The 144,179-nt window shown below is 39.4% G+C and overlaps 3 protein-coding genes across 3 annotated transcripts; 2 read left to right on the top strand and 1 right to left on the bottom strand.

Annotated features, from left to right (window-relative positions):
- The first annotated feature begins 32,892 nt into the window (after nt 1-32,892).
- On the top strand, nt 32,893-110,123 carry LOC140236116 (sodium- and chloride-dependent GABA transporter 2-like). Its single transcript, XM_072316091.1, has 13 exons — nt 32,893-33,157; nt 41,956-42,087; nt 42,815-43,112; nt 43,997-44,135; nt 46,825-46,959; nt 71,992-72,095; nt 91,092-91,216; nt 97,938-98,050; nt 101,121-101,258; nt 103,152-103,254; nt 105,138-105,241; nt 108,943-109,116; nt 109,908-110,123. The coding sequence occupies exons 1-13, from the start codon at nt 32,905-32,907 to the stop codon at nt 110,121-110,123; spliced, it is 2,034 nt and encodes a 677-aa protein (XP_072172192.1). The 5' UTR covers nt 32,893-32,904.
- Nucleotides 110,124-120,033: 9,910 nt separating this feature from the next.
- LOC140230533 (serine/threonine-protein kinase 35-like) lies at nt 120,034-122,054 on the bottom strand. The gene is made up of 2 exons (XM_072310680.1): nt 120,855-122,054; nt 120,034-120,136 (listed from the first exon to the last, which is right to left on the bottom strand). Exon 1 carries the CDS (start codon nt 122,052-122,054, stop codon nt 120,870-120,872), a length of 1,185 nt encoding a protein of 394 aa, XP_072166781.1. The 3' UTR covers nt 120,034-120,136; nt 120,855-120,869.
- Nucleotides 122,055-132,307: 10,253 nt separating this feature from the next.
- On the top strand, nt 132,308-133,214 carry LOC140230522 (uncharacterized). Its single transcript, XM_072310669.1, has one exon. The coding sequence runs from the start codon at nt 132,308-132,310 to the stop codon at nt 132,872-132,874; it is 567 nt and encodes a 188-aa protein (XP_072166770.1). The 3' UTR covers nt 132,875-133,214.
- The last annotated feature ends 10,965 nt before the right edge of the window (nt 133,215-144,179 follow it).

Below are 144,179 nucleotides of genomic sequence, written 5' to 3'. Positions count from 1 at the left end.
CCCCCCCTTCTTCTTCTCTCTCTCTTCCTATCACAGCTCTAGTAACCCATGACTCCGTTATTAATTTGGCCATGGCCATCCACTCCGAGGGCTTATTAGCGGCATCTAACCGCCAATTAACTGTCATTAATATGGCAATGTTGCTACAGAGGAAATCCATCATGCACATGCAGTATTGACAAACAAGTGAGATATGGGTTACCCATTGGGCCTTACATTGCGTGTAAAGTGTGTGTGTGTGTGTGTGTGTGTGTCTGCGCGCGCGCGAATAAGTTCAAATCAAGGGCAACTTGCATGACTGATTTGATATCGAGCTACAATATATTGTACGCTTGAATCGTCTTCGATGCAAAAACTACGAGAGTCATATACCTCAACATCCTCTATGAATGTCAATAACAACACATCACACTGAGTCCACGCAGCCATCTCGAAGAAAGTGTCATTTTGTATTACTGACATACAATATTAATGACACGTAATCATCATCTGTAATAATGTGTGGTGTGAACACGTGGGAGTTAAAACACGCACACTCTTAAAGACATATACAATTTACTTATGGGTGCCAAAGTCAGATATAGGGTCTATAACCTTGTTTTAACGTCTTTCCAATGTTTTCTGATGGTGTTACCCTATGAAGGTGCCAAATCCAAATCCGGATGATGCAACTCTTGCATCCTTAAGGGATTTGAGATATTCAAGATGTCCGCCAGTATAGTGCAGCCAAAATATTAAATTCCTTTGTGGTACTGTTTCCGTACAAATGGTGAAAAGTTAAAGAAAAAAATGGTTAAGACCTATTCCCAGGATGCTAAATTTGAATCTGTATGATGCAACTCTTGTTTCCCTGAGGATTTTGAAATAGCAAAGATGGCCTCTTAAAAATAGTTCCAATGTAAGTATTTCCTTATCTATAATAATCATGGTGAAAAATTGAAGATAAATCGATAGTTTTATCCTATTTCGAAGGTGCTGAATCTAAATCCGGTCGATGCAACTCATTCAGGCTGCCATCGTAAATATTTCAAAACCTCAAAGATGTAAGAGTTGCATCATCCAGATTTGGATTTTGCACCCTCAAAATCAATGTTTACCATTCTAAAGGAGACTATATAGGAATTTCTTACTTGGCGGCCATTTTGGCGGCCATCTTGAATATCTCTAAATCACTTAAGGATGCAAGAGTTGCATCATACATTCGGATTCGGCACCGTCGAAGTAGTTACTACTGTCCCACAAAAGTACATCTTTTATGATATGTCATATGATTATTATAATTTTTCTTAGCTGAGAAAAAAATGTGCTAAAAATGTTGACTTGTATAATAAAAGATATGGCGCAGGAAATTTGGATACAATCTTTCAGCTATATATACGCTCACACTTCCGAAATAATAATAAAAAAAAAAATATCGGAAGGGTATTCTTCCACGAGGCCGGGGCTAGGGGACAGTAAAGAAAATTAGATAAACGACCTATTAATGTTTTAATAGGTTCGTTGAAGTTCAGTGCAATTTTAGTTCACCAGGTCATCATAACCAATCTTCCGGTAAGCGGAATAAATCCCAAACAGACGGATCAAAAACAGACCTGTCATAACTGCCGCTATGAAGAGAAGTTGTTGACAAATTGTGTTTTGGTATGCGAGGAGCGAAGATTCAGGGGTGACGTTGTTTACATGTTAAGGACCATTTTGCCCTTATTTCGGAGAGCAAAGCAAATGCATGAAACACAATGCCTGCCACCGTGTATAACGCGTTGACTAGCCGCGATCGCTATGCATTGAATGTAGCACATACCCTTGAAAAAAAAAATCTAGATTTTTGAAGAGTTTCAAAATGGCGGCATTCACGATATATAAGGAAGAGTAAAACTCGGTGTTTTCTCCAAAAACGAGTGTCAAACCCTTCAACGGAAGCAGAGAGATGCGAATGGGGAAGGGTATACCATCATGAAAAGCAGACAGATAACAGAGAGAAGGAAGGAAAGGTAGGAGAGAGAGAGAAGAAAGAAAAGTAGCAGAAGACAAAGCGGATGGAGAGGCAAGATATTGTAGTAGTAAATCATCGATAATGGCCTAATCTTTTTTTTTTCATTTCAATTCATGAATTTCATTTTCAACGAAAATACAATTGCAATAAGACATTTCAACAGTACAACATTGTAATTACAGAAAGTTTTCATAACTAGATTCAAGATTCAAATTTATTTTCACTTCCATCAAATAAACAAAGAAACCATATACATGTTTATTATGACTATACATACATATATATAACTATAGTATACATAATATTATATATAACTATACTATATACTGTAACTATACTATAACTATACATTTATATAACTGCACTATAAATATCTATAAAATTTGTTCAATTCTTTTTGCTTTCATGTACATTGTGCGTGTAATGATTTTTGTCATTCTTTCTTTCTCACTGCGCCTTGAGCACATCAGTCATGTGGAATTGGTGCATCATAAGTACCCTGTATAATTATCAAAATATTTTTAGATAAAATACAGTGAACTGAAATACAATAAATATTGTGACTTTTATGACAAATATCGAGTGAAAATTGCTGAAAATGGAGGGGACTGCTAAAAAGCAGGACTTATAGTTTGCAGTATCCTGAAAAAACAAGTAGGCAGTTTGCCTGTAAAACAATTTTAAAGAAAGACAAAAAGACACACACACACACACACACACACACACACACACACACACACACACAAACGGGCGGTGAATTGGCTCAGTCGGTAGCGCGTCTGCCTCACGATCCTGAGGACCCGGGTTCGAACCCGAGTCTGGATTGAGCAATTTGTGTGTTATCATACCGTCCCCTCTAGCAAGAGGCAAAAACACTCTGTCCCTCGGATAGGACATAAAATGGAGGTCCCGTGTATGAGAGAGTCACAACTCATGCACGTAAAAGATCCCGCTTCATCCATTCATCGCAAAGAGCAGGGTGTTTAACCCGGTGAAGTGGTCACACCTCACATCCAACTGGACCACATGGAAGACCAGCTTAACGTAGCTGAATATGGGCTATCCAGCCATCTTCTCAGATGGAAATGAACAAAAACAAACAAACAAACAAACAAACAAACAAACAAACAAACAAACAAATAAATAAACAAACACAAACACAAGGCAACTCTCTTGTAAAAAAAAACAAGAAGGATAAGCAGTAAAGGAATGACAGGAAGAGAGTGAAGAGGACACGGAAAAAGGGGCGAAGAAGATCGTAATATATTTGATTTACGTTAAAGATCCTATTTTTTTTCTTTTAATTCATGAACAATGATCGTCCTCGAGCGCCTAAGAACATGAGTAGAATAGAATCTGAGCACTCTCTTCCTTTCCACATAAATGATTTAAAATGCGGAAGCATTTATGTCTAATCATTAAAGACCTCATATTTTAGGAAAAGAAGAATTGCATGTGACAATTATGGTGACTGAATGTCAGAAAGAATTACCTCATTTTATTAAATTCCGGCCAGTAAATGGTAAACGCTGAAATTAATGACAGACCGTAATGTATAATGTCTCGATTGTAACACAACTTTTACCTATTTTAGACTTACCCGATGATGATTTTTACAGCCGCGACAATAACAAAAATAATTAGACGTCGCTGAAAACAAAATGTGTACTCCATTAATGTAGAAAGATCGGGCAGCATGTGTGAAGTGATTTCCATATATGGAAATCACTTCATACACGCTGCCAGATCTTTCTATATACATTAATGGAGTGTTAAGGTTCCTAAACAACAGAACACGAAACGAAACGGCACATCGATATTTTTTTGTTTAGAGTCTCTATCAGAAGACATTTTAAAGTACAAATTGTGGTTTAACTCACATCACACGTTCAAAGGTTTTGATATGCACATCGTCGCAGCTATTGCAGATAGACACTCCCCCCCCCCAAAAAAAAAAACAATAAGAAAAACAAAAGAAAAAAAAATGCAATCCAATTGAACATGTACACTATTGTACGCCAGTTCGGTATTTTGTGTGTACTTTGTACTGTGTAGGTGCTATGTCTGTAACAGACTTGTATCTTTGAACTATATTATCTTGTGTGTGTGTGTAGGCGTGATTTCCAGGTACTTGATAGAGTAAATCGTTTTTCAGAGCACAGATTTCATTTCAATCCGAGCATAAAATCCAGGCTTAGACAAAGAAGTTTATGAATGATACCATACACAAGCAGAATCTATTATTCCTATGAAATTTAATGTTCATCTAGTTTAGACATCTCAGATTTCCCATCAAATCTTTAGACACAGATGCTACGTCCTTGTCAAAGACTGACTTACAAAATGAGAGAAAGAATCAAGTTCAGCATCCTAACACACATGTGTGCCCTTTACATGAAAGTACTTGCCTTCGGAGGTGGTATTTTAGGAAGTAAAAATGTGACTGCACTCAGCTGCAATCAGTCACTGTCATAAGCCAAAATTAATGAAGACATGACGTTGCTTTTTTCCTTTTTCGTATACTACCAGGAACGACCTCCTCGTTCCTTTTGAATACGTTCCCGCCTCTCATCAGCGCGGGACGATATCGTTCCCCGCGGATTATTACCGTGTGAGAAGGCGTCGTGTCTCAAGCCATGCATGCATTCCTCGCAGTCATTAACACACACTTGACATTGGAAAAGCCAGTGCACCGGTAGTCACGCATGCTCACTTCCGCACTGCCCAAAAGACGCACACGCACACACACATACACACACACACACGCACGCAACCGAAGGAAAGAAAATAAAGCTTGAATAAAATCTGGCTAACGCCAGCGTGACAAACATGTCTTGTGTTGGAGACATTTCCTCAGAACAAGGATGTCGCATCTCATATTTCTTACATCACATTACAGTCCTGGGAAAGCGCGCTTGGAGAGTTTCGTTACGCTTTCAGATTTATTAAATGCACATCCTATGAACAGAACATGTATTATCACTGGGCAACCAAAAAACTCGTCCAGCCCTTTTTCTACGTATCAACAACTAATGATTACAAATTATTTCATAATATTCATACAAGCTGCAAAGTTGGTAAAGGAATTACTCAGATCGTGTGAAAAAGACATAAGTTTCTTAATAGCTGAGAAGCAAAACGAACTAACAATCCTCCGAAATTCTAGCATAAAGATAAAGTGATATTACAAATAAACACATACAAAACACACCCTCATAAGCACACACTTTTATATCAGAAATATTTCCTACCTGTATCTGATCACAGCAACCTCATTTTCACAGAGTCCATAGAATTTCAGATGAAGATGGATTGTGTTCATTCAAGTTCTGTTAGATTTAACCTGAATTTTGCATTATAATGAAAAAAGTACAGTGGTTTGAAAGCTAACAAAGTGTTGGAAATATGCAAAATTCATCTACATTATTATAGTACATAAATATTGTGAGAAAACGTTGGAAGTTAAGATATAAAACAATGTCATGTTGAATGTACATTAAAAAGTGGTTCTATAAGAATAAAAGTTAAAACCTGAATCCCCATCTCAACCGAAACTATGCCATTCCTTTAACTATAAACCACAGAAGTCAATCCCTAAAAATTCACAATCAGTTTACATTGTTCGTGTCCCATTATAGTACAGGAATATTTTGTTTTCATCTTTCGCATAACGCGGCATAGTGCTAATCATCATGAAGGGAGAAAACAATAAAGACTATTTAACGCTGACAAGATAAAGGTCTTAAAGGCATAATTTACCATTTGAAGATGAAACAAAAACACAGCATTAGTGCTTTAAAATAGTTCTAAAATTTGAGTTAGGGATAGAAACAACCACTGTAAACATTTGAATCGCTAAAATCGATGTTAAGTATTGTTGAATACACAACATGTGAACGGTAGTTAAAATATAAATGCTTCGAGATTTATCGAGAAAAATACAGAATCTCCTTACATTTTAGGGTTTATCGCGAAAATTTTGTATAATAGGATGTTTTGTGGTACAACAGACCTACACATATGCATTAAATGTCATGTCTTGAATTTTTTCAAATCACTGTTCTCACAGGTAAACAGGACCTTTAAGCTGTTTTGTAAAAAAAAAAGAAAAAAAAATAGGAAGATGCATTGCACTATCATCATTTTTGTCAATAAATAAATTTGCAGCTTGAAGGCGCAAAGGATATCGGAGAGAGCGAGCGCAAAAGAATTATATACTCTCGATTCGAATAATGATGCACTGTTTTTCACATCAGATTGTGTTTGCCGTAATCATATGAAGAACCGCATTCCCCTTCATAACGAGGAAAGTGATATCACAATAGCTCTCGCAAAAAGGAGACTGTCTTTTATATCCAAATAGTGGGGGTAACAGTGTATGAGACTTATAGTATTAATATGTTGGTATCACTATGAGTTAATATATAATATATATATCCATATATTATATATAAATATATATATATATATATATATATATATATATATATATATATATATGTATATATATATATATATATATGTATATATATATATATATATATATATATATATATATATATATATATGTGTGTGTGTGTGTGTGTTTATGTGTGTGTCCATACATATGATATACATCTTGTCCTTTCTATCAAACCTACCAGTTACGGAATAACACATGCCGGTCGAATTTCGCAACTTGCGTCTGAAAAGGAAAAGCAAATTAATGAAGGAAAGCTAGGAAATTTTCAGGAAAAAAAAAGATGTTTACGTGTGAAATTTTTAGGCCATAAGATGACGATGCGTTAGTCTGCACTAGGAAATACCACACACATACACACTCACACACGCACACAGAGATGGACAGGCAGACATACTCATACCAACGCTGAGAGTACCCCAAGAATTGATTTATTTGGGTATATATATGTGCACATGTATGAACATGTAATACAAAATTGATATACATGATATTCTGTGTGTGTGTGTGTGTGTGTGTGTGCCTGTGTGTTGATTGCTGCAGGTCATAATAGTCTAATCCTTTTTTTCGGTGAATCACTTATATTCTCAATAGAGAATTAATAACTTGAACAATACACAACATCTGATATATTTATGTATGTATATATATATATATATATATATATATATATATATATATATATATATATTCCATCTACTTTGATATTTTGCATAAACTATACTATCATGTCAGAATATCTGTTAACAGGCATGATTCAAATAAGATTCAAAGGCGCGTACTTATATAAGGGCATATGACTGAAACAACTTACACTCGGGATTCCAGGCTTGAAAAAAAAATAAACCCCTGAAAAAAAAAACCAGCTAACAGTATACAAAAAAAAAATGAATAAACAAATCAAAAACGCAACAAATATAAGTTCGCGATTCGATTTAATGTTATCTGATTTTATGTCATTTCACAGAGCACCATCTTCAAACAAATCTGGCAAAGAAAATCAATCAAACGAACGCACAAACATATCTGAACAGCACCCTCATCAAAGATATTCCAAGAGATTTGGCAACTATCAATATAATATATAGGCCCCTATATATATATATATATATATATATATATATATATATATATATATATATATGTATATGTATATATAAATTCCTTTTTCGTTTTTGCTTTCTTTCGTTCCTTTCTTCCCATCATTCTGCTGTGCCTTATTCCTTTCAATGGCATACCCTTCAGTCAAGTCATGTCATGTTATTGTGTTTCTCCTGTCTTGTTCTGTCCTGTCTTGTTCCGTCCTGTCTTGCTCCGTCCTGTCTTTGTAAACAAATAGTTTCATAAGAATCCTTCGAGTAGTCCACAGTATACAGGCATGCTTTTCAGTGGACCTCTCAATTCTTTTTTTTTTTCTCTAAACATAACTTTGTATTTTACCGTATGCATGTATAATTTTATTTGTTAACCATTATCTATCATGTAAAGTTGAAACATGCCCATGTTATAATTCCTGATTTATTCTGTGTTATGTTTTGCTGGGAAGAATAAATAATAAATGAATTGAATTGAATTGAATAAGTCCATCATCAGATATAGAGCAAAATAACACCTTTTTAAAGATACGTCGCTAACAATGATTATTCACAGGGTTATGATTTAACATGTAAGAAATTTTCCTAGTATTTTCTTTGTTTCTAGCAGGTTTAATCATAAGTATATCAAATTGACAAAAATGGAGTTATCTCGTTCTGCGATCAAACTCTTCATGCCGTATAGATGAGTATTATTATTTCACGAAAGTGAGTTGTGTCCAAAGACGTAAAAATGTATCGATACTGCCTTGTTGTCATGAGGGTCATGTCTGGAGAAGTTTTACAAACGCACACTGATCTGCCTTGCTGTTTGATTCCAGTTCAACTTTAAACCCCGCCCCACCCCCCAAAAGCACCCGACAACAACAAGAACTACGACAATACAACTTTCTTCCTATTCATTATAGCATTTTACAACCCGAGGAGCCAATGTCAAACCCACCTCAACTCGTCGGTGGTGGCGTTCTATTTTCCGCCCTCAGTATCGCAAAGAAAAATAAAGAGCAGCGTCGCCCATCTCAACGCGGCTCATATTTAATTTCACACACTGCCTGCTCTGTACCATACTCGCTACAACTAGCTGAACTTCCCGCGCTGTTTGAGCGCGTGCTCCGTGTACGAAATCATCTCATCCGCCATAATACTGGTTGCTCTGCTGAAGTTCGATTCGCTACATCTCATCCGGATTTTTGTCTCGGAAGGGACCCTCTTGTACATCAACTTCATAATATCTGGTCTCTGCAGCTGCATTTGCCAAGGTAAGTTCATAGATGCTGTTTACAACCACACAACCGCGGCCTTCCTTATATTCACTGCGTTGGCTGGGTGCACAGGGAACAACGAATGTTTTCAACGCTAGACGCCGGAGAATAGAACAATCTGGCGGGAGGTTGAAATATTATCTTGACTCGATCGCGATCATAACCACGTGTGTTTAACACAGCCGTTCCGCGCAGAGGTTATGCGTTTAATATGCCATGTTATATCGATACCACATGCAACATTGTTGGAATCGGCTGATGGTTAATGATCATGAAGGGAGGCTGAAGATGAGAGAGGGAGGGTGTGAGAGAGAGGGAGAGAAACAAAATGCTCACTTGCTTTACGCTCCGAGTAATGTCCTCCCCGGCGGCCGGTCCCAGCGTACGTGAAGCGCTATGCATTATTATGCCCAACTGATGTTGAGCGCGTTGGTAAGGAAATAGGGCTTACTTTAAACGTGTCATTTTATATGTTGAGAGAGTCCTGTGCTCTGTAAGTTATTGCTCTTGATGCGTGGTGACAATCAAATGTAGCAGGAGTTATTTCTAGGAGTTCACTTACCACGAGATCACACGGGTTGTAGAATGCATGACTTTTAAAGATGGACCCAGGTTCCTTGACTCGTGTCAATAGTGCCGAACGCAATCATAATTCAAAGTGATGAAGCCCTCATGGTATCCGGTATTGTAGCATCTTGACTGAACGTCACATCTTCGCCGGAATATTCCACGCAGCTGTGCGATGTTAGCATTAGGCCCTATATAATGTTTATGTAATGTATTGATGCTGATGACATGATGATTGATAATATTTGACCTATTTTATCGAGCTTTTTCTTTTTCCGCCACCGAGATAATCATGAATTCTTAGAAAGGAAACAGTGGCAAAAGAGGCGCTTAAAAATTCCTTTTAAAATGTATTGGTATAATATTGCGAGCCCATTTATCACGGGTTCGAAAGAAATGCAATTCTTATACAATTAGCAATGATGAGAAACAACATAGTAATGATCATGATTAGACGTAGGCCTTAAAGGGAAGATAAACCCCAAGAACAATGTGGATTGAGTGAAAGCAGCAACATTAGTAGAACACATCAGTGAAAGTTTGAAGAAAATCGGACAATCGATGCAAAAGTTATGAATTTTTAAAGTTTTGGTGTTGGAACCGCTGGATGAGGAGACTACTAGAGGTTATGACGTATGAGTGGACTACAATATCAAGAAAATATAAAGAAAATACTACAAAAATCAATTTTTCATGAAAATTACAAATTCCATCAACTTGATATTGACATATAAGGGTAGCAATTATTCCCCCTGCTTTCTGAAAGCGGTTGGTCCACTGCTCTTTCATAATTCTAGAAAAGTGATTTTTTTGTTGAATATCCTTTATATTTTCTTTGTATTGTTGTCCACTCATACGTCATATCCTCTAGTAGTCTCCTCATCCAGCGGTTCCAACACCAAAACTTTAAAAATTCATAACTTTTGCATCGATTGTCCGATTTTTCTCAAACTTTCACTGATGTGTTCTACTAATGTTGCTGCTTTCACTCAATCCACATTGCTCTTTGGGTTTACCTTCCCTTTAAAAAAACAGATATGTTTGTGCCTATTGCAGCTGAAAAAAAAAATGGTTTTGATTTTTCAGATTCTTGTATTGATCAAAATATTATGTGCATTTCGGTGCCATATCGCGGCTCATCTCGCACTATAAAGAAGACGCTCCGATACGCTGGACTGGGTCCGCCGGAAAGAGCTCTGCTTTCCTGTGTAATACGGATCACTCGTTGGCAAATGGCATAGACATTGACACCCCGCGTGGCGCGAAAAAACAATCTTTCCAGCAGATGCTATTCCCGTTAAAGCCTTTTTTTTTGGGGGGGGGGGGTCTCGAGAACATCACCTCTGTCTGACAGAAGAGAGAGAGAGAGAGAGAGAGAGAGAAAGAGGAAGAGAAAGAAATGAAAAACATCGACTCGTACTTGACAATGGTTCACGAATAAGAACAACGTAAATATGCTGTTATGTAGTGTTCGAAGAGGAGAATCAAGGCTCTGACAAAGTAGTGTGACAAATCCGCCGATGAATAGCCGTCGCTACGGGCCGTTGCGAAAAAGAAGAAAGGAAAAGGGAGAAAAAATCAATCGTGTATGATACAATAATAATGACGCTCGATAGTCTATACACATTGTTCGCCAGTACATCGCATATCATATTCAAGCATGGCGGTACAACTACAAACAGTGTACCGCCATGATTCAAGACAGGTATTTTTGTAGACGTAAAAGGCTGGTGTATGACAACATCGTGGAAATGGTCGGCCAGTAGATAGAGAAAAAGAGTAAAGAGGAACTTAATTTACTGGTTCTATCGGACTTCTTTTGAAGTTGATAGTTGTAGAATGGAGCTACGTTGTAGCTTGACACCTCAAAGCTTTGAATTTCTGCCAACAATCTCGTGACAAAATCATTTTGAATTCGAGACGAACACACGGCATAGTAGAATAATGATGGTCTGTTCACATTGTATACTTTATTCGTGTTGGTTGGCATCCATGGTGTTTATGAGGAAGACAGGGTATGATGTATTGTTGGCCAATGTGAACGCAAAGATTTGTCTCGGAAATGGCTGTATTCAGTGACTTTCTGATTCTGGACTTCCCAATGAATATATAGAGCCTGTTCGAAGCCTGTGTCTGTTAGTCAAAGGTCATTAGTGTAGATAGGATAAGTACTTCGCACATCAGTGTACATGGCGCATTGGTTGTATCTTCACGTACAGTTGGCGAACTCATCCTGTGTACATATAAGGCATTTTCTTTTTTCTTTGAGGCGAATAATTGTATGTGTGTGTTTTCATGTGTGTGCATCATGGTGTCTTTGTTTACCGATCGATCTGCAGTGAAAGAAACTTTTCACATCGATTCCTGTGTACTATTGTTGGTAAACGAAGGTCATTTGATGATGAATGTTACATCATGCCCCTCGCATAGGGGGACCAGATGATTCAAATAATGAAAGGCGTACTAGTAGCAGACAACTCCATCGTTCTCTTTCCTTATACAACCCTTAGTACTGACTACTGTTTTCTATCCTGGGCTGGCTTTATACACTCTAGTTACAGCACTCTTCAGAATAGGACATAATCTCCATGAATATTCTTTCCCTACCAACAACAACCATTGTGAGATGATTTCAGAACAAAACCAACGGCGATGGTAAATTCTCAATCAATAAATCCCACTAGGACACTATTATTCTCTCGGGTTGCTGTATTTGCTGAAACAGCGCTCAAGTCGTATGCCGACGCTCATTCATTCCGAGTCGCCAATGCCCCACCCCATACATTTTCCCCCATAGCAACGCCGCGCTGTACTATTGGCGAGGTTCGGGTCGTCGCATATGGGCGCTTGCCATGCGTCTCTGGCGTGAAGGGAACCGGCGCGTGATCATAGTACGAACCACGCATGCCTTGTTTTCAGAAACCATTGCCAATGTAGAATTCCTGAGCACTTGGGAGTAGTCTAACCTATTTTTGTATGTGCTTTTCCGTTTGTATTATGTGCTTTTCCGTTTGTATTATGTGGGAATGTAGGCCTACAACTCAACTACTATGCAGAACTGCGAAACCACACTTTCGTCACTTTACGAAAAGGGGGATGGATTTAGTGCGAAGTTAAATGTGATTGTGCAGATTTTTTTTTTCCCCCAATGAAATGCAATGAAAACGTGCTTACCGAATTCATACATCAGTGATGCTGGAGACTTGAATACCTCATAATAATGATCGTTGGACGCGTATCACATCCGATGCAATGCCTGGGATGTCAATGTTTTTCAGCTTTCTGCACTCGAAAGTAAAAACAGAACAGCGGATGCCTCAAAGCGTGCTTGTTTCGATATTTGAATGTGACACGAAATTTCCTCTCTCTTGGTATTTATACTTTTGCGAGTTGGCGTATCAAATGTACTCATCAACTATGTGAAGCGTAAAACCTCATATACATTTCTTAAGCATTTGAATTCCCGAGAATCTTAAAATCTTAATACAAATATAAAAAAAAAATGAGAAAGTCTCCACAGAATTGGCGCACTCACAGAAAGAATTCAATTCTCTTTCAAATGAAAATATTATCGATGCAAAGAACCGACAAGAAGTTTTCTTTTTCTTCAAACAAGTATGGTCGTGTAACAAAGCAGACGTGAAAGGATAGTCAATGTCTAACACCCCCAAAACACAAACAAACGAACGAACAAACAAACAAAAAGCAAGTATTGATAGATTGATTGATCGATCGAAATGGTTTATTGATAACGACGTCGTCGCAGCCAACGACCGAATTGTGACAGTCTGATGTCAGATTAATAAAAAGCAAAATACATCCAAATAGTTCAAAATGAAAAAAAAATCAAAGTGCACTTAAATATTCATGAAACAAAATACTTTATGAAATATGAGAGGTCATTTTGGAGGGGATCCTAAAATGAAATGTGCATGAGGTATGTTTTGCATTAAAGGGATGATACATAGTTGTGGTTGAGATGGGACTTCAGGATTCCAACTTATTTGTGAGATATCGGTAATGGAAAAGCTTCTTTTGAAATCTGACAGAGCAACTCCTAAGTGGAATTCAAAGTTTATTTGATGAAAATTTGGTTTGAAACGGCTGAGATATCCACAAACAAATAAGAGGTCTAAATAAAAGTTAGAGCCCACCCTTTTTAGGACCACTTTGTTTTACTTTGGACATTTTTTTTTTTTTTTTTTTTGGGGGGGGGGGGGAGGAGATATCTCGGCCATTTCAAAATAATTTGTCATGAAATGAACTGTGAATTCCTTCAGGATTGTATGCTTTTTAATATTTCGTTAGTGGCTTCTGATCATCATCTTATCTAAAAAAGTTAGAATTTGAATCCCCCGTAACTCATTCAAAATTATACAATTACTTACAAAAATGAGAAAGAGACAGACAGACAGAGAGGACAAGGGAAAAAAGAGGGCAGAAGAGAGAGGGATGGAGATGGAGAGCCTGGGAAAGGACAACCCCTGAAGAGAAATATGAAAATGTGGCGCGAGCCACGCAATATGAGTCACCATTCTTAGGCATGAATTGAATCGAAGCAGGGAGGTGAGACCAAGGAGGTCTCATACCTCCTTGGAGAGACGACTCACCTCCCTGATCAAAGCATACACCCAACTGTAGTCAGCATTCAGATCCCGCGAACAAATATGTCTCTTCATGTCTGAACGTAAACGACACTTCTGACCACTTTCGTGGGATGTCCTTTTTTGTGCAATATATGCAGTGTACGTTTTATACCAAGGAGGTATCACACTTCTTTGGTGTTACCATGGAGCTAAATTGTACAGTAGCTCCGCGTTCTTTTACCCAGCAGGGAAGGAATGATGTTATGAGGAAGAGTGGAGAAAAATTTGGGGCTGATATGATTTGTTACCAAAATTGCCGCTCGTTGAACGGGACGTTAACGAGCTCGTAATGAAAATCCGCGGCAGGTGAAGTGCGGGCGGCCTCTCAGCTCTCGAGTAGAGAGAGATGTGTGAGTGTGTATAATAATTATGTGTGCGTGAGAGAATGATGTATGAGCATAAATAGTGTTGAGGGGGGAATTATAGAAACCGGCTGGAAATAGTAAGGGGACTAATTGTTTGTGATAGATATACAGGGGCAAAGATGTAGATGCGCTATCTTCAAGCGACAAAGAAGAATGGAGGCATATTAGTCTGATATGATATATATATATCTGTTTTCTCGTAACAATATCCTATCCATACGTCTCATTACATTATAAGCCCAGTACAGAAACACCAGTATTTGAAAGGTCCCAGTGAACTTTAAGATGATGGGATAATTCTTATAAAGGTTGATGCAATGTTATCAAATTGGATATATGGATGAAATGTGACGAAATACTGAATTTATCATAGGCCTGTAGAATGACAGGCAAAACCCAATGAGGAACTAAGGGTCAGTGCATCTTTCTATATAGGCCTAGAGGAAGGTCGAATTTTGGTATTCTCGTATGAATAAGAAATATATATATTTATATATATGTGCATTTGACGTAATTTTACGAAAGTTGTTGCTGGTATCGCATTATATGAGCAATCGCACGATCATATTCGCGCTGGATATGAGTACATTGACAGTTAGAGTGATGGCATAGACTTCAAGATTCCCGGATCAAATATAGCATGACATGCAGATGTACATCGTTTACCATCGTTATTGCGATTCTTGCGACACGTCTAGGTCTATTACTGTTTTTTTAATCTTCCTTTTTCCTACAATCTCTGCACTACCTACTAATAAAGGATCGTACAGTTTTTATAATTTTGGTGCTTTTATATTGCATTCGAGGTTCAACTCCTCGATATAAATATCTTAAATGAGTCCTTATGTACCTGCTTGAAAATTACGGCCATCAAGTTCTTCCTCCTTTGCCATTCCAAAATCGAAGTAAGCATGAACGGGAAGAAATAGACTTCATGCTGGGCCTTTCCTATCGAAGAACATAAAATATAAAGAAAAGTAAACCATCTAATTCCTTGAAGAATTACCGTAAAAGTATTTGCTTCCTTATTAAGTAAGTTTTTTCAAGTATGAATGTTCCATAGAAATTTTTTATAAAGGCCTATACGCACGTCTGTATATTAATTTAATATCATTTCGTTTCTGTCAAGTATTATGCAGTGCATGGTTGTGCCTTGAATCATGAAATGGAACCGTAACAATTTATACTTTTATTAGAAGTGATATAAAATTTGATTTTTTTTGCGTTCTCTTGTAATAGCGTTGATTGTCACGATCGCTTTAAAATGAAATACAGATTACGTGATTTTCGTTTATTTGAAGTCGCTCTTTTTTTTTTTAAATGAGAATTAAATTACAATCTTGAAGGCGGAATGAAGCTTCAACTTCTCAATGTCAAACGCAGTATTCAGTAGCAATGAGATTAAAATCGAAATCAATTCTAATTTTGTTATATCCACAATCTACCTTAGATCACACACGGATGTGATAATATTGACTGTCAACAACGCAGCACATTATGAGTAAATTTGGATGTTAATTGGAGTTTATTATTTTTAGGCATGTCTTTCTTTTTTCATGGCATCTCTACGATGTTTAATAGACGAACTGTAAAATGACATAAAAGTTACTATTTAAAAAGGGTCCTCAATCTCACAGCACGATGATATATTGAATTATATATACCCTTTACTGAAAATTGGTTAGCCAACCTTGATAAAGAATTAAAAAATTCCTCTGATATTGCAAATAGATATAACACACTTCGCCTCTTTTGGACCTGATTTAGCTTCAAAGATATATTTTGGTAATACATTTTTCTGAAATTATTATTTTTTTTTTAACCGAACAATTTTATTTTAATGCTACAACACAAGTGAAATTATCAATATGATTGAATAATTTCAGCCCATAAACCTTTCATGGAATATGATGGATTTAGTACGAAATTACTCAGACAGATAGTTCTTTTAATTCAGAATATGTATCCAACGTGTCTTTTTTGTATGGCATATGCCCGAACTTGCTAGGGGTTGCAAAAGTTCCAATATTCATCAAAATAAAACAGATGAAAAGACACCGCAGTTAATTAATTCTCACCCAATATATCATTAATACACTCTATTTCAAACGTTTTAGGAAAGATTTTATACAGAAAATAAATTTCTTTTTTTGACAGTTAACAACACCCTTAATCAATTCCAGTTTGGCTTTAAGAAAAATCAAATGATTTGCCCTTGTGCAGCTAATAGATAAAGTTACAGCAACTTTCACAAAAGAGTTTTTTTGGGCCATATTTGTGGATTTAAGTAAGGCCTTTGATGCCTTCGATCACGCAACTCTTTATGAATTCAATAATTATGGTATAAGAGGCCCAGCTTAAATTTGGTTCAAAAGTTAATTATCTGATAAGCAAAAATCTGTGTACGCAGGTCACGATTCATCCATGACAAATTTTCAATGTGGAGCCCCTAAGGCTTCTTGTTTGGTCTCTATGTTCTGATATGAATGATATAATAAAATCGTCATTTTTTAGTTCTATTATGATTGCGGGTGACACCATTGCTTTAGCTTCTCATAAAAAAACATCATAATGTTGTTCAGATATCAAATTTAGAATTGCAGAAAATATAATCTTAGTTTGAATTATCTCTGAATATTCGTAAAACAAATTTCATGCAGTTTCAAACTGCACACTCCAATGTAAATACGGAAGTTTAATATGATGCAAAGATTGATGATTTATTTTCAGACAAAGAGAATTATATTACATATAAGGATTAGCAGTTGATAATAATTTGAGCTGAAATAATCATATAGTTCATGATTTATCTTCACAGTGCTGTTAGCCAAAGGAATAGGAATAAAACAAGTCTTGCCTTAAGAAGCCCTCTCAATGCTTTATAACACTCTATAATACTCTTACCTGTGCCTACCATACTACAATATCATGCGGGGAAATGCTGGCAAATCCAAATTTAATAGTATTTTCAGTTTACTAAAAGAAAAAGCGACTTGAATTTGTACAAATTCTGCATTTATATCACGTATGATCCTCATCTCATCGATTAGAAGTTCTTAAGTTAGATGAAATCAATGCTTTTCAAACAGCAACGTGTATGTAATTTTTTTTCCGTAAAGTATAATGAAAATGTGTTACCTCAAGCTTTTAACAATTATTTTTCATACAATAAAGACACTCATTCAATGATTATCCAACACGAACCTGTCATAGCATTCCTTTTATAACCCAGGGAAAAAAAATCCAATCCTTAATACACTATGGATCTGATGTATGGAATGGTTTCCTTAAACATCTTAAGCAATACACATCCTTCTTAAAACCTTTTTAAAGTAGATTTAAGTTAATGATATAGACAAATAGTTTTTTCTTAATGAATATATTGATTAATATATTCATTAAAATAAATTGAAATATAGTCTAGCAATGACAACTAGAAACGCATGTTGTTGCTGTTTTTTATCTATGGTATTTCTTAGAAAATCCCATTTTACCAATATCAAAATACCAATATCATTGATGTGTTTTCATTTGTACATTTTTTTAAAAAGAAGCTACAGAACAGAAATATATAGAACAAAATTGAAATTGACATTGGAATGTCATGGTTTTTAGGCATATACCTTTCGATAACAAATGTTGTTTATGATAGCCAAAAAATTACTAGAGACCTTCCTGACATAACAATTGATGAGATCAAATTGGATTTCAAGTAATGAAGTGTTTAGAGAGAAAAAAAAGACGAAATAAATCGCTCGATACTCTTTCGACGAGGAAAATTATGAATTAATTCAATAATTTAAATTTATAAACCGGTACATTGCATTTTTACCGTCTTAAAAACAAACGAACACAAAAGGAAACAAACCGTGTATGTGTGAAGCATGCCTATACATGTCTATCTATCTATCTTTTTGGGAGCTGGGCGCCTTTGAATGTTTCTAACATAAATGGCGCCATACAAATGCTGTTTCATCATCATCATCATCATCATTACAACTACTTATATCATCTCGTTAGTGCAAATACTTCTCAATACACTTGTAAGCGTCCAGTTATATCAGCATTTAGGGTCTGCATGCAACGACATTTTTAATGTATACCATGTTTACATACGTATAACGTGGGTGTATCTTTTTATGTATGTGTTTATGTGATTGTAATTGTGTGTCTATACAGCACACATCGTGTTACATCCAGCCATGAGTCAGAGGGTTTAAAGCTGTTGAGAAAAAAAAAATTAAGCGCAATGGAAGAAAATTGTGAGCTTCTGGAAGATCCGTAGTTACGAAAAGAGATATGCCAACAAGATAAAGCAAGCTAGCGCGTTGAGGGACGCCATGGCTACTCACCTCAGCCGCTGAGCTCCTAGCGGGACATCGATTAGATTACTTGCAATCAGATTCGCTTTAATTCTATTACCGGGGAAGCTTCTTTCACCCGTGCGAGGCATTCAGACACCGCCTAAATAGATACCCATCGCTCTGAAAGCCCTTTGTTAATTGACGTTAGCTAGCGAGGGAATATGAGGAGAGAGGAGAGGCTAGGTTTCGGGAAGCGTCTGAGAGGAGCAGAACGAAAGTGTGGTTAAACACCGCTAAAAAGCATCGAGAGGGCGGCCAGATAGCACCATTTTCTCCCTTATCGCAAGTCGTTTCCAATGACAGCATGTTTGATTTTAGTCGGGGTGTTAAGTACACTGCTAACTGACACGGTGCCATCAAACAGCAATCAATCTGACCGGCGTAGTGGTGCCGAGCGAGCGGGGAGAAGACACAGTTCAGTTTGTCAGTTTGTCTGTATCGGGGACAACGTGCCCACGGCGCTACACACATGCCCATGGACCTGACAATTTGCCTGATGTCCTCTACGAATCGTATGTTTAAAAAGACGTGGTTCTTATTTTAAGTAGGTCAGAGAAAGCACCTGGAATAGAAAGTAGGAAGCTTTTAATTGTGTAACGTTGAAGGTGAAAGTAAACTATCCAAGTTAAACACCATGGAAGCAATGGATATGTAACTATTTTTAACGCCGTTATTTTATATCTATCAATGAATAAACTTCTACCATTCATTGTTACTTCTTTTGTTTAAGAAAAATTGCAACACCTTTCATTTTCATTTTCTTTATTTTCACACCCAAATGATACAAAATTATTGCGAATTACATTGACGATTTGCACAAGAAGGTGAAACGGCATGACGCAATGGAAATACAGACAAGAGTACAACAGTAGTATAATATACACACCTGCACATAATCATATACATGCACATATATTATGGATACACATAAAATACAAATATAGTTATGATCTTCATGAAATCACTGTGAGTTGAAATAGCACTAACACCTTGAACATGCTTTGGAATTGTACTGTAACTTGAAAGATGTCACGTGCTGTCCTCAGCAGGTCTTCTGATAGACCTTCATACATACAAATTGTACGGACATAACTCTTGTCTCCACGTGTTTCGGGGCACCCCATGTGGCGTTTCGATCAAGATCCCGAACAAGTCGTAAGTACTATCTCATGTGTGGATATGTTGCAACCACGCAGTGGAGTGAGTCAAGTGCAAAACCACGCACATGCAATTTTTATACAGGAGAGAATTCGTGACGCAAAGAGAAGTGAGTGAATGAATATAACTTCCATGCAAACTTCCTTCGTCTTGCCTACTGTAATGTGAATTTTCACCTCACGTCCAAGTTGAACCCAGCCTAAAAAAAAAAAAAAGAACAAAAATGTAAACCCAGACATTCTGAATCGCACCCAGGGATTCATCGAAAATCGAACACACCGGTGAGATAGGAAAGCTATGTAATTCAAACGTTTCATATGCAAGTTTTCGTCAGTTCTTCATTTTGGTTGCAACCAACTGTGACAAGAAATAGCTGGAGTAGTAATACTACCAACTGACAACTTTCCGAGGAAAAAAAATATACTGCAAAAAACAAACAAACAACAATAACAACAAACAAACAAACAAACAAACATGTTTTTCAACCTTGACTTTAGGTTTCACATGTTTTTGGTCACAACTGGAGTTAGAAGAAGTGATCATCTTACAACTCTCTCATCGGACATTGTACACACTCATTGTACACACACACACACACACACACACACACACATACACACACACACACACACACACCCGTACAGTATATCATACAAGATGATGTACTTTTATAGGTCATGATATTAAAAGCACATCCTCATTATCTCTGAAAGTCCATTTTGCTTTCAGCTGTTTTACAAGGCTACAATGTTACGAATCTCATTGAGTTCATGTAAAAAGTGGAAATTTAGTGAAAGAATTAAAAAAACAAAGTATGCAAATTTCAATGAGAAAGGAAATCATGACGTCATTTTATTACAGTTGTGCTTGATGATACTAAAAGAAAAAACAACACTCCAGAAAATTTAAACTTTGAACATCCGCAACCTTTTTCTTGAAGAAGGATTATGACAAAAACCACTACCATTAAATCCTATACCAAGTCATATTTATTAAAGCCAGCGCGAGCATGGTGTGGATTAAACGTCCCTTGGTAGTGGCCCTCAATTTTGCAAATACGGCAGAAATCTCACATTGCATTCGATTCTTTGTGGATCCTATGTGTGTTCATGCTGACAGACCTGATCCTGTTGTGATGGCCGGGGGGGGGGGGGGGGGGGTGGGGGTCTAGAACACATATCCTACGCATTAAAGATTAAAGGGATGGTACAGTATTGGTGGAGATGAGAATTTGGCTTTTAACTTTTTGCGAGATACCAAGAAAACACATGATAATACTACAGAGCATACCATTTTAAGGGGAATTCAAAGTTTATTTGATGAAAATTGGGTTTGGAATGACTGAAACATCCACAAACAAAGTAAAACAAAGTGATCGTAATAAAGTGTGGGTCCCACACTTTATTAGAATCGCTCTTTTTTTTGATATCTCAGCCATTTCAAAACCAATTTTCATCAAAGAAACGTTGAATTCCTCGTAGAATTACATGCTCTTTCATGTTTCATAAGAGGTTTCTTATTATCTCACCAAAAATTTTAGAAACCTGAAATTAGGTCTCATCCAAAACTATACGATCCCTTTAACGTAGGGACGTCACGGAATGTTGTCGACCTCATAATTCTTCAGCAGCTTGTATAGGGAAATGTTATGTAGGGCATGTTCATTATTCTGGTACCAAAATATGCCATGGGTAAATGAGGTTGAATTTTAAAAGAGCTTTCGGAAGAGCGAAGTAACCCTGCATAACCCTAACGAATGCCTGTGTGTGAGTGTGTGTGCGTGCATGTATTTATCTTATGAATGTACGAGGATCTTCACACTTGGATAGAGGGAATGCTTCCCAAATACAGTCTAACCCTATGATGTGTGTGTGTGTGTGTGTGTGTGTGTATGTGGATTTAGTGATTGCACAATTTTAGTGGAACACGTTAGTGAAGTTTTACTGTTTTTCTGTAGTAGCAGAATGAAAAGACTGCAATTACAGTTTGTGACGTCACAACAGCACAACATAAAGAGGGTTTTAAAAAATTTCACAGTTTGTTAAAAGCACACATTCCCTCGACGTTTTGCCAGCTTATGTTTGTATGGTAATGATGGAGGCCTATTAATACCTCCTGCTTTCTGAAAGGGGTGAGTGCTCTTTCATTTTTTAAAGATGAAATAAACTAAATTAAACAATTATTACATTCGCTCAGTCCACCTGTATGTGGGTATCATTCCCTTTATATACAGCAAGATATACAGCCTTGCAGATACGACGAATTAGTATGGAGGCGCGGCTTAAAAGGCGTTAAGAAGTCAACACGTTTTGGCACAATATCCCTTACCCTCTAATTTCGCAAATTTAGACTTTCTATGGTGAACGTTGTTGCTGTATAAGACGGATGCCATTTTACTTGCAAATGAGCTGTCCTCCTTCCACATGAATTTTGAAAATTAAATTAATCTTTTAAATATAAATAGCGTCACAACTTTATCAATATATCATAATCTTTGATTCATGGTTAGTTTTTCAACAATAATGGCATGAATGTTTTTAGGTTTACTCTTTTTGGCTTACTGGTCCTTTTGTAATGGGTGGCAAATATGCTGGAACTCAACGATATTTAACCTATCAAGTCCAGGGGAATGTTTGATAGAGAAATTGTAATTTTGTCGTTTAAATGACATCTTTGAATCTTCCCTTTAAAGGTGTACCGGAGAGGATTTTGATGAAACTTGTCAATTCTTTAGATCTTCAGAGAATCTGGAGGAAATAAATGAGATTGTCTATAGGATAAGAAAAGAAGTATTAATCTACCAAGCTGTGTTGCATTTAAAAAATGTAAGAGCTCAAAATGAAAGATAACCTTTCTTCTATACTCTACGTATGAAGTATTATCAAGAAGTTCAGTTCAATTCAGTTCAAGTCAATCAAACTTTAGTAGTTAAGATTATGTTGTTTCTTAGACTTGGTGGCTCAAATCGGCAACGTCGTGACTTGTTCGTGTCAAGCTGGCTGAAATTCATCTAGCACTGACCATCTCGAATCAATACTCAGCCCATGGATAGTTTCAACCAAGGAGGTACTGGCTCACCTAGTACCTCCTTGGTTTGAACCATTATAGAACGACTTTACCGCGTGTTCCCCGTATGGCTTCCAGTAGAAGATTTCGCGGTCTCCGAGGTCCAGTGCATTTTATTGGCAGAGTGACAATTTGTGTATGAAATAATTTCTGTAAAGGAGTTGGCCTCGGCGCTTGCGGGCAATAAAAAGAAAAAAAAATGTGTCCATGAGAATAAAGAAGGCACCTTTATTTGCTCGATGTCTGCTCCGAATGCGATAATGTCAACATTAATGACAATATAATCATCGACTTGTAACTCCATCAGTGTGGGACTATCAGTAACTACAACCATTACGCAGCATGTCACGAAAGAAATTCAGTGGAATAAGGATGCATGGTGACATCAAACACTTATAAAGTGGTACCCTTGATCGAACTATCGAACGATTGAACTACAGCTGAAGGTCACTTTCAAAATAAGATTGAAACTTAGACCCCGTTCACAGTGAGGGGCCGGGCTGGGCCGCGGCTCGGCCGCGGCCGAGCCCGGCCTCAATTGCGCGGCCGAGCCTCGCAATTTTGTCCGTTTACACTGCTGGGCTCGGCCGCGCTTTTAATTCAAACCGTTCAATATTTTGTCGTAGTGGCACTCTGCTTGTAAACAAACGCAATTTGGTATAGCCTGGTTTTCAGACCCTTTGCCAACTGGATTCCGTGGCGACGAAGTCGCCGTTCGGGCAAAGGCCTTTGCCGAAGGAAAAATCCTTTGTAGGACAAAACCACCTTAAACTATACTAGTTTTCCACGTTGAGGGGGTTGATATCGTGAATAGCGAAATAGTACGAGCAGAGGGTCTGGAAGCCAGACTAAAATTGGCCGCGCATTTGGCCCAGTTTGCGTTTACACCGAGAAGAGGCCGGGCTCGGCCGCGGCTCGACCGCGGCCGAGACCACCTCCAGAGCGAGGCCAAATGCGAGGCCAATAATTTTGGCCTCGCATTTGGCCTTTTGCGCGTTCACACTGAAGCGGGGCTGGGCTCGGCCGCGGCTCGGCCGCGGCCGAGCCTCGCACTGTAAACATGTAAGTTCGACAGATAATTCAATTCAATCCTTTTATTTTCATTCTTTTTTCCAACAAAACATAACATAGAAATCATATCAGGAATAATATCATAGGCATACATTCGACTGTGTGAAAAATAGATGATAGTTAACAAATAAAGATAATACACGCGTACATGTATACCGGCATAATACAAAGGTATGTTCAGAGAAAAAGAAAGAACTGAGAGGTCCACTAAAAAGCATGCTTGTATCAGACGATGTCACTTCACCTTAAAAAAAAAAAAATCCATTGTTTCCAGTCCTCAGTTACGATGTGATAGGATTTATCGCCCTGTTGATATACGGATGCTGCAGGTTTGATAATTTTAACAAAGGTGATATTTTTTTCAACAAAAGTTTGGTGGGCGGCAGTGTACAGTTTTGTTTGTATCAGGGGTTCACTGTCTGCAATATATCTGTAAGTAAGACAGATAAACTGTCGTGATTTTGGACTTTGCGGCTGTGATGAGGGTGGGGTAAGGGGATGCAGCAATAGGGGAGGGATACCCATGTACATCTTAAAACGAGCAGTTATCAACGGGTCACGAGGATGATCACGTTTGGTAGGAGCAGGTAGGAATATTGATGTTATGAGGTCACACAAATTTGAACAGCAATATGAAATGGTTTATAGACACAGATCGCGATGCAGCCATCATTATCTACACTACGGAAATGTTCCCGTCTTTCAACTCTGGAACTGGAGTCGGAGAAAAGTTAAGGGCAAGGTCATGTGAAGTAGCTGTCGTTTGTGCCGGGCAAACGTTGCCGCGTACTTTTACATATCGATGATCACAAAGTTTCAATATCAGAACTGGAAAAATATAGGCCTACATTTAAAAAAGAATCGCTGAGATGGCATTTGTTCTATGGTCGAATCAGGTTCAGAGGGATTAGTATGGGTTTATGTCACGCTAAACATATATCGGCACAATTCACATTCTCTAAAAGAAATGTTCAGTTACATCTTCGATGACAGTTACACTGACTGTTTTTCACAGGAAGCACAGGGCTATAAAGTCAAATCGCGAACAGGCGGTGCCTACCCACATTGTCGCCATTTTGACCCTAGTGACTCCCAGTGACGTCAGGGGGAGAATGGTTTTTCTCTCAACTTCCTCACGCCAAGCACTGTTCATGTTTCGCATTTCCTCGTGCGTTAGATGTTTCCCTCGTTGCTAATGGAGGGACCCAGCGGTGAATGGCGGGAGAACACAGCAGTAGATGTAACGCGCTTTTTTTCTATACTCCGTCATCTCATATTATATCGAATTTTTGAATATGAAACTTTTGAAATCGACGGCTCTCTATATCGAATATTATTTTCTGCCCATCAGATGATGAGATAGGAAATGGACATCGCACCACACTCTCTGCTTTGCATGCGGTTGTACATCGTGCGTTAAAGGGTGTGTACAGTTCTGGTCGAGGTGAGGATTTAGCTTTTAACTTTTTGCGAGATATTCAGAAACCACTCTATGAGATGTCAAAGAGCATGCAGTTCTAAGGGGTATCAAAAGTTTATTCGGTGAAAATCGGTTTTGAAATATCCATTTTTGAAATATCTGAGATATCCAAAAACAAGGTGAAACAAAGAGATCCTAATAAAGTTGTGGCATGTCGTCTTTTATTATTAGCACTTTTTGGGATATCTCAGCCATTTGAAAACCAATTTTCATCAAATAAACGTTGAATTCTTCTTAAAATTACATGTTCTTTCATATTTCATAAGAGACTTTTCATTATCTCACTTAGGAATGTTCAAAACATGAATCCCCACCTCAACCAGTACTGTACAGTCCCTTTAATGCATAAATCCATTCTGGTCATGCGGATGGAAGAAATGGCGGCAGTGAGGGTAGAAAGAGAGGGTAAGGTGGATGGAGAGAGGAGGCTTACATCCCTCCTCCTCCCCCCCCCCCACCTTCCTCATCTCACATGTAAATCGCCGGTCCCGTCTGAAATTCTTTGTCAAGAAGGGAGAGGCATGCGCACTATTGAGAACTTGGCGATGACTGGCTTTGAGGAGAGATGGTGGGAAAGGATGTGATTGAAAGAGGGGATGTAATGAGAGAAAGAGAGGGAAGGATTGGGGGAGGAGAGATGGGATGAGATTTGGCATACAATAACACATCAGGTTTTCCCTAACAATCCTCATCCTACCGTCCCCCCCCCCCCTCCTCCATCGTCATCCTCGTTAGCAATCATCGAAGACGCAGAGGCCCTTTGTGTGTAGTTAGTAGTAGTAGTAGTAGAAGGTCATCTTACGGTCATCTGGCGAGGACCACGTTTTTTATGAATGAAATGCTCCGATGAGTAACGCCCGGCAGCTGCACGCGCCGAGACCTCCGCGACATGATTATCATATTCCATCTTTGCCCGTTTTTAAGTGGTGCAGCGGACTGTCGGTAGAGGGAAAATCCACGTGGCTGTATTATTCATAGCACTTTGTCCTGTCAGCTATTACCTCTCCATCAATACCAACATTCAACTACTGTACATTTGTAAAATTTGTCGTTTGTTCCTGTATGGTAGGTTAGGGTCTTGTGGGCTATATGACGGAGTGACAATGAAAATGAAAAATTTAATGTGTGAATAGAATGACAACGGCTTTTACGAGCGCGGGGTATGACATGACATGACATGAAACGAAATGAATTGGAATTAAAAACAAATAAACAAAAAACAAAACAAAAGACACATCCATCTCACATCCTTCTCTCTGGAGACATAATAATTGCTTCTCAACAATGCTGTAACATTTCTCCTTTGTGAGACTTAAATTGGCAAGCATACGGACAAGGCTGACGTAGAATGAGCTGACTTGGTCTCAACAATAGAGCGATAGGTTTGAGGAACAAAAGAAAGACGACGTCTGTCCCCTTTGAATACTGTAGTGGCCGATCGCTCGTGTCAGAAAATAGAATACAATTATTCTCTCGCCAATTATGAAAGAGTAGAAATTATCATTTTCCGTGGAATTGATAGAACATTATTAATGTCGTAACTGACTCCCCACTGCTCATAATACAGAAGTATTGTCAATGTCATAATTTCTTTCTCTCGCCTAAAGAAACGGTATTATTATGGGAATATGATGTGCACATAGCTGCCATCTTTGGTTATGAAAGAGATGAACTGATGAGCGACACAAGCATGTGACATCCTGAACTTTTATGTGAAGAGTTTAATACGTTTTGACATTGCCAGGACATTTTGAAAGGCCCAATTTCATACCAGTCGCCTGATCATTGTCTTAAAACCATGTGACGTCTTTATATCTATCGCAGTCGATAATACACGCATCCGCCACGTTAGATTGCCCCCCCCCGAAAAATACAAACAAACAAGAAAGCAATCAAATTCCCTCAAATTTTGATAGTCTTCCTTAATTTTCTTGGAAGATTTACGCTTTTTCATTAAAGAACACTAACTGTAATTTTGTATATTCAAAAGTCAAATGGAAATGAAATAATGAAATTAAATTAAATGAAATTAAAGTTACCATTTCCGTTCAAGTTCAAATTTATTTTCATTTCCATTCTATTTTCATTTCTATCAAATAAACAGAGAAAATTATGTACAATGTATAAGCAGAACATATTTCTAATAATTGCAAAAATGTAAATAAACAAAATACATGTAATGATAAGTGAAAAAAGGAAGAAAACATAATTGTACCGTGTTACATTCCTTGATAGATGAGAAATATATATATATATTTTTAAATCGGAGTGTTTTAAGATAATGTTTTGAAATTTTGACGAAATGTTTCTGGCACATTTGCCTATTTAGCGCAGCTGACATACAATGAGCTGCATATACAGACTTTTAATACTACTCGATTGTTTCCCTTCAAGGCATCATAAATTACCGGATTGATGGGTATACTCGGGATGATGGTTCGTTTGATATGCTGCCATTCGCCATGTTTGATTACACCCGTCTATCGTATATCACCCCAGGCAAAGTGGTATATCATTTACGCTTTTTGCACTGTTTCTGAGACATCATTGATATTTATTTCATTTTTTATTTTTGGTCGAACTGAAACAGCACACTGGTTGTCTTTACTATAATTATACGTGATACCTGGCTTTAGATTTATACAGGTATACGCCGCAATATAGGCCTAGTGATGATGGGATATTTGATCGAATGTCTGGAGTAGTAATATCGATATTTCATGGAATATCCGTCACGTATACGGTGTGTGTATCCCACCTTAAATCCTTTAATCATGGTGATGAACGAGGCGTGTCGGTGTGACGACAACATATACAATAGTTACATACCCTGCCGGTTTTATGCACCAGGAGAACATAATCTTCCAGTGCAGCAGTATTGTTATTACACGCTCATCATGTCACTCCATATTAGCTTTAAAGGTTAGAAACGCTTACGTGACATAATAGGGGGAAAAAAAAACACTCGCGACTTAAATATGTTATAGCTTTGTAATAGATTTGATTAGTTTGAGAAAATTACAGCAATTAAAATATTACCGAGATAGGATTTCCTGTCTTTGACGAAAATGATCTTGTGCTTCCCGTAGATGAAATAAAAATAATTCAGTTCAGTATACGAGTTATTTTTGTTTTGTTTTGTTTTTTGTTCGGAGCTTGATAATGACAAAATGATCATGTGTCTATTACAATTTAACAACGTTTCAGCGAACGCGGAAGTATATGCTTTCGTGACTGAGCAAACAACCGTATACTGAGTAGTCACGCGCGAATAAAGTATTGACGACCCATAGCCTTTAGAAAGTTTATGTCTATCTCTCGCTTTCCAGCTTTCTCTTGGCGGTGTTTCGTGTCCCTAATGCCGATGATTTGGCCCATCGAGTCTTTTTATTTAATGGAATCAAGGTGGTAATACTCCTTTGTTTCGATGACTCAATTTGTATTCAAATTGATGAAATTCTTCCGTCGAGTTGCTATTGTTGCAACTGATTGACAAATTGTTCTCTATACATCGACGTATATAAGCACTGGATTGATCAGTGTTTTAGTTTTAGTAGACTAAATTCCCTTTCTGAATTAATGAAAGAATAGAAGAGAGAAAGTATCGTGATACAGGAGAAAAACTGTTCGCTACATTTCTGGATACTCACAGAAACTAACTTTGGAATGGCGTACGCAGAATAATCCCCCAAAGAAATTCGTGTAATCTAGTTCGGCTACAGCTGCGGGAGCAAAATCTTACCTGGCGATGTGAGCTCAAAAATGGCACATACCTGATAAACGATTCATAGGGTGCTTATCAAGGCGACTTCTCATAAATACCTGACACTCGCAAGATTTGACCCAGGGGAAAAACCTGATAGTGCATATCACCAAAGTTCGGAACCAGATGGTGCGTTGTAAGATTTTGATGAAGTACCAATGAAGCCAAGCGTTCTTCAGGGCGTTGTTGTGATGCATGATCGAATTTTGCTCAAGTTCACTGCCATTTGTCTCCCGAGGTTTTCCAGACGCGTTGCTGGTCTAATGTAGTGATTAAAAAATTACGAACTACATTAAGAGAGAGTGAGAAAAAAGATAGATAGAGAGAATGAGAACAGAATTTATATCTCCCTTTGTGTGTTAATATGACTCGAGTGAGGACTGCTCGATGCCACGTTTGAATGAAATCTGGTAGGATGTCTGATCTCCTGATATTCCTCTATTACCCAAACCTTCTACACTTTTCCTAGACAAAAAAAAAAAAAAAAAAAAAAAAAATCCGTCTATCCGGAACATATCCCCGACGACAAGATACAGACCGATCTTTCGGTCAACATCTTTTCGGTCTGCTTTGACTATAATTCCAAAAGACCGTTATACTTGATTTTTTTTTCTTTTTTTTTTTTTGAATCAAGACAACAAAGTGAATGTCCCCAGAAATGAATAAATGGTTACAACAACCAACCAACCAACCACCACCACCACCACCACCACCACCACCACCACCAACAACAACAACAACAAGAACAACAACAACAACAACAACAACAACAACATGCATTCATCGATACTGAAGTTTTGCCCTCGTTTTCGAGAGCACCACGTGACCAGAGACACACGACAGCCGTAAATCAAGTCCTACATGAGTCGACCTTGTCGGTAACCCGAGCACCACGAAACCTTTCTACCGTACCCCCATCGACCCATATACCGTATCAGCAGCCAGAGCAAATCGTATCGAGGGCCCGTGAAGCAGGCATCGGCTGATGACCTCGCGGTATCTTCTTGTCGGTCGGTCATAGGGTATACGGCGATCGAGTTTCCAATTGCGATCTGCGTTATCAGAATTTTCCGATATCATCCCTCCCCCCCCCAAAAAAAAAAAGTCCCCCATCTTTGAGCAAAAGGTTGCGGCGAATTCATGAAGCTGCGTGTGGTCTGTCTAGATCGTAGATGCTCCAAAACCACCGGAATATCTTTTTTTTTCATGTTCTTTGCTTTGTCTTTTTGATTTCTTTAAACGTACTATGTTTGCTCTCAAAATGAACTTGTCCATATTGATTTTCGACCAGTCGTGGTGATGTTACCCAGGAGATTGGAAAAATATCTTCCAACCTCTTATGAGAGCCCACGTGTGCCAGAAAAGTGTTCCTGTATCATCTGTGTGTGTGAGTGTGTGTGTCTGTTATTGTGTATGTGTGGGTGTGTGTGTGTGTGTGTTTGTATATTATGAGAGAAGAAGAAGGGGGGGGGGGTAGGAAAAACCATAGGAGCTTAAGTATGCAATGGATGATATGAACCCCTCGTCATTTGCACAACCCATATCTCTAGCCTGCCCGGAATACTCTAAGTGCAGCATGTCGGCATTTAAGGGCACGCTTTTATTTTCCGCTTCAATTTTCAGATAATCTTACTTTTTTTCTTTTTTTTTGCGACCAAAGGGGAAGAATACCTTGTTTGATATATATGACCATATTAAAACATGAATATATTTATATGGTTGTAGAAATATGTAAATATGCATCATATATTACACTGATATATCTCTATATTCTTGTACAAATGTAGGCCTACAAATAGAGAAAGAGAGAGTGTGCAGTTGAATGCCTTCAAATGTGAATATGCCATTTTAATCGAAAATACCCATGCACAGTAAACAAATATAAAGGATTCGATGTACACCTTTTTTCCGCGGATTATAAGTCCTACCAAGGCAATGGTTCCTTCCTTACTGCTCTCACACATTACAACTGTTTTATATGTAGGCTAAGTGTTTTAACCTGCAATTTGTTTTTGCATGGAACAGTGGACCTGGTTTTTAGGGTGTATGTTCCGTTTACATTGTCTTGAACTTGAATAAAGTCACGATTAAACAAACACCATAAAATTGTATCAAATGTGCCTAAAATTTTGTTAAAGGGAAGGTATAGTTTTGGCTGAGATGGGACTTTAGATTTTAAATTTTTGTGAGATGATGAGAAACCTCTTATAAAATATGAAAAAGCATACAATTCTGAGAAGAATTCAAAGTTTATTTGATGAAAATTGGTTTTGAAAATGGCTGATATATCCAGAACATAGCAATCCTAATAAAAGATGGGACCCACCTTTTATTAGGATTGCTTTGTTTCACTTTGGTTTTAGGTATCTCAGCCATTTTAACACTAATTTTCATCAAATAAACCTAGAATTGTTAGCTCTTTAACATTTTATAAAGTGGTTTCTAAATATCGCGCAAAATATTAAAAGCTGAATCCCCATTTCAACCAAAACTATACCATCCCATTAAGGTGCGGTTATAAAGATAAGATATTTTTGTAGTAACATGATGGGATGTTTGCCGTTCCATTACCTCCTGTCTCCTTGTCCTCTATTCCTCTCCTCCCCAACCATCAATTTAAAGGAGACCTCCGGATGATTTTCAGATTTTTACATTTGAACAACTATAAATCAGTTATACTGAGGGCAGAGTTTCAGAATTTGTGATAATTGGGATGAAGAATAAGAATATTTTCAAAATTTAGAACAAATTGCAATGAACAAGGATGATGACATGGCAGAGTCACCATAAGTATGCCTGAGTTGGGGCTCAAGGAAGCAGAACAAAAGAAGAAGGCATGCATAGATTATACACAGGTGAACTCGCAAGCAAGCGGTATTGTAATGGAATTACACTGTATACATTTCTGAAATATGTGAACCTCCTATGTCATCATCCTTGTTCAGTGTAATTTGTTTAAGGTTTTTCAAAGTATTTTTTCTCTGCTCAAGAACCACAATAAATTCCACAGATTTATACATGGAGTTGTTGATTTATGTAAATATGATGTGAAATTATGAAAATCGTCTGGAATGTCCCTTTAAACTTCTTCCCTCTCCTTCGGCTTTCATCTGCACTCCGCTAGGACTCGACCTTGGCGATGGCCCGTTGGCCATGGGCAACTAAAAATTGATGTCGGACCTCCAAATTTTCTTTTGGTGGCCAGATCGGGCTGCTGAAATCCAAAATGTATGTTTATATTTCCTATTATTTCGGGCCACTACATTTCTTTTTCGGACCACCAAAATATCAAAGTCAAAGATTTTAGGCGCCCGAATTGGCCACCGGAGAAAAAAAAAAAAAGATAGCAACGAGCCCTCAGGACTTCAGAATATGACTGTCAGTCTGCTCGCTATCATGTCTCCCTCGCTTTCGTAAATTTCTTTTTATGCACATAAAAGGGCTTCACGTGATACATTTTTTACCAACGTCACCTTCGGACACAATTCGACCAAGTTCGGTTGGTCACATGACTTGGCTTGCCCTATCAGGCTCAGCCGTTATCACCTGCTATATGGCTCAAAGGCGCGTTGATTAATCTCCGCATTCTCAATTCCACATCACACAGCTACCAACCATGATGACTGACACCAACGAGGTTCCCCAAGTCGAGACTCTGGCGACCCCGCCGCCCGTGGTCGTCGAAAACGGATGCAAGACGGAGAACAAGGAACTCCTGGCCAAGAAGCTGGAGAGCGAGAAGGAGGACGGGAAGCCCAAGCGCGGGACCTGGACTAGTCAGCTGGACTTCCTCCTGGCCCTGATCGGAGCGTCCGTTGGCCTCGGGAACGTGTGGAGGTTCCCCTATCTGTGCTACAAGAACGGCGGAGGTGAGTCCAAGTCCCAGTCCAAGGCACATTTTTAGGCCAATCTGTAGTAACTACCTCTCCCGTGATTACGTATATCATTTTATCTCTTCCCCGTCTCTGTTACTACTCTTTTCTTTTCTGCTCCACAATTTTCCCCCTGTTGTTTTTTTTTTAATTCCATCAGATTCACAGCTACAGATATAGTCTAACTTGCTGTGTTACAATGTCCCACTTTTTTTTTTGGCAACATCTCCATTTGTCTGAATGAAAAACTGATATATTTCATATATTTGAGTTTGAATGTGTAGTGGATTTGATATTGGTTTTGATATGCTTGTTGGAAGTATTCTTGTCTATCACATTTTCATCGATATGTGTTAGTGTGTGTATTGTTGTGAATGTATGCAACTTTTTTGTTTGTTTGTTTTTACAATAATTTTTTCAGCGCTTTTGAATCAGTATGAAATGTTTCACATGAGTCCTGCTAAATTCAGTGATTTTTTTTTTTATTTGGTTACTTTTTAAAACTTTCGAAACTCCCATGTTATGTATAGGGCCTACGTAGATGTGCCGAGATGTCAAGTTTTATATTGTTGTCCTTTACGTAATTATTTTGTGCAGCGGTCATGACTGAAAATATTCAAAGATTTTCGTCTCACAATAGACTTGAAACGACCAAGATGGGCTAAGCTCCTTGGTGAAGCTTGCTAAAGATACGAATCGAATTCGACTTTACGCCCCTTACTGGATCGTGTATTTTGATCACGCTATTTGCAGATTAGCTGTAAAGTACAATGTTTAGTGTCTCTGTTCCAATCAAACATAATCATGCACCATCATAAGGTTATTTTAGGGCCACGTATAGATTGCGGGGGGGTTAAGACATGTCGGTCTTGTTTACGTGTAAATATCAGATTATTGTACCGTCGAGTTATTAAGTTGGTTTTATGAATCAAAACGTTATCTATAGATATATACATGAAAGTTTCTCTGCCTTATACCGCGACTTCATCGACGACGAAAAAGTATTTTAGATGAAAATGCGATCACCATGATATGCCAGACCTTCTCAACCACGAATGCATAACAAGCAAGCTGTGATGCAAAACTGTTTCGGTAATGATCATACCATTGAATTTATTAGTGCGTCATTCGCGTCGCCGCCGAAGAGCTCACGTCGATTGTATGCGACAGTTCGCACTCTCACCTTCCTCTCCCGTGCCCTGTATGTTGATTAAGGCAATATATAAATTAATTTTTGATATGAGAATTACCGGCAAATACTAGTATAACAACACTTAAAGGGAAATTCCATCCTGATTTAAAAAAAATGTTCTGTATTAAAACGTAAAAATAGAGAAGTATAGATCAATAAAAATGTGGGGAAAATCAGACACAACAAAAAAATTATGAAATGTTAAAGCTTAGTAAAGCAAAACAAATTACATGTATCAGCTTTGTGTGACGTACGTGTGGAGCACGGTCGTGTTTTGGCAAAAAGGTGTATGTCTGCCGTTTTACAGCGACTACAAAGCCGAAAAAATTGACTTTAAAGTTTTGGCAGTTTCCTTTACCGTAGAAGCCATCTAAACTGTGTAGCGCTCAGGGATTTAATTCCAGGATTTAGTATACACTTCAAATTTCATTTCCTGATAATTTGTCTTGCATCAAAATTTAAAAAATACTTCAGAATTAGCACTTTTAGAGACATACACCTTTTTGCCAAACCACGTTTACAGGGACTGCAACCCACGCTATTTTGGCAAAAAGGTGTATCTTCACATACACCGTGAGAAATCGTGCATTTAATTTGGCAAAAAGGTGTATGTATAGAGATACACCTTTTTGCCAAATCAAAAGCAGGAAAACTGATAAACTGATACAGAAATAGCCCCAAACATTCCAGAAACAAAGACTCAATGACTTACGAAAGTTGGTCACATGAAAATTTCGGCATCGAACCCCCCCCCCCCCCCCCATAGTAAAAACCAAAAACATTATATTTTTCAGACATACACCTTTTTGCCAAATCACGACCGAATTATCGCAGCTCTCCATTCGGTTCTTACACAAAAATTCACAAGTGTTCATTTTCTCCCGAGAACAATTTTATCCTGACCTGTTCTTGGTGTGTGATAAGAGTAATACGTTTGTGCATGTCCTACTTAGTAGATACGTTTTGTCTGTGCCCCAAAAATTGAGAACAACAAGGAAAAAAAAATCCGTTAAGTTGCTCAACACCGAGATCACACAATTACATAAGTGCCAATTCGTAGTAACTCTCTAAACTTTACAACTCGTAACTGCGTGTGTGTTTTAAAATTTTCCCCCAAATATTCACTGATTTGCATCTGATTTTTATAAGGTCATACGAAGGAACATTATGTGTTACATTTATGTTTGAAAAACAAATGCCGTAATGAAATCAGTCAATCAATCAATCAATCAAACAATCAATTTAATCAATCAATCAATCAATGTCGGGATGAAATTTTCCTTCAAATTTCAGCCCAGTGCACGACTTTGGGCGGCGGCATAGATCTCCATGCCTAGAGACACTCTTCTACTGTACAGATTTGAACTTCTAAAGCCATTATATGCAGTAAATATGTACTTTATTTATAACGCCATAAACCATAAAAACAAGGAATAAAGCAATTGCATTCCGATAAACAAACCGTTTGTCTTCTGAGGTTATCGGTCAAATTCCATTCATAAAAGTTCTGTTGAATATTTTACTTTTTTTTCTTTTTAGTTTTGGAGGAGAATTGCTCTTTCAGGCAGAGTGCCGCACAGACGGGGTATATAAAATATTGTTTTCCTTGTTAAATCCCATACAATGGTATTGAAAGGAATTTTTTCAGTCATTCACATATTACTTTGCTCGTATCTCAACTAAATCGATAATTTTGTCTCATAGTTGAAAGAACATTCCTTCTAGTGGATGCTAGTATATGTTGGTTGTTATCTTCAATAGACGTTGGATGCTAGTATATGTTGGTTATTATCTTCAATAGACGTTGGATGGGCAGTATTCTATTTCCCGAGATATTTCACCAACAGTCAACCTTCAGTCAATCGTTGAACAGCGACAATGATAAGAACCTGTTGAACTGTTGCCAACGCATAAAGAGAGAAATTCAAAAAAAATAAAGCAAGAAAATTTCAGCTGTCAAAAATTTGTCACAAATGTCGCACAGTGAACGTTTTCATTGAAGTAAGTTCAACACACAGTAGGCTGTGTTATGGTCGATCTGATTGATTAAACTGCAATTAGGCCTTACACCTACCTCTTTAATTCGATTTTTTTTTTTTAATTGTTAACAGTTCTTAAACGGACAATCAACTCGTGCAACAAATAGAAGACTACTTCGCGCAGTATCGTTGACAAACAATAGGTTTTCAAGGGGTGCGTATTCAGCGATTACACCGAAGGTTTACACGCTGATAATGTACCATTAACAAGGCGGGGGGGGGGGGGGGGGGGGGGGACACGATTATATAATCGTGTATCTTTTCGACTAGGAGGAGGTAAATAATGGGTTATAACACTGCGCATTCTTATACGATAATTTCTACCACTCCAGTTACGTTATTGCCCTATTTCGCAAGCTCGTTCGTAGAATTCAAAATTGCACTTTTTTCTTTAAATCTCTCGAAGATTTTTGATGGATAAAGAAGCGTTACTGCAAGGAGGTATACTGCACTATTACCTAGTACCTCCTTGGTTTACAGTGGCTCCTCGCTTTACGGTCAGATCATTTCCTGGATAAACTTTGACAAGAGTTCCCTACAGTTTCACCTCCTTTGAGTGATAAAAATATCAAGGTATAATGACCTTGATACGAACTCGCCAAAGTGCTTGCGAAACCAATAAAGTCTGAATCGAAGATTAAAATGAAGTTAAAGGATCCCGCCAATGTTATCGTAAAAGAAGACTATAATTAACAAAACTTCGACCTTCTAAGAGCACTTATTTGTACATCCACAACAAAATGGTATAAACTACATCAGTTCAGAGCTCGACATTAGAGGCGGCCCCGTGGCCCGGGGCAACTAAATATTGATGGCCACCAAACTTTCAGAAAGGTCATCTGTTCGTGGCCCGATCGGGCAACTAAGATTCAAATGGGTTTTAACGTTCTTTTTATTTCGGACCACTACATTCTATATATATATATACATATATATATATATATATATATATATATATATATATATATGTTTTTTTTTTTGTTTTGTTTTGTTTTGTTTTTTTTTTTGCCGGGCCTCCAACATTTTAGATGTAACTTTTTTAGGAGCCGGGGACGGGCCACCAGAGCAAAACCCTGCAGTATCTGGTTACTCTGTAATTATCTTATTAAAAACAAAAGAGAGAGAGAGAGAGAGAGAGAGAGAGAGAGTGTGTGTGTGTGTGTGTATGTGTGTGATTGTTAGCTTCAAACATTTCGTAAATAGCAGAAATATTGAAAATCGAAGTGTGTTTCCTTGGATATGTCTTCTTAGTCTGGGTGCCAAAGCCACTTTTTGGGCCTAACCTTGTTTTACCGTCCACCCTATGTTTTTTGATGGTTTTACCCTATTTCGAGGGTGCTGAATCCGAATCTGGATGATGCAACTCTTGCATCCTTGAGGGTTTTGAGATATTCAAGATGGCCGCCAAAATGGCCGCCCAAACCGGAAATTCTCACGTATTTCATTCTCAATGGTGAACAATTGAAAACACTTGATGGTTTTACCCTATTTCGAGGGTGCTGAATCCGAATCTGGATGATGCAACTCTTGCATCCTTGAGGATTTTGAGATATTCAAGATGGCCGCCAAAATGGGCACCAAAACTGGAAATTCCCATGTACTTCCTTTTGAATCGTGAGGAATTGAAAACAATTGATGGTTTTACCCTATTTCGATGGTGCTGAATCCGAATCTGGATGATGCAACTCTTGCATCCTTGAGGGTTTTGAGATATTCAATTTCTCACCATTTATAAGGAAATACATAGGAATTTCCGATTTTGGCGGCCATTTTGGCGGCCATCTTGAATATCTCAAAATCCTCAAGGATGCAAGAGTTGCATCATGCAGATTTGGATTCAGCACCCTCGAAATAGGGTAAAACCGTGAATTGTTTTCAATTTCTCACCATTTAGAAGGAAATACATGGGAATTTCCGGTTTGGGCGGCCATTTTGGGGGCCATCTTGAATATCTCAAAACCCTCAAGGATGCAAGAGTTGCATCGTGCAGATTCGGATTCAGCACCCCAGAAATAGGGCAAAACCATCCAAAAACATTGGGTGGACGGCAAAACAAGGTTCAGCCTTTGGCACCCAGACTATCTTTTGAAATCGATATCACGATGAAAGACATACAAATAAATTTTACTTTCAGTGTATGCAACCTTTGTACTGAATTATGAATGTCCATATTGAAAATAAGAATCAGATACATGTATATTACAGCCTGAAGAATGATATAACTTTGGTTTTTGACAGAGAGAGAGAGAGAGAGAGAGAAAGACAAAGAACGCGCGAAAAAACACACGCATATTATAGTATATAATTATAGGTATTTACGACGGTTCGTATTTATTATTCCTGCAATTCTGTGAAAAATCCTTCAGAACCGAAGGCATGTTGACTCCCTTTACAATGGCTTATAAAACTTAAGAATTGCCCAAGCTCTATCCGTGCAATGATCGGGCTGTCATAACGCTCTCAACCCGCTAGGGACGCCAAGACTCTGCTTCATTAACGTCTCAATTATATCGGAAACACCACTGGGAGCTTAGAAAGTCCTCCACATGATGTTGGAAATTTTATATCACCTACACCTGACTCACATTACGCTTTAGAGGAACTATATGCAATGCAAATATATGTTAACTTGTATTAATTGGTTCATGATATCCCGATCATTTCATTTCATTTTCTTTTTCATTTATTAAGTTTCCACACAAATTACATTATTTTGTAACATACACCCAGATATCACTGAATAGAAGCAAATATTGGTAAATTCATATACAGACTTAAGATAATATTTCACGTTGCAAAATGGATTTATATCAGTCTAGAGTACGTTATATACATACATATACACATATAAATATACATTAGATAATTAATATTATGTGCGATCATCATCACTTATATGTGGCAAAAGTTATATTTAACCATTATATACCATATATAATACTAATAATTACCATAATATATAATATTAATAAGTTAACCAAAATTCTGCCAGTTACGTAACCCGGTGAAGTGGTCCCGCCTCACATCCAACTGGACCCCAAGTGTATAGCTGAATAATGGGCCATCCAGCCATCTTCTCGGATGGAAAGTGAACAAACAAATTTGTCAATCATCGCTGAAGTACTGTTATGATTTACAAAAAGACATTGGAATGCACCTTACCCTAAACCAAGCATATAACTTGCGTGATTCCCTGCAACGTATTTTGTTAAACACGGAAACGGACAAGTCTTTAATATGCTCAGTCTATAGGGAAAGATGCATTTCAATGCCTTTTGTTAATCATGCTATTATTAGTACACTATACCAGGGCTCGACACTAACTGTGGCCCGGTGGCCCGGGGCCACCAAAAACGCACGTCGGGCCACCAAAATTACAGAAATAAAGAATTTGGTGGCCTGATCGGGCCACCAAAAAAAGTCGGATGTTTGCCTTTGGGCCACCAAAACTAAAAGTTAGTGTGGAGCCCTCCTATAGCAATGATTGGCAGATGATGTCACTGGCAGAATCCTGCGCGGTTTGGAAGATAATTATATATATATATATATATATATATATATATATATATATATATATATAGCGTAGGGAAATAAACTGAAGACAAATAGTAGAAACATTATTTTTAGATATATGGCAAGTATTTTAGATATTCATTCAGCCACATACGGGCTATTGAAGATAATCATTAATCAATATAGGAACCAACATGCATTTGCATTGCATAGTCCCTTTAAATGTCAGTCAGTGATTCAAAAGTCTCTTTCGGAAGGTTGTTGCCTCCTACATGCCCCAATTTGATATAGGAAAGGGGAATTAGAGCATTCTCTGTTGTCGTTGCGGGTTTTTTTTTTAAAATGTTTAAACTGAAGTCTCTCAATTAGCATGCGTATATTCCCTAATCGACATTTCATGGATCTTTATAATATACCGTGTGAGGGTGGAATATTCATCGGTATACGCATCTTGATTTAATGGAGTTCGCGTGCAGAAGGTGGCCGATGAGAGTTGAGTCGCTGTACATCTATAATGATTCTTTCCTGCCGTGAGACTGCCTTATGATGTCAGTCTCCGCTTTAAAAAACTTGCTTTCCTGTTTTCTTCACCCTATTTAACCGCCATTAATGAAGTTTAAAAGAGAATTTCCAACGGCCATTGCGAGGTATTTCCACTTTCGTTCATTTTACGGCTGCTTCTCAGGTTGAAAAGAGGGAGCTATTATATGTCAATCAAAATAATGTTTATTGACAGAAAGAGAGATTAATGCCGCATTGATGCCATATTACCGTAAAACAAGAAATTTTCGCGTACTCCTGAATTTCGCGAGGAGCCACGATTCCCGTGTCGGAAAATTGTGATAACTGAGCAATTTCATCACTTTCTTATGGTAAAGGGTTCGAGGCTGATGAAATAATCTCTATCATTCTATTTGCTCGATTTTTTTTTTCTGTTTAAGAAAGTGTGGAACGACACATTGAGGTTTTTTTTTTTTTTTTTTTTATTCCCCAGGGTCCTCCAGCTGCCGATCGGATCGAAACTGTTTCTTGTATGCGTATTTTCATGACCATGTTTTTTCTTTCTTTGAATCATTTGATAGACGAATTGACGAGTACTCCCTCGTCAGTCTTCACGTGCATCGGTTTATCAGCCGTGAGAAAAGTCTGTGGCTTATTATTGGCCAAGTGCTGCAATAGTAATTAACCGCACCGCGAATAACAGGGCCGCTTCTACATAGAGAGAAAAAACAAACAAACTCACACAACAAAAAGAGCAACAGCTGAACCCAAAGTTCCCAACGTCATTCCCAAAGACCATTCCACTTCCGGAGTTAATTTCCGTCAAGGGGTTCTTGATCGAATGTACACTCATTCGAACCCCAGCGAACCATGTCTCCTATTAAATCGACCAAGTTGTGTTCTTCATGTGTTGAATGACTATACATTGTTTCGATTCGTTTTGTACATGACTTTATGTTATTATTAACAATGTCAACCCCGTAGGTGAAAGTTCGTGTCTTTTGAAACTCTTTCCCCTTTTTGAAACAGGCTAGATTGTAATTCAATCATCAAAGGTTGCTCAATTATCAAAATGTTTGAGATAGGTCGAACTTTGATATGTGTGAAATTTTATGCAATGTTTTTACTTCATGACTGTTTTTTTTTTTCATTCTCGTGGCTTTTTTTTTCAGTGTCTTCTGCACCATCCGGTACTACACCTAAAATGGCAATGACTTTTCAGTCAAATCTCCGATCTCGAAACGATGTTCACAAGTTGTCATCACCACCTAAAAAGACGAACATTAAACCTAAAAAAAAATAAAAAATGAAGAGACCTAGCCCGAGTTATTTAGAGACGAACTCTGAACTTATTAAGATAAGGTGTACAATTATCTTCTGCTTACGACATCGTGTAACGTTTTATTCGTGACCCTTGGTGTCTTCATGATCCCAACCTTTGATCTGCTGGAGATCTTTGAATGTTAAAAGAATGATATTCTTATATCAGCGGTTTTATTTGTGCTATCTCTCTTGTTTTTTTTTTGTGTGTTTTTTAATATCATCTGTAGGTGCTTTCCTGATTCCCTACTTCATCTGTCTGTTCCTTGGCGGGATACCGCAGCTGATTCTCGAGATAGGCCTGGGCCAGTGGGCCAACCAGGCGGCCGTCACAGCATGGGACATTTGCCCCATCTTCAAAGGTGAGTTGCAGTTTTCTCTCCCCCCCCCCCTCTCTCTCACACACACAAAACAAAAACATCCAAGAAAACATTAAACAGACATGAAACGACAGAAAGTAAATGCATCTACCGGCGCTGCGGGTTCATTTCCAGCGCTTTCCACTCACGTATAGCCAGACTCATTTTTACCGGTATGACATGATCACCGCGTGACTGTCAGCAGCTTATAAGATTGGAGCAGACGTGATGCCATCAACTTTCTGCAAGTTTGTCTCTCTTTGACTCAAGCTAATGTTCGATGAAAGTTTGACGGCCTTTTGTCATGCCTGTTATGCATTGTAAGCTGCTACACCTGCATGTGAAATACTCTAATAGGACAGACACCAGCCTCGGTACCAGGCTGCCACGTACACGTATATAATTAGGCAGAACAGCAAGACAATATTATGTACACGGTGTAACACTGCCAAAAGACGATACCTTGTCATCCTGTTTGAGAGGTGCGTAAGTAACATAAATAAGTGTACGCCCTAATGAGTGAGATGAACTTGGGGCGAGATTGTGGGAATACCCCAGAATCAAAAGAAGAAGAAGGAGAAGGGTTCCTCTTCCGCTAGCACGCTAGGACGCTGGTACCGCTCTTCTATAGCGGCTGGCACTCCCAAAACCGCTATCACTTCCTCGGTTTACCAGCAAGTTGATTGCGAGTTTAAATGTGACAACTCTTGGCATTGGTGTCCACATGCAGGACTCGGCGGTGCGGGTCTCTTCATCCAGTTCTTCCTGGATACCTACTACATCGTCATCATGGCATGGTCGCTGTACTACCTCTTCATGTCCTTCACATCCCATCTTCCCTACTCCCACTGCAACAACGAGTGGAACACGCCCTGCTGCGTGGCCACCGGCGAGAAGACCTCGGACATCGCCAACGCCACCACGGCCGCCGTGCCGACGCTGATGACGTACGCTCCCGGAAACGGAACAAACGCGTCCATCATCGAGACTTGTGTGAACACCACGTCGTCGACCGTTGAATTTTGGGAGTAAGTGTACGATTAATGTTCGCCCACTGCCCCCCTTTGACAACCAACAGAAGAGAGCATGGCACGAGTATGTGCGTGTGTCAGTTCTTGCTTGTATGTATGTGTGTGGACGCGTGTATGCGTGTGTCCGCACGTGTGCTTAATACACAGCGTGAAGTTTGTAGGGTATAATTACTTCACTCGGATTTTGTCAAAAAACAACCCTTGTGATTGAGGGTCCATCCTATTAGTCAGGTGACTAGGGTTTACCAGGAAGAAGCAAGCAGTGAGAAGACACTTGGTCACCCGGATGCAGCCCGTGTGGAGAAGACTTGGCGACTTGAAAGATGGCCGACAGTTTTGATTCTTGTAGCAAAATCGAGAAGGTCTAATAACACGTGAACCGGCCGGTGAGTCCTGTCACGTGGTTTGATGAAGTAGGTTAGTTATCCAGACTTATTACTGACTGAGCTTACTATTCATCTCTTGTAGGAGACTGTAACCTGGCGTTACTGGTCAGTAATCATTTTATCCCTCACCTCTCCCGTTTTTTTTACCTTTTTGTGGGTTGCGAAACACACCCTATTTTATCAAGTTTTTTTTTGTGTTAAACTACCCCATAACACAAGTTGAAAAATGCGTTCCTAGCCTTTTCGTCAGATAGTCTTGTATGACAGGCATTTTTTTTCATTTTTTACTTTTCTTTGTGTGTGTTTTCATGTGTGTCCGTGTGTGTGTGTTTGAAAAACAAGAGCTGTAGCGTGATTGATTGCTTTATCCCCCTTCCCCCGTTTAAAAGAAAAAAGAAAGAAAAAAAGAAGAAGAAGAAAGTAGCTTTAAGTGAACTTGTTGATTTTAGCACGTTGGAAAACAACCGTCTCGATTGAAATTAACCCCACATCTAGCCGCAAGATTCTCCAGATCCATTTATCGGATGGTATTGAGCACCTCGGCGGCATCAACTGGCAGCTATTGCTCTGCATGTTCCTCGCCTGGTTTCTCTGCTATCTCTGCATTTGTAAGGGCGTCAAGACGTCGGGAAAGGTAAAAGTGGCGTTGTGCAAGCTTGGTGGATGAAGGAAAAAAATGCAAGCCGAATCACGGACGATACCAAGATGGATAGATGCCAAACAAACCAAATCATTTTTTTTAATTTATTCATTTTATTTTTTTTAATTCCCGCCTTTTTTAAATGAATAAGTGATAACTATATAGGATGAGGGCCCGAAATTGTTAGAAAATTCTTTTTTTCCCCCCCAGATATACTGTAGATAGGTTGGGATGGATGGGTGGTCGGGTGGGACAAATGTGGTGGAATCTGGGATAGGTTAAATTGGTATGCACTCCTGGGATTTTTTGATACAATATTGCTTAACAGATTATTCACCCGTTAACTTTCATGTTTTTGGTGTTTGACAACGAACAAGTCGATAGAAGTAGGAATGTATTTGGAGGTTGGGCACAAAAAAAAAAAAATACATATGATATAATATATTAAACACAAAGACGTAGAACATTTTGTCAGTGGGTAGTGCAGGCTTGCTTGCATGGCTTTGAGAACAGTGTAGAGAAAAAGATTGTGTGAGGTGTGCTGCCTTAACCCGAACAATCACGTATGGAATATCATTTCACAAACTCAGGGATTGTTTGGGTTAAGGGGTATGACTGGTCCTGTTTTTTAAATGTTTTGGAGGGTGCTGATTGAACTTGAATTCTATCTCTGATCGAAATCATTATCATTATTATTGATATACGAGCATTTGTGTTCCAACTGTCCCCTTCCTGTATATTTACTCCAGAGCTAGTGCAAGCTGAGAACTTGCTTGAGTTTTGAATTTCTCACTGTACTCTGTCAAAACGAACAGTGTTTGACCCAAACAATCACGTTGATCATCTCACACATTATAGGGATTGTATGGGTGAAGCCTGTATACTTTTCGGATCAATGCAATCTTGCATACCATGGTAAAGCGGTCAGCAATTGAGACTGCAAACTCATTGAATACCAAAAAGTTTGAAACAAAATTCTTAAATCTATTTCAGACATATCAAAAAGCATAAGGTGAAATCGCTTGCACTGGTAGCAATTGCCCCCCTTTTTTCTTCTCCTTGTGTGGTTTGAATCAGACTAACACCGGACGCGGGTGTCTGTTGAACCTTAAGCCATCTTATCCCGAAATAAACTCAGTAGTCATCATCGCCACATACAATAAGGGATCTGATGGTTTGGGGCGAAATGGGCATCCACTGTGGTTCGGATATTATCATCGTCGAGAATTTCGTCGCGATTTTTTTTTTCTCCAAGGAAAGCGAGTCGCTAACGGCGGAGGTGATGTATTTTCGACGTCTTGATTCTTCGCAAACGTCGATTCTGCCCCGCGACGAAGATCTGCATATTCGAGGATAGAGGAAGGAAGGAAGCCGACTTCGATTTCATGAGCGAACCGCGAAACATCACATGTTAACACCTGCCATTCGTTTGCAGTGCTGCTTCTTTTTTTTTTCTTTTTTAATCCGCGTCACTGTTTTTTTTTCTTCATAGCTTTTTCGCCATATTTCTACTCACACTCTATCAAACGTCATTTTCATTCGGTAGACCTAACGCTGCTGTTGCACTGTTACAATCAATCCATCTCTCAAATCTTTTTTTTAAAGTCTCTGATTCTGAGGCACCACACAGATCGTTCACACCTTTTACCCCGTCTCGCAATTTCTTCCATATTCCTCTGACATACTGCGTGATATATATTATTTTCTCCAATGTCAACCCATGACTGTTGTGTGGATGACAAGTGCGGGGTGAGTGTGTGTACGCAAGTCGCATTCGAGAATGAATTCCAATGCATAATTTGCATTACTGTCGAGAAACGAGTGTCGTGCGTGTGGAGGTGTGTGCTCACCTCAGAGGATGCTATTCGGGAGGCCTCCCGTATATGTTGTCATCCTCAGTGGCTGGTGGATGATGTTTGTGCGGTGTGACCCTGATGGTCTGTTTGTCTCCCCCACTACCAAGGAAGTGCGATCGATCGAGTGGTCGATCGCGGAGTGATCGAACTCAGTTTACTTTTACTTTTACTTTTACTAACATATGCTTTGTGATTAACACAACTGGGAGCTCCTGACAAATCACGAATTAGCCCGAAGGGAATGTCCTTCTTGAAATCTTTCGATAAAACGCTCTCTTCAGGAGAGAGAAGATGGTTAAAATGAACTTTACCACCATGTTTCGGTGGTATCATCACATTTCCCAAATATCTGAAATTTGTCGACTGACAGACGTCTTCCGGTATGGCCAAAACGGAAGAATCTGCATGATAAATAGCCCTGCTCGTTGGCGAGGGCAAGTGCAAAATACTGAAATTGAAAATTGTCGCGAGTAGATTTCTTGATTGGAAGGACATTCCCGTTCGAACACACGTATCCGATCAGTCCAATGATGACTGTTCGAGTTGGCGAAAACTCGATCTCGATCGCCAGCAATAAGAAAACAGGTAGATTGAAATTTTGTTTCGTTCTAGGTCTTGCGAAGGATGGAGGATGGGTGAGTAGCGTGATCACACATATTCATTTTCTTTTTTGTCAATCAGTCAATCAGTCAATCAATCAATAAATCATGCAAAGCAAGCATGCATTGTGTTATCCTTCCATGCCCACCCAGTGATATCGAGCGGAAGATAACACACTAACTCTTGAGGGGATGGGGGTGTGCGCTTTATTCCTCTTCTCTGAACAGGTGGTGTACTTCACGGCTCCGTTCCCCTACATCCTCCTGACCATCCTGCTGGTGCGTGCCGTCACGCTGCCCAACGCCACCGAAGGCATTATCTACTACCTGAAGCCGGACATCCAGCGCCTGGGCGACAGTCAGGTGAGTGACGTCACCTATCGTCCCCTCTGGAAGCCCTCATTTGCATACCTGCCAAACTTGTGCCTTTAATAATGAAAGGAACGGTTCTGTTAATTTTGATTTCAAAAGAAGACTTGATTCTTTCATCTTGTGCCCAATTTTCTTGCACATTTCATTTCAAAAGGAAGTATGTGAGATTGATGAAAACCAGTCCTCTACTTTTGCGAAGTGTACTTTCATTTCGTCCCTTTTTTAGCTTCAGGGTTGGCAGGCATGCAATTGCACCTGCTTAAAGCTTCTATTGCGTGATAATGAAGGAGTATCCGTGTAAATACTATATTGTAAATAAAAATTTTGACCACTTGAAAAAAACAACACCAAACGAAATGCTAATTAATGAACATTTAAGTACGTCATCCAGTTGTCTTCAATTTTAGTTCAAGCGTCATAAACAATGTACTGTGTTACTGTGATTATGAATCTTATAATGTCATCCCGAAATATAGTAACCTCATTATTGAAATCTTCACAGTTTCTTCCATGGCTATGCATCTTGAGTGACAGTAGAGTAGATTATATGATCAAAAAATCAAATTGCCGCCCAGTCTGCCCCTGTTTGGAAGAACATTTATTGCGATATGATTGTGGCAGCCTAGAGTAACCCTTTTCACACCGCTGCCCTAAATCCCAATCGATATTTCACAAGCCAAGACGAGCTTTGTTTTCAATGAAGGGTTCAACGAAATCCAGTCGTCCTTTTCTACATATGTATATGCACAAGTTCAATTCTTGAAGTATGATTGTCATTCTGGTAGTTTTGCTTCAGCGTAATTAAACATCATTCATGAATCTCATGACAATGAATCATAATAAAGACCAAGTCGGACGTTAGCTCCCCACATTGATATTAACAATACTTTAACCCTAAAGGGGCCGGGCTTTTTTGGCTATGCTCAGACCGGGGGGGGGGGGGGGGGGGGGATTCCGCCCCCCCCCCCCCCCCCGAGATCTCGGCCATCGGTGGTGCGATCGCGATGAAATTTTGCATGCGTGAGACCCGCGTCATAATCTACAAGGTTGTGTTATAAGATTTTTTGAAACAATCAATTTCTAATTTTAATTAATTAATTATGCAAATTAAGCTCAAGGTGATATTTTAGCTTAATTAAAAGCATTGAGAGTCTAATTTTTGATCTGTAAATCTGTTTTAGCATATTCAACAATTGTACATCACAAAAGCTTCCAAAACTCATTTCAATTCTTATGTATTTTATTGTTTTCAGAATTTCTTATGTATTTCTTTGTTTTTCAACTTTTGTTTTTTCTTTGTTTTTTCATTGGAAATTGTCACTGACCACTTTTCTACCATAATTAGCACAAAATTAATCAATGAAAGTGATTAATTGTAAAAATAATCAGATTTTTATGCCTTTCATGACAGAGCACTGTTTTCCATAGGAAATGTACACAAAATCACAAAATTGTGCCCGTTTTGGAGCGACATTCCGTTACAAAAATGGGCGTGGCTTCGCAAAAGTATGCGCGGACGTTGCAAATTTGGTCTCAAAAGTTGCGCGAGACTTGAACGAAGAAAGTCAAGAAGCCTCGCGATGAGGCCTTCTCGCGTTACAGAATTATAGCGCGAAACGTCGAGGGGGGGGGTGGCGGATTCCGCCCCCCCCCCCCGGCCCTTTTAGGGTTAAAGCATGCCTTCACAATCGAGGGACATCTATACTGCAGGCAGCAGGCTTTCCTTTCACCGCAGTCAGGACCCTAGTAGTGCAACATGCATCAGCTTGAGGCTAGGGGAAAAAAAAAAACTCCTCTAAAGCAAAAACGAAACATTGAACTCTTCCAGCTTACCGCGCATGCGCGCATCGGATTTTCAACGCGCTGAATTCCACCGAGAGCAGTTGATGTGTTTGAAAGCGTTTGATGTCTATGAAGGCGTAACTGCATGTATAACCATTTCTGGTGACTAATCAGGGCATGTGTAGAAACTTCTCTCCTTATTTTTTTTTTCTGACTCCGGCTTGAGGTAATTCTAAACCTCATTCGTCTGGTCAATGCGATTCCCGAGACACTTGTTGGAAATCTGAGAGGACCGGGGTTGAAAAGTGTGTTGAACAATCATCTAGGTCATCCCTTGACGCTAAAATGGGGTTACAGATTCGATTATGTCTTTCAAACTGTACGGAGAGTATAGAGTTCCTGTAATATAGCGGAAAGAAATATGTGTAGTCCGAGAATTGACCCCGCCGTGGTGTAGAATCTGATATGTAGTTTCCGTGGCTCTTATTGTAGAGTTCCCGTTTTCATGCATTCGCGAGCGAAGAAAAAAAAAAAGGGGGTAAATGTGTATGGCATGCCTTACTCATAGGATTTTTTTAAACGGCGTGTCGTAGTGCATAGTATAGACATTCATACCAATCTAATTGAATTCATAGATACATGTAGGACACTTTGGGTGAGTAGTTTCTCTTTAAACCGAATGAGGTAATACTGGGTGCTTTTCTATATGAGAAGACATTAATAAATAGTTAAAAGAATAATTGAAATTAAATTTTTAACAAGTATGTGTCCGCCATTTTGATGGTCAATGCTATATTCTTAAATTCCCCACCCCTGTCGAAGATGTACAAGAGAGAGAGAGATAGAAAAAAAAAACCAGCAACTCACGGATGCATGGAAGCGATACACCTATACAAACTCCACATCTTTGTTAGATCAATGTACATATTCTTTCCCTTTTATATGCACATACAGTTGGTATCGCGAAGGTAGCAGCAGACTCGATCGCAAGATAAATTATATATATATATGTATATATATATATATATATATATATATATATATATATATAGAGAGAGAGAGAGAGAGAGAGAGAGAGAGAAGAGATATACATAATACGGTCCAATGTGTTTGCTGCAAATGAAAATGCGCCAAATGCGATGCGAGGTGAAAGTAAGCAATCTCATATAATATGATGGAGCTCATATTTTCTTTTTGCTTTCTCTCTGTTCGCCGTCTCTCAAGTTCCTTGTCGTTATGCATATTTATACCAATTTATTTATAGATTTATATCCCCTCGCATCGTGGATTTGCTCGGGGACTCGGTGGGCTTAGAATGAGGAAAGATTTGTGCCCAAGTCTTCGTCATATTGACAGGGTAAAATGTCTCCGTATGGGATGAAAGTCAGACGTCATTTTAGAGTGCACTGGGATTTGTTGATCAGAGGCCGCATTTTGCACAATCGCAAAGTCGCCGGTTATGGGAATGTGGTTAAAGCGCTTTTAACTCTCGGACGTATGACTGCTTGTGCGACAACACCGCTTGTGTACCGAGTACATGTAATGTATACGCGCATTACAAGTGGTAGTACATGTAGTTGTACGATTCGATGTTTTTTGAGTAGACAGACGCGAAACTGTCAGATCCACTTTTTTTTCTTATACATTAAGTGGCGAATTGGGATACTTAGATATTAGCCAGTAAAAATGACCTTGCCTGAATGCGTAATGATTGAGATTAGATGGTCTGCTGTTGCATATTTTACGTGGAATATGTTGTCTTTGCTAAGTATACGTTGATGTTGGAGGGCATAACTAATTCAACGGAGTGAGAAAACTGACGCACTTACCACTTCAGACAGTCATAATGGCGGGAAAACGTATTAAAACACTGCGAATGTTTCAGACTTTGTCTGAGAGAAACCATCCTCTGTATGTTTTAGTAGGGCTGGGAGAAAAAAAAAGTCGCATTTGGATATTTCTGCGCCACTAGCATTTTTAAGCTATAACTTTTTAACAATATTCTACTCCTACTTTGTAAGAGTATCAGAAGACAAGAATAATTCAACTCTCGGATTTACTCTTGATATAACATTTTCTGATCATTACTGGACCCTCGACATGTTTTACGTTCATTCATTCATGTAGCAGGAAACCTCCCTTTTATCGTTGAGAACTGTGACTCTTCTACCACTTTCAATTCCGAAACGCAAGGTTAATTCGAATCAGCAATCATGGGCACGTTTCAAGAGGCATTCACTACCCCCATTATAGCAACACACTGAACAAAAATGTGAGCTACTTGAAGTCACCAAAGCAACGGTAGAAAACTTGTGAATATTTAACTCTCAGTTCTAATAGTAAGTACAGTCTTCTCCGCTTATAATGTCAGCAAAAGGATATTGTTTTTATCTTTTCTGAATTATAAGCCGATTTCAGAAATATTACCAAAAAAAAAAATCAGTCGCTACACAGAGATCTCTTCCACACCTATGTCACACACACACACACACACATAAATAAATAAATAAATATATATATATATATATATATATATATATATATATATATATATATATATATATTATATATATATATATATAATGAATTGTAGATATATAGCTTTACAAGTTTGAATGATGGAATGATTAAAATAGGCCTTCTCTGAATGACCCTTACGATAGCTCGTCGGTATTGCTGGCCTATACTACACTGCGTGGAAGGAGAAAAAGTCCTTAGCATGTATTCCATTTCTATATAAAACGTTCTTATTAAGATTCAGGGACAAATGTATGGCTTCACTGGCGGAATAATTACTCGTATTATGCAATCTTTCATCTACCATATGACGGCAAGTTAGAATTATGTTGATTGTTTATCATATCTGATTCTATACCGAAATCCATCCATAGTCTCGTCTTGGCCACTCCCAGCCAATCACTCTCTGCGTAATGAATTCGTAAGTAGGGTCGGTCGGTTTGGTCGAGCGCGGAAAATGATGACCTCGCTGTGACCTTTTCCGAACAAATCGCCATTTACATCATAACGACAGCCACATACGACCCCCTTTTCAGTATGCATTATGTATCACGTAGCAGCTTTTGTTTTTGTTTTACTCTTGCTTCTGTTGAGACAATGGCACCATTTTTTTTTAAATTTTGTTCAGATGATTCCAATCTTTAGTTGTTGTTGTTTTTTTTAACACATGGGTTTTTTTTTGTGTGTGTGGAATATTGTATAAAAGGCGTTCCCTGGACCAACCATAGAATTACGTAAAGGAATGGTTTTAGGAAGATGTGACTTCTTATCATTTCGTGATTTGCCTTAAAGGTATTGTTTAACATTGGGAGCCGTGTTTAAAAAAAAAAATGTTCGAGCTATCACATTTGATGCATATGTGTGTAGGTCAGTTGTATCACAAAACATCCTACATAATATAGACATATCGCAATAAAGCCTAAGGAGATATCACATTTTTTCGCAATAAACCATAACTGCAGAAGGCTTATTCTAAAAACAATTTTACTATAACTATTGTTCACATTTTGTATAGGCCCTATTTAAAGGGGCATTCCAGGCGATTTTCATAATTTCACATCATGTAGTACATAAGTCGACAGCTCCATGTGTAGATTTGTGGAATTTATTGTGGTCGTTGAGCAGAGAAACCACTGCTCTGAAAAATCTTAAACAAATTACACTGAACAGTGTTGATGACATAGGAGCCTCACATATTTCAGAAATGTAGCCGTGCAATTCCCTTGCAATACAGCTTGCTTAACAAGTTTACCTGTGTAAGATCAATGCATGCCTTCTTCTTTTGTTCTGCTTCCTTGAGCCCCAACTCATGTATTCTTATGGTGAGGCTGCCATGGTATTATTCTTGTTCATTGCAATTTGCTATAAATTTTGAAAACATTCTTATTCCTCATCCCAATCACTATACATTCTTAAACTCTGTAATAAGTATAACTGATTTATAGTTGTTTGAATGTAAAAGTGTGATGATCATCCAGAGATCTCCTTCAACAACTGATTATACTGATTAACATTTTTACATTAGTTGTTTCTATCCCACACAAAGACACACAGACAGGCATACACATACAGAAATACAGACACGTTACAATGTTAGTCTGATTCCTACTCATTGGCCATATATATCTTTTGCTCAGGCATAAGCCCACTCACATCACGCGGCGCCGGACTTCTATAATCATATGAAACCTTGCAGTTCTCTTCAATGTTCAATTCGGTGTTGTCTGCCATGGACAGCTATTCTCACTCGCGCGTGAAGTAAAAGAGAAGAATAAGCTATGCTGGTGTGATATTTGTTATTTCTTCTGCAAAAATAACGCCGGAGGAAGGATAAAGAAATCACATCACATCCAAATGCGGTAAATTAATGAAAATACGACAGCTCAATGTATACAAGGCTTGCCTAAAACCGTGATGCGCGCGGTTTTACGCCGGGGAAAAAATGATATTGTTTAGTATGTCAAATCGGATCACGGCTGCCTTCATATTACGTTACTAAATGATTAAATCTTGGGCATATTAGCATGGAATGAGACTGGCTACTAATCCAATCCAGTTCTATCGCGACGGAGCCGAGAGTTTGCCCTGGGCCGAATGGCTGGGCTCGAGAAGCCTGTAATTGTTTTTCTAGTTCAGCCATCCGTGTCTCGAAGATAGGCGGGGCGTGGACGAGAAAGATGGAAGGGTCGAGGGAATAGATGCGAATGATATTTCAACGTTTACTGGCAAATATAGGGTGCCCTTCTCTATCGGAAAACAACATCACGTTGATAATTTAGTCCGATATCGGAGCGGGAGCGTGTCATCAAGCGTAAATTGTACACAGATTATCGCGATTGAGGCGTGCGCTATCAAGGTTGTGAAGATGCCTCTGCCTAGAGAATGTTGCATTCATTCATTAATGTCATCCACGCGGATCTGTCGCTTTCATACGTAGAGAGGCTTTGTTATACTCCACCGCAAGTGCAAGGGGTTGGAGCCGAGATAGCGACGCAGTGGCGTATCTAGGGGGGGGGGGGGCAAGGGGGGCACGTGCCCCGGGCGCCACTCCTTGGGGGCGCAAAAAAAACGAAAAAAAAAAAAACGAAGAGGAAGAAGAAAAAAAAAAAACGAAGAAGAAGAAGAAGAAAAAAAAAAAAAAACTCGCCCGGAAGGGGGGAGGGAGAATGGTGGTGGTGGTGGTGGGGGGGGCAGAAAACCAAATCAAACAGGATAAAAACAAAACATGATGATGACGCGGACAAAATGACAATGTTTATTGTGTTCACACAAAAATTCCATGTTCTGTGAGCTGAAATACAAAAATTTTCGGCTCGCTCGCTGCGCTCGCTCGCCAAAATTTATATAAAAAAGAAGGTAAGAACAAAACGTGATGATGACAAAATGACAGTGTCTATTGTGTTCACACATGTCATTTTATATCTAGCAGGCAAAATGTTTCACGGAGCAGCGGCTGCAATTTCTTTCGTTCTGAAGCGATCGCCAAGTGGATCAAAAGAAGGCGCCAACAGGGGGGGGGGGCGCAAAAAACCCAAATCAAACAAGATAATAACAAAACGTAATGATGACGCGGAAATGTACAAATTTCGGCTCACTCGCTCGAACTAATTTAGAGTATTTTTTTCCAAGTCCTCAGTTTGTTGGTATAAATCGTTATCTATAAGGCCGTCACTATTTGTAAGATTTAATAAGCAAAAAATGACAAGAGTTTCATGATTTGTAAGCTGAAATACAAAAATTTTCGGCTCGCTCGCTACGCTCGCTCGCAAAAATTTGTATAAAAAAAGAGAAGAAGATAAAAACAAAACGTGACGATGACGCGGACAAAATGATAATGTCTATTGTTTTCACTCATGTCATTTTATATTTAGCAGGAAAAATGTTACACGGAGCAGCGACTGCAATTTCATTCGTTCTGAAGCTATCGCCGATTGGATCAAAAGAGGACGCCAACGGTTTCGAACATACGGGGGAGGGGGGCGCAAAAAAAAAATCAAAAAAGATAAGAAAAAAAAACCGTAATGATGACGCAGAAATATACAAATTTCGGCTCACTCGCTCGTACTAATTTAGAGTATTTTTCAAGTCCTCAGTTTGTTGGTATAAATCGTTATCTATAAGGTCGTCACTATAATTGTGAGATTTAATAAGCAAAAAATTACAAGAATTCCATGTTTTGTAAGCTGAAATACAAAAATTTTCGGCTCGCTCGCTGCGCTCGCTCGCCAAAATTTATATAAAAAAAAAGATAAGAACAATACGTGATGATGACGAGGACATATACAAATTTCGGCTCACTCGCGCGCACTAATTTAGAGTATTTTTTAAAGTCCTCAGTTTTTTGGTATAAGTCGTTATCTATAAGGCCGTCACTATATCTTGATTAGAATTGTAAGATTTGGTAAGCAAAAAATGACAAGAATTCCATATTTGTAAGCTGAAATACAAAAATTTTCGGCTCGCTCGCTGCGCTCGCTCGCCAAAATCTATCAAAATTCATTACATTTAAATCACCCTCAAAAAGATCCCTTTTAAGTGCTTGAAAAAGCATCATGTGGACTTAAAGTCCCTGCCGGGATGGGGATGGGGTTGAACACTTTTTCAGAAATTAGGGGCGCAATTTTCGTGCTTGCCCCGGGCGCCGTTTTCCCCAGATACGCCACTGGACGAACACAAATATTCCTCTCTTATTGACCCAGGGCGATCAACGAGTGAACTCGAGCTGGGGCCTATGACGATTGTGTGAAACGGAGATTATGATATTAACTATACTACTGAATACTGAGCTTAGGTCTGTGCAATCCTGGATTTATGCCAACAAATTATCCCTGAATATAGAAAAAACTTATTATATGGTATTCAGTAATTCTTTGAATGTTGTCCCACATGAGATCAAAATAAATGATATATGTTTAACGCAGGTCAATAACGCAAAGTTTTTAGGGCTTTGGATTGACCGAGAATTATCCTGGAAAACTCATATTAATTTTGTAAGTAAAATTTTGTCCAGAAATATTGGAATTTTAAACAAGCTTAAACATTTGTTCCCTGTTTATATTTTGCAGAGTATATATTCTTCTTTAATATCTCCACACTTTAATTATGGAATTTTGGCGTGGGGAAATGCAATCAATTTACTATTAGATTCCCTTCTTCGTATTCAAAAGCGTGCAATAAGAATTATAAACCACGCCGGATATTTTGCTCATACCAACTGTTTTTTTCATCAAAACAGAATTCTGAAAATTCCAGACCTATTTCAGTATAATCTTGGAATTTTCATGTATAAACTAACAACTAATGAGTTACCATCCGTTTTTATTCACATGTTCAAAAGAAATCGTTCTATTCATTGCTACCCCACTCGTCAGAGTGACGCTTATCACCTTCCTCGTACTCGCACTATTTTTGCAAAGAAAACAATTATGTTTACTGGACCCAGATACTGGAATGACCTCCCTCAAGATATTACTTCTTCCTTATCCTTATTCACCTTCAAACGCAAACTAAAACGGCTATTACTTAGTGGATACACACTACCCGGCTCTTAGCAACATTTTTTTTTTTTTTTTTAATACCCCCAGTCTTTTGTCTTTGTCTGCAGCTCCAAGTTATTTGACGATACCGTTATAGCACTTTTTGTGTGAGTGTGTGTGTGTAAACACGGCGAAATATGTACAGTCTCGTTTAAGCGATACTAAAGTATTCATGTGGTTCGATAGTTCGTTTTTAATACTGATTTTGCACTGGTACAATTTAAGTTGGTCGAGATAAACATGTCCGTTCTCCGTATAATTTCACGCCTATAAACTCGGGAACCTACAGTTTTTACAAGCATCTTTGCTTTTATGTAGGCCCCATCATATTTCTGACATTTATTTGTGATATCCTCAGATGAAAATGACCATTTATATTTGTGTGTAATGTTTGTTTGTCTTTTTTTTTTCTTCAAACATAAGATATGGTTGTATATGTTTTGCACTTTTGTTTTATTGTCAATCATTTTGTAATCCCATCACTTAGAAATGGAAATATGAAATAAACTACGAAGGTCTGATCACAGAATCTTACGGCCCATGCTGCGCAATGCCATTTGAAGGTATTTGATCGCATTAGCTGGGACGTTGTCCTTACATTTTATCTCCAGTCCAAGTTTGCAGGGATTTATTGAGTGAGCTTCATGCTCACTGCCAGTGCAGATGACAGAGAGGGGTGCCGGAATTTTGACGCCACACATAATTATACTGCGATACCCGTGTTTCTTCTCTTCCTGTCATAGAATTTCATTGATGAACTTTAAAATAGACGCTCGGACTTTTATTTTTATACCGATCCTTTACAAAAAGAAAGGCGGGGGAGAAAGAAAGGCCTCTGGCGTTGACAAGTCCTTGTGATCTCTATTCTGATTAACTTTCCTCACTTCTCACCATGTACTTGAAGTCTCCCAACCATCCTCGTCAATCCTATCTTTTGTTTGCCTTTCTACGAATCGTAGTCTCTGCCTCCCCCTTCACTGCCTCTAACCACCCCTTCTCCCCCTCCCTTCTTCCCTTTTTTTTTTATCCCACGTGATCACATCGTGATCACGGAGTTGTCGACGGTACATAAAGCCCGCAGAATAAATAGACGATTCCTCCGAGCCGACGTTATTTCTTCAAACAGACCGTGGTGTAGAATCACACGCACGTCTCATCCTGCCCCCTGGAGGACATGATATTGGCGTACAGGTGTACTCCCTGCTGCGATGGCTGGCTAAGTGCCACTCGCACGACTCTGATTACTCTGTACTCTTACAAGTGGCTGGCGGGCAGCCCCCTAGACCCCCTCTCCGGCCGCCTTCTCAACACCTACCCAATAACGGGCAAGCGCTATGTGTAGTTGAGGGCTAGGAAGAGATCACCGCCTCAAGAGGTGGTGTGGAGAAAAAAAAAAGATATAGTGCATAGATCGTTTACAACGCACCTTTGTACGCTTTACAAGCAGCTTGTGCCAGTGAGGGAAAGGTAAACGTTTAGAAGGGATCGATAACATGATACTTTAGTTAGAAGGAAAGAATTGGGGAACATGGCAGTATTGTGAGATACTTCTGTCGCTACTCAACAAGACACACTAATTGCAACGAGATGAAGTGTATTTTATACAAAGAGAGAGAGAGAGAGAGGGGGGGGGGGGAGGGAAGGCATGTCCACGTATGCCGTAGATATCAGGTTATACTTCAGAAGATAGCAACTTCGGCTGTACTAACCACGCACTCTAAATACTACCTATTGCGTGCAGCCTATGTACGTACCACGACATGCAGTTCGGTTTCCCCTGTCGCCAGCGTGTAAAAAGGTTGTGCTGGCCCACACTTATGCAGTGCAGATACCTTTAGTAGGAGTTGTATCATGCATCCCATACTCTTGTGGTGTATACAGATGATGTCAATAATGTGAAACTTCTAGTCCTTCACTGGAACCTAGATTTCCACTTGAAAAAAGAAAATCACTGTTACCTGGATAAAACCACGAGCAACATGTCTTATTTCTTCGTTTCACTGAACGGGTGTTTTTCATAAATCTCTCAGTTTGCCACTCTGACAGATAAACCCCATCTCCAGTGGGTGGTGAGGGTGCCAGATCAAATCCTCGCCCACAATCTGTTCTTAGTTTTCCATATCCTTTAAGAGTTTGGGTTGTATCATATTTCGTGTTGGCATATTGCCCGGTTCATTGCACCCATCAGCAGTTGAATGTGTGCCGTACACATGATTCTTGCATTTCAACCCCCCTCCGGGCTACTCCATCGTGTTTGATGAGAACCACTAAACGTCCAGTCCTGCGGGACTTCGCACGTCATTTCCAGTGCTTAACAACATGGCGGGCGGCGCGTACTTAACACTGAAACAGGAGTCTTACTAAAGTACCTCCTTGCTATAGCCTGCAGTATGCGTCCAAGTGCTGTAGAATACTCTCGAACACAGCCTTAACATGACGCTGAAATAGTAGTATTGATAAGGCCCTTGAAGCATTAAACTCATGAATTCGCCCGCAGGCCTTGAAAAAGAGGTTATATCCATTTCTCCCCGAGCTGTATGAGTTAACTTAGCTTACGTGTCGGAAGTAAGCATGTAGATTTGCTCAAATTCTCACTTGCCGTAGCATAGGTTTAAACTGTGATATTATTAATTCGCACAATTTTTTGTTGTTGTTGTTGCATCGTGTGCTTAAGCTATATTCATAGTACCTTATATACCAGACAGCACTCCGAATCATCAAGGGGTTTATAGCAGTTCTCTAATGATATGGTTTATTCACCTTGTTATTTATCTTCTTTTTTTTTGGGGGGGGGGGGGTCTAATACATACGCTCAGGAAGTTCCCTTTGGAGGCTCTTTCAGTGTGGATTGCAATTTTTAAAATACCTTGGAGATTAGTCATCAATAACCTCTTACATGAAAGTAAAGCAGCAATACAAAATGATAATCCTTTAATAGTTGCGTGAAATACTGGTGGATGGCCTTACTCAGCAATGACGATATGGCAAAGCTGTTTTCAAAAGGGGTCCACTTAACAGGCTGGTGTAACTTAATTGCTGCGTTACGAAACATACATTAAAACAATGTGAGAAATAGTGAACAGTTAAGAACAATCACAAGAGGGTCTATGCAATAAACATTAACATTTTGTGCGAAGTAAGAAGAAAATTATGGTAGTCGTAGAAAACAACTAGATTACAATGGTAATTAGATATTCAAAATCAACAAATTTCAAATCAGGTTACTCTTAAGTATAAAAGAACAATATGTCATAATAATTATGACTGAAATATCCAAACGTAGATAGTGCTCTTCTGGAACGCAGAATACATGTATACGAAAAGCGATCAAAACTGTCGGTCATAAAAAGTTATAACAGGAAAGAGAACAGGAAAAAGAACACAGTTGATCTTTTGACCAATGATGTAACGAAAAAGATTCATGAGCCGTGCGTAAAAATAGCGGATGATGATGAATGGCAGAAGATTTAGACAGAGAAAAAAACAAGGATGAGAACGGAGAAAAAGCATGGGATGATACATCCTGTCGAACCCAACTCTAAACTCAAGTCCAAGTTTTATCTCAACCATGTGTAAGTGTGTGTGTTCGAGAGGGAGAGGGAGGGAGTGTGTGTGTGTGAGTGTGAGTTATTGTACTTCCGCCGCGGAAGCGTGTGAACGATGCGTGGAGCTGATTTTGTAATTATCGTTAATCATGACTACCATACGAAGCTCCCCCAGCGTCGCTCGAACATTGATGTCATCGGTTAGCGGCTGATGATGATAACTTTGTAGAACCTGCTCTTGACGCTGTCGATGATTGTAACACATGGTCCCCCTCCCCCTCCCCTCCCCCCCCCCCCCCAACATAATGTGCGCCGCGGAACCTGACTTGACGCAATGCGAGAGATCAGTAATAACGCTCTCTCTCTCCCCTCGCAAAACTGTAACGTAGATATATGAAACGTGACTTATCTAAACCGAGTTTTCTTGATGAGCAAAAGTATAAAAGCAGAGAGAAAGAGATCAAGTTACGACCTTCTTGCTTTGCATCCGCTGCCCCTCACATTCTGCCAATTGCTAGAGGTTGCCAAAGTGACACAAGCAATATGAAATTTTCATCCGATGCTTCATTCTTTTTCCTCCTCCTATTTCGCCGGCCGGCGGGATGGTCATTTGTTAGCCTTTTCTTGTCTGTCAATACCTGTATCCGTTATTACAAACACGAAGGTCGAGTTGGCATTATATCCACACAAAAAGAGGGTCGACCTGAAATAATGTCGCGGTACCGTCGGTTTTTCCCCTTTTCTTTGTTTCTAGTTCGCCACAGTTGATATTGGACTACGGGAAAGGAAATGTAACTACGTATTGTGTTTTTCGTGGCGGCAACATAATCTTTTAGTGAGGCTGACGTATTCAGCAATACCAATGTGTTTTCGTTCTTCGGTACCAATACGCATTTTTGGCCATAGCTTGAAGGTAATAGCTATTCTTCATTCTCGTACATTTCCAAATTTCCGCGAAATTTCAAGGGCGGGGAGGATGTCATTGTAATCACGATAACATTTTTTTCTTTTTTATACTGAGTGGAAACCATTATTGGTTTGCGAGTTGGCATTTTCAAATTAAAGAATTTTCTTTTTAATTAAAAGCGGTATTCTAAGTACAGTAAGCTGTTGCAGTGGAATGGAAAAGTAGAAATTGTCTTGAAATTACGGTATAATGACCATGACATTAATGCCACGAGTCTTCTACCTCAAACGAATTTCCGCCTGTAACCAGAGACGACCCTTTTGTTGCTCAGAACCTCCTTAATTACTTGAAGGGTAGTTGGTAGTCTGGGACATTATCAAAAGTTCCCCCACGTTTTGCTAAATAACATCACCATTTTATACATATTAAAAACAATCCAAATTAGCAGTGATTATAATATATCTTAAAAACTCCTGCTAATATCTCTTCGACAAAGCGAGGACTCTTGAGTGATCAAAGTAGATAAAGAATGAGGTTTTAGGTAAGGGCGGTATGAAACATATGCTCACGGGATAGTGTTGTGTCGGAGTCAGCGGGTTAATCTAACCAAGGTAGATTGGAGTAAGGCGCCATTGGTCATGTTGGTCCTGTTTCTCTTTGCGCGCGTGTGTATGTTGATAATAGTATCGTTGTGTAAGCGTCTTTCTTTATCTAGTTTATGTTTAACCTATCTTGTTGTCCATCCGCGCATTATTACCTTCTCCTCGCTAATGATGATTGTGTCTGCAATTTTTCTGATCACATTTTAATGTTCTACCACGTGTACGTGCATGACAAATTGTTAGGAGTTCGCACGCACCATCAAATGGCGTCATTAGCTAACGACGCGCTTAAAGGCTACCGTGGCGCGCTGTAAAGTTCGGCAATTATTATCAAGATATGGGTTGGGCTTGGACGCTATGACGTCACAAACGAGACTCCTTGAATTGCTTCGATTGCGTTCCGGCCTATAAGCTAGAAATGCATCAGTGTGTTTTCCTTTGCCTTCTATGCTTCGGGTGTCGTCTTAAGATGGGAGGTATTTTTTTAAATGTTCTTTTTATTATCAATATTAAATTTTTCTTTTTGACTCTAGCTGTTTCGTGATGACATTCATCCCTGTCTCCCGTCGCGAGATGATGGAGAATTTTTATGAAGATCACTCTGACAAGAGCTACAGCCTTTTTTTCGCCTGTCGCGCGTCATGCAAAGTTTTTGACGTCGGAAGACGTTGGACTATCGAAGTGACCAAGTGTGTACTCTAGGACATTAATGTCTCAATTTCAATGACGGCCGCAGCTTTTGAACTCAGCATGCTTGTTGCATGGGTAACATTATCGGGCTATGTATAGAAGATGGAAAATGGATATTAATCGTATATGCTGTCATGTAACTCTACGAGCGCCTTGCGACCTACCTGTGTTAGATAACGTGAAACTTTATAGGCCTGTAATGGTGTCTTTGATAAAGTGGACATGAGGAGGGTTACGCAAATGCCAGAATTACAGCGTTATGACGTCATTTTTGTCGCCTTTAAGTATAAAAGCTGAATTCGTATCATGCGATATCAACGGCATGCTCTTTGACAATAAATTCTGTGTTATTGTTTTCTTCTTCCTGTGCGCTTGTATGTTATTTAGTGATCGGCAACGGAAGTTATAAAGAAAGCAGTAACACATGGTAGTATATACTAGTAGTCAGTCATGTCGAATACAAACTCGTATGATATACCGTCAGCAATCGAAAAGATATCTATTGTAAATTGAGATTTTGTATTGCAGAGGGCTGCCAACGTGAAAATCGCTATTAGACGCCATACTAAAATAAGCACCTGAAACTACCTCATCGAGAAGATTTTGATTTAAAATAAAACCACAAGCAACACTGAAATTAAAATTGAATTTCATACCTTTTGAAAGAGAAAGAAATGCCCTGTATTACATCTGTATAAAACTATACTACGATTACGTTGTACATGATAATTATAAAAGCTAATAAGTCTACCCGCAAATCTAATCTGCGCCAGATCCGGGATATTCCAGGTGTTCTTTCTTCATGCGTTGGCGGAGCGTGCTCCTTTGGGGCCCACTTAGCGTTTATGAAAGGGCGTCATTGGAAGGCGACACTTCCGTTGTTTTCCTTAATCAATCTCTATCATTGAAACTTGTCCGTCCTGTGTGAAGTTGATCGAGCAGGAGACATCTCTGCGGGCATTGATTGCCACGTGTAATGGACTAATCTATCAATAGATGTACTATAATGTTTAAAGCTTTGCATGGTCTCGATATATCGTAGTGTAGACGCAGTAAATAATGGTTCATGTCGCCTCGATGTGATATGACGTGCAACGTACATAATTCTGTATCAGCTGTCGTCAAGTTATTATGTTTATTACTTGAACAGAAGTTGATCAAATTCTGATATTTTAGACTGATGTTTATGTTTACATTTCGACAAGTGTCGATATGCTTGAGAGCGAAATAGGAAGGGCGTTGGAATTTCAGGGAGATTATTGCCGCCGTAGGTCATGATATTTGCGCTGAACTCAACAACTTCAAAGGATACTATTCAGCTTCGCACAATACATACATTGATATTGATGTGAGATACCTCGTTTGGGGGGGGGGGGGGGGTAAAGTACAGGTGAAATATGATATATGAGGTTGTCGCGACTGACAGAGCCAGTTCCCGTGGGATATTCATCTTGTTTCCTTTCGAACTGACAACTGTACAAATAAATGACTTATTGGGACTACAGAGTTGAACAGACCGCTACGCTGGCGTCATCGATATGCATTAGCTCAGCCCTTCCTTGACACAGCTAGCGCGTCGCGATACATCCCTCCCTTCCGTTATTGCCGATGTATCTTTCATCTTCACAGCGACCTCCGATGCATTCGAATTACCCATCTCCGCTCTGTTTTGGGATTTTTTTCCCTTGTTCAATAAGTCTACCAAATATTGGGGTTGAAACAAAAGCAGGACATGTCACTGCAGCGCTGGTACAACGTGCTCATCCTCCCTAGTTGTCCCCGCTAATAAAGATTCTGAATTTTAGCGGCTAAATTTATTAGCTCGGATGATGGATGTAGTCGGAAAGCTCCCAGTTCCTCTCGAAAGTGTTACAGATCACGTGCCCCCGCGATTTTAGAGGGAGAAAATAAACCGACAAGCATTTGTCGTCGTGCATACTATCTGTTGGGATAACTGGACCGGCGTCTATCCGAGCATGATGAGAACCTGTAAAGTACACGACCTTTCGAGCGATTTAATTGCTAGTTGATAATAAAGTCAGCCGGCTGCTGTGACCGAATCGTGCGCCACACTAGTATTCCGAGAGCGTAGAGCTCTCTCTCTCCCTCACTTTCTCTTTTTCTCGGTACTGTTCGATTAAAAAACAAAGCTTCAGACACCATTCTGTTATTTCTTGCGTACCTAGAATGTCTCGGGCCAGTTGCATCGAACAGACATTTACGATCTATCGCAAATCGATTTGAAATGCACTGTGGGTGTTAGACAATCGGAAACGCGCTTTTCAAGCCTTGTCTGTGTGCGTGTGTGCAGAGCCACGAGTCGCCATTTTTCCTCCGAGTGAGCAAGGACTATTTTTATCTGCTGAAATGCAGCTCTTGAATGTACCGATATTCTTGTCCGTGAACATGGGGGGGGGGGGGGGATAGGAAGGGGAAGGGGGACTTGTCCGGCTGAACGTGCAGTCTCCCGCCCAATCGAAGGACAGAAGTTCTAGCTACTGTTTTATGATAAATCTAAATGTCATTTATTGTTTACACTATCACAGTCAACACAAACTCACAAGTAATGTATTCGGATATAGAACAAAACATTTTATCGCACTTATAAACCTGTGAGCCTGTTAGACCAGGCTCCGCTTCAATGGCGTTGAACGAAAAATTGAGGCAATTGCAACGCATTTCACCTAGAATGTGTAATTATCGGGAAATTTTAAGAATGATTACAAAGATGATAACAACGACAACATGGATTATCCAGAATGCCTTGACTTGGAAGCTTGGAGGGAAGGAAATGGATGTTAATAGATGATGATACTCAATAATTCAGGTTTTAGCTCACTCTGTCCTATATGATATTTTCGAGAGCTAAAATATCATCAACTCGGGGGGGGGGGGGGGCACTTCTCACACATGCACGTGACTTACTAAGGGGACGTTCCGTTTTGGTCGTCGCCTTGGCACGCACCTGCAATGTCGGCAGATTGTTGGCATGCCTGGTGAATTCATATCGGGGGTTGTCCCATCCAATATCGACCCGCTCATCCGGATCTCGAGTGACCACGTGGGCGACCACGTGACTTAACGTCGTTGCGGCATGTGACCTATAGTCGGCCAGCTCCGCAAATTCCTGCATGCGTGATTCCGGTAACCCAAGGTCCTCACACGAGGTTTCCACCAGAACGACGGATACTGCGGCATAGGATTTTATAGGCCCCACAAGCCTCTCTGTCGGCCCGGCTTGGTGGAAGAGAGAGAGACGCTGACCGATGGAATCATGTCGGTGCCCGGACAGCAATGCGTTCACTGGCACACTTCAGCCTTTGACCCCATTTCCCCCAAATAAATAGAAACATGTAACGTTGCACTGGCCTGATTTCAAGTTCAACCTAGCCTTTTGCAAAGGCAGCTCGCAATGAACTCACACACAGCGAGCGGTAGACTCGCACACAGAGACACTTGCTGGGACTGTGCACGTCCACAAATTATTGCGAGCTGCCTTTGCAAAAGGCTAAGTTTAACCAGGTATAAACGTTGTTAAGCTCATGAGAGGAGAGGAGAACAACTTGTACTTACAATGACTCTTCACGGCTGTAGGCCTATAAATCTGTTCATCTGCTAAGACTGACTGATCCTGGCTTGTTTGGTCTTGGAGAATCCATTGATTATGTGTGTTGCATTCTGTGGTGATATTACGAACTCTAGTCTAGTGGGATGCTTAATCTCTGTGGTTGGGTTATAAAAAGTTACTCAAAATGTCAGGTAGTTTCCTTATATGATACAAATGTATTTAATTGTAGTGATTGTATCACAGTTCTTGGTGTAATGCAGCTGTCATTTGTATGACGCACCTCTTGACCCCCGGGATAGGTGCGTCAAAGTACCAATGTGCGTCATACCTTTTAGGTACCATGACGTACCCTCCGTCACAAAAAGTGACCCACCTCTATGAGACATTGACGCATTAACCAGTCAAAATGGTGACGCACCTCTTCGTGAAAATGACTGACCCTTGACGCACATGTTATTCGCAGTACGTGCCAGACTGGAATGCTGCAGAGCTCTGTGTGCGCTCACGCAATTCGCTGCCTGCGAACTGTGTACACCGAACGGAACTTCGCCCGCGTGAATCCCTGTCGCCTACGGACCCTGGATGTTTACTTCGATCGCCGTGGTACTGTATCCCCATGCTGTGGGCGGCTGGGGAGCGTTAGTATAGTACATTAGTAGCTTAGCTGCACACTGTAGCCAGCTGCCACGACAGTACCCTGTTTCGATTCGAATCGGGGTAGAAGCGTTCCGTTGTGCAATGTCTGCTTCTTTTTCTCTTCTTCTTCATCCGCTTGTCCCTTGCCTCCCAAGTATGAAATGATTTTTAGAGTGTTGTGTGTGTTTTTTGTAACGTTATTGCATCATTTTTCTGCAAGGAAGAGGTGAGTTTCTGTTCGTGTATTGATGTGCACTGCAGTATGTGCAGGTGAAAAGCGTTCGAACTGTCTTTCCCGAGTATCGTGGAAGCTCGATGTATTTCTCGGCCTATCAAAGGAGATCTCATACAACAGAATACTTATAACAAACTATTTTCCGGTCAAAATGAATTGATTTCCTTTGTTTTGTATCGTTTATTGACTTGATCCTAAGGATCTTGTCGCAATACCGAGTTTCCAATGTGTATTTATTTTCACCTTATTTTCGCGTAGCTTTCGGTGCTGTAAACTGTTGCTAGGGCCTAAGCCTACTACTAAACTTAACGTTTTTCACTGTCGTTTCTCACACATCGTTTGGTACGATTTCTTCCATTTTATATCACTTTATCCGTTCCCTTTATACTTTGAAGTATTTGACGTAATTCTTTCAAGTGTCTCGCACTGCTATTTTCGTAACGGCGATTTCTCCGCTTTGCTGCAATACTTTTTCGAATCGAAGCGACGAAGTTTGATACCAGCCGCTGTAGTGTGCCGTGTGTTGTCTTTTCTAAATATTTGTGTTGTTGGGAGGTGTTGATACTTTGTATTTGTTATTTATTTTTCTTAATGTTGATAGGAAAAGGCTAAAATGGTCTGAGTGATGTCTGATGGTGATGATACTATGCTGGTGTAAAAAGACGGCTTACTGTGAATGCTGAGCGTACGTGCCGTTCGTTCCATTTTACTTTCCCTCTTATTCTTCTTTCCCCCTTACTCTTCTTTTCCTTTCCAAGAATGATAAAAAAAAGAAATTACATACACCTCACAACAAAATAGAACCACGTGCTACCAACCTTCGTAAAGTTAAATCTAAATGTTCAATATCAGCAAAGAATAAGGGGAAAGCACGAATGACAATAAATTAGAGCGAAGAGATTGTTTTACATGCAGTCTCTTCGGCTCGAAGAAACTTGACACCCCACCCCTCTCCCCTTGTGGAAATTTCCACAAAAGCAGGTGCCACACCCAGGTGCGTGCCAGACGGAAGAATGCGCGCACTGGAATAAACAGCGTGTAAATATCATGGAAATATCGATCGAAGAACCAGCTCATTAGTTGAATTAAAGGAATCATTGCAAAGATATCGTGATTCTATAGCCTTTCTTTTGGCGCATAGTAGGAAACATCAAACAGTCGAATATAATGTACTTGATCGAATATCTTATGTTCCCTGAACAATAAAAAAAAAAGATCGATTAATCAGTCAATTAAAAATGCAACTGAGCCAGAAATACTTAAAAGGTCTCGTATGCCCAGAGAAATTCACTACGAGTAGGTTCAATGAGATGCAGTCATCACCTGGTTAGACAACAAAATCATGACAATTAATTTCAGTTCACGCTCATGATAACTGCTTATTACTTATCAAAGTTTTGGCTATCAACATTCGTTCGTAGGTGTTTTTTGTTTGTTTTGTATGTTTTTCCTCGTGAAAGACGTAATGATTTCTTCGTATCGAACGTAGACTGCATGTTTATCGTTTATCCAAACAGTAGGCGCCTAGGCGTACTTTCTGAATATATTCAGAAATTTCTATCAACATTTTAAATATATTACAAGACTCCCAAATACCAGTTGAAAAAAATTAAGAAATCGAATTTTTTAGATATGAACAACAACAAAAAAAAAAAAAAATGCGTAGGAAAAAACCACTTCAACCTCGAATGACTTCGAATTTCTCTAAACCGTTCCCTAGTTCATGGACATCCCATAGAAACGCGTGTTTTGATATACACGTTGCTATGGCAAACTATCTAGTTTCGCGAAACTACGGCCTGGCCACAGTAATTTTTTCCGTAACCTCCCGCCTCCCCTTCCCCGATTCGAAAACAGCTTGATTGAAGCCCCTGCCTATTTAAACACGAACCTTATTAAACCCAAGTTAGGTACATGGTTTATATGGCTAGTGTTTAAATAGAATTTACTATTTTAAGTTAATGCAGGTTTTAATAGACTCTCAGTAATGTTAGTTCCATAATCGTTTGTATGTGTTTTGGGGCCTGGCCTCTGCCATATGCCTCGCCTTCTGTATACGTATGTACGCGTGTACTGTATGTATACATGTACCACATGGTCGACATCACGCACGTGGTTTTGCTGCATGTTCCACGGTCGACGGTCGATGCTACACTACAGTGAATGCGATTGAAGGATAGCGAGCTTCGCGATGCCGCGGGCTGTATGTGATGATTTTAATCACAAATCGTGTTTGGTAGTGTGGTTTTGGAGCAAATTTGTACTCAAACTTTCTGAAAAGACCTTTAGTCTGACATCAGATAGAAAAAGAAGACATACGAGAATGAAGTGAGTATCAGTATGTTATAATAAAACTGATTGAAAATTGTGTCATTTTCGCGTTTCCAGGAGCCGGTGAATTCGGCCGACTCGCGATCGCGAGTTTGTTTTAGATGTTACGGAGGGATACCATGCCCCATGCAAGAAGCCTCGCAAAATTATACCATGACGGTCCCATTAACGAACCTTTTGACACACTCTGGTTAAATGACCGACTATGACGCACATAATGGGTCAGTATTGTGACGGACATTTTGCTCCCGTGACGGCACCACGCGTCATCAAATTGGTGGTACTTGACGCGACCATGACGCACATTTCCCGGGGGTCAAGAGGTGCGTCATACAAATGACAGCTGCATAAGTATGGCCTGATTCCTCCTGTAGGAGTCTCTCGGAGTAACCTTGCCTCCCCTTTGACAGAAGTGTATGTGATTCATGAAGAATTCGATAAAAGAGCTTCCCGTATACGGTGTATCGTTTTATCGCGCATCCACAAGATTTTCGAGAGTTCTAGTGATTTATGAAGTCATTCTTGCAACCAATCTTAGTGGACGTTTGTACCGGAACCTTTTGACTTCGCCTGCCACAACACACCTTGTTCGTGATTGAATTAGCTGAAATTGATCTCTAAAATTGTCAAAATGACCGTAGTACCAATATTTATTGTTTGCTGCCATAAAAAGAAAGACAAACAAACCAAGGCAAATTTAAAAAAAAAAATCCCAATCACTGATCGAAGTGGCTTTTTAGTCCATCATACTAAGTACGTCATCTTACGAGATTCACTACTCAACGCACGGTCACATAAATTGTCAGTGGCAGCTAATAATCATGTATGCACTAGTTGGCTGGGATATATGCAGTGCATTTGGAGAAAAAAAACCCACATCTTTATGCATACATGCTGTATACATGTCCCTTACTTCTGCAGCGACAAACGAACATTTGAAGAAGCAGTTGGTGTTCTGCGGAGAGAGCAAAGCAAACACCCCGCTGGTGACTGCCTTTCCGTCTCGTCTCGATACGTCGGGTATAGTGTAACATCAGCGCGTAATGTTTGCGCTTCTCTGTCAGCATTAATTCCCACCGTCAGAATAGCGACGATTAAGTTCAAGCATGCATGGAGCTATACATGGTTTAAGGCACAGTTTAAAGGCGTTTCCAGTTTGACTTTAAAATCTAAGCTGCTAGGTTCTTCATGCTGCCAGAGCCATTTATGTAGTGTCGATATAAAGCTGTAGAAAATAGGGTCGAAAACCCACGCTAAATGCTTAAGATAACAAAGTAAAAACTCCATTTATGACCACATCTACCGTAGATGAGTTCTCGCGTACGGAAAGTACTGCTGGAATGAACCATTATTTTGTTCACCCGTTTTTTGTTGGTTGGTTGGTTTGTTTGTTTGTTTGTTTGTTTTTTTAGCGTGGTGGCATTTATTCATGGATCCCTCAATAGAGATCGCATAATTCTCAAAGCTTGCGTATGCTTAGGTGCATTTTTTTATCATGCATTTGCACTGCATCAAACAGCTCAATCGGCAAAGCTCGAGATGAATTTTAGTATGCTTTCAGAAATTCTGCCGTCGCAGTGTTATCAAGTGTCTTAAGTGTGCGATGTGTTGTACGAAGACCCGTGCAGGTTTTCTGACATGAATGAATTTCAGGCTCGGCAATATATCTCAGCAATACAACCTATTATGAATAGTATTGAATTAAGTTGAATTCAATTCAATTAAAAAAATTATATTTCGAGTATCACATAAATTGTTTCATAGGCAATACTCAATACAAGAAGTGAATGTGGTACAAAATATAAACATACATTTAAAAGCGGAAAAGAAAAACTAAGCAAATGCAGAACTGTATATCATGGACAAAATAAATGTGTTATTGGAAAAGAGAGACCCGAGTATTCTCACTGCTCAGTATATCACTGGTAATTCACTCTCGTTTGCTTCGTAGTACAACCTTTCATTCCCTTACATGCCAAGCATATGGTCAAGTTAGAACTGTGTCTTATGACACAATTTCACAAGTGTTAATGTGATCTTTTGTTCATTTCTGTATGATAAGGATCAATAATTATGACCCTATAGCTTCAGAGGGTTCCTGTCTTGTTTAAGAGTCGTTTTAAATGGCGCGTGTCAATGGAATTGTTCTGATCCCACAATATTATTGCACAGATGACGAAGCAAACGTTGAAACCAATCACAGGGACAGAAAAAAATATAAAGCGTTTCGGATACAAGTTTCGTTCCAATGCAGGGCCGAGTTGCATCGTGAGCTATATAGTATGCAATATTCCATAGGGGGAGGGGAACTAGCATATACACTCTCCTTCCATTAACCCTTACAGGATCGAAATCCTAAACCACCATTGAACTTGTATATAAACAGGTCGTCCTTGATGACAGGACTTATTGATATCTGTCCCACCTGGCCTTATTGTACAAGTGGGATGAGGGATGTTGCGCTTTTGAGTTTGGACTGTAATAGACGTGATGTATGGAACAAACTCAGTAGGATGCAGGCATTTAAATTTGGATGAAGTGCACGGTTGATGCAATGGAGGATTAAGCCCACATTATTTTTTTTCTGAGTGGACCGAACTGGGTTTTCATGACACGAAACTGTGGCAATTTATCTCCTCATGAAATGAACTCGCCTTAATGAATATCATTCTTGGGTCTGCACGTAACATGCACCTTCTCCCGCAGTGTGCTTTTCAATAGTTGGAAGTCGGCTTGAGCATAAAGCATCTGTTGCTACGTCGGGAAAACCTCTATAATGTCTTCTGGTTGTCAGGTGCAAGTTTCCACTATACAGAGATGCGCATAGATTTCTGTGAAAAAAAGAAGAAAATGAAATCAAATTGAAATTGAAATTTGACTGTGTAAATAAACTGGTTAATGGTTGTGCAAATCTTACAACTGCACTCACGAATTATCTCAACTTGGAGGAAAGAACTTGACTCCTCCCCATCCGTATTTTCGACATCTATACACCACAGGTATGGATGGATGCACCTCCTACTATCTAGAGATGCGCATAGATTTCTGTGACCAGAAGAAGAGAAATGAAATCAAATTGACATTCAAATTTGATTATGTAAATAAACTGGTTAATGGTTAAAAACTTAACTCATCATCTCCATCCTGCATATTTTCAACATCTATACACCACAGGTATGGATGGATGCAGCCACTCAGATCTTCTTCTCCTACTCGCTCGGCCAAGGCGTTCTCATCGCTCTGGGGAGCTACAACACCCACAGGCACAACTTCGTCAGGTGAGCCAAACTTTATTTTTGATGTTTTCCTTCTATCCACCTTGTGGTACGGTAAATATTGTCTGTGATGGCCTGCCTTTTTTTTTCTCAGTTGGTTAGGCACATTCACTCGTTGTCAAAGCGATAATTCATAACCTTGTCCGACATAACAATTATGAAATTCACGTTCAAATAAAGAATGAACCTGTTTGAACCAGGTGACTAAGGTGACTAGAAAGGCCCATCAGTTTACACTTGGGGAAATCATTCCTTTCATTGTTTTCCGTTGAACGCATTATAATTTATTTTTTCATAATATAAGTACAGTAAATACAAGGCTTGCTGTCAAGTGGATATGCTGACAAGTACCATTTATGCGGATTAACATGAATAATGATCATATCACAGATGCTTGTATCAGCGAACTTAAAAACCAACAAGCCTATTATCTAAAAAGACTATTTTTCTGCTCATGCGCGAGTGGAACTACGAACTGGCTTATCAGTCCTTTCAGTTCGAGTTTCTCTACTCATGCGGAAATGTTGATCATTCACCAACCAAATAATTCAAAAGAATCTCAAATAATGAGCTGAGAGAGGTTTTGTTTTTTATTCATGTTCGAAAAATGAAAACACGTGAACATTTCAAAGAGTAGAAAGCAAAGAAATTATATACAGGTAGGTCTATATAATGTGTAGGCCTATATACACACAAATTTAAGTAGTATGAAAACGCTCCATTTTACCGGCATAAAAGTAAACAACAAACGGGTTAGAATTCATATCGAGAATATGAAATTAATGTTATCCTTTAAAATCCGTTTCTGAAACATAAGGTTGTATACATAAACATATAATATATATTCATATTTATATTCAAATACTTAGTAGGTAGATAGACAGATGGGCGTGTGTGTTTGTTTCTGTCTGTGTGTTATGTGTAGATAGAGAGAACGTTACCCACAAAAGACGAATGTGTAATGATATGTCTTCGTCCTTCACAAATCTCATTTCCATAGGCGTATTCTAGCTGTTACGAGCACGGATGACTGTTGACGTCATTCGCTCAAGCTACAACATAAATTTCACTTTTATTTCCCCATGCACGGTGCAAAATCTTGCTGTCATTCCTGATCTATCCCAAAGATATATACGTATAACTGTTAGTTTAAGAAGAAGGGGGAAAATGCTGGCAGCGAATAATACGGTAATCATTTCGTCAGATGGAGGGGAGAAAATAACACTTATGATTATTGTGCCGTAAAATGCAAGGGGGGGGGGGTAGCGGGAGACAGGCCAGGCGTGGAGCGATTGACTTCAACTTATCTCCTCATCCATATTCAGCTACATTAGATCGTGCAAAAGCAATCCATCATTTGCTTCTGTCAAAGGCTTTGCGCCCTAAGGTGAACTATCACCCATCACTATCCCATTCGCGTCTGCGCCTGCGCATTGTTGTAGATAGAACACGAACATTCCATCCAGTGACGTCCACTTCTGCTTCCGGTAGAGCCGATAGAAAGTTCGCGACATGCGCCCCTACCACCATCACCACAACCACTACCACTACCATTACCTTTACCACCTACACAACCACCACCACCACTACCACTGCCACTGTCACCACCAATACCAATACCAATACCAATACCAATACCAATACCAATACCAATACCAATACCAATACCAATACCAATACCAATACCAATACCAATACCAATACCAATACCACAACCACCGCTGCCACCACCGTCAATACCATTACCACCACCACCAAGGGCAAAAAGAACAACCTTCTCGAAATACAGATTTTACTCATTTCCTTGAAGCCAATTCATTTTTTTTTTTTTGAGCTAGGAAAATTCACTAATCTTTTGATGTTGGTTTTCTGCGTTGCTTTGCTGCAAGCTTTTATAGTTACTGGTCACCCACCATGGTACTTTTTTTAATAGCCACAATTTATTAAGACTGGTGGTAAATGACGACAACACGTATAAAGACAGCTGTTCTCGGGTTTTCTCCAGACAACTACTCTTCAGTTAATTAGACGGTGTAGATTTTGGCTCTATTGATGTGACTATCATGAGAAACCGGTGCCCGTAAATGCTATGTACAAGACGATGTTTTCTTTTCGAACTAAAAGCAAATATCACCATACTCTCTGTGTTGTGACGTATCCATTAAGATGAGAGAGAGAGAGAAGCACTCAATCACAATTCGATTTTAGTTTTAGGAAATGCGTCAAGGTTACACCTTGGACTCAATCGTCTTGACGCGTCTATAGGTGTTCACCGTTTCAGTTCCACGCTGATTCACATCACTTGCTGATCTCATGATATCAATTGCACTACGTACACACTCCCAAAGAAACACACACACAAAACGTACTCACCGACAATCAAATAAAGGCGATGAATGTATCCTGTGTGATGATGAAAGACGAATTGATGTAAGCCGACCAATAAAACGTGTTCCGTTCTGGTGTCAACTGACCCGCGACGCGAAATGTCCTACATTTTGAGGGTTTGGCAAAGTTAAACTAAGAAGGGATGTAGTAGGAATGATGCCGCACGTGTACGAGTGACCCAACATTAGTCATTAGTCACCATTAGTTGACATTAGGCGGCATGAGTAATGATAAAAAGATGCACTTATTGTCACTGTTATAATTTTCATTAGACAGTAATAACATTTCGATTAGGAGAAGTGATCGTATTATAGCCTCACGATTACACTTCTTAAAATCTTAATCATCTTGCTGCTAGAGAATAGGTTCTCAACTTTCCAACCGGAGCTTGTCATTTAGGGGTTCAGAATCCGCGAGGTCAATGCAAGCAAAATTTTGTAGTAGATTTTAGCTTCTTCTTTTTTTCGTCACTCACCGCTGCGGTACAAACTTTTTTTTTTCCGATATCTTTTTCTCGTTGTCGACATTTCAACAGAAAAATCGCTCTGTTACCCCCAGAACGTCGAGAAAAAAATGAAATAAATGGAAACACAAACCATTGACGAATTTTTTTTTAATACTGTATTTCTAGGTATGTGAGAGAAGTTGTGGGGGAGGAGGAGGGATGAAAGATTGCCTTCAGTGGCGTTTAATATATATTTTGTTCCTTTTATGTCCAACTTGCTCTCCCGGACAATTTGACATAGAAATCTGCGTGGAAAAGAGCAAAGTGCAGAGTTCATTGTTAGACATTGACTGGACGAATTCATCTATAAAACCTCCCTCGATGTGAAACATCATTGTTACGCCTACACCCCCCCCCCCCCACCTCCATTATTTCCGGGTACATAAGGGTTATGATCACTTACCTCCCAATTGTATTGCCGTTCCGCTCGACAGGCATGGGATTACATTAAGATTGGGGTGACTCTGGCTTCATTATTTCTCGTGTCTAGTCTTTCACGATTTTCCCGCGCTTTTTGGCTTCGCGTGTGTCTGACGCTTTGACCCATCAGGAATGTTTGCTCGGTTCGTCACCAAGGTAACGTGCTCAAACAGTCGGTCACTAAGGCGACGTAGCATCGTCGAGCGCATTGTTTTTGTTTTACAGGTGCACACAAATGCACACACACGGAGTGCGTCACACGTTCACAACTTGATACACACACAGATGTATTCTCTTTGCAAGTTTCACATCGCAAGTGTTTTACATGTCTTCCCCGTGATTTGTTAGTTTCCGTTTTACACGTACGCACGCAGATCGACTCTCAGCCCAGCAGATACTACATGTTACACAAGCTCACGACAAACAATCGTAAACACGAAAGTAACTCATACACACAAACTCATTCGGAATGTAAGATTCATATCGATTTTTTTTTTTCTAATGCGTTTTTCCCCTTTTTGAAAACCGGACTTTTCACGACAATCAAAACACTTGAAGTGATGTTAGCATCAACAGCGAATGACGTCATAGATATGTCATAAATCATCGGCTAAACAGCTAAAAGAGAATTCGTCGTAATTTTACTCTGAAGACGAATTCCTACAGGGATAAGACTGCCGAGTGTGAATCTATTTTGTTGATGTTTTGAAGGCTGTGTCCTCCTACTATTAATGATGATGAGTAAATAGGAAATTACCGGCCTTCAAGAAGCAATAACGATAAAGACATTAGACACCACCAAGTGTGCGAGTGTCACATCAGCTAACGACAAGATTAAGTGACGCGTACGTTATGATAATGTAAGGAGCAATTACTTCGCTAATTATTACACATTAAGCTTTCTGCTCATTTGCCGTCGACGCAATAAGGGCACACGACGAACTCCCTAACGTGTTCTAATATATCTTCTCCCAAGTTCTGTGATGATGCGCAAAACTTTGCTGTACTTTCTATCTCTTCATCATTATCTCTCTCCCCTTCTCTCTCTTTTCCTTTACTCTCCCATCGGTTTTCTCCTCTTTCTTTCTCACTCTATCTCTCCCTCTCCCTCTCTGCATGTCTGTCTCTTCCTTTCTCTCTCTCTCTCTCTCTCTCTTTATCCCTCTCCTTAGTTCCTCACTCATATTCAAAGTGCTCCATTTGAAGCTTCGCGCGTGCTGCTATCAATAAAGCGGCTCATTTCATTACTACCAACGCGTAGATAACAAATAATATGCATTATTAGTTAAGAGACTCTAGCGTTTCTACCATGTGTTTAATCAATTGCTTTTTCGGCGCGGTTTTTTTTTTTTTTCTATTGGGCTGACATTGGATGGCAATGGCGCGTGCGCAGCCTTCATACTGTCGTCACACATTTTACGGCCCGCATCCAGCCCGAGGAATAATTATTCTTAAAGTTTGTTTTTTTGGCTGCTTCCTATATTTTGCTCCTCATTTTCCTTCGCATCTCAATCTCCGGTCTCCCCTCCTTTTTTCTCCTTTATTGCTGCTTTAGCTTCCTCATCTCGTCCCCCCGTCATGTCTTTTGATATTCAGCGTGCCAGCTCAGACGCAGTCCGTTAACCTTGAAGTGCATTAAGGTGAAGATGAGATATTGATTGGTTTATGAGTGATTCACCATTGACATGCTACAGATCAAATTTGGAGGGGATGTTAGCCCCGCGCCACACGGTGAAAAGATGAACTGAGCCGCTGCACTTGTACCTGACCAGCCCCCCAGAGTAGATGGGAATAGCCGGTGGTTGGTCTTGTTTGGGGGGGGGGGGGCAGGGGTGGGGGAGGAGGAAGAGAAGAGGGGTATAGAGCGTCGCTACCTGGAAGGTGCCGCCTATCATACCCAGCTCCCTATGATGCTGAAAATCCTCGCGGCACATCGTGGCCTCGTACTCTGCATGAACGTGACCTTTTGCGGAGCACTTTTTGGTCTAGCATTATATGTTTCCTTTTCTCTCCCTCTCTTCTCTCTTTCCACCTCGTTCTCTCTCCTTCCCTCCCCCCCCCTCTCCCAATGCCTCTCTCCCTCTCCATCTTTTTCTCTCTTCTAATTCTCTCTCAGTTTACCAGATTCCCGCCATCTATCCCTGATCCCTATCTCTCGCTTTTCGTGCCTTTCAAAGCCCATCTCTCGAATGCGATCAATCGATGCCTCGTTCATATGAGAGCATGTTGTTCCAGAGCCCAGTCTCTGTCACCAGCCGGCGATCCAAGAGCGTCGCGTGGTGCCCCGCATGCTAAACCGGGGGGCAAAAGGAAACTACACATGAGAGGAAAAGGGGGGAATTTTCGTGCGTCCGCGTCAAACGTTTGCTTGATGATCGCTATGTTTGTCAGCTATGTAATATTGCCAATTTAACAATTTACCCCTAATGGGGTTGATTTGCAAAACATCGTCTCCTTGATTGTAGGCTGGAAAAAAAAAAAGCCGTCCTCTTTGGCGAGACTAAAACGTTGTCGGCGGGAAACTGGTATAGAGCCTGGGATTGAAGCTGAAAGCAATATCGCTGTAAGGGGCATAAGGTTACCAATATAAATGCTATCACGAAGACAGAAAAGGGGGGAGATTGTTAGAGAGAAAGAGGGGGGCTTAGGATTTGGACGCTGATCCTATAACGCATCTAATTGCTTTTCAGCGTATTGAAAGCTGGCCGATGTAATTCAAATATTGCGTCTCGTTCCGGCGTGCACTTTGATATTTCGGACACGATGTACGTTGGCGAGGAGTAGCGGGGCAGAGACGGGCTCCATGCTCTTCGTTGTCTGGACCTTCATCCGAAACAATCAGGCAGATGGTCATGCAGCCCCCCCCCCCCCCGTCTTCCTCACCCACCAAAATGTCTTTGCTGACTCCTGGTAGCGAAGAATCATACTTCAGATTAAGACAAACATCCTGAAATAACGGAGATTTAGCTATAGGTTTCCCCGTAATTATTTTAAAAAACTCCAAAATTTAAGAGATAAAACGCAAGGATAATCTGCGAGAGTTTCAGCAAAGAAAACGAACAAAAACAAAAACACAAACGAAGAATGATTATGAAAATGAGGATGAAGTTGTCCAATGTTTCAAGGGTTTCATTTCCACGAGTGATGGAATGATTGTGACGTCTTGGAGAAACGGGGGGGGGGGGGTGGGGGAGGGGATGGGGAACCTCGGCCATGTGTATGTGACAGCATCACTCAATGACATTTGCATCACAGGATCCTCACGACCCAGAATAAACATGAAATTTCATTGCTGAAGTGACCTTACTCTACATAGGAGAACACGTGACTGTAGGAAGAAAGTACATCGACTCTTACATAGCAGGGACGAATGTGAAACTCCAACGAGCAAAACTACAGCTATGGTCAATTTCACATCATAACTCCTCGTAGCCTTCCGCAAACTTGTTGTTTGCATATACTTTTCTGCACTTACTTCAAAAATAAATGTTGAAAGCAATCATATAATATACAAAAGTAATCAGCCAAACAATGTACATTGTACACATTGTACATATAGGTATATTCAATACTATACTCTGTTTGAAAGAATGTAAGATAAATTTTGAATGATTTAGTGATGGTCAAGTGTATAATTTAGAAAGCAAATACCCAGTGCGATAGTAGCCAACGGTAAAATGATAACTGTACATTGCCTGTATAAACGATGAGCGTTAGTTGAAGTAATGACTTCATAAAATAGAGATTCATTGTTAATGCCAAATCCGTGTGTCGCAGTTAGATGAATTATTTTTTTTTAGTGATTTTGCTATTCTGTTATCTTAACAATATGATGCAAGTCATACATACAGACAATCAAACGCTCCTAACTTGTACCTGAATTTGCACGTTTGTTTTTGTTTTTTTTTATTACCACTTTCAGGAGCACTGACCTAATAATCTCACTGCATTCTTATCAAGAATCTGCACCTTATGCATTTGAAGAGAAAATAAGACGAGTATTCCTGTCGCTTTAAGAATTCTTTGGTCTTTGAGCTTATCGTGGGATATGCTTGATCGCGCATGTCGACCGCATCCGTCTCCAAAATAAGATTGGTATAGCAGAATTAAATTATTAAGTCCTTTTTCCACTTAAGGTCGCGTGCGCCAACCCCATGTCTTGTCACTAGATGGCGGTTTTCAAATACACGTTATTTGCATAATAATCCACTTTTTTACGTTATCTGCCTCCCTCGATTTCAATGCCTGCTGTCAATTGTCTTAAAACCACTTCGACAGCGATGCGCTGAATTGATAATGGATGACGTTAGGATGTGCCCCGTGGAAATACAGCTTGCCTCGGATTCGCACCAAATCGACCAGCTTATGAATATCCTTAAAGTAAAGTGATTTTCCTATTGCGCTTTCTTCTCTAAGGCCACGAATCGTAGTGAGGCATTTTTAATGCATCCTTTGCCTTACATTTTGTTTCTGTGATTCGAATTTATAACGGTTTCTCGTCATATTCATGCGAGGTTACTCCAGCATTTGGCAAAAACTCCAGGACTCCCAAGACTAACCCTAATAAATGAAGTATAATCTCCATATCAATGGCAAGCCAGTGTTTCGATATGGAGGGAAAAAAAGAAAATGATACATCATGCAATCCAATGTAATTTGAATTTAGATATAATATAAAGAGACAAAAGAAAACTTGATAGAATACATATTTATGCATTTTAGTATGTGTTTCAAACATTTATGGTTTTCTCTCTGCTTCTAGTTTGACAATTGTCTGACTTACAGTAGCTTGTTACTTGCGTTTTTCACATACACTTTCAACTTCTTCTGGAAAATCAAAGTCTTATAGAGTATATTAAGATACAAGCTAAATTCAGCTCGATATATTTGTTACTTTTGATTTTGCCTGATTTTTTGTTGTTGAAAGACTGCATATATGAGAAGCGGAAACGAAATATGTAAAACAAGCAGGAGAAAGGCATCTCCTCCAGTTATACAGTGCTGTTCCAAGGACATCGACTTTTGGACCCCGTGGCTTAAAATATGTATATATTTATTTCTGGATTGGTAGTTTTGTTTTGTTTCGTTTTTGTTTTGTTTTTGTTTTGTTTTTGTGGTTGTTTATAAATTTGCTACTATGTCTACAGACGACATCTCTACTTAGCTTTCACACGCGCAGAGGCGCCGAGACATCGAGGCGCACGTCCAAACAAAATTGCAGGAGTTATCCGCCGAAATTAGGTTCGCACTGAGATAAGCACATTGATTACGAAATGATTCAACTCTGATTAGCTTCAAAAGTGAGGCCCATGTTTAGAAAGGAGTAAAGCCAAACTCTCGCAATTTTCATGCCCTAATATTTCAGTATATATATTTTAAGGCAGATGGAAGCGCTCGTGGCTAAGATAATTCAATTTTTCTCTGAAAGTGATCGCCCGAGCAAGTCTGATGATGATATCATAAGAACCAGGGGCTTTGTTTGTGCATTGCTCTGGATGAACTCGCATCACGAATGATCAGGAAAGTGTAATGGGGAAAGTGAGTTGATAAAGAGCCGAGAATTTTCGTGCACCTTCTGAGAATTTATGGAGCAGCTAAATACGATGATACTATTTTCACAGAGACGAAGACATTGCCCTGTATTTGATCCCCGTAACCTGAGTGATGATCTCTCTGTCTATCATGATACAATGATGCGCAGGACAGAGTGGATCGGTGAGAATTGGTTACGCGAGTTTAACTTTGGAGCTGTTTAAACCCACGAGCACAGCGAGTGGGTTTCAGACTACTGTTTCCAAAGTTAAACAAGAGCATCTAATTTTCACTGATCCACGAAATAGGCCTGTGCATCATGCATTTTATAAAATGGGCCCATATATTCATGAAATTCAACCTTTACCCCCATCATGCGTCCATTATTCCTACAGTACAAGGCTTGAACCATGCGTTCGGATTTACCGGACGCATGGCTCTGTGTGGATCAGTAAAAATCAATGCATGATAATTGACCAATCAGATTGCAGAGATTCTAGAGCCCATTTTATGATAGAAATTTAAAAAAAAAAATGTGATTAATGGCCAGTAGTCAAATCATGTTTTTTCTCGGCACATGATAATCTGACGCACGGGAACGATAAGATGATACATTATGAAGGAAACGCGGACTTCAGCTCGATTGCTTGGTATTCCCAATGATAATATGTGACCCTGCACCTCAAAACAAACAAAAAGTCGCCAGACATTAATTTTTAGTTAAGACCATATTCTGAAAGAGCAGACTTTAAGCTTTAAAATGATGTATAACTCAAATCAAATGGACTCTCCTAACCTATCTAAATATTGGAAAGAAAGCACAAAATCAGGTAAAGTGTGAACTGAGAAAAGAGGCTCTGAAGTACAGTGTCTATTCAAGCGCTTAATCTTTCCCAAACCGTGCTGGCTGTGCGATGAATGGGACAAAAAACAGGAAGTAAACCATCAGAGTTACAACAATGAAGAGATGATCAGATTAAACTGAAATTAAGCATGACTCATCAACACATTCTGTCCATAATTAATGCCAATTTTTAAAACAGTAACACTATCCTTTCAAAAGTTATTGGAGTTGAAAGTGAAGAGTGTGGACAAAAAATGAAAAAGGGATTCTGAAGACACACCTAATCACACTATTCTACCAAAAATATTCGAGATAAACTGCTAAAAAACACACTTTCCTGCCCGTTTTATGATACCAAATTTTAGCATAATGTAAAAGAAGACCCGCTCTTTCAGAAATTATGAAAAAGTCAAGTTCGGCTATAGTTGACCCATTTCACTTATTTTCAGTCCTCATGCGAAATCAGTGTGTGTGACTTTATGTTCGTTTTGAGGTGCACGGTCACATATTGTTATTGTTAATATAATAATAGCAATCGAGCTGAAGTGAAGGACAAATAGTCTCGCTTCGCCTAACTTCACACAGTAGACCTTTAAGTACGTTTTGCTTACAATTTCTTTAAAGGAAAACATATTTCTTATATGCCTGCAGAACCGTCCACTTTTGATCTAAAATATACACATATTAGTTATGCATAAGAAATGTGTGAAAGAAGGCAGACATAACACGATTTCAGTGGGTTGGGTGATGACGAAAATGTGAAATAATAAGTACTACACTCTCAGAGCATACCCGATTGTGGTTGCTAACTTTTTTGTTTGTTTGTTTTGTTTTCATAATCGAGTATCGATGATCGGCAAAGTGAATCACACGCAGCTTGTTGGAAATACGATTGCTAGGGCACGATCGATCATCACGTGAAGTTCTACCTACCCACTACTGCATGGGGATGGCGCTACAGGGATAAAAGTCCGAGATGCCCATGCGAAATTATTTTTACACTCTTGATCTCAAAAGGCTCCAAAACAACTCACCATCCCGACAAATCGCATCAGCCAAACCCTTTCCGTGTTGTATTGCAAACAAATTCCGAATGGTGGGAGGTGAATTTTGCGCCCTTCTGAGAACAATGTTTTGGGTTTAATAAATGAAAGGGATTGTTTTTCTCTCTTTGACACGACATTGTGTCCGAGCAAGGAGGAGGAATCACGTACCTCTTCATGATGACGTAGGGAAGTTTTACCGTGATCCATGTGTGTTCCATTTAAGCAAGACTGTTTCGTATAGCCCTGAAATACGAGTGTAATGTGAAAGTGGCTTCTGTGGTGGATGTGTGTGTGTGTGCTTGTATTTCATAGCAAGATGTCTGTCCTGAAAACACCTATTCATCACATCCAACGATAACTGTATAACCATAACAATAACAACAATAACTACAAGGACCCTAACTAGGTTCTCAATACTTCATCAAAGGGCAATCGCTTTGAGGGTTATTCTTTTTAATTTCAATCTATTTCAATATTTTAGGCCTACATTTAAAATGTCACTCCTGTGTCTTTTGTTGTCGTCACTATACTTAAAAGGTTAAAAGATTACTCTTCATTCTTAAAAGAAACATGGGGAGGGAGGAGATGAATGGTGGTGAAAGGGAATAGACTAATTTGAAATGTCATTGATGACTCTTCTGGAACTCAACATTCGCCTCCAAGTGTTAGTGTAATCTGTTTGATAATATTGTCGCTGAGCATTATATTAAAGAGCACCTTGAAAGTTCAAAGGGAACAAAGTTGAAAGAAAGAACAGGATTATACCTTTTGGCTTCGCGATGAGGAAGATTGATATAGAGGAAAGAGAAGAAAAAGAACACTCTGTTTTGTTGCCCTCGGCTTTCTGTGGATGGAATTATGTCGTGAGGATTTGGGGTGCCCGCAAAAAGAGGGTTGCAAAACTCTAAAACAGGTACTGTCAGTAGTCTGCCTTCTTTACTCTTCTGATCAGAAGCAATGCTCCGGCGATGTTTTGCTGCCGATACCTTAAGGCTGTTTCTGTCGCTGATGTGGAGAAAAGACTCCGAAAGGGACGGTCTAGTAAGAATAAGACGAAGATTAGAGATACATAGAGATCGGGAGGAGGGGGGGGGGGGGGTAAGAGAACACCGAGCACAGGTAATCTCAACAACTTCCTATTGCTCCAGAACAGAACATCCATAGGCGTCTTCTTTAAGTGCAGCCCAGAATTTTCGCAGGTCGTCATGAAGCATGTAGGGCGCTGCTGTACAGGCCCTGGGCGTTAAGTATAAAATGGGAGGGATTTGATATCTGGCATTACGGAGAGGAAGAGAGAGAGAGAGAGAGAGAGAGAGAGGGAGGGGAAGAGAGAGGGAGAGATGGGTCGGACCTCTTGATTCCGGGGCTCTGTCGCGACGCGATCAATACTGAATTAAAAGAAAACAGCATTTCATATCTAATCGCAGATGGAGTCGTGTCTTCATCTTTACCTCTGGGCGGTGCGATATTGATTCGATCCGACGGCTACTTCTTTTTCTGTAGCGGCGCTCCCTTTCCCGCTCCCCCTTTCTCTCCCTGTCTCCCTCTTTGTGAAGACTTGGGTTTCCTTTGCAGCCATCGATTCCCTAACGCGATGTTTAGACAATGTAGAACTTCATGATGGATTAGGTATGACAGGTTCGTGGGCTATAGTATAACATCCGTGATCACGGTGGTATTATTGGCAGTTATAACACCGGCACATATCGCAATAATGTGGCTGAAAGGTGAAGAGAGAAATATTATTGCAGTGTACCACATGCTAACGATAGCGTTATTAACATATTGAAATTAATATATATATATATATATATATATATATATATATATATATATATATATATATATATATACATCGGCACATTTATCTTACACAGTTGAAACAAACAGAAAACTGTTAGTTTGACTCGGAAAGAAATCATTCGTGCAATGATGTTTGTGTGACTAAATTTGTGAAGCGAAGTTGTTATACAAATTGTCATATTATTGATGGCTTGCACGAACCTCCTTTATCTCGCATTTTGAAATTACTTTTTTTTTTCTTTATGAGCGCATCTTTAATCCACCGGCCATTGTGAGAAATGAATGCCAGTTGAATGTTAAAAAGTGAATCACTCAAACGGACGCTCTAATTGGACTCGTGTGAATGGTATCTTTTTATCGATTTTTTTTTCTTTTTTCCCATTGTTAGAAACGTGTGTAGTCAGTAAGACCCACTAGTTACCGTTTCTTCTCATTCAGGGAGGGAAATATTAGGCTCGTTTTGCAAGAGAAGTAGAGACGCGCGCAAATTGTCATATTTTGACAGTTGGCAAATTGTCAATACTCCACTTAAGATATGAAAACACTTCTCGCATGAACTGTTGCAATGCTTTCACGTATTCAAAATATGAGCAAGAGACAAATAAATTGCATTTTTTAAGTGTAAATTTTGGCTTCGGTCGGTAACGGCATAAGGCATTTAAAAGGCGTATGAGTATGGCTACACTTATTATAGCTGCAATGTCAAGATTGCTGAAGATCAGATTTTCTTTTTCATCCTTCTCTGAATACATTGTGCACCAAAGAAATATGATAAAGCTGATAACTGTAAAAGCGTGTAACAAGGAAGTTTGATTATCATTGTTATCATGCATGTGTGTCATCTTGTCCCGTTATAGCTTTACTTGTACCACTGTGTACCCCTTCCTCTTATCTCTTTGCTTTTATCTTTTATCTCTTTTATCTCTTATCTTTTTGCTTTTATATCTTCTGAATCGGAAAGCCCATTTGTTTATTCGGATATATACGCACGTGTGCAAATACTTTTTTTTTTTTAAAATTAGGGAACTTGCTAATTGTACAAGCTCTGCTTTTTTTTTTACAGGTTCCCTCCATATCCCTTACTAGCTAGTACTATTTCAACTCACAGTGATTTCATGATTATCAAATTATTTGTAAATTACGTGTATTGTGCTTGTAGGTGCAGGTGTGTATACTATATTATTGTTTGTATTTGTATTTGCTTCAAGAAATTTCACCTTCTTGTACAAATCGTATAATGCTACTTTACAATAATTTTGTTTATTACAGTATTTGGATATGGAAATGAATAACTGAAATGAAATGAAAATGAAGAATATCGCATCGGAAAAAGATAAAAGGAATAAGGAAGCGCCAGGCGTCAGTGCCGTGAAGATGGCGGTCTTTCACTTTGGATGACAGAAGAAAGAGAAAGAGGAAATGCAGATATCCTGAACAAACGTCAGATGATGGAAATGTTGTCAGAAACTTTTCTTTTATATATACATATGATATAGGTGATACTGACCCCAAACGCTGCTCGTATGAGAGGAGTCAACGTCATTGCAATCCCAAACTATAAAGCAGCCGAATATGATAACCCGATCGCGGGAATCAAGAATGTCATTTGCGTGCTTATTTTTATCGTCATGTTTTTGTTGTTGTTTAGAGAGGGGTTGAGCGGACAATTCGTACGAAGCATTTTTTTTTAGTGATTAATTTGTTTTCCAACCCGGAGCGATACCTCTTCACTCTAGACCACGAGGGGTAATCCATCACACCCTGAGAGCAATATTCTTTGGCCTTTTTCCAGCTACGGGACAGCATGCCTCTTCTCGGGAGACCCGCTCCCAACCTGCCTCTTCCTATTTTCCCCGTGCTCCGTTTTCAGTTTCTCATTTTCTCAGTCTTTTCCCCCATCTTCATAACTGCACTCGATATATATTCGCCATGAAAACAACAACAAGAACAACAACAACCATAACAAACAATCACTCCAACAATAACAACAACCACAACATTTCTGTATAATATTGTCATTTTTTTCCCCCATTCCGTCATACCTACATGTAGTGCACATAACCAGTGACATTTTATGTCCTGAAGACATGTTTATGTCTGCCATATTGTGTTATCAAACTATGAATCTATTGAGTCATCGTTTACCCACACGTTCATCAATCCATCTAGTCATCCAACTGTACACAACTCTGCCCCTTGATCCCCCATTCTACCTTTGATGATGATGGTGATAATAATGGTAATGATAATAATAATTATTATAAAATAATAATAATAATAATTAGGGTTTTTTTTATCCAGGGTAGCCTCTTCAGTGTTGGCACTATTTTACTATTTTACTATTCTAATGTCTTCATTATTACCCTAGCACTGCCAAATACCCATTTATACACCTGGGTCAAGAGGGACCTGGTGGGCAAAAACATCTTGCCCAAGGAAGTAAGCACTGACCTGGATTCGAACTCGAGTCCCCTGATTGGGAGTCAGCTAAGGAGTCTTATCCACTTTGTCACAGCGCCCCCATCCATCCATCTTTCCATCCATCTATCTCTCTCATTCTCTCTCTCTCTCTCTCTCTCTCTCTCTCTCTCTCTCTCATCATCATCATCATCCTCCTGTCTTTACCCAACCTCAATCTTCGCTCAAAACAGACACACACACACACACACAAGAGCATACAATCACACAATCACACACACGCATTTACACGTACACCATTATGGATCCAGCACCAACACTTGAGGTGTTAAAAAGCACTGAATAAATATGTCAGGAGGTTTCCCATGACTTCGGTCTCAAGGATGGCGAACTTCACGCATTTTCTTCTCCAGTCGGCTCCGTGAGGGTTTGTCTTTTTTTCCCCCCTCAGATCGCTTGCGTCATGGGGACACCGTTTAAGTGCTTTGGACAGGGATAATGAGTCCACCCAGTGCTTAAGTGGCTTACTAGATTACAAGTGACGCTAAAAGGGTGTGCTAAGGAGACATTTTAGCCGTGAGGTTTTTCACCGACGTGTCGCTTAATTCTCCCACTTTACCCCTGTACCTCTTTAACTTTCACATCGGCACATGACACCAACCCAACACCAGATCTTGTAAGGGCACTGGTTATCTCTTTAATTGTCTGTCATCCGGATCCCGGTCGAGCGCCGAGTGTGGACTTTTTACAGCTTGTTTATAAATCCTCCACGTAGTTTAGCTGGGCTTTAGATTATTATGCGAATTATAAGGTTTTATCATTGATTCTTATCGGAATCATCATTCGGGGATCGGAATTTTCACTAAGGAAAGGCTAGATTTGAATCACCGCCTTAACCTGTGGCTTGAATAATCATGTTCTACCAGCCATCGCGTGTACGTAGTAGAATTCAAGTTCAGGATCATGCTGCAGTACTCGACAGTATGAAATTGTTTTCACTAGTTTTACTTAAATGTATACCGTGGTACTTGTATCAAAATTGTGTTTGTTTGAAGACATAGGAGACATAGTTCATGATAAGTAGGATGGGCCAAAGCGATGCCATCCTTTGTAGTATTTATTTCATCTCAGTATGGATGTGTTTGAAAGCATTCAATGTTATTTTCTTTTCATGAATTTCATTCTAATTTTATTTCAACACGGTGATAAATGGAACTTGCTCAGCCAGTGACTGTTATTCTACAAGTCAGTCCGCGCGTGCGCAAATCTTCCAACATGAATTCTCTCTTCAGATTCACACAGTCCATGTAACTGTCCGAAAGTCGGCGATGGCAATCTAATATTCAAAACCAGTCGCGTCTCCGAGAGATACTCGCCCAACACTAGATGCCAAACTCAGAGGCCAATAATGGACATAATAGGAAAACGGTATAATGACATGGTATTTTGGCGGGCAAGCACATTCCATATCAAACAATCGTCACTTCCTGACCGCAAAGTCTGCTTATTGCTAGGCGGCAGCTACACATGATTATGACAAGAGAGGCTATATAGTTGCAGCTCATGAAGTACAGACAAGGTCTTGTGCATGGCCGGCGCATTTCCTCCCCCGTATCATATCATCGTCTCCTCATCAACGGGAAACATCTCTTACTCTACTTTTTCTCCATCGCCTTTCCTCTCCCACTTTACAACTCTATTTTCGAGGCAGCGAGAGACTTACAAGTGGCCATTGGAGAGGGAAAGACGATATTTGTTCGCGTTACAGATGGGCGCGCTTTTAGGAGTCCCGTAACAGTCTTCACACAGCGTTCCCTGCTCTCCGCCCCTTGCGCGGCCGTCGCAGAGATGGCATGCTTTGTAATTGAGGAGCGCGTCGCACTATCTTCCACCCCAACCGCCCCACCCCACCCTATACCTCACCCTAATCCCTCCTCCTCTTCTCTCCCATTTACGCCCTTCTCCCTTTCATCTCCCCTCGGCTGGTCTGTCGCCATTTGAACCCTGGGTAGACACTTCTGCTTCCGCCGATGCATAATTCGACGATCACGGACACAGCCTACTCATCCATCGCGCATCAATTGACCGCGTATTTGCGATGTCTCGAGACAGCCAGAAACTATTAAGATGTATTACTTTCGCCAAAGTCAAGCATCGTATGTTGCTTTCTGTGAAAAAACAGATAATTGTATGATAGATTGAATAGAAAAGCCAATGAATGTGTATCAGCGTGTGTGTGTGTGTGTGTGTGTGTGCGCGCATGTGCGTGTATGTGTGTGTGCTCTGGAATGCACAGGCCATTCTTTTCCTAGAGAGCCAAATAAAGAGCATGCTATTGGAGAAAAAGTTGGTGTTAAAAGAACTAAGAAGCGGCAAAGTACGCAACTCTTATATTAACACCCGATATCACAAGATCTCGTGAAAAGGTTAATTGGCAATCTGAAGGTAATAGCGTTGCGTTGAATAATCTTGTTAATTAATTTTCCAAATAAAAATGCACTCTCAGACGATATAATATGCTGAAATAGACTGACTGTATTAAGTGATAAAGGCGTGAATCACTACAATGGGGGTCATATTGACTGTTGAAAGCTGACTCGGTAATTGATTCAGCCTTATATCCATCGCTAAATTAGCAAACATATAGATGAGCAGCGGTTGTGACTCTGTAACAGGAATAAAAGAAATAACTGGTGTATTCCTGTAAAAATAAAGGGAAAAATAAAAATCGCAACTCGCGTGGAAAATCAATCGTAAGCTTGTTAGTACTTACGTCTGATTGGATCAGTTTAAGGGAGCTGAGCATTTTAATGATTTCGTGTGTTGCATGTGGCCTTGAAACTGCCCTTGATAGAAGTACAGTAGTATGGGACGAGCCAGATATTCATGTCTGTGTAACGTGTGAGACTGTTCCACGTGCGATGGTATAAGGTCTCTATATACATATATACTGCTTAAAACGACACACTAAATCACACATCCGGCTTACCATAATTTCCCCAATCTGCGACAGTTACACTGTCTGCGCTTGGACAAGAAGACTACAGTCACATACAATACCTCTCTAATTCAGACCTGTGATGTTCGAGGTGCGTGATTCAATCAAGCCATGTTTTAGTCGTGATTACATTGTGTTAAGTAATCTTGATTACACATGTACGTCGGATTCCATTTCACAGCGACTGTTACTATAGTTACTGAAAGAATTTGTTCATTATTTTTTTTTTCATGAATCAGGTCAATCGATATGTTGAAACGTGTGTGAAACTTGATAGAATAATGAAATAATGCATTTGCCCGACGTGACAGCAGTTATTTTTATGTCTATTTCACATTAGAAAGATAATATCTTTGTTCAAGAAGAGATTGAGGTATATATATGGATGTTGCTCTTGCCTTTGTATTTCATTTCTGCTATCTTCGTCGGTCTTTATTATTAAGAAAATACCATGTCGACATAAAGGAGGAACCTAAAAAGGAACGCTGATGAGAAGTTAAACGATGCACAGTATTGACGTGGTTTTAGAGAAGTACGCCATAAACGACGTGATATACATGCATAATCTCGTTGTGAAAGCACATCAAAATTCAATGAGAAACCTCTCCCTTTCGTTGGCATTGTTTTGTGATATTTTAGATTAACGGCAGACGTTGGATAATTTTTGTGCAGACATAGGCATTAACCTTTCGTAGAGCCTGATTATCAAAATCGCCCAGAACATAGCGGCAGCCGTCGTAACTGTTGGAATCAGTCATTTGGCAAGCTGGCATGAATTATCCTACGTTTAGGGGAAAAAAGCTTTTGCCCTTATGGGGCGCATAAAGTAAATGCCATGATCGGAGGAAAAATAAACAAGTACGTGGGAGGCTGATCAATATTTTGTATTAGACACGGCTGAAATCATGATTTGTAAACATTTACTCCCATAAATTCTGAAATCTTTGGATTCATTTGCGACTGACAGTTTGCATCGATGTAAACATGATAAAGAACGAAACAAAAATGGTGATGGTAGTCCCCGCTCTTTCTTTTCGTCTTCCAGGGATGCCCTGATCTTCTCCGTGGCAAACTGCGGGACGAGTCTCTACTCCGGCTTCGTCATCTTCGCCGTCCTGGGCTTCATGGCGGGCGAGCAGGGAGTCGAAGTCGGTGACGTGGCCAAATCAGGTGGGAGTTCGTCGGCGGGCGTGTTTTATAGCACACAGTGTATATGCAATGCAAGACTCCCGTTTCTTAGTTCCCACAATGCAATCCCTCGCCCCACTTCCAACATCTTTTCCTTACCCCTTCTCTTTTTTTTTTCAATTCAATTCAATTCAATACAATTCAATTCAATTCAATTCAATTCAATTCAATTCAATTCAATTCAATTCAATTCAATTCAATTCAATTCAATTCAATTCAATTCAATTCAATTCAATTCAATTTATTATGTGATTTATACTTTATTTCCCTCAAACGAAACCGGACGTAATACTTAATACAATGATACATTTATCAGTTTATCAAATAATATTGTTGAATGGTTTGAATGAAGTACGAGTCAAGTATAATAAGTATAATACAAAATATATACTAGTATACGTTTTTACTATTATAGTATACGGATTATTATAATATATTCTTGTGTATAATTTGATGATTAAATAAATTATTTGTGTATACCAATGTCATGCTCTTTATACTTTTATTGGAAATGAAATAGTTCAAAGTTCAAAGTTCAAATTTATTTTGATTTTCATCAAATAAACAGCGAAAATTATATACAATGTATAAGCAGAATACTTGTATGAAAACAAATTGCAAAAACGTAAGTAATAATGAGTAACAAAATGAAGAAAACATAATTGTATTTTTTAATATATACATAGTATGCATAGCACAAATAAAATAAAATAGAAATGAAATGAAATAAAATGAAATGAAAATGAAATATAACGAGAAAACAATACCGACTTTGCAATGGTATTTAAGAATACATAAAGCGATGGAAAAGAGTGATGTACTAAGATGTGGAGCTTTTTTCCCAAACACCCCCTCCCCTCCTCTCCCTGTCTTACCCAATTCATGTTGTATAGTGTGTCTGTATGTCTAGTAATTATATATTATGAATATCTCCCCTTCTCACCCCTTGCGTCCCTCGCCATCCCTCTCTCCCTCCCTCTCTCCCCCTCTGTCTCTCATTCTCTTCTTCTCTCTTGTTTTTCTATTAAACTGTGCGTGTCGTATATCGTGTTTGTCTAGTCATATATCCCTGTCTCTCTTTCTCTCTCTCTGCGTCTCTTTCCATCTCTCTGCCACTGTTTTCTCACACGTATGTGGCGCATTGCTGTTGACATCGTGTTCTGGTTTCGCCCTTCTCTTTGCGATATAAGTTGCTCAGTCCCTAACTCCGATCTATCTATCACTCTGTTAACCTATATTTGGCTCTCAGCATCACTTCACGGGGGGTCTCTTTTCTCTATCCCTGTCCATGTACATTAAACTCCAGATAATTATCTTAACATACCTGTGTGTCGTTCCATGTATAGTTGAACCGCACATTGACTTGAATCATTCCACAGCGTGGGTTTTCTTTCATCCTTGTTTTTACGGATTCTTTTTTCTTCTCCCTCTCCACTCTTTTGTTTTCGTGTTTCTTTTGTTTTCTCCCTCCAACATCTCCCCCCCCCCCCAAAAAAAAAAAAAAAAAAAAAAAAAATGTCCTCTCTCTCTCACACACACTCTTCCTGCATGTGGTTCTGCTTCTGTCTTTGTCTGTACCTACGGATAATGATGCGTTCCATTTTATGCATACTGACTGAATGAAACACATTGCATATGCTAAGCAAACGTGGCGGGAAGTTTTCATTTTCTTCAAAGTATTTAAAACTTGGTAAGATGTGTCAACTTCTGTATGTATTCCGTGTACTGCCTGACATTCGCCAAATCATCTGCGATTGCTGAGACATAGCTCTAAAACTCTTTCGAGAAAGCGACAGAAGTTCACCGAAAATACTTTTCACAAATATCACCTTGTATTTGAAAGATAGCAATTTTGGTACCGGGCAATTTTTTTTCTTATATAAATATATGCCTCCTCCCCCCCCCCCCCCCCCCCACCCCTCGATAAAGTCCCGCGTAATGTATACCTATAAGGACACTGGTCCACACCCTGCACGATTCACGAACGGAGAACGTTCGTTGGCGTGTTTACTCATTGTCTGGGAGAATACGGTGATGCAATGTTGGCATTTTGAAAGTCAACCCGTGCACGTGTGTGCCAACATTTTGTTCTCTCTCCTTTCCGAGATGACAAAATGCCATACGCAGATTTTTCCGAGGACTTTGATCATAATCGCTCCAATCTCGAGTGTTTAATCATATCGGTAAGAAGAAGAAGAATAAGAAGAAGAAGAAGGGGAAAAAAAGAGATTCAGCCTCCGGCATTTACCGAGCATTTTCGCTCTCTTATTGCAGCCGGACATGAGTAGACTCATTTTATACTCGAATATTAAACTGTCCAATCAAAGCGATTGCCAATTATCTTCATCCGTTTGAACAAGGAGGGATTGTATTCATTCGTGTCTCGGACTCCCATGTCCTCTAAGAGGTAATTGCGTTAGAACTCACTCGCTAGAGAATGCTGGGCGCACGGTCCGTCATCGTTCGTGTGATTGTGATTGGAAGTAAGGGAGAAGAGCGGGCAAACACGAAGCCGGCTTTTTCCTCGTGATTTCCGAATTAGTTGGGCAAACTGCAGCACTTTTTTTTTTGAATTCTTTCTCTGTATTCATTGATCTCCCCCCTCCCCCCTTACACCTCTCTACCAAGTACGGAAAACTTGAGTACCGATAAACGGAATGGTGCGGGGGGGATTCCCCCACCCACGAGAAAAACCGCCCACACCACCACCACACACACTAACAGCCATTCATTCCACCAGCATCAGCTTCTCTCTTTCCTTATTGCTTTTGGGCAATCAAGAAGTATTTAAAAGTGGCTTTGAAGATAGTAACTCTGCTTTTTGGATCCCTTCGTACTCAAGTCTTACGCCGATGAAAGTAAGTCACCTTGCATTATGTAATTACATGCAGTCACGCCGCCTCTGCAGAGACCAAATTGATAGGTTTTGTTCTTATATAGAATGTCCCTCTCTCCGTGATTTGATTACTGCACGAATGTTGCATCACGACCAAGAGATGAATGTGGGAGTTGTCATTTACGAGATAAACGGTATAAAGAAGCCGATGTTCTTCTGACCCGACCCGCCCCCTCCCGACCTCCACGCACACCCACCCATAACATTTTGATGCTTAACGCGCGAGGAATGCCGCCTTTAAAGTCTGACTGTAATTGCAAGGTTTGACACAAAGCCATGGAAACGAAATATAACCCTCCGTCATGCATTTCCGTGCCTCGTCCATCTCCCCTCCCCCCAAAGAAAAAAAAAAGGAGGAGGAAAATGGAAAGAGGAAAAATCGTCTGGGATAGAATCCGAGAGGGTGTGTATCATGCACACTTTGCTCTAATTACAAGCGCCCTCTTTTCCAATTTCACCCCGCGGCTTTTCGCGGATCGGCTGTACAAATATGACGAGGGCAGTGAAAGCGCGCCTCTCCCTGTCGTTTTACCTGAAGTCTCCGTGAGGGCGTAGAACATCCGCGCTCTCTCTCGAGACACCAAGCAGCTATTCCAATAATGCGCCAGCGAGTTTAAGTTAGTTGCTCCAGTTTGTTGAACATGAGCGCTCATTTTTCCCCGGCTTGTTTCCCCTTTATCCTAGGGTTGTTAGCATATCGGCAGATGTTTTGTTCTGACTGGACACTGCAGAACATACACTGTTTCCTGATTCAGGGCACAAAGACTTACAGAGAAGGTGTACAGGTTACAGGGAGATTAAACAAACATACTGGGTAACCAGATAAAGTCTGGTCGAAATTAACCCATTGGTGGCTAGAAGCAATCGTGCCATCCATCAATCTCATGCCTCATCCCAACATCTGGGAGTTAAATGGTTCAGATTTTAGAGGTATGTGGAGGTGTCTGCTCTTTTGGATAGGTCCCTGGTCTTATAAAAACGGGAGCACCTGGCTTTTAGATCTGCCAAGCGCGTTTATCCCCTACAGAGTTATTTTGCTCATGATGTCTGTCTTGGTTTTTCTTGGAAAGTGTGAGGTGGTCTCAAACTCTGATCAGCGAAACCCGAGAAGATCAGCGTCGAACTGCGAGGAGGGCTTCATGTTAGACTTACGTATTCCCCTCCAACCCACCCCTTAGCGCTCCATCCCTGTTACCCATCCCTGCCTCGTTTTTTCCCATACCCCCCCCCTCTCCACCCGCACCTCCTCGTTTACCCTCATATCTTTCCCACCCCTCCCATTTCTTTTCGTCCCATCTTCCCATTCCTTCTCCTTTTCCTCCTCCTCTCCTCCCATCCCTACCTCCTTCTCCAATCTCTTATTATCCAACGTTTGATGACCGAAGTCCCGACGATCGTCATACGTGCGTGCCGACGATTGAGTGTCGGTGATCGATCTACTGAGGCGTGTTTCGCGCACGCGCGTGCCCGCTCACCAGCGAAGAAACTTCCATCGCTGTACGCGCCGGCCAATATCGCAAATCAAACACGGGCCGAAATGGGCTGTCACGATTTGCCGTTTTTCTTTTTCCACCTTATTTTCAACCGCAGTATCTAGTTACAAATCCATGGATTATGTACAACGTCTGGAGATGAGTTGAATGCAGCGTGGAGAAAAAAAAAAGAAATAGATATATTAAAGAAAAAGACATATATAGAGAGGGAAAGAGATTGGGAAAATGATTTATTTGTAAGTACTGATCACGTCTTCGCGGTCGACGCAACATTGCATCAGACGATGTAACCTTCTCCGAGCAAACGAAAGTGGGATGACTGAAAGACGGGAATATCTATTTCTGTTTGCTCTGCGAGTTGGAATTGCACGATGCTCGTCCGGAGAAGTGCTTTCCAATATTGAGATGAAGGACTCGACTACAGATATCAGACAACCCAAAGAATATAAGAGCCGGAGATTTCGCAGGAGGAGCAAATGGAATTTATATATAAAAAAGCGAAAACGGCAGATGAGAGGGGAAAAAGTGGGCGAGGGGGGAGTTTTGAAGTTGTTGGAAAGATTGGACAATATGTACACATCTACCTAAATTGGATATCGACGTAAGGTGAAGGTGTGTGTGTGTCTGCTCTCGTGGGTGAATTCGTGTGTGTGTGTGTGTGTGTGTGTGTGTGTGTGTGTGTGTGTGTGTGAGTTTGTATTGTGTGTATGTGAGTTAGAGCATACCTCGCAAATGCGACACGATTTAAGAATGTAGAAAATTGGTTCCTTACGTCACTTTTTAGAAACCTTTTTTAAAAGCAATGACTGAAACTTCTTTTCAGCTATAAGATCTCGCGGAAGTGTGTCACTGAGCGCCTTGGCTGTAATAGAAAACCTATAAAATCTTTCAACATAAAGAATGCGACAAATTTAACGTATTGAGCATAGATAGATAAAAAAATGTATGTGTTAAAAATATCTCAACAAAATACAGCAATTTGAGCATAAATTGCTTTAGTTTTTTTTAGACGATTATAGCTTCGTAGTGATGTTCAGTCAATACGCTGTAGATAGCACAGTAATACACCAACACGCGAGTGCCTACATTATTCTGATCATGCCATAGAAGATATCGCGTATACTCGCATAATGTTACTTGCTGTGACCATTTTGACCATTTTGATATATCTGTTCTTATTCTCAATGATGCCTCGCTCGGGTGTCTTCATTTGACTTCATTTGACCACATTTCTTTGACCAATAGTGCAATTTTATGGAGCATTGAATCCCTGAGTTTTACCTCGACCATCATAAACTATTTTGTACATTCTGTAGAGTTTATTATTATCTCGACATACCGAAACGCTTATATTGTTTCTTTGGAACCTATACATCCTACAAGCATTGCTTTTTAGTAGATTCCTCATATTTACACATCATTTTATTACGTGTCCTTATACATTTGTGAAATTATGTCTAAAATTGAATGTTGTGTTATACATATTTTACTCCGAAATCAAATGGAATATGAAGCCTGAATATGGAATGTGGAATATGGAACTTGAATAAAAAAAAAAAAAAAAAAAAATATCGTACGTCCAGTTCCACAAACCACGTTTCGTTTCCGGATACCTTCGTGATAATTTTTCACAAGTAATGTGGAAACTGATATTCCGACATACCAAAGGGTATATAGAAAATGACAAATAACTCACTGTGCTTGAAAGTTGATTCGTCATTATCATATGATACGAGTAACCAAAGTGGTTGGTAATGGTATGTTATTGATGACTTAATAGACGTTAATCTGTGTAGATACTTCATCAAATTCTTCAATCATAAAACTGTCATAAATTTAAGGGTCAGAATGATGCATTTCCAAACGAATCAAATTTGCGTGGAAGCGTTTATCATGCATACTGTAAGGAGCAGTATATATTTCTGTTATACTTATCTCGACTGTTTTCTAGACAGGACTTTGCATATTGTTAAAGTTGTAGAATATCCTCATGCTGAAAGCAGAAAAAGAGGCAAGAACTGAGTTGACAATAAGCTAGTAGTTTGTAGCGGCTATCTTTTGTTTTGTTTTGTTTGTTTGTTTGTTTTTTGCTTCCTTTTCTTTCCAGCTGTGAAAATGATACTGCATGTTACTTGAAGATTCTGATGTCAAGGTGTGGTATAGTACCTGTATGGCTCATAATATTCAGTTGCCGTATTCATAATCCTATTTGCTTTTCAAGATCACAAGATCAGATTTGAAAGGTTGAGACTTGTAATAGAAAAATGACCTTTTTTTCATGGTCTTGTCTTCTCTGGTCTTGGTCTATACCCAGGTCCTGGACTGGCATTCATCGCCTACCCAGAAGCCATCACCCAGATGCCGCTGTCCACTCTTTGGGCCGTCCTCTTCTTCATCTGTCTCCTCATCCTTGGAATAGACAGTCAGGTCAGTGGGAATCATTGAACGCTTTAAACGCGGCTCCCCCACCTTTCCACCCCCCCCCTCCGGTACTGTTCTCCTAGGGTTCTAGGACAATAATGATTACCCATGGACAATTACCCCAAACCCTTTTCCTTATTCTAACCCTAATCCTAATCCTGACCCAATCATAACCCTAACCCAAATTCTATAAACCTAAACCCAGCCCTGTAGACCTAATCTTTACTCTAACCCTATCGCCAACTGGTGTTTGTATTTCGCCGGGGGTAATTGTCTCCTCTGTCCCTTCACATCTCTTCTCTCCCTCTCCTCCTCCCCCCCCCCCCCTTCCTCTCTTCCTCTCCCCTCCTGCCAACCACCCTCGAATTACCCTCCTCTCCTCCCCTCTTCAATTTTCTTGCCCCTTCCCTCTTTGTCTTCTCATTTTTACTCCCCTGACACCTATCCACTCCCTTCCCTCCTCCCCCTCATACCCACCCCCTACATCCCCTCCCTTCCCTCTTTCCCCTCATACCCACCCTCTACATCCCCTCCCTTCACAATCTTTTCCTCCCCCTACATCCTCTCTCATCACAAACCCTCCCTCCATCTCCGCATCCCTTTCCCTGCCCTTCCATGCTCCCCTCCTCGTCCCTATCTACTGTCCTGCCTTGTCGTGCCGTGCGCTTCCCCTTCCCTACATATCGCGCTGTGTGCAGAACCTTTCTGACTTACTTATTAACTTCTGAAGTCATTTATTCAATCCAAATATCAAATTTTGATTTCTATTCTTTCTGAGGTGTCTCACAAGAATTTGTTGACAGACGCGGTCAAGAAAAGTATGCCAATTTTGATGAAACGAACTTGAAAGGGAATTGTCATTACTAAAGTTGTTGTTGTTATTTTTTAACGACGGAAATGAAACCAAGAGACGCATTTACATTTTTGCTGCTGTGGCTGTTGAAATTAACCGCAGTTGATGAAACACACGTAAAAAAAAAAAACAAAAAAAAACAATAAAAAAAAAAGAACCACACACACACACATACACAAAACACACTACAATCCCAACAGCAGCATACACAATCTCACGCGTGCCAACAAGAAGGCAGGTTACGACGATAGAGATTGGCAATTAATTTCAGTAGGTTTCTGTAATCGAATGTAGTATATTTCTCACATTCCCAATTGTTTCACTCCTGAAAAAAAAAGGCTGATTAGTTTGCGGTGTTCCTTTCCACATCCCCAACATCTAGTCAGCCTTTTTCCCCCCGAGGGTTACTCACAGTCAAATCGCTTTCGGATCAAACAAATACAAGAAGGAGTATAGATTTCACGGGCCGCGCTTGAATTTCGCATTCATTTCAGGCGCCGACTATCAGCATGACTAATGAACACGAACGAGATACGAAGTCGAGAGTGCTACAGTCGGCCAATGGAATACATTTCGCGGGCTGGATAGAACACAGCAACAGTTTAGGCAAAACAGGTCCAGAGAAAATACCGCGTGGATAATGCATCAGATCACAGAAATGCGAATGCCTTGGACTTTAAACCCGTTTCAATGGTCGACAATTAGGTGGCCTAATTCTTTGGAATATAAACCTATGTACTGTTTAATCGCGAACTCTCCTTTCGCATTTTTTTTTTATTTCAATGTATTTGTTTTTTGTTTTGAAATTTTATTTCAAATTATTTGTAACTAAATCGCCCCATGATATCTGATATTGAAGTCATGCAAGAAACAAACAGACACACACAGACACGCCTCCAACACACTCACACTCACGCACTTACAACCTTTCCAACTGACCCCCCCCCCCTTTTTTTCATTCGATTTTATTTTGTACACCTCATGTTCAAAGACAGGCAGTTTACTAAATGCCGCATGCAAACTTTAATTTGGAAATTGAAGAGGATGTTCGTAAATCATCATCATCAGTGGAACTCCAAGACGTTTGTTCTTATGTGAACTCAGGGCCACGTTTTTATATAAGAGGCTCGCAGTTTATGACCGGTGATTCCATAGCAGCAATGAAAACCCTCGCATCTCATTGGTGTCGTTACAATATTGTTGCCATTGAAACTTTGATTTGATTTGATTTTGATTTATTTCAACATAAAGCCAGCTATCAGCTTTGAAACTGCTTTTCAGCAAGGCCCTGCATAAGAACTCGCAATGGTTGTAAGCGCCCAGTTGAAATGTTTGCAAGTAAGAAATGGGCAGATCATCGGAATTGAGCAGATGGAGCATTGTAAGAATACACGTAGGTCCTACATCTCTGTGCATTAAGAGCAATGTTGTGAAAGGGTAAGGAGCACATGGCATCACGTTCGAAATGCATCCATGCCATGCCAGTTTCAAACACCATCACTGGTATGACCGGGTAGAAAAGTCGTATTGCAGAGCAATGTGTTGATTTATGATCTATTTGATTGGCACGGCTGTCTTTACGAGCTGCCGAGTCCAGCGTACTGTCGCCACTCTCCGTACACATGATCGGAACTGACACTGCTAGCCAGAACCTCCTAAAAACTCGCCCGTGCTCGCCCGTTGAGTTATCCAGACTTCAGGGCGCGTTGCGGCCTCATGGATTTTGTCTGAATAGCTACGTCGATACATTTATAACTTGAAAATGAAGAGATATTAGCAGAGTACTGTTCTTGTGCAGGATGTTTTAACCACTAACTCAACCAGTCAGTACTTTTACTCATCATTAGATATTATTCATTCATGGTTGACAACCTAACGTTAGCCAAATACTGTTTTCAGTTTGTGAAAGATGAAAGCAGGTTTATAACACATATCGTACATAGATTAAAAATATATGAATAAATAAAAACAGCTGCACTAAGCTGCACCAAACGCCAAACATTGGTGTTGTTATATGCAATTTGAGGGAATAGAGGAATAATCGCGAATCGCAACATTCTCAACAAAGTTACAATTTCTCAGAGCCAGTAAGTCGTTGGTTGCCTCCAGCGATATCATCATGGTAGTTTTATATCTTATATCTTATATATATCTTATATCTTCTCATCTCTTATATCTTATATCTTCGCAAATATTGTTATTGCTGTTATTTTTTTTTTCCAGTTCGTCGGTGTGGAGGGATTTGTCGCCACCATCGTTGACCTGTTTCCCAACACACTCCTCAAAGATAACAGGCGAGAGATCTTCTGCTTCTTCGTGTGCTTCGGGTTTTGCCTCGCCGGTATACCAATGTGTACCTATGTAAGTATGACGATTAGCCTTTGCATGGGATATTTTATACTTTAGTCATTGTCAAACCACCCTCATCATGCACCTGAATATAATCATCATCATATAGTTTTCCTCAAATTCAAACTCTTCTCAGTCGATCTTCCATATCAACACCACCCACCCCAGCTCACTCAGGCCGAAGTTGTAACTGAGAGTGTTTTGTATCGCCGTACCGACCCATATCGCTGTTGTTTACTGCACTCGCTGCAATTTTAGTCCAATCATTATCAGTGGAGAGAGAGAGAGAGAGAAAAAAAAAATGTCCAATCTTTCAGAGATCGCTGTCTAACTCGCTGTACAGCTGTCAATACCGAGCCGACGGAATGGAAATTTTGTGCGACTATGCCAATACATGGCGCGCATTAATATTTTGGGCGGGAAGAGCACGCCACCAGTAGAATCTTGATCAGGTATCGATACCTTCACGAGGCAAACGGGGGAAGTCTTGGCTTGATATTAATACATATCGCTGGAGGGGATGAAAATCTGCCACTTTGCCCCCGCGAAACTGAAGATAGCGATGATATTGCAAGGTGCCTCTCTTCTTTTTTCCCCGCTTTTTTCTTTATATATTCTCCTTCGGGGACAAAAGCCGCAATAGCCCTATTTCCCCTTGCTATATAGCACGTGGAAATGAAAGAGGGTGGATCAATTTTCTCAAAGCGTTGTCGGAAATTATGTGCCAATTTGCCAGCATCAATTTGTGCCCAAAAGGGGAGTACATGCGAGAATGAAGTAGCTCACTATCGTCTTATACACGCAGCGAAATATGAGTTTTATTGCCATTCCTTCAAATTGATATGGCGGGATGCTCTTAAAAACATGGCCATATGTAGCCGGGATATCGCGTGTTTGTGTCGTGCAAGATATTCTAATGGACGCTGATGGATTCTCGCTGATGTTTGTCCCATCTCTCCCAGCATAGATATATAGTGTTCATATGATAATTGTGATCGACGCTTTTTCTTTACATTTTGGTGATTTGTTTTCTTCTTTTCTTTTCTTTTTTCAAAAGGGCGAACACTTAAAAGATAATTCTATAAACTGAGGGTTGTGGCCATCAAAATTATTGAAAGGCTGCGCCAGACGGTAAAATTGTGATTATACAAGGCTTGGGGTAAATGGAACAAGCCATCATTATTGCGCAAATTGATTTCTTTGATTTACTCTTTGTACTGTGCTGCTGTTTTAGAACTCAGTTGTCGATAATTCTGTTCTATTTGAGTGCTGTAGAAATCATACATAATTTGTTGACTCCGACACAACAAACAAAAGGCCAATTACAAGTTTTACGATGTGAAAATCGTTATACTGGACTATCATGTCTGTCAGCTTTTCTGCCTCGTCTGGTAAAATCATATTCAGCTGATCAAAGCTATTTTGAATTCGTTCTAGACTTGTCTATTGTTTGTGTGATAACTGTGCTGAGATATCATATTTCAGTAAAAGCGTGGACAAGCTCTCTTCTGAGTGCTGATATAACGAACTATACCTGATAAAATGATCACATATTCTCCTAGTGTGGAATGTATGTTTAAGCGGGGTCAACCAATGTCTCAATATTTCCCCGATCTGACTTGATGGACTGCGCTACACTCATTTTGTGCTCATTTAAAAGTTTTGAAAAAAAAATCATCACTTAAAAGGGGTTTAAGGATGGCGGCAAAAGTAATGGGCTTTCCCATAAACAAATGATCTTGTTTATCAAACGTTGAAACAACGCCTGAATTCAATTTAATTTTCAAACCTCAATTCATGATATATACTGCCTCTAAAGTTCACGATCAGTACCAGCACCTGCTGCAGGTTGAGTTCTGACGTCACGCTTTGATTTGTTTTGGGGATTTCCCCCGTAATCGACAGGGAGGTATGTACATCTTCCAGCTCTTCGATTACTACGCCGCCAGTGGTTTCGTTCTCCTCTGGGTTTCCATGTTCGAGAGCTTCACCATTGGCTGGGCCTACGGTAAGTATTGACGTCATTGATTGCCAATCAATAGATGGTGTCATCTCCATGGCAACGATTATGTGAAAAATCATCATGTGTGTTTGCATAGCGCGCACATTTTGCCAAAAAGGCGCTCCCGCCACATAATAGATTTTAAAAAATGCAAAAAATGAGCTATTTAAGGGAATATAATTATGAACGGAGTGGTTAAACGAACGATACATTATATTGGCGACTCACTTAGTTCTGTTTTTTTAGCATTATTAGTTCTGACATAAAGTGTTCAGCGATGCTAATGAGAAAATCATCAACGAGAGAAGCTTTTGCCAGAGAGAACCAGAGAGGATGTTGATTTGAATGAATAAAAACTACAAGAGCATTATTATCACTAAATTTATAAAACAGATTTATTCCTCCTTGTTGTTATGACCATAATGCAGTACTTTTTTTTCCCTTGTATTCATGGTTATATTTGTATCGATAAGATGATTACAATGCTCATCGATAGTATGAGTGATGTACAGGGTCAACTAGATATACAAAATTATTGGTTTAAGCTCTTGAAATGCCTGACGCCTACAAGGCCTTTATTTCAAGCCTTATTTTTATTATCATAATACAACGTTCCTTATTTGCCTAGAATATGATATAAGGCGGCGGTCTTAATGGCTTGCTGTGTAAACTGAATAAAATCCAATGGCTGAGAACAGACGGTACGATTGAAGGTCATTATCAACCTGAAGTTGGCATAATATCATTTGCCAATTATTGCATTCCTTCTGCACTCCCTCAATGGGGCATGTTGTCGTGTTACATCGTATAAAGGTGGTTTAGAATTCGGCCTGGAGCAGTGATTTTGGCATCTACTGGCTCGGGCTTGGGTTGGAAATGCATTCATTTGATTAGTTCTAGTTTACCGAGGTACCGTTCACCTTGAAACCACTTCCCTGTCCCTTCTTATAGCCCCTTCAAGAAAGCCATATATAAACAAACCAATCCGCAACAGAATGTGGCTACCAAGTTAGGTGATATCGGCCAATTAACTCGAGGCGAAGCTGTTGTTGTTGTTTTTAGTCACCCTTCTTATACTGGCGCACTTTTATTTTTCTTTGTCGCATTCATTATCGAGTGGCACGCATATCGATTGGCAAGGCCGATATTTTCGATCTAGCTTAACGCCTCACGTCTTGTGCGCTTCCAGGCACATTGTTTTGATTGTGAAACATGTGTAAATACTGAACGTGAAAGCGGTGTTAGCTATACATGGACATGTGTGTGCTACGTGGGCGAAAATGAAAAGATCAATGTTCTGGCAAATGCCGTGGTTGGTACAACGCAGGAAGCCTATGTAAATATCTACTTATAACCCTCTGGAAACTGAGGTGTATAGTGCATAGGCCTAAATGGATAGAAATTCGTCTCTTTATTTATGTAGGGTGGGGGAGGAAGTAAAGAGAAAAAAAATCCAGTCTCTTCTCGATTCGGGTTATTATCTCTATCCTAGACAGGTGTTTGCTTGTATATTTGTTTTCTTAAAAACAATACACTTTTCATTATTGTTACATCACATTTTATTTTCCCTTGCAATTCCCATGGGTAGGAGCGCCATCGTGCGGAAGGTTTAAATCGTGTTCTAAGAGTTCATTCTATTACGCACCTACTACAATAATGAAAATAGTTTAAAGAGTCAGATGATGGTATATCAGATGATCATATGATAGCAATATTTTAAAATAAATTTCGCTGTCGAACGATATTCAGAAGTTTCATTGACGAGGATAGTCAATGACGCTTAAAGCGCTTGTTATGAACGTGTTGTGGTTCCTAGTAAAGCTATGTAACATAGTAGCCAGATTCTCCGATAAGCTAAGGATTAATGTCATGTACGCATTCCTTAACAGGTGGCGTGCGTTTCATGAGGAATGTGACCGAGATGTCTGGTGTCAAGTGGATATCTCCCTACATGATTGTCTCTTGGATCGTCCTCTCACCCCTCTTCACTTCTGTAAGTATCCACCCCATCCCCACCCCCATCCCCATCCCCGCCCCGCCTCACCCCCGCCTTCGAATTGACTACCATTCGTGTGGGAGTGCCGTGGTGTGGAGGTCAATTAGGCTCTGAGTATAGTTACATCGTAGCGTGTGCGTGCGTGTGTGTGTGTGTGTGTGTGTGTGTGTGTGTGTGTGTGTGTCGCACGAAATAAACATTTCTGACACAATGTCATGAGCCACATGTTTCAAAGTCATAGTTGTATACTTGGGCATTATGAAAGATAAAATCATTCTTGATCACGTTAAATTGACTATAATATCAAGAGAATAGCAATGTTTGGTATACGCTGTGTTTTTAGCTTAATGATTTCTCAATTAACTAGGTTTTTCAAGTATTGATAGCATGAGCAACAGCCACAAAAAATAGCCACTACATTTAGACCCAACCGCAATTTCTCTCAACGAAAGATGATGGCATACCATAACTAAAGAAATGTGTTTCTGAGACATTTGATTCAAAGAAACATTTATACTTTTACAAATGTGATAATAACTGTTGCTTAAATCTTTATTAAAGCAGTAATATTGTCAGACAATAATTACAAGAGTTTGGACGGAGCACCATTATAGCGCAGATTGTTTTAGATCGAGAGTGGCTATAGTCCCCCTCATATTTCTAAATCTTGTAGAGAATCAGACGTTCAGAGTGGAGAGACTTTATCTTTTTTTTTTTGGGGGGGGGGGGTGGGCACCTTTCAATATTTGGATAAGCAATTCCATTCTGCTGATTAGAAATGTTTCCGCCCAGACATAGAGATATCTTTCTTTCTTTCTTTTTTCTTTTTGGCATTTGCAGTTGTCAGATTCCATGCACTATCATGGTCTTCTTTCTGTAGAGGATAATTACCCTTATTTTATGTGGGTCAATTATGTTGACGGCTGACGTGTCATTTCCGGCGAGTATCTCGTGGACACGCGAAAGCCCACGTGCTGTGATGAAATCAAAATGTCAGGCCAAAAATCGGATTTCGCCTTAATTCAATTTCCCCCAGATTCAGCAATAAGCTGATTAAAATTTTGCTGATTTTTAAGCTTTCGTAATTCCCTTAGTCCTAAATCCCATTTTTCAATAAAAAAACAAAAAAATAAAAGGCAAGTCAGGAAAATAGCTTCGACTGTAGATGATGCTCACCATAATTCGCAGGATATCGTCAAAAAAGCTGATTAAATCCGATGGACGGAAGAGGGAAGTGTCCTTCCTTATCACTTTTGGAGCCAATTCTGTAAATGACGAGATATATTGCTGAATTTAGGGCAAGCGTTCTCCAGTGTCCAACGCCATTTTATCCATCAATGGCTAAAATACACACGGTGGAAAATGATTACACACTCAAGACGTTCCCGTTTGCGATGGACTATTATATAAGATGCGTTCCCAAAAATTTGACATTTTCAAACACGCTCTGCCTCTTCAAATTGCGCGAATGAAGATAAAATGCGACAGCTGTGATGCAATGAAGTGTGTTCATGTAGCCATGCGTGAAGTGAAGCGAGATACTTACTTCATCAATATTCCTCATCTTATTACAGCTTTCACGAACCCGTAAATAGAAGCTGTATTTTCTAGGTTTGCTAAGCATTGTGGGGGTCTCGAGAACTGCCGTTATGCTCTGTAATTAACCCAGGCTTCGAGCTTTTTCTTCTTTGTGTAACCACGAAGAAGAGAAAAGAAGAAAAACATAATGGCGTGTAAGAAGAGTATATGATATTAGTATTGACCATTGTCTTCTTTCTCCCGATAATGGTCAAGTATCTGTCACGAGGACATGTAATTATGATTAACAATCCCCCTTCCTCCTCCCACATAGGCCTACACAAGCACATAATGAATTAAACACACCTTTACCGTTCGCCATTGTTAGACCAACGAGGTGAGATTATTCTCTCCTTTTTCTTCTTCAGCAAGTGTTCAAAAACATAGGAACGACAACAACAACAACAAATTTGTTATGCATTCTTGTCTCACAAGACGTAACAAAGTTGCACCTTGAGACGAAAGTTTGACAGTTCTCTCGGAATGTGTAGTTGCTAATTGAGTCGACATATCATTTGACATCGTAATAATATTATCAAACACTCCAGATTGCGACGCGCTACGCATTATGATGGCTGCTGTCATTCTATGTCAGAGAAGAACTTACTTGCCGTCTGTGCGTTTCACGAACACCGTAGCCTGTTTATAGAAAACAGGCGCTTTCAAGAGATGGAAAACGATATTGCCCTCTCTCTATCACACAGCGCAGCTTGTACAGACATTGCATATTGTGATGACCGAATTTGGACCCCCTTCTATTTCGTCATGGAATCAAAAACGCAAAGGACATGCCGACGCGAGTCTGCAAAACTGGATGTGACTCTAATGAAAAAATAAGTCATTGCCAATTTGATACCAGGCAGAGTTTTAATGACTTTGTCAGCCTCGCGCCGGAAAATAGAAACTGGGCCAAGTGCTAGTATTCTAATCATCATTAACGATACCTTGCCATGCCACCCCCCCCCCCAACCTTCTTTGGCTTTTAGAAATGATATTTAGCTCTCGAAGTCTCATAATGCTCACGCAATCTGGTTTTACACGTCATTCTTTGCTGTTGACCTTGTATTGAAGACTACGAAGGATATTATATGTGTGTGTGTTTGTATGTGTGTTCATTCGTGCGTGGAGCGACAGTCCTATTCAGTGGGCTTTGCCACTTGTACGGGTAGCATATAAAAAAATCGAAGAAATTAATCTTACCATTTTACTACGGTATTGTAATTATTGTGACAATTAGCATCAATGTTATGATTATCATTTTACTATAATAGTGGTTTTCGTGGTAGTAGTAGTAGTAGTAGTAGTAGTAGTAGTAGTAGTAGTAGTAGTAGTAGTAGTAGTATAGTAGTAGTAGTAGAAGAAGTAGTAGTAGTTTTGGTAGTAGCAGTAGTAGTATATAGGATTAGAAGTAGTAGTAGTGGTAGCATCGTTGCCTTTGTAATTTTTTTCTTTTTCCCTGTCAATACGAGCAATTTCAAATAACATACCGAAATACAAAGATTTTGCCTTTCCAGACTGGTCAAACTCAAAGTATCCCAGCAGCACTACTAAGATACTGAGTCACAAAATGGAGGCAGATCTAAGGGTGTCTTAGTTCGCCATCGTATGGAGCCACGGAGTTAACTGTAGAGTAATATCTATTTTTTCTTCAAAATGTTACATCAAAACATTTGAAATAATAACTATTTAAAGGAAACCAAAACCCAAAGAGAAATGTGAATTGAGTGAAAGCAGCAACATTAGTAGAACACATCAGTGAAAGTTTGAGGAAAATCGGACAATCGACGCAAAAGTTATGATTTTTTAAGTTTTGGTGTTGGAACCACTAGATGAGGAGACTACTAGAGGTTATGACGTCATATATGGACCACTCGATAAAGAAAATATGAAGGGAATTCCACAAAAATTCACTTTTCTAGCATAATGAAAGAGCACAATGACTAACCGCTTTCAGAAAGCAGGGGGAATAATTGCTACCCTTAACATAGTTATGTCAGTATCAAGTTGATGGACTGTGTAATTTTCGTAAAATGATGATGATGGTGATAATAATAATAGTACACATACGCATATCTTTGTGACTATGTCTTTCTTCCCTACTTTTCTATTCCCCGCTACAGTCCATCTTCATCTTCAGCTTGGTAAAGTACACCCCGCTGACGTATAACAACACCTATGTGTACCCCTGGTGGGGCTACATGATCGGTTGGATCCTCTCTCTCTGCACCATGGTCAACATTCCTTTCTTCTTCTTCTACCAGCTCATCTTCAATGCCCAGGGCTCCGTGCAAGAGGTCAGCTCAAGCTCCAGGGGTGGTGGCTTCACGCCCCCACTCTCTGCTATCGTACTGGTGTCCAGTTTTGTAATGGCGCCCTCTTTTGGCCATTCTTTTCTGTTCTGTTTCTTCTCTTTTTGTGTGTTTGTCGTAGAATTTTTTTTGTAAATTGAATTTGTTTGTCTTATTCAAATGCAATACATATCACTGGTCAAAATAATATTAAAATCATCAAAATACAATTAGAAACATAGAAATCAGCTATGTTACAGAAGAAAATGTGGTGATATATGGAGCAAAATAACACAAGGCTCTTTTTAGAGAAATGATGAAACAAAAGCTTGGGTCTGTAACAAATAGAAGTGTGAAATACGTCGGAACCAATTAAAAGCAATGCTTGTAAGTAAAGTTTTTGTTTTTGGTCTGGAAGCAGCAAAATCTGTTTGATGTAAATCACTCCTTTTGTATGAATGTGTAAATGTATAATTATATGGAGGGCGATATACATTGTAGTACCCGAGTGATCGAAAACGTGTGTGAGTAAATATTTTAAAATAAAAGTAGGGCCTGCTTGCATAAGTCTGACAAATCAAGTCAATAAGTTTACCTTTATTGCAATAGGTGTGCCGATTTGTCTCAAACCCCATTTTGATGTGACTCGACAAAAGTTGAATCGATGATAATAAATCAAAATGTTACGAAGGAAAGATAAGGTCAAAATCTTCCTCTGAAACCGATTCAACATCGCAAGTGTTTGATCAAAATCCTAAACCTTCTTTTCTCCAATTTTTTCTTTTTCGCCCTGGCAGCGCTGGACTCTGCTGACCACCCCATACCTACCGCACTGCCGGAGCAAGACGGTCAATCCGCCGCCCACCATGCAGGAGGTGGACCCCTGCTTCCCCAACATCGAGCTCGGTCTCAACGGCGGGGACGGCATGATCAAGAATGGCGCCGGCATGCCGCCGCCGCCCTACGCCGAGTCGGTCGCTATACAAACGTACAACGCCGTCGACTCCGTCTAACGCATATCACATGCGAGCGAGGGAAAAGCCACTAGGAAGAAGTGTTAAAAAAAAAAATCAATCAGACACAAGCCTGCCCTCTGCGTTCCAGTTCTGTTCAGCCCATCGCAACCTTTGACCCCCTGAAACCCGTATAATCACAGTGAATGAGGAATATACGAAATGGCTCTTTTAGAGGAACTCTCGCGATGAACTTTATGTCCTAGTCAAGAGTCACTGAACTTTATTCCAGTCGCATGTCAAAGCAGCAAAAAATCGAAGGTGTTCTGATGACCAATAATGGCCAAAATAATGATTGAATCCTGCTTAGAGAAAGGCACAGACATTTCCAGCCTTGATATCGAATTGGTTGCCTACCCTACGCCATTTTGCCGTGTTATTGAAAAATTATTAAAAATTAATTAATGTACGGTAATTATTCAAGTCTTGTACATAATTGACCCGTCAAGGATTATTTCAACCGCCTTATTGTATAACTGATGTACTCTACTTCTTGATCGTAATTACACTATAATTATCATGGAACTGGTTATAATAATTATGTAGAGCAATATATGACAAACTGCTTATCATGAGATTGTGTATTAATCCATTACTACGGGAAACATTTCTGCAAATCTACTTTAGTATTACTTAGTAGTCAACTGCAGCTGCGTGTTTGACATCAATTTCCAAATCATGTCGTTGGTGGCGGTATGTCCATGATCGATCTGTTTGTTTGTATTATAGTCTTTCCTCGGATAATTGCAATCATGTAAAGGATGAGCCACGCAGGAGTGAAGGTCTTACCACAAACAAACAAGATAAAGACTCAAGACATTAAATTCTATTGACTCCCTTTTTATCCCCGCATTCTCCAAACATATTGGCCACTCATTATGGCCATGAATAATGGGCTTTGATTAAATTACTATTGATATAAGCCTGATACAGTAAGAATCGAGCCGACATCAAATTTAATTTAATGTAAATTTTTAATTTTGACCAAACAATTTATTATTTTGTTAATTCAGTGTCCTGCATGTTTGGTTTAGCCTGGCCAACAGACGTAAATCCTTGGTGATTTCTTATGCCGAAAAGAATGTGGAGCCACTTTCCCAATTTTTAGCTGGTCAAGGTTAAAAAAAAAATCAAGGCAATTTTAAGCCATAGCTCATAACTTCCTTACCTCAACCAGAGTATTTTTTAGATCTATAGGTATGACGGGAGGACTTTTCACATTGAATTTAAAGTTGAACAGAGGTGTGGGTGGAGTGGCTGGACATACGTTTGGTGGACATGTAGTGTAAATATCTAGTGATGTGTTTTTACAAGAAAGAAACTTGATGAATGGATTGCTATGCATTGTAAGTATATCGTCCGGATGCCAGTACGTGCTAGCAATAATTAATTGATCATCACTTTTAACCGTCGTAGGTGGCGTTTTTTATTTCAAGTCTAAGCTGCTAGAAACAGTAGGGCAAGGTAGTAATGCAATTACAAGACAAAACAAAACAAAAACTGACTGTACAGCTATGAGAAATGTAAAAGATGATTATTACTACCGTTTCGGCTATTGTGCATAAAAAAACTTGATTGTACGGTGATCTGCACCAATATTATGATCATTGGTTTACACCAATTCCCCCGGCGTTCTACCTTTCCCTTGCAATTTCGACGGATTCTAAATAGGATGACAGGGCCATTGGCTGAACTAGGATTATGATATTCGATAGAAATCTTGAATGATGATCGATTCTGTTCAATGAGACTTCCAGGCACTTTTCATGGAGCGTTAGGATTAGGAATTGATGCAGCAACATAAATTATCGACCGGTTAATTCTGTACGAGTGCTGAAACACTCGCGTTCAGCCTGACTCCGTGTCTTCCACAGTGTAACAGAGCTTATGCAATGTCTTGCGTTGGTCATGCAATATGCATACGTGTTTCATGTAGTTGCTGCTCAGTGCAGAACGTCGTTGTCCGTCAGAATTTTAGTTCTACATACGTATTTAAAAGCCCAAGGCCATGTAACATACCTGAGGGAGTAACACTACCCAGGGTAGAATGGTGTATCCGTCCCCGCGTTGCAACGGTAGCATACATAATCGAGCGCACACGTGCGGTGGACTATTCCATTGCTAAAAAGGAGAAGTTAAAGGGGATGGTCGGCATGTATGCATATAAACCTTCCCCAGCGTAGCACTGAGAACGACTTTCCTTTTGATTTAATGGCTTTTACAAGGAGATGCTTCCTACGGCCAAATTTAAAAAGAGAATGTGTAATTTCAAGATAGGATCGATCCATAGCAAGTGAATCGACAATTGCTGCTAGACGGCTCTGTAAATATCGTGGCATCATTGTTGCGAATGCGGGTTTTGTGTGCTTGGTGTTGATGTTTGATGCTGCAATGCAGAGGTCGATATAATAATATTGATGTAGGAATTTGTCATGAATTTTGATGCTGCGCCCGGGCGAGTCTGAGGGCAGTTATAATGCGAAAAGATATGACCTTTGACCTTTCGCCTCTTGTATATTCTGAATGATTGCAACAGTGTAAATATTCTCGAAGGATGGTGATGTAGCATTTTGATCGACAGAAGTGAATGTAATGGGGAGGAAGTTGGACATTTTTAGTCATACACCTGTCCGTTTCCGTACCTACCAGCAAACGAAATGTAGCCTATACCTTGTCCATTCAGTGTACCTTACGAGATGGAATTGTATAAGTAATTAAAGTCTATAATATCATTTGTGTGGTGTTTTTTTTTTAAAGGGAACATACGAAAAGCAAAGATCAGATGTTTGACGCGGGAGGTTATTGAAGGAGGGGGGGGGGGGGAATAGTGTGATATATGGAGTGAATTCCGAAGCATATACATTTCATAAAATCCTTGCTCAATACCAACTTTTGTTGGAAAAGTAATACTTTCACTACTCTGAGAATTTTTCTGGAGAGTGATGTCACTCGAAATGTTATTTTGTCAAGGTATATTTGAGGGTTATGGTTCAGATGTTTTAATGTCGCCTACCAAAATTGTTGTTTTTCCGCTGTATTAATTATTTGTATATATAACACGTGTTTGTGTGTATGTGTGTCTATCATGTCTGGTCCAGCCCCAAATCATTGTCTACCTCATGCTTCGATCTGTGTGATGATGGCTTTGCTAAATGGATTTGGGACAGATTGAGGTGATCATCCATTTGTGTGCGTTCTGTTGTTCTTGAAAAAAAAAATGCTTCCCTGGTCTAATAGTATAGTGCAGATTTCTATTATGGGAGTAATACTTAAAGTCGAAATAGGGTAACAGAATCACAATACTCAAGTTTTCTCGGGCGAGAGAGAAAGCGCACGCGCGTGCGTGTTTGGTGTACTTGGTTTCTGGCCGTGTAATGCCTCCTGGAAGACGGTTTTGGGGGCGGGAAAATCATCGCACTTATCAGCAGGCGATTACTAGGCGAGTGTGTATTTTAATTCAATATACTGATGAGACAATAAGAGTTAAATCATATTCCATCCGCACGGAAAGCTCTTCCATGTCTATTGAGTACAAGGTATTCGTCATTTCACGTTAGTGGAAGTCTTTCTGAAGGACTTTTGAAAGACCAAGCGCAGAAATGCTGATGCAGTATAATAATGTTGTAGCTCAAGACTAGTGAAGTCCATCTAGTTGTTATGTATGTATCCTTGTAGACAAATTGTGTATTATATTGTTATGTATCTTCGTGCAGCTTGATTGGCCCCTTTTCCACGGCAGTGTAACGAATAGAACAGTTATATTCAAGGCGATTGTGCGTTTTTATTGCCGTCACGTGTGCAATTGTTTTGGCGTACCCGGGCACTGCATCCACATGGTACAAGACAAACTGATAAACGAGTTGTAATGCGATGTTGTGTCTTTTTCCCCTCTCTTCATACGAAGTCCATGGTGAAATTCGAGATACATTTCTTGCGAATTGTGTATCAGCATATTTTGCCTTGGCTTCTGTGAATGTACGCGAATGATATTTCTAACTACTATATCAATTTGCCTGAGAAAAAAAAAATGAAATGATTAATGTTCTCATTTACTTATTCCGGCCCTTATCCCGACAATTCCGTGTCAGTGCCGTCGTGTGACCGCATAGCGCCCTCTATAGAGTGAAGAGATTGAGGTTTACGGCTGTGAAGAACGCGTGTGGCAGTGGCCGAGGTTGTTCTAGCATAATGAATGCGTCATGTGTGTAAATTACTTAATCGGTATGCCAACACTGGAAAGATGATCCCAATTAATGTGCAAGGAAAGTCGTTTTGTTATGAATCTTTTCATCGCTCTATTTCACATAGCTACCTTGTAAGAGGAAAAGAAATGCAAGTACAGTGTATGTGTATCAGCGAAGGCAGAGATGGCAACAGTTGGATTCCCTGAGTATTGTATCATATTATTCATCTTGCGCTCTGAAATTTTTGAAATGTTCCTAATTGCCCAACAAACCATTCTGTTTTTAGTCGTAGCCATAATTACTTTATAGTATCCAGTCAGCAGAGCGTTTTCCTTTTATGGAAGAAAAAAACAAAACAAAACACAGTGTATTTAAGTAAGGGTGTATGTTCGGTATCGTAATGAGGTTAATCATGATTATTTTTTGAAACTGCTTATGAATATTTTCGAGAATATTGGTGACATCTACGTAATTTTTAAACCTTGACGTTTAGCTCCGACTGACATTTATTATGTCATATCAAGTTTTCTGAAAAAATCGAATAAAATGACTGGGAAAATGCGAAAACCAATAAAAAAAATTGATGTGATGTTGACATTTTCATTCAAATATTTGAACCCCTTTAACTCTTTTACGTTTCCTACAGTTTTCGTCTTAAACACGTTCCTTCTTACTATTTATTTTTTCTCTCTTGCTGCATCTCTCTCCTATCATCTCCTATTTCCTATCTTCTCTCACTTTCCTTCTTTGTCACTTTCTCTCCCCCATCTCTCTTTTCCTCTTTTTTTTTATTAGCCTCTGGAGGTTGTCCTCCTAAATTTCTGTCAAATTTTGTTTTGTTGTTGACATACCGTTGCCAAAACCTGGCCGTGATGGTTTTCATTGACCTACGATGAGTACAATTGCATTTCTTTGATTCCAGTATTGAATGTTCTAGATGTAGATTTAATTATTGTTTCGTTTTGTTGTTGTAGTTTTTTTTTTTCGTTTGCTTGGTTTGTTTATATTTTTTTCTCTAAAAACTTGTGTTTTTGCGTTTGCACTGTGGTTTATCAGAACATAATCTGTTTGCCGTCAAAAGTGTGTACCCATGATATACAATTCAGTTGTTTGGTTTTTTTTTGTAATAAATTACACCGTACAGTAGTCCATTTACCCATGCGGACATAATGGCGGTATTAAATTGGTACGCGAGCATTCAACGGCCATCTCGAATGACTTTGGGAAGGCACTGTTGGTTTAGAAACATAACATACTACACTTTGTACAGCTATCACGGGTGACTTTTTTTTTTCTCTTTTTTTTTCGATCGTTGTGTCCGTTTGGTAGCGAAAGTTTTTGGACGTGCTGGTTCCAACTTTTGTCCAGAAATGAGAACAAGTGATTTGTGCTAGATGAAAAATACAGAGACATCACAGATTGAAATATACGGAGAATCTCGTGCAGTGGGCTTTCATTTTGCTGTCCAGTGTTGTTGTCCCCCCCCCCCCTCCTCTATTTCTCTCTTTCCTCTTTCTCTGATATATAAACAGTAAACATGCATATATGTGTATATGTGTGTGTGTGTGTGTATGTAAATGGAAACGTGTTGTGTAAGGTGTACGTGATTTGTTTGTGTATGGTGTCCGTGCATTACGTTTAGTCGTCATTTACAACTGCAGAGCTTACTAGTTCATGTACATGTATATGTCCCTACCGCTGCTTTGTATTTCTCTCTCACCTCCTACCCTGTACACGTACACTCTTTCTTCCGAACTTAAGTCATTTTTTTTTTCCGCCAACGAGGCGTTCTTAGCTCAACACACGCCCTCAACGAGTATGTGTACGCGAGTGGTGTTTTCCAAAAGCAAACACTGACAACACGACACGTCAACAAAAGTACTTTGGAACACTAAGGTTTTTGAATCGTCTATTCCAGTGCAAATCAATTTCCAACATTTACAGTTACGAATCAGCTTCTACGTCAGTATGGCACAAAGAAAAGAGAAATCACTGTCACAAACAATGGCACTGAAATAAATAACTATTACCAGTATAATTACATAATATTTACATGTACAATATGGTTAAAGGTTTCCTGTGAAGGAACAAGTTTTACAGGTGCAACGATCTACATGGCAAGTCTATAAATTCTACAATATTTCATGCTAACTAGACTTGCTTCATTGCACCGATAACAAAGTTTTTACCTTACGAACATAAGCATACTACAAGTATGAATATCTTTCGGACTTGAATACAATGGAATAAATGGGGAGTACCTTCACGTAGGCCTACCGCTGTTCAGGGAATGTGTCAGATTGGGTCATCCCACGAGAACGACACCCACGAGTCATACAGCCCACGAGTTTGACATTGACCTAGAGGTCCACGAGTCATACAGCCCACGAGTCATACAGTCCACGAGTTCGACATTGACCTAGAGGTCCACGAGTCATACAGCCCATGATTTCGACTACATGTATAGGTAAAAACAGTCCACGAGTCATACAACCCATGAGTTCGACATTACATCACGTGGCTTAATTTGTCGCTCTCGTGGGCCTTGATTGCTTTAATGTCAAACTCATGGGCTGTATAACTCGTGGGCTGTATGACTCGTAGGTGTCGGTCTCATGACTTGCACCCCGTCATGAGGCGGCACCATCATCTCACAACTCCTTTGTTACATTTATGGAGATCTTGAATGATAAAAACAATGGTAGTGCCGCTCTCCAGTGAATTAAACTCACACAAAAGTGATTTGTCTATTAACACACATGTTTGCCGTTACGATTTAAAAATAATCTGAGGACCAGTTACGTTCATTTTGTACTTGTAGGTACTTCTTGAATACAGTTTGTAACATTGACATATATAATGACTTGGGACTCTGGAATACCAGAGAAAATTAATACACATATTATTACAGGTATACACGATCTTCTCCAGAAATTATATGATTTCTTTTTCTTTTGCACTAATCGCAGGGCAAGATAATTCCGACATCTTATATTGAATTGAATTACATCGTATCTGGTTATATGCATATACTTGACTGCACAAGTACAGACATACCAGTATCCATCGGAAAGCTTAAGTCGATGGTTTCTCAAGGAATTTATATCCCATAAAGATCTGTAATGTGCTTCTGCGCTGATGATCCACTTTCATACTGTATAGTATATACATGTACATGTACAGTACAGGAGGGGATGTAAGGGAAAATGTCTCATTTTTGGGGCGACGATTTATTTTTGGCTTTCCCTCTTAGATTTTCTCCTTGTAAACAAACTGAGTTGTCAACTTGCCAAATGAAAGAAGCAGTTTTCACGGACCTTACATTTTGAGACTGACTCCACGCTAAAACGACTTCTTTCTGACTTGGGGTGACATAATAATAACAGTCCACACGATAATAATCATATTTGCCCCGGTCACGACACCCTATATCCCTTCTGCTCGCTATAGGGTTTCATTGCCGACGCTTAAACCTGTTTCATTCCTTACCCTTCTCTGGGTAGCAGGTTGCAAACCCGATAGGCCTCGCTCCTTACGACAAGAGCGAATGCATGTGTAACTTCGATATCCGTGCGGATTGTCGGGATCTAATGAGCTAAATCACTTATTTCCGCCCTCTCGAATGCCAAGAGCGAACCGAAAATTAACTGTTAAAGGAGTTATTGGCTTCGATTATACATACATGCACGTACAATACATACGAAGAATATCATGTGTTATAACAATAAATTGCACAAGAAATTACTTAATGCATTGTAAGGGACATGCGCATTCAATATACAATGTACAGTGTACAAGTAAGGATATTATGTACACCCCCCCACCCAAAAAAAAAAAACAATAAACAAACAAACAAACACCAAACTTTTCGTCAACTATTCGCCACAGTAGACAATATCTAGAGCTGTGTGTTCTCTCTCCTTGCATTATTATCTGTGTTTCCTCTGATCTGGGAAAATCAAATCAAATCCATACTATACTTGCGTATTAAGATTTTTAATCTTTGTTCTAAGTAGGAGTCGATATATACACTGTAATTTGCTAAAGAGTGACCTTCCCGTTGGTGACCTTAAGATGCGGGGGGTTGTTGCCACTACGAATTGGGGATCATACAATTTGACAAAGTACATACAATGGTTACAGTGTACACCGCATATAGTCAGATGACATACTGTATAGTATTTACAACATGACTATAAGACACATAATATATGCTAAAGAACTACAAATTGCTCTGCACAATGTCAAATATAATAATTCCGGTACATGTACATGTAAATATGAGTGAGAGTTTGAGGAAGAGGGAGAGAGGGAGAAAGTATACCCAAACGAGTTTAAAATGTCTGATTATGCGTATAATCAACATGCACACCTGCGTATAGCATACAGAGAATGATGTAAAACATGACGTTGCCGAAATGGCGGATAAAATAATATGGACAACGTCACAACTGGACTATGGTAAAAAAAAAACCCAAAAAACTATGGAACATGCTAAATGCTATACATGTACTTGTACCTAGACCGAAGGGAGACCATGTTTATCCATGTATTTTTTTTTTTCGTGCTCATGGCCGATGTTTGTCCATGTAGGACAAAGCCTTATGTATTGTTGGTAAAATATGAACAAAGCTAGTTCAGTTTCAATAGAAATACAGTGCTTTAAAATACTGAGAAATAAAAAGCAACTGAACTGAAAGAAACATTACAACCTTTGCAACATGACGTGAAAAAGCCCTATTTTTTTTAATGTACACTTGTATACGACAAAAAAATGAATTATGTAAATGTAAAATTGCAGTTCGTGCAGTATAGAATGAAGATATTGTAGGTGGAAATAAAGTAAATCTACTGACTACTGCCTCCTTCAAGGAAAGTAAGGAAACACGAATATAACATCATAAATTCGCCTGGACACTTCGAATGACCGCTATCATTTACTGATTCTACACACAGAATATCGGCAAGATTATGTATACATGTCAACCCTTCCATTTGCGGTACAAATTTCTGTACAATGTACCATCGATAAAAGCTGACATTTCGTAAAGTTTAGTGTACATAATTACAATCTACCAAATGAATGTACAGTGCATAAAGGTCTGCATTGCACACATACAGTAATACTACTGTACATAACAAATCATGAATACAAGCTTGATTTGATATGCTACATTAAAAACTATTGTAGTCATACCCTCAAACACACAAACACAATCGCCCTTTCATCTGCTTATTTTGATGAAAATTGATGTTTCGAGAGTTTGCAAGGTCTGCGTAATAGTTTCAAAGCACGATGTAATGTTCGTTGAGTACACATGAATATATATGCGTATTTCCATTATGTTCCTTGCAATATGAGCCATATCAAAATACGAAAACATCACGCAATGTGCTCATCAGGTATATTTTTCTAGCTCTTCACCATCACGAGATCATTTGGCTATGTACAGGAAAAATTCCGAAACCTTACAGAATCAATCGGCGAACGAGACGAGATTGTAGAAGCCCCCTTGTTTTGGGGAGACACTCCTCTCAAGTCGCGCGTTATTTCCGTCTCGTTGCCATGGAGACGACCATCGTCTGTTGCCAAATTTGAGAACAACGCTGGGTGATTAGCGCAGAGTTCTCGTGGTACAGTGTACAGTAGTGCATGCGTGACTTGTTCTTTCGCAAAGTTGCCAGACTGTCTTTTCTCCTTGTTCTGCTCCGTTCCTCAAGGAAAAGCCTCTTTCATGGTCACATTATTTAAGCGTCCATCTTTCCTTGTCTGTGAATTGACGTCAATCAGCTCTGACGTGCGACGTTTTTCCAATTTCCTTGTTGGGTCTGAAATTGTGTATGAAAGAAAATGACGAGGAATATACAGTCGTACTTGCTTTTCATACAGATTGTTGGTACATTAATTTACCATCAAAGTGGTCACCTGTGGGACTTTTTAAAGATGAGATTAAGGCTACAATGTTGTATGTATGCGAGCAAGATGTAAATTAATGTAGATATCTAATGTGAATTGCAAGATGATAAGAACAAGGAACCTGCATATAAATTGCATTAAAATTTGATGTGTATTAAAAATACGTAGGCATCAAAGTTAGTCAAGTTTGGTCTTTGTAACTGCATCACAATAAACGTTGAAGAGAAATTTTATGAATAGAATGCTCAGTGTGCATGCAATAATACTTGTACATAATCTACAATGTAGTTGTGTACATATTGTGTATCAAACTGTTTGTATACGATATGACTATTGTTCAAGATGTATATAGTTAACATAATGGATACATGTAGATTACCTTTGTCTTCAATATGCAAAATAATTAGTCTCAAAATAATCCTTTTCAAAGAAAACAAAGAATTATTGAGCTCTGAATTGCATCAGCTTATTTGAGACGTCGTTGTATGACAGCTGTCCATCTTTATTGATGACAAGCTTGCACAGTAAGGTAGGTTGCATCTACTTGAAAATATCGAGTGATTAGTGAAGTGACATGAATGAGCTTTGTTTGGTGGATTCATAAGCAGTAGGATGTACAGGAATACTTACAACAGAAGGTGTCAATCAGTTGGAAATCTTGACAGATCTGCTCCTCCTCAGATAGTTACTGGCCCTGATGGAAGCCTTGCGGATCAGGCTGGTCTTTCCCGCGGTTGACGACGGCGGCTTGATGACCGACGCTGAACACATCCTCGGCATCTGCGGGGGCGATGCACATGGGTTGAACATGGCCGGAGCTGCAGCCCTCTTCCTCGAACTCGCCCTCCGGAGCAGCGTCGACTTGTGGTTGTTCGATGACGAGGACGATGCCTGTTCTTCACCGACGTGTCGAATCGTCTCGCACGCAGACAGCATGTGGATGACCCCGTTGGCTGGTGGTCGCGCCTCGGGATCGATGAGGGTCATCCGGCGGACAAGGCTGCGTAGCTCCGGGCTCAGCTTGCGGTGGATCTGCCGGTCTAGGCACATGCTGGGGTTGGTCTTGATGAACCTGCCGATGGGAACGGCCCCATACCCAGGAAAAGAGACATGTGCAGCTATTATGGCTGGTTCATTCTTGTCCTTACCCTCCAAAACGGAGTGCTCGCCAATGGCGCTAAATATGAGTCCAAGCATGAAAATGTCGGCCATGGTGTTAGCCTGGCCTGGATGTCCCCAGCCGTCGTCGTACGCCTCGGGAGGGAGGTGAAACTCGAGACTCTTCGGAAGCTGCCCATCGGGCTGGTAGTTGTCGTCGGCGGCTGGTCCGCACACCTGCGTAAGACCATAGTCCCCTACCTTTACAACCGCCTGGCCCTTGGTACCTTCCACGACCAGGACGCTGAAAGGAGTAAGGGCGTTGTGCGCCGTACCATTCGAGTGAAGATGTTCGACGGCAGTGGCGAGTTGGATCATCAACGACTTGTACGCCTGGTCGTCCAGACGTTCGTTTCGGCTGAGGAGGTACTCGTTCAGGTTGAGCGTATTCTCCCCGTACAGCTTCCACACGGTACACAGGTACATACTCTCCTCTTTATCAGACAGCTGATGTAAGAAGGCCGCCTTGATCTTCATCAGGTTGTTATGTTGGGGTAGTTTGAGCACCATTTTGCGGTAATACTGCTCCAGGACCCATTTGGCCTTTCCTCTTTTCGATACGGGAACCATTTTCGCCATTCTCTCCTTCCCGTTTATCTTCCTCTCTCGGAGGTGATGTTCCGTGCCGAAGTAACCGGCACGAATTTTCTCTCCCTCGATGTACCTAAACATGATGCGACTTTCTTTGCGTTAATCCAGAGAAGATATGCCACGAAAAACAAGGCAGTCTAGGTATTAAATGTCTCACACTGGCACACAAGTGAAATTTCAGTTTAGAAACAGCAGTGTGTCGATCGACTGGAACGAACGGCGTGTTGTTTACAAACGCGAGCGAGAGAATGATTTAAAATCGAGAACGAATCGCACGGGCAGATTCGCTAACTGTATGGCGTATGTGTCACTCTCCCTCCGTAAGCGGAAATCTGCCAAAGTGACGCATGAATCTGTGCGGAAGTAGTTCTCTTTGCTCTTCCTGAAATCGTCAATAAACACGGAAAATGACTTAATTCCCCTGATTTGTCCAATTATCCACGACGTATATTCAGCATCATGTATCGTACACAACGAACGTGCCAGAGCATGGAAAACTTGTGTCGTACACCGAATATGGGTCCAAGCTTCTTTTTTTCCCCTACTCCGCAAACGGCTAAACGAAAGCGTGTAGTTAAAAGCACGAGGGCTTAGCGACAGTGTGTATAGATGTAGATTCAAATACAGCGCCTCGGCAGAGGTCGCGTGAATTGACGCCGCACGGGGTCTATTGTGCGGCCAACGGAAGTCGCTCATTGGTCGCTTGGGGATCGGGCAAACGACGCGGAGGTCGAAGTGCAGTCTATTGTTCGGCAAATCACCTAGACACGGGAATACAATGCCCTTACCAGGTGTTCGTCTGCTCCATTCATTGCTTTATGCTCGATTATCATCAAGAGGCCTACACACTTGTTACAATCGAATCCGTAAGATTTACTTGAAGAAATCGCACGTTGACTTTAACGAGCAAGGTAGCTTTCTACCCAAAGACCTTGAATTTCTAATTACTTGACGCAAAACCAATACAACCAGGGCAGTGCAAACGGTGCTGATGTTACCACAATCAACACACTTACGACATTGTTATCACGCTGTTTCATGGAAATCTATACCAAAACGCACTTGGCCTACACGTATGTTGGACTAATAACCTATTTCCCAATAAAATAACGTAATGAGCAACTGCAATGGCTGAGTTTGTGCCAGTCACAAGCGCTAAATAATCATATCCGCCCGGTTCCAGATCCATCAAAGTGCTACAAGCGAGCTACTAAACACAGTACATAAAGGGGAACTATGACATCTATTCTTTTTCCTGATGTCAAAATCATGTTTAACATGAGACTATAACAGAAATGACCTCAGAGGAAAACATTCAATTTTCTGCCAAGATGGGGCACTGATTTATATTCTCCTTTGATTTCTCCGACTCTTTCATGAGAAATTAAAGCAAGAAAACTATATGAATCGTAACAGAGCGCAACGTATACACATTCAGCCATATATCAACAACATTATTGCTCTCCTCATATCACAATACTGTATACTGATACAATCATGCATTTTTTTTTTTTGGTGATGGGGTAAACTAAATATTATTTTTTTAATGATGCCCCTATACCACCACAAACAACAAACAACGCATATAAAACACGGTAACAGTAGGCCTAATTCTATACCATCCATTATTTTGAATGATTGGCTAAATCAAATCGCGCTTTACGACTGATTTCACAATGTCCGCTGTACGTGAGGTCGATGCACTTATTAATCATTACATCCAGTCACAATGTTGCACACCATTATGACAGGATCATAACATGTGATAGGGTTATTGTCACCTGATTGTGTCATTTCTTAAGTGTTTGAACGTCCCTGTTCAGCGTTTTACAGACTTCAAAACAAAAATATTTAATTTCAAGTTCATATGGGACAACAATCTCTGCTCATTTCCCCGAATACCAAAGACGAACCCTTTGTAAAGTACACAAAACAAACGAAACAACCTTTGTTATGATTGGCATTGCTGAGTAAAGATATTATTTCGTTTCTACACATATTTTCTATCATATAGTGTGAACTGTTTTAACTTTTTTCTGTAATGTTAAATTTTCGTGGACTTCATCAAAATTTTTCGTATGGAAAACAAATGCGTTCAGCGTTTGCAGACTTCAAAAAAAATCGTCACTTTCAAATTAATGTGCGCCAAGTCTCTACCCCTTTCACCCAATATAAAAAAACGAAGTCTTTTAGGACCCCTCTGTAAATTATACAAAGCAAACAAAACAACTTCGTTATGACTGACACCGCTGGGCAGAGCTTTCTTCCGTTTATACTTTTATTTTCCATAGTGTAATACTTTTCTGTAATGTTAAGTGTCATTTACTTATACCAAGATCGTTCGTATCGAGGAAAATGCATTTAGCGTTCGCAGACTTAAAAAAAAATAAATCGTCAGTTTCCAGTTCATATGGGACTACAATATATCCCTATGTCACAAACACCAAAGACGAAGCTTCTGTTTTTAGGACCAACGAGACAACTTTGCTATGATTGAGTTTTTCTTCCGTGTATATACTTATTTTTTCACTATATACGGTATTAGACTTTAAAAAAAAAATCAAGATTGTTTGTATCGAAAATAACTAGCTTCGCGCCCTCTCTCCCCGCTGCACTATACCACTCGGTCCAGTAACGTACACATCCAGATCCAGACTGCATTCAGCGTTTGCAGACTTCAAAAAGCAGAAAAGTTTTAGAGCTTTCTGCTTGAACCCCCCCCCCCCCTTCACTAATGGTGTCGTTATTTCACCCTTTTCCTGTGTATTCCTTTGTGTTGTTCCTGATCAGGTGTGATGATGCTTCCCTATTCATCTTTCATCCTTCCCAGGTTGCCCTCAATGATCCTTAGGATCATCATTGGCCCTACCTCGCCCTCTATTGTTTTCTTTGTTCTGTGTCCCTATATCCCCTCTCAGACAGTGCATTGTGTGTATGCTTATGTGTCTGCTTATCCTGTACAGGTGACTCTCGTTATAACGAAGTTCTCGGGACGGGCAGTTTTCTTTCGTTATACTGTATCGAAATTTCGTAACAGCCGAATGATAACGTACATGAAGATATATAAATGATGATTTTTGGACGTTAAAACGAGAATTTCGTTATAACCGTGTAGTTTCTAACGGGAGTACACTGTATCTATGTTTGTCATTTTGCCTCTGACGACAGTTCTACTTGGGTCGGAAGCTCAGACCCACTTGTGACTCTACTTTAAAAAAAATGCAAATAAAGATGTCAGCTTCAAATTAAAAATAATTATGTGACAACAATCTCCACCCCTTTTCCCTAACACATGCCAAAGACGGAGGTTGTCAGGACCCCTGTGTACTATAAAAGTATATACAATGTCGTGCATATCGGGGGCCACATAAGCATTCATGCTGTAAGATGTCTTTCGCGGAAGTGATATTTACGATGTCAATTTCCAGTAACGAATTAACAACGTGACGTCACGCGGAACTCACGCTTCCCCTTTTCGACAGATAGCAATTGAAGGCAATCTGTCATACGACGTCTCCCCCTCTTCTCCTCCCTTCCTTTTCTCAAACTCTCTACACACTCTTTCGTATACACTCTCTTTTGTTTCTCCCAATGTAGCTGGCATCCTACCAGAATTACGATGGTCCAAAAGGTGGAAATTCTTCATTTCCCATACGACTATACTCCATTTATTCTTTGTTTTGACGTCATAAATTATCGTAATTGACAACGGTATAACAGGGAGGTGGAAGAGCCATCTCCCTGGGTATAATATGGAAACGATTTTCAGAGAAAAAGAAAACAACAGAAGATTAGTCCGTTCATGATTGATAACCCCCTACCCCCTACCCCCCCCCCCCCCGAGAGAGGGAGGGGGTGGGGGAGAGGGAGAGAGAAAATTAATGACTATAATCATGCAACTTACTTCATGTTTTACGTAACCAGGGATGTATAGCCTAATTTGCGAAGCAACATCACTGTTTCGATCTAGAATTACGTTCAGACGCGACTGAGAAAACTTGTGTGTGTGTGTGTGTGTGTGTTTCGAGAGGTGGGGTGGGGATGAGACCAAGAAGATATTACAATGATGTAATAACACGAAGTCGTATGTATGGGGGTAGCTCTGCAATAGGTGAAAGCAAATTGCATGTTTATGTGTAACTTGTTTGAAGCAGTCTTACTACAGGAGAAACAAAAATGACTGTGTGTGTAAAGCCGCGTCGTCACTGTGTGTACTACAAATTAAGCGGCAGAGTAAGGTCAGCTGTGAAGATTATGAGATTATCATTATCCTTCTAATATTTTTATATTAGAAGTTCCCTTCAAAAAGGGGAGGGGCAATGAAGGTTGAATCCCATGAATTATCGGGATCCCCATGATTTCACACCGTCAAGATCACTGAAAGTGAACAACGTTAAAAAAACTTCGCGGGAATAGAACGAAATGTGTTTATGTGTGTGTGTGTGTGTGTGGGGGGGGGGGGGGGGTGGGGTATGTTATGGAAGGGGCCAAAATAAAGACAAGCGCCTGTCAAGCTTTGTAAGGTTTCGGCTTTTCCATATACGGATTACTTATTTTTCGCTTGGCTACAATATCAGCGAGCGTCGATTGTACGCTTATTAAAGGATTATGTGCCAAGATCCCAGTAATGTTCATGAAACTAGAGGAACTCACGCATATTACACAAGGGCGGATCCAGGAATTCCGTAAAGGGGGCGAGGGAGGGCGGAAAAAAACATATAATATTAATAATAGTAATAGTAATAATAATAATAATAATGATAATAATAATAATAATAATAATAATGATAATAATAATAATAATAATAATGATAATAATAATAATAATAATAATAATAATAATAATAATGATAATAATAATAATAATAATAATAATAATAATAATAATGATAATAATAATAATAATAATAATAATGACTAGACCCGGAATTTGTCAAGACTGACAAATTAGGTGATCCGATTTTTTTTTAATCAATGATTCGAGTCCTGATCACAATAGGCATGACCATAAGGTTTCATCCTTGTTTAGAGACATTGGCCGTGTGATATTTGGATTCTCATTTAGAAAAGGGAGTGAGACCTGCCATCTTTGGTACCGAATTCCTTATACACTAACGGAAATACAGAATGAAGTATATTTGACCTTTGACCTCACTTTGCACACCCAAAATGGCGTCTAAGCAAAAAGTGATTATTTTTTGAAATGATTCTTGTAACATGGTCTTTGCGTGTGCAAAATATGGGAAAGATAGGACATGTATTCACCAAGATACTGGATGAAACATTTATGACCTTTGACCCTAATTTACATACCCAAGATGGTGTCCGATCAAGTAGTTGTTATTTTATGAAATAATGTACGTGACATGTATTAAACATGTGCAAAATATGGGATTGATAGCCATTGTTGTTGTTCATCTATTGCACAGAAAGTAGAAAGAAAGAAAAATAAAGAAAAATTGTTATTTTATAGAAATTTGAAGGAGAAGCATAAAAAAATCAGAAAAAGATAAAGTAAGGGAAGGGAGATTAAGATTAACTAAAGAAAAAGAAGAAAAAAGTGTTTAAAAAAATTAAAAAAAATATTGGCAGGGGTGAGCCTCGAACCAGGGACCTTAGGATTACGAGTCGGATGCGCTACGCAATGACCTATTTCATTCTCCATAGGCCCTGTGTATTAAGCAAAATGACGCTGCATCGAAGCCTCGTGCCATTTTCAACCAAGTTTTTCGACGTGATGCCGACATCGTATGAAAAAATGGAGGGCACACTTACGATAGCCCAAAGTCTCAGCTACAACATACTAAAATCTGGGAGAAATTCACCGAAGCATAAGTGAGCTAGTGCTCGAAAAAGAGAGTCATGTCAATTTTCACTGCCAGAAAAACTGCTCTCCCATAGAGATAACACGTAAACTGGTCAAATTTGACAATATTACTTTCAATCCATTTTTACGAGGTGATGCCGTCATCCAATCAAAATGTTGTAATTATATTAATGAAAGATCATATAATAAGCTACAACATACTGAAATCTGGGTGTAAATTAGCAAAGGATAAGTGAGATACGCTTGATTGAACTTGAAATTTGATGACGTCATTTTGAAAATTTACTTTTTTTACTTTATTAAGATATTTGATATCTTTTAGTCATTTTTCCAGCATAGCCAGCCCATGAAATGACATGTACAACTCATCAGCTTTCAGAATATGTAAAGAAAATGGGGGGTCACCGTCCATCCTGACGAGTAAAATCGGATTTAAAATTGGCGTTTTTTTGGCATCGTTGCACTGTATATCGCCATTGACGCGCGCGCGGAATTTCAACTTTGACGGGCCCGTATGACGTCATATTGAGTCAGATTGACTTGAAACTTGGTAGAAATATTTCTTGACAATTCAGGCATCCGATAAATGTAAAAAAACGGGAAATTTCCATTGCATATGAGCTGTGTGTGCGAATATGTGCGCGCGCGTACGCGTCCGTCCAATTTTTTCAATTTTTCAAAAAATGCTCCAAATGGTCTGAAACGTGTGCAAAAAAAATTTGAGCTCGATTTGAGCATACAAATATTTCAACGCGCGCGTACGCGCACGTTTTAAGAGAAAATATGAATTTTGAGAACATGAGTAGAATGCGCATAACTTGAATTATATGTGACGTAAATTTCATTGCAAAATTCCATTCCATTAATGAGATATGAATGAAAATGTGTTTTCATATAATGACGTCATAGTGACGTCACGGTCGACTGATCACTATGATTTTACTTGCGCTGTCGTCTTTAGGACATGATACATACATGGTATAATTTTGATATTGATAGGAAAAGGACTTTCTGAGCTAATCGATGCACAACTTTTGGGGAGAAATAAGAAAAAGAAGAAGAAGAAGAAGAAAGAATCCGTACAGAAACAGAAGGTGATCCGAGAGGATACTCGGATCACCTAATAATAATAAAGAAAGAAAAAGGTTTCAGCGCATTTTTCTATTGCCCAAGTAATTTTTCTTTGTATTTATAAAATAAAAGGGCACGCCCATCCCCCCCCCCCTGATCCGCCACTATACAAAAGACAATTTGATTAAAACGTATGAGGCATATACACGCGATATAAAACGCAGTCTTTTCGACATCATTCTGAGAGTTTCCGTTGGCATCATGATAATTTTGAGATGCTGTATGCCATGTTATAAAAAACATCAAAAATTGCATGCGCATCTCATGCGATGCTTAAGTCGTGCTGCCAACAAAATTGAACATCATATAAAATACATTCATTCATATGGACTGTACAAGCCTAACCTAATTAATCCCACTGAATGTTTGCTTTCTCTTGATTATTTAACATAATTATTAGGTGATCCGAGTATCCTCTCGGATCACCTTCTGTATCTGTACTGATTCTTTGTTAGGTGATCCGAGTATCCTCTCGGATCACCTTCTGTATCTGTACGGATTCTTTGGTTCTTCTTCTTCTTCTTCTTCTTTATTTCTCCTCAAAAGTTGTGCATCGATTAGCTCAGAAAGTGCTCTTCCTATCAATTTCAAAATCATACCATATATGTATCATGTCCCAAAGACGACAGATTTTATAAAATCAAAGTGATCAGTCGACCGTGACGTCACTATGACGTCATTATATGAAAACACATTCTCAATCATATCTCATTAATGGAATAGAATTTTTCAATGAAATTTACGTCACATATAGTTCAAATCAAGTTGATTCTACTTGTGTTTTCAAAATTCATCTATACTCTTAAAACGTGCGCGTACGCGCGCGTTGAAATATTTGTATGCTCAAATCGAGCTCAAAATTTTTTTGCACACGTTTCAGACCATTTAGAGCATTTTTTGAAAAATTGAAAAAATCGGACGGACGCGTACGCGCGCGCACATATTCGCACACACAGCTCATATGCAATGGAAATTTCCCATTTTTTTACACTTATCGGATGTCTTAAATGTCAAGGAATATTTCTACCAAGTTTCAAGTCAATCCGACTCAATATGACGTCATACGGGCCCGTCAAAGTTGAAATTTCGCGCGCGCGTCAATGGCGATATACAGTGCAACGATGCAAAAAAAATGCCAATCTTAAATCCGAATTTACTCGTCAGGATGGACGGTAACCCCCCATTTTCTTTACATATTCTGAAAGCTGATGAGTTGTACATGTCATTTCATGGGTAGGCAATGCTCACAAAATGATTAAAAGATATAAAATTTCTTAATAAAATAAAAAAAGTAAATTTTCAAAATGACGTCATCAAATTACAAGTTCACTCGAGCGTATTTCACTTATCCTCTGCCGATTTTCTCCCATATTTCAGTATGTTGTAGCTTATGAAATGTTCTTTCATTAATGTAAAAACAACTTTTTGATTGGATGACGGCATCACCTCGTAAAAATGGATTGAAAGTAATATTGTCAAATTTGACCAGTTTACGTGTTATCTCTATGGGAGAGCAGTTTTTCTGGCAGTGAAAATTGACATGACTCTCTTTTTCGAGCACTAGCTCACTTATGCTTCGGTGAATTTCTCCCAGATTTTAGTATGTTGTAGCTGAGACTTTGGGCTATCGTAAATGTGCCCTCCATTTTTTCATCCGATGTCGGGATCATGTCAATAAACTTGGTTGAAATTAAACCTTATCTTCGATGTATTGAGATATTTCTTTCTTTCTGCAACTTTCTTTGCAATAACTAAAAAACAACAGCCCCTATCGCCCCCATATTTTGCACATTTTTAGTTTATGTCACGTACATTATTTCATAAAAAAACAACTACTTGATCGGACACCGTCTTGGGTATGTAAATTAGTGTTTCATCCTGTATCTTGCTGAATACTTGACCGAAAGATCGGTCTGTATCTGTCCGTCAGGGCATTCCCCGCACACTACGTCTGGCTTCACGGATCCCAATGATCCCGGCTCCTGTGTGGAGCATCGCGCACAGATCAAACGTCGTTGTACACCAAATTTCTGACAGCTTTTTTACATTCAAACAAGTTTGAACGTGACGACGCAACAGGCTGGTTGATGTGTGTTTTACGTTGAAAATTCGACCGAAATGTTGGATTATTCATTAATGTGGTGTGTGAAGTCTATTCTTGAATAGTTGATTTAACTGTACAAGCTTAAATTTGCCGACCTAGGGCCGTGAATTAGACGCAATCGAGAAGGGTGAGGTACCTCACCCAATTTTCCATAGAGACAGTGGTTAAGAATATCCACACAGCAATGGGTACTGGTACCTTCCGTCTGTCTACGGAGGACAGATTGTCTTTATCGAGCAGTAGCTCACCTACTAGTAACTGCGACAGCCGCCACACGCAGTTATAGCTCACCGTGCCCTTCGGTGAATTTCACCATATTTCACCATATTAACCGTACTTGGGTATGTGGGCCTATGTATGCCTGTGTATGCCTATGTATGCCAGAAAATCACAAGAAATCACAAGGATGGACATGCCATCGCTGTGCCTCCGCCTCTGAGAGCTAAAGACATAATGCAACTGATTTATCTGTGATTTCATGCATCTGGACCTGCTGAACATGAATTTTGTGGTTCTGTCCCTGCAGCAAACACCGCTGCAAACAACAGTCTTTCGCGCTATAGTCCCACACATTCATCTTCGTGTCATGGACCACCAGTTCTTCATGCAGAAATTGCAGTGACAATGACGATCTGCTGTAAGTTTTTTTCTGATATTGCATACTCCACAGGACCAATATTACATGCCCTCTTGCTACAGTGACCTGTGTCTCTCAGCCTTATATTTGTGGAAACCCTGAACTTAATCAATGTCAATGCACAGTGTGCTTGGATAAACTGATGATACTGAGTGTTAGTTATACATGTCAACTGTGTACTGTGCATACGTGTATCTGTAGCGGTGCTGAATGGAATGCTATGTGCAAGCAAGTTGTACGTACTTCAGTCGCCTAGCTACACAGTGTACTGCTTGTAGACTACTGAGTATCTCATGTGACATCTGAAGTGTAAAGCCTCATCTTCTCAGAACTCAAAACCTCCCGTGATTATCACCAAATGACTATCACAAGTGTTCTTCACGTGACGGTATATAAGAGTGTTCCTATTAGTATTACTATTAGACCTCCCTCAAAGTGAAGATGAATTGACTTATGCTACAATCATAGTCTCAGAGTGCTAATGTGGATTACAGCTACAGTCCACTGGCTGCTTCTCTGCAGTCAGTATGCCTGACCTCGCCATTTCTGTTCATCACTGAGTATAGCACTGTAATAGTCATCACTCCAGATTTCAGTACTACTGTCACACTGTCTGTCGCACCTGATACCCCAATATGGAGACCCGCAAAGGGAAAGCCACAAGTACTGAAGAAATCATTCAGGCTTTTGGAGAGTATATCCAGAGTCCTGATTTCCTTAAAGCCATCAAAGAAGCTGTTGAGAAAGCCATGAATAAACAAATGACAAAGTTTGTCCAGCGCCTTGACCTAATTGAGCAAAAGTGCACCAGTCTCAAGGAGAAGTCCGATCAACATGATGGCTGCATCTTTAACCTGGAAGCATCCCTCAAAGCTAAAGATGCTGAAATAAAACGTCTCACCACCGCTCTTGATGATCAAGCAACAGCTGTCAACAATCTCAAACTGACGATGAATGAAGCAGAGCAATATTCCCGCCTCAACTCCCTGAAGTTCCATGGTGTCAAAGAGAGCAGACTACATGTAGAAGACACAGACCAACTCATCCGCCACCTCTGTTCCGACCAGCTCGATGTGCCCATTACTCTCAATGATCTTGACAGATCGCATCGTGTTGCCCCCCGCAACGACATCGCGACATCCCAGCCGTCAAACTTTGTTGCCAGCAACAAACAGAAAGACAATAAAGAAGACCATCCGTAGTAAATGTGACTTGGAAAAGCTTTGACATGGGCCTAAATTGATCCCAAATAGGCACTCAGATATTGGGTAACTTGTTGAATTTTGTATATTTTTTTTTTCTTTTTGAATTATATGTACACACTTGTATATCTCTGATTTTCTGTATAACTTTTGCACTTCTTTTCTTTTTTCTTTTTTTTCCCCAAATGTTTGAGCCTCGTAATAGTTTGATTACTCAAGTGGTCGAAGACAATGGAACCTCAGATACTTTATATACAGATACTCCATTAATAGTGCATGATGATGTGAGGGTTTCTCCCTTAACATCTGTTTTTCAGGAAGAATCAACTACATCTTCCAATTTCTGTAGTGAACAAAATGAAAATGTTGAAAATGAAGAAACTCACTCAAGTGTAGTCAAGTATTATCTGGCTAACGAGTTTGATGTAACAGTTCATTAATGTTAACAGATAATTTTAGTATGTTACATTTTAATGTTACATACATTATTTCATAAAATAACAACTACTTGATCAGACACAGTCTTGGGTATGTAAATTAGGGTCAAAGGTCATAAATGTTTCATCCTGTATCTTGGTGAATACATGTCTTATCTTTCCCATATTTTGCACACGCAAAGACCATGTTACAAGAATCATTTCACAAAATAACCACTTTTTGCTCAGATGCCATCTTGGGGGTGCAAAGTGGGGTCAAAGGTCAAATATACTTCATTCTGCATCTTTGATAGTGTATACGGAATTCAGTACCCAAGATGGTAGGTCTGACTCCCTTTTCAAAATGAGAATCCAAGCATCACACGACAAATGTCCCTAATCTCAGGTGAAAACTCGATTCATTGATTTAAAAAAAATCGGATCACCTAATTTGTCAGTCTTGACAAATTCCGAGTCTAGTTCTTCTTCTTCTTCTTTTTCTTCTTCTTTCTCCGCAAAAGTTGTGTATCGGTTAGCTCAGAAAGTGTTCTTCCTATCAATTTCAAACTTATACCATATATGTATCATGTCCCAAAGACGACGGGTCTAATAAAATCATAGTGATCAGTCGACCGTGACGTCACTATGACGTCATTATATGAAAACACATTCTCAATCATATCTCATCAATGGAATGGAATTTTTCAATGAAATTTACGTCATATATATTTCAAGTTAAGCGCATTCTACTCATATTCTCAAAATTCATATTTATCCTTAAAGCGTGCGCGTACGCGCGCGTTGAAATATTTGTATGCTCAAATCGAGCTCAAATTTGTTTTGCATACGTTTCAGACGATTTGAAGCATTTTTTGAAAAATTGAAAAAATTGGACGGGCGCGTACGCGCGCGCACATATACGCACGCACAGCTCTTATGCAATGGAAATTTCCCGTTTTTTTACTCTTATCGGATGCCTGAAATGTCAAGGAATATTTCTACCAAGTTTCAAGTCAATCCGACACAATATGACGTCATACGGGCCCGTCAAAGTTGAAATTCCGCGCGCCCGTCAATGGCGATATACAGTGCAACTATGCCAAAAAACCGCCAATTTTGAATCCGATTTTACTCGTCAGGATGGACGGTTACCCACCATTTTCGTTACATATTCTGAAAGCTGATGAGTTGTACATATCATGTCATGGGTTGGCGATGCTGGAAAAATGATTAAAAGATATCAAATTTCTTATTAAAATAAAAGAAGTAAATTTTCAAAATTACGTCATCAAATTTCAAGTTCACTCAAGCGTATCTCACTTATCCTTTGTCAATTTTTACCCAGATTTCAGTATGTTGTAGCTTATTAAATGTTCTTTCATTAATGTGTAACAACATTTTGATTAGATGACGGTATCACCTCGTAACAATGGATTGAAAGTAATCTTGTCAAATTTAACCAGTTTACGTGTTATCTCTATGGGAGTGTAGTTTTTCTGGAAATGAAAATTGACATGACTATCTTTATCGACCACTAGCTCACTTATGCTTCGGTGAATTTCTCTAAGATTTTAGTATGTTGTAGCTGAGACATAGGGCTATCTTAATTGGGCCATTCATTTTTTCACATGTTGTCGGGATCATGTGAAAAAACTTGGTTGAAATTAAAGCTTATCTTCGATGTATTGAAATATTTCTTTCTTTCTGCAACTTTCTGTGTAATAACTCAAGAAAAACATACCCTATCACCACCATATTTTGCATATGTTTAGTTCATGTCACGAACATTATTTCACAAAATAACAACTACTTGATCAGACGCCATCTTGGGTATGTAAATTAGGGTCAAAGGTCATAAATGTTTCATCTTGTATCTTGGTAAATATATGTCCTATCTTTCTCATATTTTGCACACGTAAAGACCATGTTAGAAGGATCATTTCACAAAATAATCACTAATTGCTCAGATGCCATCTTGGGTGTGCAAAGTGGGGTCAAAGGTCATATGTACTTCTTTCTCAATCTTCGCTATTACGTGTTATCTCTATGGGAGGGAGTTTTTCTTGATGTGAAAATTGACATAACTATCTTTATCAAGCACTATCTCACTTATGATTCAGTGAATTTCTCCTAGATTTTAATATGTTGTAGCTGAAACTTTGTGCTATCATATAAGTGCCCTTGTTTTTTCACACGATGTCGGTATCACGTCAAAATATTTGGTTGAAATTAAAGCTCATCGACGATGTATTGAAATATTTCTTTCTTTGCGCAATTTTCTTAGCAAAAACTCAAGAAAAACATGCTCTATCACCACCATATTTTGCACATGTTTAGATCATGTCACCTACATTATTTCATAAAATAACGACTTCTTGATCAGAAGCCATCTTGGGTATGTAAATAGGGGTCAAAGGTCATAACTGTTTTATCTTGTATCTTGGTGAATACCTGTCCTATCTTTCCCATATTTTGCACACTTATAGACGATGTCGCAAAAATCATTTCACAAATTAACCACTTTTTCCTGAGGTGCCATCTTGGGAGTGTAAAGGTGGGTCAAAGGTCATATGTATTTCTTGCTGCATCTTCGTTATCTAGTGTATACGGAATTTAGTACCAAGGATCGCAGACCTGACTCCTTTTCTAAATGAGAATCCAAACATCACACGGCCAATGTCCCTTAACACAGATGAAACCTGTATGGTCATGCCTATATTGGGATCTCAAATCATTGATTTTCGAAAAGATCGGATCACCTAATTTGTCAGTGTTGACAAATTCCGAGTCTAGTTAGGTGATCCGAGTATCCTTCGGATCACCTTCTGTATCTGTACTGATTCTTTCTTTATTTCTCCTCAAAAGTTGTGTATCGATTAGCTCAGAAAGTCCTCCTCCTATCAATGTCAAAATTACACCATATGTGCATCACGTCCCAAAGACGACGGGTCAAGTGAAATCGTAGTGATCAGTCGACCGTGACGTCACTATGACGTCATTATATGAAAACACATTCTCAATCATATCTCATTAATGAAAAAGAATTTTTCAATGAAATTTACGTCACATATATTTCAAGTTATGCGCATTCTACTCATGTTCTCAAAATTCATATTTTCTCTTAGAACGTGCGCGTACGCGCGCGTTGAAATATTTGTATGCGTCAATCGAGCTCAAAATTTTTTTGCACACGTTTCAGACCATTTGGAGCATTTTTTGAAAAATTGAAAAAATCGGAAGGACGCGTACGCGCGCGCGCATATACGCACGCACAGCTCATATGCAATTGAAATTTCCAGTTTTTTTCACTTTGATCGTATGTCTGAAATGTCAAGGAATATTTATACCACGTTTCAAGTCAATCCGACTCAATATGACGTCATACGGGCCCGTCAAAGTTGAAATTCCGCGCGCGCGTCAATGGCGATATACAGTGCAACTAAGCCAAAAAACTGCCAATTTTAAATCCGATTTTACTCGTCAGGATGGACGGTGACCCCCCATTTTCTTTACATATATTGAAAGCTGATGAGTTGTACATGTCATTTCATGGGTAGGCAATGCTCACAAAATGATTAAAAGATATAAAATTTCTTAATAAAATAAAAAAAGTAAATTTTCAAAATGACGTCATCAAATTACAAGTTCACTCGAGCGTATTTCACTTATCCTCTGCCGATTTTCTCCCATATTTCAGTATGTTGTAGCTTATGAAATGTTCTTTCATTAATGTAAAAACAACATTTTGATTGAATGACGTCATCGCCTCGTAAAAATGGATTGAATGTATCCTTGTAGAATTTGACCAGTTTACGTGTTATCTCTATGGGAGAGCAGTTTTTCTGGCAGTGAAAATTGACAGGACTCTCTTTTTCGAGCACTAGCTCACTTTTGCTTCGGTGAATTTTTCCCAGATTTTAGTATGTTGTAGCTGAGACTTTGGGCTATCGTGAGTGTGCCCTTCATTTTTTCTTACGACGTCGGCATCACGTCGAAAAACTTGGTTGAAAATGGCACGTGGCTTCGATGCAGCGTCATTTTGCTTAATACACAGGGCCTATGGAGCATGAAATAGGTCATTGCATAGCGCATCCGACTCGTAAACCTAAGGTCCCTGGTTCGAGGCTCACCCCTGCCAATATTTTTTTTTCAATTTTTTAAACACTTTTTTTCTTCTTTTTCTTTAGTTAGTCTTAATCTCCCTTCCTAACTTTATCTTTTTCTGATTTTTTTATGCATCTCCTTCAAATTTCTATAAAATAACATATTTTTCTTTATTTTTCTTTCTTTCTACTACTTTCTGTGCAATAGATGAACAACAACAATGGCTATCAATCCCATATTTTGCACATGTTTAGTTCATGTCACGTACATTATTTCATAAAATAACAACTACTTGATCAGACACCATCTTGGGTATGTAAATTAGGGTCAAAGGTCATAAATGTTTCATCCTGTATCTTGGTGAATACATGTCCTATCTTTCCCATATTTTGCACACACAAAGACCATGTAACAAGGATCATTTCACAAAATAACCACTTTTTGCTCAGACGCCATCTTGGGTGTGCAAAGTGAGGTCAAAGGTCATATGTACTTCTTTCTATGTTGTCGTTATGACGTGTTATCTCTATGGGAGGGATTTTTTTTTAATGTGAAAATTAACATGCTTTTCTTTATCGAGCACTAGCTCTCACTTACCCTTCGGTGAATTTCTCCCAGATTTTATGTTGTAGCTAAGACTTTGCATTTTGCATCTTGGTGAATACCTGTCCTATCTTTGCCATATTTTGCACACGAATATAGACGATGTCGCAAGAATCATTTCACAAAATAACCACTTTTTCCTCAGATGCCATCTTGGGAGTGTAAAGGTGGGTCAAAGGTCATATGTATTCTTTGCTGTATCTTCGTTATTAAGTGTATACAGAATTGGTACCAAAGATGACAGATATGATTCCCTTTTCTAAATGAGAATCCAAACCTCACACGGCCAATGTCTCTAAACACAGATGAAACTTGTATTGTCATGCCTATTACGATCAGGACTCGAATCATTGATTAAAAAAAAATCGGATCACCTTAATTTGTCAGTGATGACAAATTACAATCTCTAGTTTATCTATCATTTAGTTCAAATTTGCTTATTGCCAAACAACCCCTTAGTGTATGATTACTAGTGCTCGTAAGTGATTCCAACTCTTTGATTTATTTTGACTTATTTTGATTATGTTGGGATTACTAAAACACATTAAAAGTGTAAATTTTGCACTATACATAACTTCAAGTATGTGCACAACTTACTGATGACAAATATTGTGCGTCCATTGTGGTTCTATATGTAACACGGAAACTTTTCGTTGGCACTTACGTAGCTTCCTCGATGATGACCTCTGAATCATGAAAAGCTGATGAGGACGACGCACCTGGTTTGGGCGTTCTTTGTTTGTCGTGAAAGGGACACTGATTGCGTAAAGTTGAATAGAATCAAGTAAATTTGACGGGGTTCCTGTATAGAGGTTGAAACTGACTTGAGTTTAAAACACAATAAGGCGAGACGGAGAGACGGAGAGAAGCAGATTAAGCGCAATGAGAGTTGAGCAGACATTTTTGTCATATTATAAAAAAAAGGATAGCCAACTATGTAGCTAGATGTACAGCCAGTATGTACATCTATATCTATCTATCTATCTATCTATCTATCTATCTATCTATCTATCTATCTATCTATCTATCTAGTATCTATCTATCTATCTGTCTATCTATCTATCTAGTATCTATCTATCTATCTATCTGTCTGTCTAGCTATCGATCGATCGATCTGTACACGCGATTATATACAATCTAGTGTGGACTACATAGACTGTAATAGATTAACAAATAGATGAATAAACAAAAATTATTATAGACAGAGAGGGGTAGATAGAGACAGAGAGAAAGAGAGAGGGGGAGGGAGAGAAGGAGGGAAGGAGAGAGGGTAGAGGGTGAATGAGTGGGGTATATAGGGAGATAGAGTTTCTAGATTGTCACCTCATCATAACTTGCTTCGAACTGAAAATTTCCCATGCTCTGCGTAATTAGCAAGAACAACTTTGGTACCAATTTCTGAAAGCATGGTATAAAACAATTGGACTGTTTTTGAGATTCTGTGCACATTTCTTTTTCGTATGTCATGTTTTCGCCATATTATAGTGGTTTGAAAATATACAATCTTGCGAAATATGCATGCATGGTCAATTAGGTCAGATTCCCTCTCAAATACGAACCTCGTACACTGATTGTGATTCACTTTCTCTTCAAGAAGGATCGCGGTACTACTTTGTTTTTCAGGCGGCATATGCATGCAGTACTTTCACAATTCTAATTCCCCTAATGATGGGGGTGTTGAAAAACATCAACACAACCGTCCTGCTAGCCCCCTCGACATCACCAAATCCAAATACTGTTGGCAATATATGCACAAATTATGTAATACATTGTAAGTGTTGATAGACTTAATCCTGGCAAACTGCCGAAAACTCACGACAGCACGAGTGCAAAGTAAAATAACAGAATATCGAAAAACATGTTGTATGTTCTTTCTTATGACATAATGAAAAAAAACTGGTTCCCAAATCACAGCAAATAACTCCTGCTTTGTCATGTTTCAATGACAACATAATGGTTGCCATAGTGATAGATGCGCGCATTCCATTCACGTCAATCCTAGCGACCGGAACATAGTCGTTAGAACCAATCATTTATAAGCAGGAATCAGCAAAGAGACACAAAAACGGACAAACACCAGGATATGATACATCACCAAGCATCAGGCTGCTGTTATTGTTGTCGTGAAGGGGAGATAATGATTTAAATAATATATGCCTCAGGAACCAATGAATCTATTGTTTTGGCTTTTTTTTCTGCCTTCAACGAATACAATTCAAACTCAAATTCCACAAAATATATGTACAAAAAAAATAACAAATGAATAATCAAAATCAAAACATTACACAAGTAGGAAAAAACATAGACAATAGTATTATATAATAAAATCGTAATAATAGAACATGCAAATAAGATAAACAGCTAGTAGGCCTATACAGTAGGCCTAAATATTTTCCAGTAAATGAGGGAGATAATTCAAAGTAGAAGTCCACCATCGTAAGCGATGAAGAATGAACTTGTGAGAGTAGAGCGAACTCCCAGTATAATCACGCATATACCCAAATACCAAAATCTGGTGAGTTCCCTTCAACAAAATTATTTAGAAAAGATAAATTATAAGAAATTACTTATAAAAGAATGTCAAATTTTCTGTAATCTGAGTGACTGGACATCATTGTGCTGTTGTTCGTGATCCATTACTCAATAGTGGTATGATAGACCTGTTCGTAATAACACTTTGCGCATGAGAAGAAAACGGTTCTTTGCGATAAAAGGCAGGTTTGTTCAACAACAACAACAACAACAACAACAACAACAACAACAACAACAACAACAACAACAACAACAACAACTAGACTCGGAATTTGTCAAGACTGACAAATTAGGTGATCCGATCTGTTCGTAAATCAACGATTTAAGTCTCCTGATCCCAATAGGCATGACCACACCGGTTTCATCTGTGTTTAGTGGACATATGGCCGTGTGATGTTTGGATTCTCATTTAGAAAAGGGAGTCAGACCTGCCATCTATGGTACACAATTCCGTATACACTAACGAAGATACAGAATGAAGTATAGTTAACCTTTGACCCCACTTTGCACAGACAAGATGGCATCTGAGCAAAAAGTGGTTATTTTGTGAAATGATCCTTGTAACATGGTCTTTACGTGTGCAAAATATGGGAAAGATAGGACATGTATTCACCAAGATACAGGATGATACATTTATGACCTTTGATCCTAATTTACATACCCAAGATGACGTCTGATCAAGTAGTTGTAATTGTATGAAATAATGTACGTGACATGAACTAAACATGTGCAAAATATGGGGGTGATAAGGCCTGTTTTTCTTGAGTTATTGTAAAGAAAGTTGCAGAAAGAAAGAAATATCTCAATACATCGAAGATCAGCTTTAATTTCAACCAAGTTTTTGGACGTGATCCCGACATCGTATGAAAAATGGGGACACACTTTCGATAGCCCAAAGTCTCAGCTACAACATATTAAAATCTGGGAGAAATTCACCGAAGCATAAGTGAGCTAGTGCTCGATAAAGACAATCATGTCAATTTTCACATCTACAAAAATTCCCTCCCATAGAGATAACACGTCATAACGAAGATAAAGAAAGAAGTACATATGACCTTTGACCCCACTTTGCACAGCCAAGATGGCATCTGAGCAAAACGTGGTTATTTTGTGAAATGATCCTTGTAACATGGTCGTTACGTGTGCAAAATATGGAAAAGATAGGACATGTATTCACCAAGATACAAGATGATACATTTATGACCTTTGACCCTAATTTACATACCCAAGATGATGTCTGATCAAGTAGTTGTTATTTTATCAAATAATGTATGTGACATGAACTAAACATGTGCAAAATATTGGGCTGATAGAGCTTGTTTTTCTTGAGTTATTGTAAAGAAAGTTGCAAAAAGAAAGGAATATCTCAATACATCGAAGATAAGCTTTAATTTCAACCAAGTTTTTGGACATGATCCCGACACCGTATGAAAAAACGAAGGGCACATTCACGATAGCGCAAAGTCTCAGCTACAACATATCGAAATCTGGGAGAAATTCACCGAAGCATAAGTGAGCTAGTGCTCGAAAAAGACAGTCATGTCAATTTTCATTTCCAGAAAAACTGCACTCCCATAGAGATAACACGTAAACTGGTCAAATTTGACAAGATTACTTTCAATCCATTTTTACGAGGTGATACCGTCATCTAATCAAAATGTTGTTATTACATTTATGAAAGAGTATTTAATAAGCTACAACATGCTGAAATCTGGGTGAAAATTGGCAAAGGATCAGTGAGATACGCTCGAATGAACTTGAAATTTGATGACGTCATTTTGAAAATTTACTTTTTTAATTGTATTAAGAAATTTGATATCTTTTAATCATTTTTCCAGCATCGCCAACCCATGAATTGAGATGTACAACTCATCAGCTTTCAGAATATGTAAAGAAAATGGGGGGTCACCGTCCATCCTGACGAGTAAAATCGGATTCAAAATTGGCGGTTTTTTGGCATTGTTGGACTGTATATCGCCATTGACGCGCGCGCGGAATTTCAACTTTGACGGCCCCGTATGACGTCATATTGAGTCGGATTGACTTGAAACTTGGTAGAAATATTCCTTGACATGTCAGGCATCCAGTAAGTGTGAAAAAATGGGAAATTTCCATTGCATATGAGCTGTGCGTGCGTATATGTGCGCGCGCGTACGCGTCCGTCCAATTTTTTCAATTTTTCAAAAAATGCTCCAAATGGTCTGAAACGTGTGCAAAAAAAATTTGAGCTCGATTTGAGCATACAAATATTTCAACGCGCGCGTATGCGCACGTTTTAAGGTATAGATGAATGTTGAGAATATGAGTAGAATGCGCTTGACTTATATATGTGACGTAAATTTCATTGAAAGATTCCATTCCATTAATGAGATATGATTGAGAATGTCTTTTCATATAATGACGTCATAGTGACGTCACGGTCGACTGATCACTTTGATTCTAGTTCGATTGCCGTCTTTGGGAGACGATACATATATGGTATAAGTTTGAAATAGATAGGAAGAGGACTTTCTGAGCTAATCGATGCACAATTTTTGGGGAGAAATAAGAAAAAGAAGAAGACTAGAGATTGTAATTTGTCATTACTGACAAATTAAGGTGATCCGATTTTTTTTTAATAATGATTCAAGTCCTGATCGCAATAGGCATGACCATACAGGTTTCATCTGTGTTTAGAGACATTGGCCGTGTGATGTTTGGATTCTCATTTAGAAAAGGGAGTCATATCTGTCATTTTTGGTACCAAATTCTGTATACACTAGATAACGAAGATACAGCAACAAATACATAATTTAGGCATGACCATACAGGTTTCATCTGTGTTTAGGGACATTCGCCGTGTGATATTTGGAATCTCATTTAGAAAAGCGAGTCAGACCTGCCATCTTTGGTACCAAATTCCGTATACACTGTAACGTAGATACAGAATGAAGTATATTTGACCATTGACCCCACTTTGCACAGCCAGGATGGCATCTAAGCAAAAAGTGGTTATTTCGTAAAATGATTCTTGTAACATGGTCTTTGCGTGTGCAAAATATGGAAGAGATAGGACATGTATTTACTAAGATACAGAAATTTGAGGGTGATAGACGCTGTTTTTCTTGAGTTATTGCAAAGAAAGTTGCAGAAAGAAAAGAAACATCTCAATACATTGAAGATAAGCTTTAAATTCAACCACGTTTTTTAACGTAATCCCGACATCGTACGAAAAAGACGAAGGGTAAAATACGATAGCCCAAAGTCTCAGCTACAACATATTAAGATCTGGGAGAAATTCAACGAAGCATAAGTGAGCTATTGCTCGAAAAAGATAGTCATGTCAAATTTCATTTGCAGAAAAACTGCACTCCCATAGAGATAACACGTCATAATGAAGATACAGAAAGAAGAATATATGACCTTTGACCGCACTTTGCACAGACATGATGGCATCTGAGCAAAAAGTGGTTATTTTGTGAAATGATTCTTGTAACATGGTCTTTGCGTGTGCAAAATATGGGAGAGATAGGACATGTATTCACCAAGATACAGGATGAAACATTTATGACCTTTGACCCTAATTTACATACCCAAGATGGTGTCCGATCAAATAATTGTTATTTTATGAAATAATGTACGTGACATGAACAAAACATGTGCAAAATATG

The sequence above is a fragment of the Diadema setosum genome, chromosome 1 (assembly GCF_964275005.1).
Source record: "Diadema setosum chromosome 1, eeDiaSeto1, whole genome shotgun sequence".
Taxonomy (NCBI): Eukaryota; Metazoa; Echinodermata; class Echinoidea; order Diadematoida; family Diadematidae; genus Diadema; species Diadema setosum.
This window is presented reverse-complemented; position numbering and strand designations above follow the sequence as displayed.

Coding starts and splice junctions, on each gene's coding strand:
- LOC140236116 (XM_072316091.1), top strand. CDS start 32,905: ATGATGACTGACACCAACGAGGTTCCCCAAGTCGAGACTCTGGCGACC. Junction 72,096..91,091: donor CACAGGCACAACTTCGTCAG/GTGAGCCAAACT, acceptor TTCGTCTTCCAG/GGATGCCCTGATCTTCTCCG. Junction 91,217..97,937: donor CGGTGACGTGGCCAAATCAG/GTGGGAGTTCGT, acceptor GTCTATACCCAG/GTCCTGGACTGGCATTCATC.
- LOC140230533 (XM_072310680.1), bottom strand. CDS start 122,054: ATGTTTAGGTACATCGAGGGAGAGAAAATTCGTGCCGGTTACTTCGGC.
- LOC140230522 (XM_072310669.1), top strand. CDS start 132,308: ATGGAGACCCGCAAAGGGAAAGCCACAAGTACTGAAGAAATCATTCAG.